Source organism: Cimex lectularius, unplaced genomic scaffold (assembly GCF_000648675.2).
Source record: "Cimex lectularius strain Harlan isolate CLEC.00 unplaced genomic scaffold, Clec_2.1 scaffold52, whole genome shotgun sequence".
Classification (NCBI taxonomy): Eukaryota; Metazoa; Arthropoda; class Insecta; order Hemiptera; family Cimicidae; genus Cimex; species Cimex lectularius.
This window is the reverse complement of record NW_019392742.1, coordinates 1,228,705-1,372,883: the sequence shown is the minus strand read 5'-3', so window position 1 is coordinate 1,372,883 and position 144,179 is coordinate 1,228,705. Positions and strand designations below refer to the sequence as shown.

At 34.5% G+C, this 144,179-nt stretch overlaps 3 protein-coding genes and 1 long non-coding RNA gene across 11 annotated transcripts; 1 reads left to right on the top strand and 3 right to left on the bottom strand.

Annotated features, from left to right (window-relative positions):
* The first annotated feature begins 58,250 nt into the window (after positions 1-58,250).
* LOC106664800 (transducin beta-like protein 2) lies at positions 58,251-120,034 on the top strand. Of its 8 annotated transcripts, XM_014390799.2 has the most exons (7): positions 58,555-59,124; positions 81,539-81,775; positions 92,387-92,610; positions 92,669-92,855; positions 93,087-93,272; positions 93,339-93,527; positions 119,679-120,034. In XM_014390799.2, exons 1-7 carry the CDS (start codon positions 58,992-58,994, stop codon positions 119,900-119,902), a joined length of 1,380 nt encoding a protein of 459 aa, XP_014246285.1. In that variant the 5' UTR covers positions 58,555-58,991; the 3' UTR covers positions 119,903-120,034. The 8 variants fall into 8 exon arrangements, with proteins under 8 accessions (XP_014246286.1, XP_014246287.1, XP_014246283.1 ...); XM_024227097.1 differs by lacking the exon at positions 81,539-81,775 and having other exon boundaries at positions 58,526-59,124; XM_014390795.2 differs by lacking the exons at positions 92,387-92,610; positions 92,669-92,855; positions 93,087-93,272; positions 93,339-93,527; positions 119,679-120,034 and adding an exon at positions 87,901-89,512 and having other exon boundaries at positions 58,513-59,124.
* LOC112126971 lies at positions 64,978-81,532 on the bottom strand. The gene is made up of 2 exons (XR_002910328.1): positions 81,084-81,532; positions 64,978-65,106 (listed from the first exon to the last, which is right to left on the bottom strand). It is a non-coding gene; the product is annotated as an uncharacterized LOC112126971 (long non-coding RNA).
* Positions 98,992-117,031, bottom strand: LOC112126970. Its single transcript, XM_024227104.1, has 3 exons — positions 116,479-117,031; positions 101,050-101,133; positions 98,992-100,985 (listed from the first exon to the last, which is right to left on the bottom strand). Exons 1-3 carry the CDS (start codon positions 116,528-116,530, stop codon positions 100,615-100,617), a joined length of 507 nt encoding a protein of 168 aa, XP_024082872.1. The 5' UTR covers positions 116,531-117,031; the 3' UTR covers positions 98,992-100,614.
* Positions 120,035-128,911: 8,877 nt separating the features above from the next.
* On the bottom strand, positions 128,912-133,987 carry LOC106664801 (protein-tyrosine sulfotransferase). Its single transcript, XM_024227108.1, has 7 exons — positions 133,910-133,987; positions 131,816-131,965; positions 131,626-131,756; positions 131,459-131,567; positions 130,988-131,182; positions 129,246-129,499; positions 128,912-129,188 (listed from the first exon to the last, which is right to left on the bottom strand). The coding sequence occupies exons 1-7, from the start codon at positions 133,985-133,987 to the stop codon at positions 128,912-128,914; spliced, it is 1,194 nt and encodes a 397-aa protein (XP_024082876.1).
* Between the last annotated feature and the right edge of the window lie 10,192 nt (positions 133,988-144,179).

Below are 144,179 nucleotides of genomic sequence, written 5' to 3'. Positions count from 1 at the left end.
TATTTACTTTTTCACTACTATTTTGAAGATGCCATGATATCACATAAAAAGCTTTTAATAAATGGTGTTTTTACCCGGTTTTATATTTAAATGTTGATCAAATCGGCTTTTCGAAAAAAAATCAAAACACCAACCCCGGCTTATAAAAAACATTAGATATTTTCAGATTTTTTTTTTTTGCTATCTGAGAAAATTGTAGTACTCATTAAAAGAAGATGCCGTGATATCACATTATGAGCTTTTAATGAAAATTATTTTTTACTGATTTTTATATTTAATTTTGATGAAATGGATTTATTTCTAAAAAATCCAACAAAAGATGCACCTTTAAAGAAACGTGAGGATTTAGTGGTGTAAGAGAACAGAAAATGTCATATAATCACATCTCATTCGTTCATCGTGAGCCTAAACAGGAATTTTATTGTTTTTAGTATTTATTAATTAGCATGTTACTTTCTTTACCAAAACAAAACGTTTAATAATGAAAACATTTTTCTCCTGGCAAGTTAAGACATTAGGCCAACTAAAAGGAGAAGCCATGGCATCATATTAGAAGCTTTTGATAAATAGTCTTTATGGTTTTTATATTAAAATGATTATGAAATAGATTTCCAAAAAAGCCAACGTTAGGAACTTTAATTTTTTTCAGTCTTTATATACAGCATTGAAATAATAGTTTTTTAAAAATTCAATGCCAATGAAATGCAAAAATATTTTGAAATCAAAATGTAAAGAAAAGAAGTTGCTATGTCATCACATTTTGTCTCGCTCATCGTTTTAACGCTCAATAAACATCAATTTTATTGTTTTTATCATTTATAAATGGGTAAAGTTTGTTACTATGTTCACCAGGACAATATACATAAAACATTTTTCTACTCACAAGTTGAGATAATTAGGCCCTTAAAAGGAGATGCCATGCCATCACATTAGAAGTTTTGGATAAATAGTCTTTTCGGTTTTTATATTAATATATTTATGCAATCGATTTCCGAAAAGCCAACAAAGGATGCATGTTTATGAAGTGAGGGCATTGAGAAGAAGAGTATGTATGCATAGTCCTGTCATTACATTAGGGATTTTAATATTTCAATTTTCTTGCCCTGTCTTTCACTCAGTCACACTCTCACACTCTCTCTCTTTCTTACAATTGGAAAGCCGAAACACCAACAGAGGATGCATGTTATTAATGAAAATGAAAATATTTTGAGAAGAGTACGTGTGGAGAAGAGAAATTTGAATTTTGTTGCGCTCTGTATATGTACTATAATATAGATGGAATCGGTTTTTTTTAAATCCAAGGCCGAAACGGTTACAAAATCAGCACGTTTTACCGTAAATATTTTGAAAATCAGTATGTTCAAAAAAAGATGTCATGTCATCACATCTCTTTCGCTCATCCTTAGCAAATCTTAAAATTTTTCTTTCGCTGTCGTTCAATCAGTGTTTACGCTAGACTTAATTATAAAATGCGGTACATAACCATGGACAGAATAGTTTATCCTCTTATTAATTATTAGCCTTCATTAAACAGAATGTTAGTATAGTATAATAAAGTTACAGTAGACAGTAAGAAAAACGAACAGAATATATTTTTAATTAAGAAAACTGAAAAAGAGATAGATTGTCTAATACTGTATAAAAGATATCACATTATGAGCTATTATGGCATTCAGTAAACAGTAATTTTATAGGTTTTCTAATTTGTGAATAGGTATCGTTTTTAGTTTGTTCGTCAAAACAAAATGTTTAATTTAAAAACATTTTTTGCGTGAAATGTGAGAAGATTATGCCAAGAAAAGACGTGCCATGACATCATATTAAGTGCTCGTAATAAATAGTATTCTTGAGAGCCTCCGTTTTTTTTTTTTTTTCAAATTCAAAGGCCGAAAAGTCACAAAATCAATTCGTTTTGAGTGATGTGCGGTTTTTAAAAATTATCAAGTCAGGAATTGAAGATTTCATTGTTATCACTCTATCGAATCGTTCTCAGCTTTCAATAAACATCAATTTTATTGTTTTTATAATTTGTTACTGGTATTAACACATGTTACTTTGTTGTAGTATATGGGAGTAAAAAATACTTTTGTTTCTCTGTCGATGGATCAGTGTTTATCTTAGGCTAAATTATAAAACATAATCATAGTTTATCTGATTATTAAGTATTAGCAGGCATTAAACAAGATATTAGTACAGTATCATAAAGTTACAGTAGGCAATCATCAAAAACGAACTCAATATATTTATTATTTTAAAAAAACTGAAAAAAGCTAGATTGCCTAGTATTGTATAAAAGTTATGACATCACATTATGAGCTGTTATGACATTATTTTATGTTTATTGTTTTTAAATTTATATATTGGTAAAACTGAATATTTTTAAAGGTTCTTATATTTAAATATTGATCAAATTCGATTCTAAAACATTTCAAAAACCAATAAATTCTGTATATGTATAAAAAAAAGTGAATATATTTTGGTGAAGAGTAAGTATGTATACAGATGTCATGTCATCATATTATGAGCACTTGGTAAATAGTATTTTTCTCTGCTTTTTATATTAACAGCGTTTTGTATTGGGTTGTCCGGAAAATAATGCAGGATTTTAAGTTTTCATTAAAAAAAATCTATATAAAATATTCTGTTTACGTTTACAGGATTACTCATTTGTATGAATGTCAACACTTATTAATCCTCTTCCAAATGATATTGTTTGTTTACCTCTGTAGCATTCCGCTACTTGGAAATAATTCAGTCATCCTTATAATGTCAAAGCGAGAATTTCGTACGATTTTCTTTTACGAGTTTAAACTCGGCCGAAGCGGAGCCCAAACGGCTAGAAACATTAACCAAGTCTGGGGCGAGGGTTGTGTTAATGAGTGCACTGTGCAAAGGTGGTTTAAAAAATTTCGGGAGGGAGATTTCAGCCTTGAAGATGAAGAAGGTCGTGGAAGGCCTTCCTCTCTTAATGATGATGTTCTGCGATCAGTGGTGGAAGAAAACCCCAAAACAACTGTTCGAGAACTTGCAGAGCAACTCAAAGTCAGTAAAACGACCGTCGCTGACCACCTCAAGGCGATTGGAAAAGTGAAAAAACTCGAAAATTGGGTTCCACACTCATTAAACGATCGCCAAAAAAATCAGCGCTTTGATGTTTGTGCATCACTTCTTTGTCGAAACAAAAATGACCCATTTCTGGCCAGAATTGTTACATGTGACGAAAAGTGGATTCTCTACGATAACACTAGACGTTCTGGACAGTGGCTCGACAAAGGAGAAGCTCCAATACATTTTCCAAAGCCCCCAACTCATCAAAAAAAGGTAATGGTTACGGTATGGTGGGCTTCATTTGGTTTAATACACTACAGCTTCTTAAATCCTGGCGAAACCATCAATGCTGAATCATACTGTAACCAAATTAATACCATGCATCAGAAATTGGCAGTAATGAAGCCCTCTTTGGTCAATCGGAAAGGGCCCATTTTGTTGCACGACAACGCTCGACCACATGTGTCACGTGTAACGTCACAAAAATTATTGGAGCTTGGCTATGAAACTTTGCCTCACCCACCCTACTCTCCGGACCTCTCGCCTACTGACTACCATTTTTTTAGACACCTGGACCACTACTTACAACACATAATATTCAAAAATCAAACGGAACTGGAAAATGCATTTATTGACTTTATCAATTCTAAAAATTCTGAATTCTACTCAGACGGAATTAATAAGTTACCAACACGTTGGGAGAAATGTATTGAGACTATGGGAAATTATTTTGATTAAAGAACATTGCTTTAAAGTAACTAGTTTCTTTTTTTTTGTTTAATACCAAAATCCTGCATTATTTTCCGGACAACCCAATACTTTAATATTGATGGAATAGATTTTTATAACGTTGAAACGTCTACATAATCAGCATGTTCTGAAATAAATGCGAAGATATTTGGAAAATCATTATGCCAAAAAAGGAGATGTCATCTTTTAGCTTATCGTTTACTTTCAGTAAATAGAAATTTTATTGTTTTTAAGATTTGTTAATGGGTAACGTGGTTTAGTTTGTTCTAGAAAACAAAATATTTAATTTAAAATAGCACACATTTTTTGTAGTGAAATTAGAGAAGATTATGCCAAAAAAGACGATGCCATGTCATCACCTTATAAGCCCTTAATAAATAGTATTTTTCTCTGGCTTTTATATTAAACACGTTTTTTTCTTTAATATTGTTGGAATAGGTATTTGAAAAGTACCAGGCTGAAACGTTAAAAAAACAAACACATTTTTTGCAGTGGAATTAGAGAAGATTATGCCAAGAAAAGACGATGCCATGTCATCGCCTTTTAAGCCCTTAATAAATAGTATTTTTCTCTGGCTTTTATATTAACCATGTTTTTTACTTTAATATTGCTGGAATAGGTATTTGAAAAGTACAAAGCTGAAACGTTAAAAAAAAAACATTTTTGCAGTGGAATTAGAGAAGATTATGCCAAGAAAAGACGATGCCATGTCATCACATTATGAGCCCTTAATAAATAGTATTTTTTTTCTTGTTTTTATATTAACAGCTATTCTCACTATATATATTTAACGTTGAGAAATTCTTTTTCTTTTTCAAATTCCAAGGCCGAAATTCACAAAATCAGTTCGTATTGAGGGTGCGGGGGTTTGAAAATTACGAAGTCAGGAATGGAAGATTTCATTGTCATCTCTTTAGCGAAACGTTCTCAGTTTCAATAAACAAATATTTTATTGTTTTTATAATTTGTTACTGGGTAACGTGTTTTATTTACTCTCTAAAACAAAATATTAAATATAAATATACATGTTTTTGCTATGAAGTTAGGGATGATCTTGCCGATAAAAGATGATGCTATGATGTCACATTATGATCACTTGGCAAAGAGTATTTTTCTCTGACTTTTATATCAATAGCATTTTACACTTTAATATTGATAGAATTGGTATTTTAAAAGTACAAGGCGTAAACGTCTACTTAATCAGCATGTTCTGAAGTAAATGTGAAGATATTTAGAAAATCATTATGTTAAAAAGAAGATGCCATGTCATCACATCTCTATTCCTTCAGTCTTTCTCTCTCTACATAAAACATACAAATAATTCGGTATATTTATTTATCAATTTTCATATTTTTATAAATACAGTGGTAAATGTTAATGGTAATGTATCTAATCTTACCGTAATTTATTTAATGTTTATACTGTGGGTTGTATTTTTCTTATAGAAGACAAAGAACACTCAGGAAGTCACGACAAGGTGCTTAAATCATAAAATCAATTGTTCAGCAATTACAGCGAAGTATGAAAATGAGTTTTCTGATTTACAAAAACTTGATTTTCTCGTTTATTCTCCAAGGTTACAAATATATTCCATTTGTGATGCACGTTCGTGATGATCAATCATTATTATCACGTGGGTTCGGTTCGAAATGTTCATTCCAAGGCTTTGATGTGTGGAATAGGGTAAACTCTCTTTAATCATTTGTTCTGAGTTGTTTTAATGAAGTCTTGTAAGGTGGTGATGCTTAATTTAAAACGTATTAATTCAATATTTTATTTATGTTAGTCTGTGTCTGGAAGATGTGAAGACCTTTCAATGCGTTATCAGTAGACACCTTAACCCAAGTCTTTATATTTGAATATTGATGGATATCGACGCTTCGTGAAGCCAAGGCGATCAAGACTAAAACGCATATCGTTCTCATCTGGGCTGGGTTTCGGCCGAGCGAGTCCCCCTGACTCACGTCCCTTTTCGCAGATATTGCTCACCAGTTGCTTCATAGATCCTTCGCGATAGCCCCGTTTGTTTTATTCGCGGTGAAACATCTGCACACGCGATTGCAGCCGAGGTCGACGACTCGTGTCCCTTTCTTCCGATGCAACTCCATTGTTCGAAACGAGCTTTATCGCCAATTAGACACTCGAACAGCCAGGGAATCTCGCTGTGAATTGGTTGCGCCTGTTTAAACAGACACCCTTGGTCGGAGGTGAGAATCTTTGAGCCATTGTTGTAAACCGCTACAAAAAAGTTTTATTTAAACGTTACGCTATGAAAATTTAAAGAGGGAAACAGGAAAATATTTAAATTGTTGACACATCTGATCAAAGAGAGATGGGCATAAATTATTCTTATTTTATATATTACCAACTCCACGGTTCATATCTTCCCTATTGATAGGTTGAAAAATTCCAAGTTCTCCGTGGTTGAAAACCTTTATTCAATTTAGTAAATTACATGGTCGTTTCGAGCTCCTGGCCCATCATCAGCAACTAAACATAGAGAAATAATCATGGTACAATTCCCAATCTGAAGGCACACCCATTGGATTGGAATTTATATGAATGAAAATTGGAAATTACTGGTGGGTGTGCCTTCAGAGATTTCTGTATGTTTAGTATCTGATGATGGGCCAGGAGCCCGAAACGTCCATGTAATTTACTAAATTGAATAAAGGTTTTCTAACACGGAGAACTTGGAATTTTTCAACCTATCAAAAGAGATAAATTATTCTGCATTTTTTCTCTAGTAAAAGACCAATTTTAAATTCTTTTGTATTTATTTTTTAAATAATTTATTGGGATTATACATATCAATACCTATCACGAATATGGCGTAATATAGTTTTTTTTTTTTCGGAACCACAAACATTTGGCCAGCATACGGAGGTCTGCATGGTCTGAGGCGTTCTCGAGGATGTAAAGGCATGGGCAGTGGTGTCATATAGATCGAGAGGTTTTTGTGGGACTTTTGGAATCGGGAACGGAATAATTCTTTATTACAAGGAATGCTGAGGTCTTTGTGGATTAGGTTAATGGCATAGTAAGAAGCTTTCGATGGCTGCACTGGATATTAAATAGCTTGGCAGAACCCCGCATTTCGATTTCGTTTGACCAAAGTGGACAAATGAGATTTAAAAACTTAAAACTCTTCGTATTTGTCCAAGTTTTGTTTCAAGCTGTTACCTTTTAAGTCTTCTGTGTAGATTCCACGTTTGCTGTCCAGGTATAGTTCTAAGTATCTGATTCGAGTGAAAGCCAGTAGCGCCTTTTTAGACCAAGAATGTTTTTTCTTTTTAATTTTTTATTTTATTTACTTACAGTCCAAACAGGTCAGGTACCCAAGCATAGGACAGTCAAGCAACACAACAAAACAATCATTATAATATAATCTACTAAAAAAGGATATAAAAATAACAGCAAAGAAGCGCTTACACTAAAAAAAAAAAAAAAATATNTTAATGGCACGAGCGGGATTCGAACCCACGATCTTCGGCTAGATACGCCGCTGCTCTACCACTTGAGCTATCGTGACCTCGATCCACTCGGACATCAACTTCCCATCTCAACCCCACCTTTTGAGTTTTGCCTCTCTTTTGCCATTTTTCATCATTATAAACATTCAGAAAAATCTCAGTGGCACTCTCAACACGACACGTAAGAATGGCACAATTACACAGAAGATAAACACTTTCAGCCCTGAAGATGATCTCAATAAAGATCGAAAAGTTGGCACGATAAAGAAAATGTTTTTCTGAAACCTACATCACACCAGACCGTATCTCACGATTTCTGAATAATTAGATCATCAATTTCATCATTATAAATAGATTGATTACTAAATAGTACAACAAAAGTAATAAATAAACCCTCAATTACATTTTAAAGCACGTTCAATATATTTTTTTAAATTTTATTTTACGAGGGTTCGCAACAGCAGAGGTCATATAAACCATCGGGATGCCGGTGTTTTTGAAAAAAAAAACCATTTGTAAGTATGTCGGGTTCGAATGCAGGGACGCTGGATTCGAACCCGGGACCTTTTACCTTACAGTGATGAGCGCCGAGACCACGCCTAAACCGTTGCAGCCACCGACCCAATATTTTTTTAGAGATCTGAAGGGACGAGGAGAAGGGGTCCGCACTGATAGCGAATTTATTTAAGTAATGCACAGCTGTGGAGATACTGTAACCCGTATTTGGTACTGTGCCGTGACGTACCAAACAATTCATGGGTCCGTAGTTGACGCTAGGAAACCCTAAAGCCTACAAGCTAATATCTTCGGGGAGTCAATAAAATTATTTAGGATCTTCGACAGAAACACAACGGAAGCCAAAACTCTTCTATCCTCCAGAGAATCCAGGCCTACTAGAGCAAGTCTGGCTTCATAGGAGCAATGATGGTAGTTCCTGTGATTGCATAATTTGTAATAAAGGTATGTCGTGGCCTTTCTCTGTACCCTTGTGTAACACTGGCATACTCTAGGTAACTGCGCACCAGAGATTGATAGAGTAGTTTTATTGCAAAAGGGTTCTTAAAGTCAGCAGTTTGTTTGAGTACGATTCCTAAATTTTTAAACGATTTATTTCTAATGACATGGATATGGTCCCGAAAATCACAATTTTTATTAAAAATAACCCCGAGATCCGAGATAGTATCTACCTCGTCAATGTGATAACCTTCGATACTATAAACCAATTGGTCGTAATCGTGAATTATTTTTTCTTGTTGAACTGCAAAATCTTTTTTTGATTTTTTTCCCGTTTAATTTCAAATTATTATGCATACACCAAAGCCAAAAGCGACTCAAGTCTCTTAGTAAGAAAATACAATCATTCAACGATTCGACAGGGCGATAAATTTTCAAATCGTCTGCTAACAATGAAAATGAAGAATTAATTAGAGCAGAGGCGACTTCATTAAAAAATAAAAGAAATAAGAGCGGACCAGAATGAGAGCCCTGCGGTGCACCTTCACCAAATCTCACAACAAAAGACCTCTCAGACAAACATGTATTTTTCAATGGGAACGTACACTGAGTACGACTTTCCTCATTAAGTCTTGACCTTCACTTTTTGCACCAGTCGATAAGCTCAAGATATTCTTGGATGCTGGAGGTAGCTTGGAAAGCAGTCGAGTTAGAGGACAAAATTGCTATATCGTCCACGTAGGTGATGGTATGATAGTGTATAGGTCAGCAGTATAAATTATATAAAAAATAGGACCAATGCAACGTTGTGGGACGCCCGGCGTCGATCCTCCAGATTTCCGAGATATCGTTGCTTCACTTCACTCTGAAGCAGAGAGCGCTTAGATTTTCCTCCAGTTTTTCATAACCTCAAAATGTACTTGAAAGATTTAATTTGTCTGGATAGGATTTGGAGTTGTGTATCAACCCTATCAAAATTGTCCGTGGTGATGATGTCGAGATAGAAAACTCAAAATATAAATGGTATATAGGAAGGGACCACGAATGCTCCCTTGTGAGACGCCGGGCTGTATTGTTTTAATATATGAAAACTCGTAACCGCACCATAATTTCTAATAGTAATAATAACTAATAAAACATATTTAATTTGTAACATCGAATGGGATTTCCTGGGTCCGCTTGGTGTTGTTTTTTCACTTAGCCAAACTTTACAACCATATTACATTAGGTGAACCTCTAAAATCTAAAAATAATGTAAAAGAATGTTTCAAAAATAGGTACTACTTATTGTTTCTTACTTTTACTTACTTTATTACTTCTCCTTTAGAGCGAGTTGCCTGATAGTCTTGCTAATTTCACTTTAAATCGTCCGTGCCCTTAAAATTAAATCTTGAGCGTATCCCCGAGGCTATTTACATTTCAAAAAGTAAAGTGACGAGTGAACATGTAAAAAATTTGTAAGTATAAACAGTTCTGTTTGTGTTTGAACATAAAATATAGGAGGAATCGGATTTCTGGCTGAGAAAATTTCGGTTGAAACCACAAGGTAAGGTCCAAAAAAATTAAGCTGTTTGTGTAGGTGGAGATAAAACACATCTCTCGTCTGGAAACTCCTGCTGAAAACTTTATCAATGACACGGTCTATTTTTGTAAAGGAAACACCGATAACGACGCAAACGATTACAGCCCAGGGTCAACGCGCATTCGACCGGATTCCTTTATTTCCCTAGATTCTTCGACAATTGTCGACAAATCTTTGTACATTGTCAAATCGATCAGCCGTCTATTTGAAACTTTTGTAGGGAAAAAAGGCACTGAAAAGTACATATAAGTAAAGGGAAACATTAAAAAAATATAATCTTCCTCCGTGTCGTCCTTGGATTGTAGGCAGATCAGCCTTGATTCGGCTAAGGCCGGGCTCGTCCTGTTCCTAGGGTAAACCTGACTAGAAACAACGTTGAACAATTTTTAAACAATGAGCTGGTAGAAAAAAACAAAAAACAATACGATCGAAAAGACAAACATCAAGACTGTTATGTAAACAGATCCACTCAATTTCTTCATTTATATTTGACAAAACACTTCTATTTGTCTCATTTCGTCTGAGAATCTTCTCTCTTCTTCATCAATATAGGCAATTTAGTTTAAAAATAAATATTATTGAGATATGACAAAAAGCTACTCTAATACCGGTACATTCTGTAAATTGTATTCATTGTATTTTCCACAAAAAGTCATCTAATTGATGGGGTACCCAATATTCCGCCATCCGCCTTCTCACACTACACATTCACGCTAATAAATTCATTCAAATTCAACCTACGATATGGGACACAAAACTATCATTCCTTATACAATAAAACAACCTTGTTTCCTTCAAAAATCGGAACAGGGAATTGTAATACGTAATAATTTTTACAAAGAATGATAAATTGTAAAGAATCAATGCAGTCTATTCTATTATAGAGTTATATTAACAAAATAAAGAAAGAAAAATCGATTTTATAATATTGATAGTATGTGACAAATTACCTTACCTTTAATATTTCGTGTGTATATAACCTCCTATGCATCAATTTTTATTGCTACCTAAAGCTAATAGAAGAAAATTTAACAAAGAAAAGTCGATTGGAAATAACCGATTATATCGTAACAGTATTCTTTAATTATCCAAAGAATTATCTTTATTAATTTAGAAATCGTGAGATGCGGTCTGGTGTGATGTAGGTTTCAGAAAAACATTTTCTTTATCGTGCCCACGTTTCGATCTTTATTGAGATCATCTTCAGGGCCTGGGATTTACAAGCATTGTTTACATTTAACAAATACATTTTGGATGTGGAAAAGTGAATTTATTGTGAATTATTTTTTATATATCCAATCAAAGTATTTCTACTCACTAAAAGTGTTTGTCTTCTGTGTAATTGTGCCATTCTTGCGTGTCGTGTTGAGAGTGCCAGTGAGATTTTGTTGTTTTGTGTTTATATACGTTGGATTTTGAAGGGGTGGGGAAAGAAGTCGGTATAGAAAAGACATTTTTGTATAAGGCGTCGGCTTCTTTTAGGTGAAAAGAGCCGACGAAGGGAAAAAATGTGTTGGTAATGGTTCGGCCAGATTATCCATTCAGAATTATATAGAAAGGGATAAATAGGAAAAGGAAGGCTAAATTGTTGGGAAATTAGACTATGTGAAAAATATTTGATGTGTGGAATGTAATGTGATGATATAGGTATGTTATCTGTATTGAATTTGATTAATGATATTGGCGTAGCTGCGACTGAGTTTACATGTATCTGTTCTGTAATTTATGCTGTGTTTATCTCTGTTGATATAAACCATTCCTAAGAAATTACGGTTATGTTTGTTTTGTTCTGAGTGTAATACTTTTGGATTTTTGAAGTCGAAATTGTGTCAGTGTTCAAGATGGTGGGTAGCGAGTGCTGTAGGATTTTGCTTAGGTTTTTTGCAATCGTAGATATGTTGCTTTACTCTCTTGTCCAGATATTGGGATGTAAGACAGATGTAAGTTGCCGGACAGTTTAAACAGTTGATCTTGTAGATTACGTCAGATTTATTTGTTATTGGTGTGGGATCTTTAATTTCGGAAAAAAGTGTTTGAATTGTTTTATAATTTTTGCAAGCTATTTTGAAGTTATCGGACGAGAGAAATGTGTTTAATTTATGTGATTGGCCTTGGATAAATGGCATGGAAATGTATGCTGGTTTGTTTGTATTCGATAGACTTAATGTAGTATTATTAGTAATAATGGATGGTGTTATTGTTGAGTTGTAGTTGTTAATTAATCTGTTAATTATGTGTTTAGGGTAGAGCTTGTTATGGAGGATCTGTTTGTATATCTTTATGTTTTTGTGGTGGAAGGATTCATGGCTTAAGGTAATCATTCTGTGAAGTAACCATTACCAACACATTTTTTCCCTTCGTCGGCTCTTTTCACCTCAAATAAGCCGACGCCTTATACAAAAATGTCTTTTCTATACCGACTTCCTTCCCCACCCCTTCGAAAATCCAACGTATATAAACATAAAACAGCAAAATCTCACTGGCTACGATCTATCAACACGACACGCAAGAATGGCACAATTTCACAGAAGACCTACACTTTGAGTGAGTAGAAATACTTTGATTCAATATAAAAAATATATTTTGCATTGTATAAATTCACTTTTCCACATCCAAAATGTAATTGTTATATGTAAACAATGTTTATCAATCCCAGGCCCTGAAGATCTGAAGATGATCTCAATATAGATCGAAACGTTGGCACGATAAACAAATGTTTTTCTGAAACCTACATCACACCAGACCGCATCTCACGATTTCTAAATAATTATCGATTAACGGTCACTAATCACCACACAATTATCTTTATTTTTACCAGTAACAATAACAGAATATGATCCTCTTACCACTTTTTTCTCGGTTCTGAATTTTACGAATTTTAAATTACAAAAATCTATAAAACAGAATAGTGAGAGATAATCGATTTGAAACTGTCGATAGTATAGTGAAAAAGTTACATTATACTTCATCATCTATGCAATCGTTTTCAAATAAAAAATAAGACATTCTGCTTAGTCTTTGATGACTGGCAAACATACTATAAACAAAAAGATGGAGTTAGATAAATAAGAATCGATTTCAAACAATCGATACATTAGTAACAGATTACCGACTCTATTGGCGGGACTCGAAAAAATTCGAATGCGATAATGTGGTGAAAGGTTATTTTTTTAATATTATAAATGGACTTTAATGATTTACATGTTTTAGTATTACTGCTTAGGGAAACAGTTTTACATACTTTTCCGTAAGATTATCCCACTGTGATGGCATGTTTTTAAAACTTAACCAACATAAAGATGAAAAATACTATTGTATAAATAATATGTTGGAAAAATTAGGTGACAGGTTAAATATACATATGTCTGAAAATCAAAATCATTTTGAAGTTCTTTTCTCAGGTTTACAGGAAGTTGTGCCGAAAAGGATGAAGAAAAAATGAAGGACAAAAATCGATTTTAAACTGTCGATAGTATATTGAAAGATTATATCTTATTTCATATCTATGCAGTCGTTTTATAAAAAAAGACATTCTGTCTACAGTTTTTGATAGTGGTAAACTAACATACTATAAACAAAAAGATGGAATTAGACAAATAAGAATCGATTTCAAGCAATCGATACAACAATATCAGATAACCCCAACTCTGCTGACGGGACCAGAAAAAAATCGATTTATATAAATCGATACTGTGGTGAAAGGTTTTTTAAAATTATACATGGACTTCATTGATTTACATGTTATATTATTATCTTTAAGGAAAAAACTCTTCAATTTTCTTCTTAGGATTATCCCACAGTGTTTGTAATACTTAACCTACATAAAGATGAAAACTACTATTGTATAAATAATATGTTGGAAAAATTGGGTGGCAGGTTAAATATACATATACCTGAAAATCAAAATCATTTTGTAGTTCTTTTCTCAGGCTTACAGGAAGTTGTACCGAAAAGGATGAAGAAAAAATGAAGGAAAAAATCGATTTGAAACTGTCGATAGTATATTGGAAGAGTACCTTATTTTATCTATGCAGTTGTTTTATAAAAAAAGACATTCTGTCTAAAGACTTTTATAGCTGGTTAACATACTATAAACAAAAAGATGGAATTAGATAAATAAGAATCGATTTCAAGCAATCGATACAACAATATCAGATAACTCCAACTCTGCTGACGGGACCAGAAAAAATCGATTTAGATAAATCGATACTGTGGTGAAAGGTTTTTTTAAATTATACATGGACTTCAATGATTTATATGTTATATTATTATCTTTAAGGAAAAAATTCTTTCATTTGTTTTCTTAGGATTATTCCACAGTGTTTGTAATACTTAACCTACATAAAGATGAAAAATACAATTGTATAAATAATATGTTGGAAAAATTGGGTGACAGGTTAAATATACATACGTCTGAAAATCAAAATCATTTTGAAGTTCTTTTCTCAGGTTTGCAGGATTTATACATTTTACATAACCAGCATGGTCAAGTTCTTTCAGTATGATGCAGGCTGTTATGTTTTTGCATGCAGTTGTTCAGTGATTATATAATTTTGGCAATGTACACCGGATTTATTCGTCTTTGATTTCCTTGACAGGACAAATAACCGAGGAAGATTTATTGCTGAACAATTTTTAAATTCAGGTACTTCATCATGGCCAACTTAACCTTCTCCGTTGTGCCAGGTCCATTCCAAACTGAACATTGTGAGTTACGTCAGTCTGTACCGATTTGCCCTGGTTTTTAAATGTTTGCAAACAAATGCTACAAACGCCGGAGCTGTTTTGCACCGGGACAATCGAGGTGAACGGCCGGAAACGGCACGCACACGTGCATGTACACGCATACGCGCACATGGAAAAACAACAGTAATAAAGTTTCATTTCGGCTTCTGTTTGAAAGCCGATTTGAATAAATCGCTCGCGTAGAACAATTGTGGGGGCCGCGTTTCCCACGAGCCGGCATCGGGTTATCAACTGACCGGGTCGCGAATTTTTTTTCTCTCTCTGACCAAGGCGGAAATCGCGATCATTTCGCGGGGGTTCACGCGGTGAAAGGTGGCCGAAGTTTCTCCCAACTTAGTGAAAGTAGTTTCCTGGCTATTTTTAGACTGGCCGACCTTTTTCTCCATCCCTGTTTCCTTCTCGCTCGGACTGTGAGTGATACGGTTTCGTCTTTTTAAACGTTTAACGACTACATTCGTTTTTTATCTTTTACTTTTCCTTTTATTTTCAACTCAATTTATGTTGATATATACAGTCAGATCATTACTGTTTCTTTGTTCGCCTAAATTTACCGTTTAGCCTTGGTCAGACGCGTTTCTTGTAACAGTAACTCATAAATAAATTATTACCTCGTTCTGATGTAAACAAAAGTGTGTTTGCAAACGCAACCCAAAGAATACACCATCACGTTATTGTACTTGTTAAAACATATGAAATCAAGGAAGAAAAGCATCACTGCTAAATCGAAGCTCTGGAACTCGACTACACGTTGGAAGCTTAGTGCAAAGAAACTGTCATTACAAACATAATAAATGTTTGGTTTTTCCGATTTTACTCTGCCTATCCTCGCTGGTTTGATCGTTCAGGAGGTTCGGCATTGGCCTCCTTTGATGGTGGGTTTTAATCTTGCCTCACCCTGTTTATAACCCTGATCAACTACAAACCCGACGCTGAAGATTACAAGAAACAGAACGGCTCCTGACAGACCAAAATTCCAGGAAAAGAGAAGACTACAGTTTCACCACCTTCAAACGACTAGAGGAGACTCACGCTGATGACGGCGAGAAACAAAACGCGTCCATCTGAACGAAATTTGAGGAAAAGACGCAGGTTCATCACTCCGTAGGCTACAAAAGGAACTCACCCAATTTTGTCTAACCTTGCTAATTTGGTCTATCAAGCCAATTAGGGTGAGGCAAAACGCAGCACTGAAGATATCGAGAAATTGAAATTCATCAATGAATGATGGACCAAAATTGACGGAAAAGACCAAATCACAGATTTTTCACTACATTCACTAATTTCGTGGTCCGCTTGACCAATTAATACATTACAATTAATTAAGGTTTTTAGTTGAGATGAAAAAAAGCTAACGGTACGAGCGGGATTCGAACCCACGATCTTCGGCTAGATACGCCGCTGCTCTACCACTTGAGCTATCGTGACCTCGATCCACTCGGACATCAACTTCCTATCTCAACCCCACCTTATGAGTTTTCCCTCCATTTTGCCATTTTTCATCTCAACTAAAAACCTTAATTAATTGTAATGTATTAATTGGTCAACCGGACTACGAAATTAGTGAATTTAATGAATTAAAATGAAGTACACTTCACTAAAGCTCTCCGTGGCCATTTCATTTGTCGTCGAGAATCCAATCCGATTACACGACATTTGAAAAATGGCAAAATGGAGAGAAAACTTATACGATGGGGTTGTGATAGGAAGTTGATGTCCGAGTAGATCTTGGTCACGATAGCTCAACTGGTAGAGCAGGGGCGTATCTAGCCGAAGATCGTGGCTACACTAGCTTTTTCATCTCAACCAAGACCTTAGATAAAAACAATAATTAATTGAAGGAAGTCATATGGTCAATTAGACCACTAAACATAATGGCTTTACATCACTAATCACAACCAGTTCTTTTTGTAAGGATTGCCATGAAATCATGGTGTTTTTCAATTTACAAGAAGATATTTACTTCGTTTTGGCTCCTAATACTTAACTCTCATCTAATTTCAGAATTACATTCTTGGCTAAAATTACACAAGAAAAGCTTAAAAGCGATCTTATATATCTTGACAAACTAAAACCATGTATTTTACCCGACTCAGCATCAGCAGACCATTAGTCTGGTCATAGACTTACTTTTCCAGAGCCATCGTGTTATGGCTAAGAATGAATTGGCATGTAGTTAAGTCGAATCTCAATGCAAATCTACTCTAGAAAGCTCTTCATGGTCAAAAATGTAAAAGCAACCCTCAAAAGTGATCTTACGGTGAACCAAAGCGATTATTTCACCGGACCTCATCCCATAGATTTTTCCCCGGCCGATTTTTTGTAGAGCCAAACAATAGACTCTCAGAAAGAGGTTATTTGATAAAATTCATGGGTGTTTGGTCCAATTCCCCAAAAGGTTTTGTATTGGAGTCTTAATTCAGATCCTGTAGTTTGGCAAACCAAGAGCACTAACCCTACCTGTCCCCGCACCATCAGACTACTTAGTCCCTGGACGCACATTTTCCAGAGCTAAAAAAGAAGTAGTTTTTCTTAATTATTTTCTTTTTAGTTTTTGAGACATTAGCTGTTGAAATAATCTCAAACTGGCGTATTTGATTCAAGCTTGGTTCAGAAAAACGTATAAGAAATAACCTTAGTTAATTTAAACAATTAACTCGACCAATTATACGTATTTCCTAATGAACAATAAACGTGTAAATTGTAACTGGTTCAAGGAAACAATAGTTCAAAAACAACAACAAAGAAGCCAATTTGCTGACAGAGTATTTAAGAAAACACTTCGTGCCCCAGATAATCCATAGCGGTCTGTGATTTATTTAAAAATATACTTGGCATATTTTAGGTTTCGTGTTTATATAACAATCTTGTATTTTTCTTGGTTTTTAAAGTCTATGAAAGATGGGTTCTCGTTACTCTCTGATCAAACGGAAGAGCTGTGCTGCTGCTAAAGTCAATGCTGATCAGGACGAATATGTTTAGATACTAAACCTTGCAAATTTCAAAACTGGTTTGCCGTCCTTTGGATCTCGGGGCATACAGAATTAAGAAAATGAACAAGCGGAAGCAAATATGATAGAAAGACGTGAAAAATCACTTGAGGATATTAATACGCCCAGCAGGAAATCATTTTAACGAAATGAACCGTGGAGAACGCCAAGAACAAATCTTAAAATCCATCAATAAACTTTAATAAGATAATTTATTTTAGGGTTAAATTATACTGGACATGTATGTACATATCTTTCAAAGAAGCAGATATTTCACGATTTAATAAAAGGAAGAAAACTAAAAGCCTATGAAGCCTGGAAAGGCACAAGCGACAGAAGACATCCTTCCAGGATCTTCAAGGACCAAGGAAAATTAACAAAACGAGTCCTTGCTCGGAATAAAAAAACACAGCCTGTAAAGTCGTAGAAGATATCTCGACTACAATCAAAAAATGTAAACAAAAGTCAGAATAATAACATTGAGGTTAAGATTTAACTAGCTAGTAAACCGGAAAAGGACAGAGGGCATATATTTTTAAATTCCAGACAGGTAATTTTAGTTCGTTCACAACCATCCTGGTCCATCCTTGCTAGTTTGGTCTGCCGGACACGTTTTGGCATCTGGCCAAGTTCAATTGCTGGTTTATGTGCCTCGCCCTGTTTATAACCTTGACGACAGACGGCAAGAAAGTACCGACTTAAACTGTCAAAACTAATACATTACATTAAATCCATACAGGACTAGCACAGAATTATTCGCCATAAAACAAACTAAATAAACCGACATCAGCAGGTAGCATTATACAACTCTCATAGACATGTAGTAAATTCATAAAATACACATTAAAATCTTTAGAAATGAAAACATATAATTAACATATAGTCAACAATATAGATTAAAGTATAGGTAAATAAACAAAAAACATACACAGTAACATGAATAAAACGACACAAGCGACAGACGTTAAACACATCACATTTCTATACATAAAAAGAGACACAAACTAATAAAACAACAAATACACAAAAACCTTAACTGTAAAAAGAACACAATAACAGCATCTTCCTTGGTGTAATCTTTTTAAAACCAACAACAAACTAAATAAACCATCAACAACGGAGAACATCGCTTTTGGTCATGTAATTTCAAGGTTCTAGGCCTCTTGCTGATCTTCCAGATCCTTTTCTGGTCGGTTTGTCAGTTGCTTATTACCCAAAATGATATTCAGTACTAATCAATAACATCTTCATCATTTAATTCATTCAAAACATGAGGACACATTATAAAAATTTAAAAAAAGACGAATACATTAATCAGTGAGACTTAACCCTTCTGAACCTTTTCCAACCTAACCTAACCCTAACCCTACCTACCCTCACAGAACACGCTCCTAACAAAACCTAACAATTTCTAACCTAATTAAAAATGATGACGCAACAATGGTCTAGCAAAAAGATGTATTCAGTCCAAATACTTGTTAATATGCCCTATCCTTTCACATATCAAAGGCTTATAAAGTCTATAAAATGAAATCGACTAAGAGATTGCGTGATTTAGTCTGACATACCTCGATCAAGGTCATCAACGAGGTAGGAGAAAAGAATAGAATTTAATATGCATCCCTGCCTCACCCCTCAAATTATAGGGAAAAGGCCTAATCCAGCTTAGTGTTCGCTTAGTAATTGTTGTCAGTTATAAACATCTCTAAGCAGTGCAAGATAAGGGCTGAAATTTGACATCCAAACAAATACCTCTATATTAAGAAACATTAACGAGAAAAAAAATTTAACCAGTGGAAAAAATTAGTGAGTTACTGAAGGAAGATTGTATGGTACCTAAATTGTAAAGGTAGTTTACAAAAAAGTTGTATATCGGAATACAGATGGAGAGCTTTTGTAAAATTTATAGGTGACTCTGTCTGCACCAGGAGCTTTCGTGTGTTTTACACTTGACCATTCCAGTTGATATGCAGAAAAAGAGTGGTCTAACGTAAAACATTCAGTTTGGAGTTCAGAATCATGGAATTTAATTTTGCATGACTATTAATGTTAAAATGATCCTTTTCAACCCTGTGTTTTCAGAAAAGCCTGTAATTTGTCATCTCCTGTTCAAACCGAAATCGCCATTAACTCAATTGTCTGTAGAACGTTTTTGTTAAAAATAGAACGGCAAATTAATTCGGGCTTTCGAATCGGAAAGCTCTAGGAGGAAATAGTCGGCTTCCGCATTCGGTCAGCATACGGTCTTCTGAAAACACCACAGTTTTTGAACCGTATGCTGAGTCACGCCGAGTCAGCATAACGTATAACGGGCGAATGTGACTTTTCTGAAGGAACAACAACCGTGGGAGAAAGAGAGGGAGAGAGAGAAGAGAGACAGTGTGAGAGAGATGAGAGAGAGAAATTTACGAAGGATTCAAGAGAAAGAAAAAGTGAAGACGAAAAGAGAGAGAGAGTGTGAGAGAGAGCGAGAGAAAAGAGAGAGAGAGAGAGTGGAGAGAGAGATTCAGAAAAACATAGATAGATAAAGATAGAAATAGATAGATAAAAGAGAAAGAAAGAAAGAGAGAGAGAGAGAGAGAGAGAGAAGAATAGAGAGAAATTTAGGAAGGATTCAAGAGAAAGAAAAAGTGAAGGCGAAAGAGAGAGAGTGTAAGAGAGAGCGAGAGAGAAGAAAGAGAGAATTTCATAAATACATAGATAGATAGATAGAGATAGATAGATAGATAAAACATAAAGAGAGAGTGAGCGAGAAGAGAGAGAGAGAGAGAGGAGAGAGAGAGTGAGCGGAAGGGATATAAATATATAAAGATAGAAATAGATAGATAAAAGAGAAAGAAAGAGAGAGAGAATTTCATAAATACATAGATAGATAGATAGATAAAACAGAAAGAGAGAGTCAGCGAGAGAGAAGAGAGAGAGAGAGAGAGAGAGAGAGGATAGAGAGATTCAGAAAAACATAGATAGATAGATAAAGATAGAAATAGATAGATAAAAGAGAAAGAAAGAAAGAGAGAGAGAGAGAGAGAGAGAGAGAGAGAGAGAGAGAAAGCAAGAGAGAAGAGAGAGAGAATTTCATAAAAACATAGATAGTTAGATAGAGATAGAGATAGATAGATAGATAAAACAGAAAGAGAGAGCGAGAGAGAAGAGAGAAAGAGGAGAGAGAGATTCAGAAAATCATAGATAGATTGATAGAGATAGAAATAGATAGATAAAAGAGAAAGAAAGAGAGAGAGAGAAGAAGAGAGAGAAATTTACGAAGGATTCAAGAGAAAGAAAAAGTGAAGGCGAGAAGGGAGAGAGAGTTGAGAGAGAGAATTTCAGAAAAACATAGATAGATAGATAGAGATAGAGATAGAGGTAGAGGTAGAGATAGAGATAGATAGATAAAAGAAAAAGAGAGAGAGTTTCAGAAAAACATAGATAGATAGATAGATAGAAATAGAGATACAGATAGATAAATAGATAGATAAAAAAAGAAAGAGAGATATAGAGAGAGCATGATTGAGTGAGGGGGAAGATGTCAGATAGTATGTCAAAACTCAGAACTCAAATTTCGGTTTTCTTTGAAAAATTGTTTCTACAACCCATTACTCTAAAATAAAAGTAAAAAAAAATATCTTGTAAAATTTTTTTTTATTTATATTTAAATAATCTATATCATAATAAATAAATTAATTAAAGACCTAGATTAATCTATAATGGCGCAAAGGATCATTTATTGCAATGTTTTCCTTTGAAACATTTAAAGAAATGGATTAATTCTAAATTAAATTGTAGAAAGTTTCGCTTTCATGTTTTTAGATTTAAAAATGAGAATAAAATTGCCATTAAAAAAGTGTTACAAAAATGGTAATCATTAAAAGAGTGTATTTTGAACAAGGACGAAGTCACAGACATCAGCAGAAATAAAATAAAAACATTATTAAAGTAGAAAAATAAATGAAGACGTATAAAATAAACACAATATTTAGCCGATCAGGAAGAAAAATGTAGTACTGAAGTAAAAAGCTTTGAAAACAACATCGTAAATAAATAAATGCGTAATAAAGGAACAAACTAATTGGGCAACTAGTAAAAAATATTTCTAAAAACAGGCTTGGAAAACGAATTAAGTATTTGAGTATATTTGTATAACAAATTAAAAAACCCGGAATACCAACCTCTGATCAAAAACCCTAGAGACGTGCAAATAAACTAAAACGAACCCTCAACCAAACATACTCATAAATCCAGCCATAAACTGCAGACCAGCGTCCGCAAAGAAACTGACAAGACGAAACATAAAACACACACTGTTTAAAAAGCTTAGCAGACCTAATTAACAAAATCAAAGACATACAACTTACAAGAAGCTCTAACCCAATAAAATCTGACAACAAACACATCCGTAAATTCCAGTAAAGGAAACGATGGTCATAGTGCAATATGCAATACACAAACATTGTGGTAATGAAGTCGCATATATATCACACTAATTAGACAAAGTACCGGAACAAAGACGAGAAATGGACCCAACTTGAGCAAAAAAATATTCATGGCAGATCTAGAAATCAGTGACAGCTTAAATTTTTGGGACTTAAAAATCTCTAAATCTGGCAACAAACTACAATTCGACTTATACAGAAAGCCTACAAAGACAACAAAATGGCAGCTCAAAATATATAATAGCTATAATAACTATATAAAACTAATGAGAAATGTAAACACAACAATTAGGCAACTAATAATAAATAAAAACATAATAAAATTATAAAAGAAAAAGTAAATAAAGCAAAACATGTAGGACAGCAAATAATCCAACACAGAAAAAATATAATAACGTAGAATAATAGAGAACTAAGACGTTTGGTGCTCATAATTTGAAGATCGATCACCCATGAAATTATTTCTATACTGGCATATTCTTATTTTAATTTTTTACATTCATTACCTATTTTGATCTGGTTATGCATCTCGGCGTGGTCTGTTAGATTTATTTTGTCACTTCTTTTTCTTCAATGCTGGTCCTCATCCTGCTTATAACAAGAACCTGAAAGCTCACCACTGAATATGGGTTACGTGAGGCTATTGTGAATAATTAAACAGCCCTCATTATCGTACAGAAATTGTCGAAATTTAAAGTTTTAAAAAAATCATGAGCAATGAGGATTTAGACTGTTTTGAGGAACGCCTAAAAATCTTTAAACTACAAAGTAAATAATCTTTTTTTGAAACGAGACATTGTTACAAGAAACGATCGAATAAGGTCATTGTTTTTCTTTAAGCAATGACAACAAGATTTTCATCAGCAGTCCAAAAAATCAATTCATGTTCATATTTCATAATATAGGAGGATGAAACTTTCTGACGAAACGGAAAACAATTTTTCCTCGCGTGCCCCGTGAATTATTTAAGCATGCCACCACCTTCCCGTGCCTGTCGATATCTCGGAAATAGTTACCACTTAGTGAAAAAAATTAACGAAACCAATAAATTAATTAACTATGATGAAGAATTATTTGATGTATTATTATGGCAATTTATTCTTTGCCATTAAATTTTTATTACCTTTATTATTTATTTATATTATTATGGCAATTTATTCTTTGCCATTAAATTTTTATTACCTTTATTATTTATTTATATTATTATGGCAATTTATTCTTTTCCATTAAAATTTTATTACCTTTATTTAGGAATTTGTTTATTCTTTTACTACATGCTTTAATTGGTTGCCAACATAATGTTTTTAATGTCTATTTATTTTTTTCTTCTATTATGAATTTTATTATTTTATGTTAATTCTAGTTGTTTTGTTTTTTGTAATCCAGTTACTACGTTGTTTTCTTAGCCTTTGTCAATCTAATCTTTTAATACGTGTTTAATTTATTGCATTTGTTTGTTTTTGTTTCATTGTTATTTAATTGCTAAACAGTTAACATGTTTGTTTCTTACGTGCTTTCTGTGATATTTGTTTATTATTAGATATTTAATTAATTTAGTCAGGCGTTTATGTATTATCCTTTTCATACGTGTTCAATTTTTTTGATGGTCAGCTTGGTTCGGTATTCTTTATTTACTGCATTTGTTGATTAATTACGACGTTTTCTTGTTTTCTTTATTATATGCCTTATCAATTTTATTTTTATTAAATTCACTACTTTTGGTGGTCCGCTTGACCAATTTTAATATCTTTTAATTAATTAAGGTTTTTAGTTGAGATAAAAAAGTCGGTGTCACGAGCGGGATTCGAACCCACGACGTTCGGCTAGATACGCCCCTACTCTACCACTTGAGCTATCGTGACCTCGATTCACTCGGACACTAACTTCCCATCTCAACCCCACCTTTGAATTTTCCCTCCTTTTTACCATTTTTCAAATGTTGTGAAGTCTATTTGATTCTCGGCGACAAATGAAATGACCACGGAGAGCTTTAGAAGGTATACTTCATTTGAACTTATTAAATTCACTAGTTTTCGTGGTGGTTCGCTTGACCAATTAATATCTTTCAATTAATTAAGGTTTTTAGTTGAGATAAAAAAAGTCAGTCTCACAATAGCCCAAGTGGTAGAGTAGCGGCGTATCTAGCCGAAGATCTTGGGTTCGAATCCCGCTTATGACACTGACTTTTTTATCTCAACTAAAAACATTATTTTTATTTTTAATTTATGCGTATTATTTGTTTACTCGCTGAAAACTTTTCGGTAGGACGTTATTCTGTAAAATTTATATGGGTTGTGTGTAAAAATTTTGAGAAATCTTTTTTTTTCCAAAAGATTGTATGCACGGGTTTTTGGTCGTTAACATACTTTGCTAAGTCGCTTTGTCACTAAGTCAAAATTGTATTTGGCACCTAGCCATGGATAGGTATCGTAGATATTGAAATTTATAATAACGACGTAAATTTTTTTACAAATATACTTTTGATCAAATCGACAAATTTTCTCTCTCACATTTTTCGTCTTAAAAATTTCAATTTATTCGAAAACCACAAAAATCTACAATTTTCGAACGACTCAACCGATCCACAGGAAACTTTACAGTCGTCGTGTTTTACGAGCCAATTCCTTTTCGAATCGACTCAACACATCGATATATATCGAAAAAGACAACAAAATTTTTCGATTTTTTTCGTTTTTTGGAGGGTTTTCTCGAAAAATACCCCTTTTTACGAACCTAAATGCTTTCCCAATCGACTCCGCAGGTCGATTTACATTGAATAAGACAGTAAAAAAATGTTTTCTATTTTTTTTTTTTGTTGCGTTTTTCTTGACAACTACATGTTTTACGTGCTTAATTGTTTTTCCAATCGACATAGCAGGTCGATTTACATCGAAAAGGCAAATACAATTTTTTTTTTTTGGTTCTTCTCGAAAACTACGTGTTTTACGAGCCTAATTCCTTTTCCAATCGATTCCGCAGGTCAATTTTTATCGAATAACACAATAATGTTATTTCAATTTTTTTTTCATTTTTCTCGAAAACTACGCGTTTTACGTGCTTAATTCCTTTTCTAATCGACTCAGCAGTTCGATTTATATCGAAAAAGACATACAATTTGTCGATTTTTTCGGGTTTTTGGGGGGTTTTGTCGAAAATTACGCGTTTTTCGAGCCTGATTCCTTTTCCAATCGACTCAGCAGGTCGATATTATATGGAATAAGACAATAAATTTTATTTCTTGATTTTTTTTTGGGGGGGTTGCGTTTTTATCGAAAACTACGTGTTTTACGAACCTAATTCCTTTCCCAATCGATTCTGCAGGTCGATTTACATCGAATAAGACGATAAAATTTTTCGATTTTTTCGTTTTTTGGGTTTTTTTCTCGAAATCTACCCCTTTTAACGAACCTAATTGCTTTCCCAATCGACTGCTCAGGTCGATTTACATCGCATAAGGCAATAAAAAATTAATTTAGAAAATAAAAAATCTGTAATTTTTGAACGACTCGACCGATCCACAGGAAACTTTACAGTTGTCTATTTCTCTTCCTTAAAATGACATAAAATCTAAAGATGAATTTTTATATGGACCACCGGACATCGAAAGGAAGAAAAGTTGCTCCCAGCCAATGAAAACCCAAAAATGTCTATTTTTTCAATGAAAATTCATATCTGATGGGTTTGCAGAGGATACGAATCGGATTTTTTTCATACTTTACACGGAGCATTTTTGATTTTAGAAACTTTTGTATATTAACCCCATACAATACTGATTACTGATTTATGTATGTATATAAACAAATGTACAGTGTTGATGCTATTACTTTTCACAGTCCACCGAAAAATACCGGCTTCTGTAATTTACAATAAATTACCGGCAGGTCTCAAAAATCACTCACCCGGATGTTGGCAGTCCTCGGTCACGTTCAGCCGCCGAGGTTGGGCTACAGTGGTTCCATAAGCTAGGTCGTTTCAGTTCCTAAAAATCAAACCATTTCAATCTATTACTCTTAAATACATGATTTCTTATTTATATACCATTCACTCAGTTATGGTAGTGGAGGAATCGATATCTCTAATCACCCTTTACACATATTAAAAGACCTAACTGATGACCGATGGTGTACTCAATCCGCCATCTCACCTTCTCACACTAAACATTCACGCCAAGAAATACATTCACTCTCGACACTTTGGGCACAAAACTATCATTACTGTCTAAAAAATGGAAGATGAGACGATACGTTTTTCTCGACAATTACGAGCCTAATTCCTTTTCCAATCGATTCCGCAGGTCGATTTACATATTTACGTATTTACATATTTACGTATTTACATATACAGAATAAGACAATAAATTTTTTTATATTTTTTTGCGCTTTTCTCGAAAACTACGTGTTTTGCGAGCCTAATTCCTTTTCCCTTCGACTCAGCAGGTCGATATATATGGAATAAGACAATAAATTTTATATCTTGATTTTTTTTTCTCGAAAACTAGGTGTTTTACGAGCCTAATTCCTTTTCCAATCGATTCTGCAGGTCGATTTAGATCGAATAAGACAACAAATTTTTTTTCTGCGCTTTTCTCGAAAACTACGTGTTTTACGAGCGTAATTCCTTTTCCCATCGACTCAGCAGATCGATATACATCGAAAAAAACAATAAAATTTTTCGATTTTTCTCTTGTTTTTTTGCGTTTTTCTCGCACTCTACGTGTTTTACGACCTTAATACCTTTTCCAATGACTCAGCAGGTCGATTTACTTCGAAAAATACAATTAAAATTTTTTCGTTTTTTGGGGGTTTTTCTGGAAAACTACCCATTTTTACGAACCTAATTGCTATCCCAATCGACTCCGCAGGTCGATTTACATCGAATAAGACAATACATTTTTTTTCTTTTTTTTTCTTCTTTTTCTCGACAATTACTTGTTTTACGAGCCTAATTCCTTTTCCAATCGATTCTGCAGGTCGATTTACATCGAATAAGACAATAAATTCTTTTTCTGCGCTTTTCTCGAAAACTACGTGTTTTACGAGCCTAATTCCTTTTCCCATCGACTCAGCAGATCGATATACATCGAAAAAAACAATAAATTTTTTCGATTTTTCTCTCGTTTTTTTTTCGTTTTTCTCGCACTCTACGTGTTTTACGACCTTAATACCTTTTCCAATGACTCAGCAGGTCGATTTACTTCGAAAAATACAATTAAAATTTTTTCGTTTTTTGGGGGTTTTTCTGGAAAACTATATATACACACGTAGCAAATCGTTATATCGGGTGGGATACGCTCTCTATATGGAGCCAAGGAATAGCACTCTTCAATTAAGTGGAACACATATGCCACCTGACGGATACATTTTCAGCAGAATTTTCTTTTATCGCGAAAATGAAAAAAAATCAAATGGAATTTTTTGCCTGTCAGTGTATACAACATAAAAAATATTGCTCTTTTAGATAACACCGAATAATAATAATAATAATCAATGGGCCAAACCAGAATGGTTAGGCACATCAAAATTTTAGACTGATTAAAACAATTAATATTAGAATATTTTATAACTTATAAGTAGAAACAAACCAGGTAACATTTATCTAATTGAGATGTTTCATTAAAAATCAGAAACACTGGAACGTTTGCCGTGGGATTTTAACCCAGTTGTGGTATGCCAATTTGGAAAGAAACCGTTAAAAGTACATACTTTAATAAGCTATATAATTCCTTAAATAGATTGCACTTTTACGTGACATAGAGTATGGTGTATTCTTCAAATCAGTCGAAATGACGTTGAACTCATGGAAATCGCCTGGAACCCCGTTTTAAGAACAAAAATCGTTCGTTATCTCATTGTCTTTTTCCAGAAATGTTTCGGCTTCAATCATCATTGAGTAGATCGGCGTTTACAAAACGGTTAGTTCTTTAGAACTGATTGTGAGTCGTTTTCCTCTTCGCGGGTTGAATCGATTCGGCGTGATTCACTGAACCGGGCCTGGTTTCGTCAGCGGCTCGCGACGACAGGCTTCCTTCTTTTATATCGCTCAAATGACGAATTGTAACTGCGTATTTTTGTCGCTACCGGCGATGACCTGGATCTCGGGGGAAGCCGAGGGACAAAAGGCCGTTTTTAGAAAGGATGATCCTTCGCGATGACGCCACACTGTGAGTCAAAAAGGCGATTAACATAATTTTTTGTTAAATTGTTATTTAATCTAAGTGGGGTGAGCGATAAAACTAGGATGCGCAAAAGGGAAAAGAAACATGAGCCAGAGCCAAAAATGGTGGCCTTGTCGAATTTTTTATATTTCCATTTTTGGTATATGAAAAGTTAAGAGAGTGCCGACTCTTAAAAATTTAAAAACAATTATTAAACTAGAATTGTTTGTTTCTTAGTGACCTGTTGTTTCAGAATTTGTTGAAGTGAGGATCGGTCAAGAATGAGGTAGTTAAGAAAAAAAAACCAACTTATTCATTTTTTTTGGTCATCTTCAGTGTGTTGTCACAACACTTTCACATAAAACCAATATGGCACCACAAGAATAGCGCCACACTTTATGCCCTGAAGATGACACGAATGAAGGTCGAAACGTCGACAAAAAAAATGAGAAGGGAATTTTTTCTAAGCTACCTCATTCTTGACCGCTCCTCACGACTTCAACAAATTATTAAACTAGAATGTTTTGAGATAATTTTCAACTAATTGGAACAATTTTAGACAAATTTAAATCTGATTAAAAAATTTAAAGATGCGTATTTCACGAGACTTTAACGAAATATTAGTTTTCATTTTTTAAAATTAAAAACATTAAAAAATTAAAATTAAGTTAATTAAAAAAATATTTGTATTAAGTATTTGTATTAATATTAAATTTGATTAAAAAATTAATGATGCGTATTTCACTAGGCTTTAACAAAATATTAGTTTTCATGTTTTAAAATTAAAACATTAAAATTAATTTAATTAAAAAAGTATTTGTATTAAGTGATATTTTGTACGACAAAAATAATTTCAAAGTAATGGATATATCATATAAAAAAATACCCAAAACAATCAATAAAAAAATATTATGAGAAAACAAAAGAGTATATATAATACCAACAAAAATTTAAATGATAAATATAATATTAATAGTATTAATAAAAAGGAAAGGAAAAATGTAATGGAGGAAAAACCTGGAAAAAGGAAAACGCTATTTTTGTTCTACCTACGTGTCCGGACTCACAGAAAGTTTAATAAAAATATTCAAAAAGAAAATAATGGGACACTGTAAATTCCAATGCTATCTAAAAAACAAAATATTACTCTTGCCAACAAAAGATAAAAAAGACACAATGACGGCAAACAATGTAGTATATAGCATAACGTGTGATTGTTAAAAATGTACGTGGGAAAGACCATACAATTCTTAAAAAATCGAGTAAAACAACATCAAAAAAGCTTAACCAAAAACGAAAAAAAAACAGGTTTAACACAACATGTAGCAAAATCGATATGGATTTGTAAAATGTTCAAAACAAAGAAGATTAAGGACTAAAGAATAAACATTTAATCCAACTAAACAACGACATATTTCCTCACTCTACGTTCATTTTTGTGACAAATCAAAATTCGGTTTGAGCTAGAAAATTAAACAAGTGCTTAGTTTTTTCTCCCTTTATAATACGTTTCCTCAAATTAATAGTGAAAAATCTTCTTTGGTAAAAAAACAACAACAATTATATTTCCTGAAATTAGTAGTAAAAGTATTTTTGTCAAAAAAAAAAACAACTACCAAATGACTAGTTTTATGCTTCGAAATTGGTGATGGAAAGAAATAATCATTTTATGCTTCCTGATATTATCACTAAGGGTTTTTTTTGTTGCCAAAAATAAAAAGAAAAAAAAAGAAAAAAGAAATAATAATTTTATATTTCCTAATATTATCATTAAGAGTATTTTTGGCAACAAAGAAAAAAAAAGAAAAAAGAAATAATAATTTTATATTTCCTAATATTATCATTAAGAGTATTTTTGGCAACAACAAAAAAACAAACTACCAAATGACTAGTTTTATGCTTTGAGATTTGTGTTGGAAAGAAATAATAATTTTATATTTCCTAATATTATCATTAAGAGTATTTTTGGCAACAAAAAAAACAAACAAACTACCAAATGACTAGTTTTATGCTTTGAGATTTGTGTTGGAAAGAAATAATAATTTTATATTTTCTGATAATATCACTAAGAGTACTTTTGGCAACAAAAAACAACAACTACCAAATGACTAGTTTTATGCTTTGCGATTTGTGTTGGAAAGAAATAATAATTTTATATTTCCTGATAATATCGCTAAGAGTATTTTGGCAACAAAAAACAACAACTACCAAATGACAAGTTTTATGCTTTGAGATTTGTGTTGGAAAGAAATAAAAATTTTATATTTCCTGATAATATCACTAAGAGTATTTTTGGCAACAAAAAAACAACAACTACCAAATGACTAATTTTATGCTTTGAAATTGGTGATGGAAAGAAATAATCATTTTATGTTTCCTGATATTATCACTAAGAGTATTTTTGGCAACAAAAAACTATCAAATGACAGGTTTTATGCTTTGAGATTGGTGATAGAAAGAAATAATACTTTTATATTTCCTGAAATTATTAGTAAGAGTATTTTTGGCAAAAAAAAACTACCAAATGATTAGTTTTATGCTTTGAGAGTGGTGATAGACAGTAATAATCATTTTATATTTCCTAAAATTTATTAAAAAAAGAATGGTTTTGGGCAAAACAGCAAAACAAAAGCACTGAACAAATAACGTTTTTGAGGCTTAGAAGAATAAGTAAAAAATGACATTTTTCACACTGTGAGGATCAAATTGTAAGAATAAACGGTCCGAAATGTCGTTTCCGAACAATAAACCTGTTTTTGTCTGTCAGACGATTATTGACTTTCCACCAGGATCAGTGGCTCAAGTTAAAAAGCCACAATTAAATAGCCATTATATTTGCAGAAATTATCACAGAAAGTAGTGTTTTAAACAAAAAAGAAAATTCAAAACTAAACGTATCATCTTGAAGCTTACAGATAAAACAGGTTTTAAAAAAGGATGATCCCTGATGACGCCATGATGAGTCAAAACGACGATTATCATAGTTATTTATTTGTTAGTTAATCTATGTGGGCGAAAGATAAAAACGAGAATGCACAAAGGGAAAAAAACAAGTAGCCATGCCATAAAAGGTAGCGTTTTCATTTCCACTTACACAATAGTTCATGCGTTAAGGCATAAACAACGCAGATTCCTAATTTATTTTGTACAGATAGTTATTTTTTAGACAATTATATCTTATTTAAAACATACATTACTTAAAAGGGGCGATTTTTTTTTTCTGAGTTACCATTTTGACATTTGATCAAAAGTTCTCATAACTTTCGGTTTTCGTCCATTTCGTTTTTATTCTCGAAGGTAGAAATGATTGGATAGAAACGCTGAGCCATGGTTTATCTTCGATTTCTGCATCAGGATCAGCCTCCAGGACCAGTCCCTGGACGTTGAAGTAGGCCTCTCATGAGAGGTCCTGTCCAGTGTCTAAAAATCAAATCAATTTCATAACAGGAAAGAGGAAACATTTTCCCAAATGATCCAATCAATATAAGCGAATTATTCATCAGTAAATCTCAGGTGAAACTGTAAATCGTGTATATATTTTTTACAATTCTATTTGCGTATCAACATATTCTAAATTTATGTCTAGGAGTGCATGCATTGTTTGCAAATAACAGAATATTATCATTGCTCCTGGTTTAACTATACTAACTAGAGTAAGGTCGTAAAATACAATTCTTTAACAGTTCCCTGTCAGATTATATAACGTCAGTCAATAGTGAGGTCGTTTATATCGGAACTGTAGTCTATGAGCAAGGAGGCGACCGGTAGTTAGCCTTGGCTGGTTGTCTTTTGTTTTTCTGTATGCAGGAAGGACGTTCAATTTTCGTCTTGTTATTAATGAAAAGCAACTACGTTGAGGTCGGTGGTTTCTGTTGGTCAACGAATCACGTTTCGGTTGCATAAGTTGACTTTTCGTTTTACCGTGTAGACATGTACCTACGTATCTTTCTTTATTATTAGCACGTTGGCACTTCTCTCATTCCAGTTTTGTGGATACTCATATGCTGATCAACTTAAAAATACCTAACTCTTTATAAGTCTATCTCATGATGATTTTTTCTCACTTCCCTCCTTATCTCCTCTCCACTCTGTCTGTATGTCTGTCGGTCTCTCTCACTTTCTCTTTCTCCCTCCCTCCTTCCTTCCCTTCCGCTTTTTTTATTTTCCCATTTATCGATGCCTTTTGTAATTTTTGTAAGTACTTCTCTCTTTATGTATGTCTATCTCTACTTGTCCTTCTGTCTGTCTCTCCCTCTTTTTCAATCCATCTCCCATGCTCTCTCTCTCACTCTCTCTCCCTCCTCTCACTCTCCTCTCTCTTGCCCTCTCCCTCTCTCTTTTCCTTTGTCTTCTTCTTTTTATCTTTTGGTCATCTATACTCGTCCTTCGTTTCGCTTGTTTTTTCCGTCTGTCTCGATTCTTCCTGATAATATCTACTCCCTCACTATCGCTCTCTCTCTCTCTCACCTCTCTCTTGCCCTCGCCCTCTCTCTTTTTCCTTTGTCTTCTTCTTTTTATCTTTTTGTCATCTCCACTCGTGCTTCATTTCGTTTGTGTGTCCGTCTGTCTCGATTCACCCTGATCATGTCGACTCTCTCACTATCGCTCTCTTTCTCTTTCTCTCTCTCTCTCTCTCTCTCTCTCTCTCCTCTCTCCTCTCTCCTCTCTTGCCCTCGCCCTCTCTCTTTTCCTTAGTTTTCTTCTTTTTATCTTTTTGTCATCTTCACTCGTGCTTCATTTCGTTTGTTTGTCCGTCTGTCTCGATTCACCCTGATCATGTCGACTCTCTCACTATCGCTCTCTCTCTCTCTCTCTCCCTATATATATATATAAAAGGTATATATATATATATATATATATACCTTTCTTACAATTTCGATTTTATTAAAAAAATAAATACAAAATAAACAAACGAAATGATTATAGAATATATATCGTTTTAGTTTCTAAATTTAACATGTAGTGTGTAATGTACAATTTACCTGACATAACTTAATTGTAATATAAACAATGTATAATTTTTTTACAATAACTAAAATTTTAAACATTTATAAAGGAATAAAATTTTGAAGTAGATATATGTAAGAACAAATTTAAAATAATAAAAAATATATAAATGTATAATAATCATTTACCAACAACCAGTGAATTAGTGAACATATTTATGAAAGAGTATTAGGTACAGAAAAAATTATTAAATTACAAAAATATATAATAAATTAGGATTTATATAAATTTATATTATACAAAACATCAAACTTATATGTAGGTTAATAGAGACAGGAGATGATTGAACACAATTTGAAATTAGTATTCCTTATAATTTATTTTTGAATAATTTTCCATGTTTTAGGCATTTTATTTCTTACGGCATTTCCTCCACGATTCTAATGTTTTTAGTACAAAGAGTTGCTTAAAGATGCAGATATAGAAAGAAAGATAGTTAGATTGACATAATAATAGATAGGTATATAGATAGATAGATATAGCTACACACACACACACACACACACACACACACAGAGAGAGAGAGAGAGAGAGAGAGAGAGAGAGAGAGAGAGAGAGAGAGAGAGAGAGCGGAAGGCATATAAATATATAAAATAGAAGCAATGCTTGTGTGTCTGTGCTTGCGTTTTTATTTGAACGTGTGCGTTTTGTGTTATTGGTCCCCAGATAAATTTGACCAAAAATAGATATCTATATAGGATAGAATAATGATAATTGTTTATTTTTTCTTCTTTCGGTTCTAACTCATTAGGGAGATAAGATTGTTTGTACAATTCGGATTGGCAAATCGTGAAATTACAAAACTTATTTGTCATTGAGATTTATTTTTAAATTAAAATGAAAAACATTTAGTCATTAATAATTAATTCATATTGAAATAATATTTGTATAATTACTGCATAATGAATTTTGTTTTGTTGACATTCGTCTTTTCATAGTTTCAGCGTAAATTAATGATCATTGTCCAAATTTTGATGTCAAAGCCATTGCGGATAAACGAGTTTTGTTTAACGTGCAGTTTTATTGGACGATTTGCGTTATAGTGAAAGTTCTTGTTTTTAATATTATATTTCCTCTATTAGGTCGATTCATTTTGAAGCTTCGTTGGTCTCGTCATTTTGCAAGGGAAAGTGCTGTTTAATTTTAATCAAATGCTACGCACGATTATGGAAAACAGAAGAGGATCCTACGTAAAGGCCTAACCGTGAAAATTCGTTGGAGCGAGAAATGTTTTCCTTGTTTTTTTGCATGAGGCGAGAAGAAAGTTTGATTAAAGTGGCTTGATTTGGCCGTAAAAATAAGTTAAATTACGATTATATGATTAAGAACGGCAATTCAAAATGAGAAAAGGCCAATGCAAATGACAAATCAAATGTACACAATTTAAGTAGTATAGTTTAAAGAAAATTTGAAAACAAAGTAATCACAGGATAAGTTTTGACAATACTTCTCACTGTTCTAAGAAAAAAGGTCGACATTAGCACAAATTTGCTCTAGAATAAGAAAACAATCAAGTTTTAAGCCTTATATTGTGAATATTTTGCGAAATATCCTTTCAAGTTAAACTGGAGTAAATTCAAGGCTAATTTGTTAAACCAGTGCCAAGATTTGCCATTAATGGTGTTTAGAGCTTGTTCAGAACGGTAGGGCTATCGACCCTGAGCTTTATAGTCAACGGATCGATATGGTATAGGAAGTTTTACAAACAAAATACTGCAGTTCGACCAACAAGAAAAAATAATCAATGCTGCAGAAACCCTTTCTTAATTTGCGACGAACAAAGACAAATTTTGCGAATGTTTGCCCTGTGCCTGTTTATTGTCTGGACGTCGCGCCATTAGATTTTTCTTACTTAAAAAACACATATTAATTTTAAAAGAAACTGCTTTGATTTACAAGAAAATCAGTCTTGAAGTAAGACCATGTCTCATCCTTACTTCGAACGGAGTGAAAAATAGCACGAAGAGTCTGGGACCTGCCTCTCCCTGCTTATAACCTTAAAATTGCGCCTTACGACTATAGTTAGATAAATAAACACACAGTTTAAGTTTAATTTTATGTTTTTTTATTTACCTAACTTTGATGAGCAAGAAGAAAATGTGAAACTTTAGTCAACTAAAATTAGTCTTACTATTAGATCTTGTTTGCTTACAACTTTAATGTTGCGCCTTGAGATTATACACCCGACATATACCGACACACAGGTGATGTAACTTTTATACTTTTTATGGGTTTATTTTATTGATTTACCTCGCTTTGATTAAGAAGAAGGGTAAAATTTCACTAAAGTAACAGGATTGTGCGTTTTGCTTGCATCTTCCCCGCTTATATCCCTTACACACTGCTAGTATAGCTTCAATAAATAAGCATACAGAGATTTTTGGTTTTTGTTTGTTATTTAACTCGTTTAAGTAAAAGAAGAGAACGGAAAAAATCTGTCAAGTAAGATTAGCCAGCGGCTTGCCTCTCCCTGCTTATAACCCGGATCGTTTACCTATATTTTCGAACAATTTTTTTTAAACAAATCCTTTCGAAATTATGTTGGAATAAGATTTTTTTTCTGAAATAGAATCGGCGTAACTAGTAAATTTCACTGTGACTGATATATAATCATATTCTCGCCTCTCCCTACTTATATCCTTAACGTATTACTACCTGATTAAAATTCCGATCAATTCAACTTTTACATAAACTGATTTAGCACATAGTTGAGAAAGCTTATAGAAAATAATTTCGATATATGCACAAAGTTGGCCAAACTTGTTCACTTTTCACTTTTTCCTTATTTTATTGGTCTATTTATTCCAATTGATGTTTTATTACAATGTTGTTTCTGTTTGAACGTGATATCAGGCCAAGTCAAATATGCGATAAAAAACGATTTAAAAGGCGAATAAAGTTCGTTCATAGGAGAGCGAGTGCGTTTATCAAACTGCTCCTGAATGTTATCATCGAATCAAATCGCAAACCCTTATCTACAGGCATTATTTGATAATTGCAGAGGTCGAATAGAACGTTTTTCATCTCTTTTTCACTTCAACACTACAGCACTTAATCTTAGTTTCATCGGCGTATAATAAGGTTAGGAGGGAAGAGGGGATGAAAGGAGAGCAGGAGAAAGTCAGAAGAGGTAACGGAAAACCATGTGAACGACCTTTGTAACGGAAGCCTTTTTTTTCTATTTTGATGTCCGTTCTTCCACAAACCTATTCCCCATTGAAAAAATATAAAACGAGATGAAAACGGTAGGAAACGATCCCGGAGGGTTGTCCTTCGATTTATGGATATGGTCTTGACATAATGGGCCTTCCTGTAGCTGGCTTAAACGCCTTTTAAGCAAAAACAAAATATGAACCATCACATTTCTCATCGCTTATGTCGAAATAAACCTTTTTCTGCTGATTCTCTGTCATGATTTTTTGCAAATTTTCTATCATCACTTAAAAGCAATAAAAGCTCAAGAATTGCTCAATTAACTAAAATATGAATAATAAGATTCTGTCCTTTAATGTATGTTTATAATTTAACAAAATGGTTAACCATTAGTTGTTTACAGTTTACAAGTTTGAAATTTCGAACACGAAAATACTGAAAAGATTTTTTTACGTTTGAAAAGCACTAAAGCTCTATTGTGTATACTGGATTTCATTTTTCAAGGGTGGAGAAGTAACCCATTAGTTATTATATATTAGTATTAACCCAATCTTCAATATCACTTTCTGAAGAATATACTTCTAGACTTTCAATACAACTATACCAATAGTTCGTTTTTCCTTTCCCTGCTTATATCCCTAACGCCACCTCTATAAACCATGATGCCACCTTTCCGACGATTTGTTGGAACAACTGTACTTTAAAAAAAAAATCATTGAGAAATTAGTAAGCGGCGAGGTGTTCGTTCGGAAAAAGAACTTTTGTAATTAATAAATTTCACTGTGAAGAATTCGTAATCTTGTTCTCTCCCTCCTTATATCCGGAAGGTTCCGCCCTGAGAGTAAGGTTCCGATAAATAGAAGAGGAAATGCGGTAAAGTAAGATTGGACAGTCTTATCTCTCCCTGCTTATAACCCAAACGTTGGTCTATTGAACTTTAGTTTAATAAATAAACAAACAGTATATAGGGGAGTTCAATTTTTATTCATTTTTTCTTGTTTTATTTTGACCTCGCTTGGTCAACAAGGAGAGAAAATAAAATTCGGTCAAGTAAGATTAGTCTTGCCTCTCCCTGCTTATAACTCAGACGTTGGTCTATTAAACTTTAGCTTCAATAAATAAACAAACAGCATATTAATTTCGCTATAACCATTCGTAATCATATTCTTATCTCTCCATCCTTATAGCCCTGAAGTCGCGCTTTGCGACTAAGGTTCCGATAAATAAACAAACATACATGAGGTTTAATTTTTCACACACTGTTTGTGTTTGTTACCTCACTTGGAGCCAAATGAATAAAGGAGGAAAATCTGTACAGTAAGATTTGACAGTCTTATCTCTCCCTGCTTATAACCCAAACGTTGGGCTATTCAACTTTACTTTAATAAATAAACAGACTGTGTATAGGGGAGTTCAATTTTTATTCATTTTTTCTTGTTTTATTTTGACCTCGCTTGGTCATCAAGGAGAGAAAATAAAATTCGATCAAGTAAGATTAGTCTTGCCTCTCCCTGCTTATAACTCAGACGTTGGTCTTTTAAACTTTAGCTTCAATAAATAAACAAACAGCATATGGGAGAATTCAATTTTTATAATTCTTTTCTTGTTTTATTTTAACGTTTACTTCGCTTGGTNCTTTAGTTTAATAAAAAAACAAACAATATACAGGGGAGTTCAATTTTTATAATTTTTGTTTGTTTTATTTTTACCTCGCATGGTCAACAAGTGGAGAAAATAAAATTCGGTCAAGTAAGATTAGTCTTGCCTCTCCCTGTTTATAACCCAGACGTTGGGAAATTCAACTTTAGTTTCAATAAATAAACAAACAGCATACGGGCGGAGTTCAATTTTTACAAATTTTTTCTTGGTTTATTTTGACGTTTACTTCGCTTGGTCAACGAGGAGAGAAAATAAAATTCGGTCAAGTAAGATTAGTCTTGCCTCTCCCTGTTTATAACCTTAACGCCGAGGCCTTAACGAAGAATTGTACTTTCAAATAATTAATCGTTGAGATGTTATTAACTGACGAGTGTTTGTTTGGACGTAGAATTTTTGTAATCGATCAATTTTACTATGTACGATCCGTAATCATGTTCTTATCTCTCCCTCCTTATGACCCTGAAGTTGCGCTCTGCAACGAAGAAATCAATATTCGAAATTATGATGGGGCGTTTGTATCCCGAAATAGAAATCTACGTGACCAATAAATTTGACTTTGAATAGATCAGCATTAATGGTGTTGCTTCTCCCTGCTTATATCCGCGTCGTTGCGCCATTCCAACTTAGTTCCAATAACTAGCCTGCATTAAGATTATTTTTTTATAAATTTTGCTTGGTTTTATTTTGTAATTTTTACCTCGCTATAACGAATGCTGCTATTAAAAAATAAGGTCAAATATCTAGAAATAATCTTCGATAAGAAATTAAACTGGAATTCTCACTTGCAACGTACTACAGCAAAAGGTAAAATATCGCGCACAAGAAGAACTTTAGGCAAATCTTGGGGACTAAAACCGAAAATGGCCTATTGACTATACACGGCAGTAATAAGACCCAGAATAACCTATGGATCACTAATCTGGTGGAACAAAGCACAACAAAAAGTAGCTACCCAAACATTAGGCAGCATACAAAGACTATAGCAAACCTATGTATCACAGGGGCGATGAGAATAACCCCTACAAACGCATTAGAAATTTTGCTAAACCTACCTCCACTGGAAATATTTATACAAGGAGAGGCTAGGAAAAGCACATTTAGGCTCGAGAAACAATTAAATTGGAAAGGAACTAAAATTCGGGCGTACAACCATAATCAACAAAATCAGTCACCCATTATTATAAGTGGGGACTGATTACATGATCCCGGAAACAATTTTCACAACTTCTTATAAAGTCTCAACGGACTATAAAGGAGAGGAAGAACACAGGAGAGCATCAGATACAATGATATGGTACACAGATGGCTCCAAAACAAACGAAGGAACCGGATCAGGCGTTTTCTGTACAAGTCCAAAACATGAGCAATCAAACTCATTAGGGAAGTACACTTCGGTCTTTCCAGCGGAAATACATGCCATCAAAGCTGGAAAATCTTAAAATAGGCTACCCTGACAAAAAATCCTCATAAGATCAGAAAGCCAAGCAACTATTAAAGCATTAGCATGTAAAAGAATCACATCAAAACTAGTCAGTGAATGCATCCAAAATCTCCAAAACCCGGGGAAACACAACAACCTGACGATATCTTGGGTGCCAGGGCACAGGGGAATTTTGGGTAACGAGAAAGCAGACAGACTGGCCAGAGGAGGATCTGCAAGACCATACATAGGTCCCAAACCTATCCTTGGGATAACATAGAATCCTCCATCGCAGAATGGATCCAAGCAAAACAAAAGGAAAAATGGATAAACTCTAGCGGTGCTAGACATAGTAAACGTATGATGAAACTCAGAGGAGTGGTAGGACTACTAACCGGTCACTGGTATCTGAGAAAACATCTACACAACATGGTTGGCGATGACCCCATTTGCAGATTATGTAATGAAGAGGAGGAAACAGCCACTCATATCATATTCGAATGCGAAGCAACAGCTCAATGGAGGTTTAACCTAACGCACGGAAAAGACTCAGGGAACCAAATTGCAGCAGCAACAGTCAATGACCTGATACTTCTAAGAAGAAGGATTGAGTCTATTGGCTGAACTAAGGAACTAGGAAGGTACAATAAGCCAGAAGGCTGCAGTGCCTGGGGAATACAAACCCCGCTTCCTAGCATCCTTTCCACCATACCATACCTCGCTTATCTCATTTGGAATTAATTATAGGTTTAAATCCTAGCCTCTTTGGACGGCTTGTCTGATTTTTATTCCAGGCTACCCTTATGTTCTTCTACATTGTGCTGGGGGTCCACAGAAGCTCTTCTCCTGAGCTTCTGGATCGCACTGAGCGAGTCAGTACATAATAAAAAAAAACTGGTTATCTTTCTGCAATAATTAAACATTCTAACAAAAATTAAATATTAATTTTATTTAAAACAATGTTATGTTGTTAAGAAAGTAGAAATAATTCAAATTTTTCCTGATTGAACTGTAAGAAATGATTACTTCCTCCGTAGATAACTAGTTAGTCCGTGCTTACTTCTGAAATATTCCATGTGTTTGTCGGTTGATATTAATGTCGTATCAACTCATTTTCCATGAATTGCCGTTGTGAAAGGAGAATGACGCCGTTTGATATTTTTTTACGGCAACGGCCTCAGTCATCGTGGCACACCTCCAAAACAAAAACAAGGCTCAAAGACCAACGTGACAATTGGCACCCTGCTTTATCGCCGAACCTTGTTCATTGCACCACTATCCTTTTGTTGACAGTTTCCCATCGGTGAATGAATAATTTTTACAGGGTCTTTTTCCACGCGAATTTAAAAAAAAGGCGAAACGTTATCTTTCGAGAGTTGATCACGCAATAGGAACAGTGCAATGACAAAGGTAAAAAAAGCGTGTAATTAAAGACTAGAGATAAAAACGTCCCAGTTGGAAGGCTGAAGATAAAAATTTACCCATAAAAATGAGCCACTGGAACGATAACACCATTATAAACAAACCACTCGAGTGTTTATTTGCTGTGCCTGATGAAAAACAGGCAGACGAAGTTTATTCGTCCTTGCTGCTCTTCCTCCTTTTAATTCAGGTAATTTGTAATTCCCGGCAGTGAACTAGAGAAACGATTGTTTTTTTATGTTTAGTAGAGAGTAGGGACATACACGTCATATCTTAGATTTCCAACCTTTCCGAACGGAAACCATCGGACCACCGTCTTATAACCCCGAAAATCGACCGAAATCTACATAAAAAAGCAATGGACACGTCTTAACCGTGTAGTGCTTCAGAGTAGTCGAAACGATATCCTCGGCTCTAGAAAATGAGCAATTGCTCAGCTGTTCCGGAAGTTATGGAAGCATTCGACCGTGTATGGCACCCGCTTCCTTTTTACAATTTAAAACGTACCCTCCCTCACACCTGTAACATCCTGAAAGAATGTTTTGGCCGAGAAACATTTCGAAATAAGCTTCTTTTTTTAGTTGAACTATAAGCTACACATCACAGCTTAATATTCCGGTTTTATCCATTAGATTTCGTGGTCCGATTGACCAAATAACCTACTTCAATTAATTAATCTTTATGTAAGGTTTTGGTTGAGACAAAAAAGTCAGTGTCACGAACGGGATTCGAACCCACGACCTCCGGCTAAATACGGCGCTGCTTTACCACTTCACCTATCCTGACTTCGATCCACTCGGACACCAACATCCTACCTTAACCCATCTCTTCAATTTTCTCTCTTTTTTGCCATTTTTCATTTTTTTATCTCAACCAATACCTTACATAAAGATTAATTAATTGAAAGAGGTTATTTGGTCAATCGGAACATGAAATCTAATGGATTTAATAAGCAAAATGAAGTATATCTCTACTAAAGCTCTCCGTAGTCATTTCATTTGTCGCCGAGTATCAAAAATACACGACATTTGAAAAATGGCAAAAAGGAGGGAAAATTCAAATGGTGGGGTTGAGATGGGAAGTTAGTGTCCGAGTAGATCGAACTAGCTCAAGTGGTAGAGCAGCGGCGTATTTAGCCGAAGGTCGTGGGTTCGAATCTTGCTAGTGACACTGACTTTTTATCTCAACCAATACCTTACATAAAGATTAATTAGTTGAAATTCCGGTTTTATATTAGATTGTAACATATGAAATTATAATACTAGTTAATAGGAAAGATCAGGCAGGTTCTAGGAAGATGAGAAAATATTTGGCAAGAAAAAGCCCGAAATAAGCTTACTTCACGAACATTTTGGACCTACAAGTACTAATTGGCTTATCACAATTCAGCCCATCACCCATAACAATTTAGATTTAAATAAGGTTGTAACATATGAAATTATAATATAGTTAATAGCAAACATCAGGCAAGTTCTAGGAAGATAAGAAATTATTCGGCAAGAAAAAGTTCGAAATAAGTTTACTTCATAAACATTATAGAAGACCTATTAATTGGCTTATAAAAGTTCAGCCACGCTTCATATTTCGGTTTTATATTGGGTTGTAAGATATGAAATTATGATATAAGTTGCAAACAACTGGCAGGCACTAGGAAGACAAGAAAATACTGGGCGAGAAAAAGCTCGAAGTAGTCATTCTTCGGCGGTTCAAAGTAATCGGCACCGATTTTTCATCCTTCACGCCAATCAGTCGGCGTTCCACAAGGCAGTATCTTAGGCCCAATCCTCTACACTATCTTCATAGATGCCATACTCACCTGTACTGGCTCCTGGTCTGACAGATCTGTCATATACATATACATTTACCTCTATTTACTCAATGTATACTTATTTTGAATAGAGAGAAATAAATAAATAAATTGAAAAAAAAAATAAAGTAAAGAAATGAAATCGCATGTCCAAAAAACGTATTTACAACTAGTACAGGTCTATTTTGCTTATATAAACTGAGATTATAAAATTGAGATGTGATCTGCGGGATGATGCACCTGTAAATTGGTTCAGATCAATTTTGGTCTGCCTTCCTCAATGGTTTGGCCTATAGGACGCGCGTTGACATTTCATTTTCTTCAGTGATGGGTCTAGATTAAAAAATATGATATGGAATATAAAACTACAAATAACTCAGAAAACAATTAACAAAAAGTGTGCAAGACACACGTGGAAAGTTAAATGAAAATTACAAAACCAAAACAGAGCCTTGTTTTTTAAATCGTTTAAACCTAATTTAAACTGCATTATACCAAACCGTTCTGGGCATTAATTACGCTTTTGCCTACGTAGTTAATTTAGTCATTAAGGTTGAATATTATGTGAGATTTCAAGGTTGGCTTCCACACCTTATTTCTTCTTTAGGCTGGCCATTTTTCAAAGTCCTAGAGAACCAAACAGTTTTGTCACGAAAAATAATATAAAACGGACGAAGTTTACATTTGAAAAATTAAACTCTTATATATCACTTATTCAAGCCTGTTTCTGAACAAACATGCAATTTAATTGCATATCTTTTTGGAGGACGGGACGTAACAAAATTGTAATGTGAATTTTTTTTATAAAGACAGAAATGGAGCATTTAAAGAATAAAAAACGTATACATATATTTTTTCTTCTAATGAATGTTCAAGTTTTGGATAGATGTAGGAACCTAGGTGACAATTAAAATAATGGTAGCGTTTGTCAGGGATAACTTTTGAACTTACTGTTATTTATATCATAAAAACAATACACTATAAATATACTGATATCTTTCACGGTAGCGTGGGAAATTTTGCCATACTCAAATTATCAAATCCAAGCTATGCTTTTATAGTAGGGTGCTACATTATGATCCTTGTATTCTTTATGAACACTATTTGTTAATTAATAATTATTATCGACAACCAAATAACAGTAAGTACGATAACTATGTAGAATCCTTTAATATATTTCACTTTATTTTTTTATGATTAAGAATCTTATTCTAACAAAAACTTTTCCTTAACCACAATGCTTGGTAATAATGAAAATAAGAGTTTGCCAGGGGTATGTCTTTAGCCCTATGTTGTTTTTATTATTGTATAGTAACGAACATACTATAAATATGTTTATATGTTTCATGGTGGAAAACGCGAATTATAGTAGGGAGCTACGTTTTGAGCCCACTTTTCTTTATGTACACGATTTGTTAATTAATAATTTTATCGACGATCAAATGACAGTAAGTACGATAACTATATAGAATTCTTTGATATATTTCACTTTATTTTTTTTCTGCTTAAGCATCTTATTCGAACAAAAACTTTTCCTTGACCACAATGCTTAGTAATAACGAAAATAAGTTTTGCCAGGGGTACGTTTTTAGCCCGATGTTGTTTATATTATATAACGAACATAGTATAAATATGTTTGTATGTTTCATGGTGGAAAACACGCAATATAGTAGGGTTCTCTATTTTGTGCCCACTTTTCTTTATGTACACGATTCGTCAATTAATAATTTTATCGACGATCAAATGACAGTAAGTACGATAACTATATAGAATTCTTTGATATATTTCACTTTATTTTTTTTCTGCTTAAGCATCTTATTCGAACAAAAACTTTTCCTTGACACATTGCTTGGTAATAATGAAAATAAGAGTTTTGCCAGGGGTACGTTTTTATCCCGATGTTGTTTATATTATATAACGAACATAGTATAAATATGTTTGTATGTTTCATGGTGGAAAACGCGCAATATAGTAGGGTGCTCTATTTTGTGCCCACTTTTCTTTATATACACGATTTGTTAATTAATAATTTTATCGACGATCAAATGACAGTAAGTACGATAACTATGTAGCATCCTTTAATATATTTCACTTTAATTTTTCTGCTTAAACATCTTATTCTAACAAAAACTTTTCCTTGACCACAATGCTTAGTAATAATGAAAATAAGAGTTTTGCCAGGGGTACGTTTTTAGCCCAATGTTTTTTATTTTATATAACGAACGTACTAAAAATATGTTTGTATGTTTCACGGTGGAAACGCGCTTTATAGTAGGGTGTCCACTTTTATTTATGTCACGATTTGTTAATTAGTAATTATTATCGACTACTTAACATCAACAAAATGCAATGAATATGAACAATTTTCCACGTATTTCACTTTTTACGTTTGCTGCTAGTACATATTATTCCAAACAAAGCTTTTCCTTCACGACAGACCTTGGTAATAATGAAAAGAAGATACGCCAAGGGTACGTTTTTAGCCCGCTGTTCTTTATATTATATAACGAACATAGTATAAATATGTTGTTTTATGGGTGAAAACGTCGTACTATAATGAAAATGTGTTACTATTTTCGTGATAATTATTATAACAATTTCTGGCAAGTCAGTTTTTTTATTTTGTGTTACTGTTTTCACATTTATTAAATGATTTTTAAAATTATTTACTGAAAAAAGCCATTTAAAGCGAGTATTAAGGACAGATTTATATTAAACTTGTTAGTAAGTTCAATGTTAGTTGGGGTCGACTTTCGGCTAAAAAGAAGCTTCAAGTCGGCCATACAACGATGTACCAATCGGTGCCAAAATAGGAGGTTGATGGATTGACCCTAATAAAAACCAATTCTGATTACTATTAGACATTATGGCATCATGACATACGTTTAAAGCAAGGCCGCGATTAACAGATGATTAATGATTTCATTATTTAAAGAAGCGTTGTCTTCTTCTGTCTAATTTCACAATGATTGCAAAACTTAATGGTCCGCCCAGTTTCCCTGTCGTTACTAAAGAGGTCAGCAACGGAAAAAGTTCAAATGTGCCTATTAGAATCTAGCTTTTTTTTAAATTAAAAAAGTCTAAATTTGATCTTTCAATCCAACCTCGAACTCTGTAATTTTTCTCTATAAAATTTTTTTGTAAATTTTCAAATTTACCTGTTTTAACGTTCGCCTCAGGCTTTCTATTGTCTTTTTAGGCCGGTTATTAAAAAAAAAAAAAAAAAAAAAGTAAAAACGTCTAACGATTGTTATTCTCCGAAGTAAATATTAGCTTTTTCGCCCTGTTTACAGATCGACGAGGCCACAGGCTGTGCATATTTAGAATCCGCTGACCCACCACGAAGTATTACGTTGCCTTCTTCGTTTGTCTGTTTGGATTAGGCAATTTTCAATTTTTGGTCAAAACAAATTTCCTATATTGACTTCGGCTTTTTTCTCCTTTTAAATCCCATTCGACCTATATTCAGAGGTATAGGTAACGGCCTTTAAAAAAAAATGATAAAAACGTTTTTAAAGAAACCTCCAGGGACGAAGCAATTGTTTACCATTTACTGATCAAATGTTTTAAAAACTGTTTGGCATAAATAAAACATTTATGTTCAAATCTTGAAGGAAACAAGGATTCAAGGATAATTGAAAGATGTGTAAACTTTTATTGAGAATTTTTATTTATACCATAGTTACATTTATCTGGTCCTATTTGAATCTTTATATTAGATTTATCAACCTATTTATCTACTATAATTAATTAAGGTTTTTAGTTGAGATAAAAAAGTCAATGGCACGAGCGGGATTCGAACCCACAATCTTCGGCTAGATACGCCGCTGCTCTACCACTTGAGCTCTCGTGACCTCGATCCACTCGGACACTAACTTCCCATCTCAACCCCACCTTTTGAATTTTTCCTCCTTTTTGCCATTTTGTGTAATATATTAATTAGTCAAGCGGACCACGAAATTAGAGAATTTAATGATTTAAAATGAAGTATACTTCACTAAAGCTCTCCGTGGCCTTTTCATTTGTCGTCGAAAATCCAATTCGATTACACGACATTTGAAAATGGCAAAAAGGAGGGAAAATTCAAAAGGTGCGGTTGAGACGGGAAGTTGATGTCCGAGTGGATCGAGCCGAAGATCGTGTGTTCGAATCCCGCTCGTGCCATTGACTTTTATATCTCAACTAAAAACCTTATTAATTGTAATATATTAATTGGTCAAGCGGACCACGAAATTAGTGAATTTAATTATTTATCTACCTAACTGTGAATCTTATCCACTTTTTCTCCCTTTTATTCTCTCATTATATCTCATGCTATCTTATCTATAACTATACAGGGTGTCACTCTACCTAATGCATTAATTTTACCACTACATTCTACTACCCAAAAGGAAGAAAAAACACCTATGAACCATAGTCCGATTCTCAACCCTTTCGCAGATATTCAACTATCTTGAACCATTCATTTTTGTGTAAATCTAAAAAACGTACTGAAAAGAGGTTCAATTTTCTTTAAGAAGGCAGCTTTGTTGAACTTTCAATTTAATTTTTGGTAATAAAAAAACACTAAATCTTTCGAAAACTGTTAAATTTAAAATTAGTAAAAAAAAAACTAAATTTGCAACCTCACTGGAACAACTTACGATAGCACATTCACGTACGTTTAATAAGCTTTTTAACTGTATACATTTTCTTAATTAAAAAAAAAAAAAAAAAAAAAAACTAAAATGCAGAAATTTTATGCTGAGTGAGAAAAAAGTGGTGACAGTGTGAAAAGGGGGAGTGGGTTCATGTCGTACTTCAACTTTTATTCCTGGGGAAAATTTATTTCCCAACTTTAACTTAATAAAAAGAACGAAAAGAAAGACTAACGAAAAAAAACACATAAAAAGACAATGAACATAGGTAACAACTTAAGCTCAAAAATCGGACAAAAAAAATGAACTATACTGAAGTTTTAAACCACGTTTAATCTAATAAAAAAGCAAAAAAAGAGAAAAATTCAATTTGGTTGTCCACGATGCTTATTTTCTCTTTTTTGTTTTTTTCTGTTCGTATATAGTTGAAAAAAGTGTTGAATATCTGTGAAAGGGTTCAGAATCGGACCATGGTTTATATGGTCTTCTTTGGGACGTAGAATGGGCTGGTAAGGTGGTTAATACATTGAGTAGAACTCTCTCTCTCTCTCTCTCTCTCTCTCTCTCTCTCTCTCTCTCTCTCTCTCTCTCTNCTGTCTCTTCTTCTGTCTATCTTTCTCTCTTTCTCTCTCTCTCTCTCTCTCTCTCTCTCTCTCTCTCTCTCTCTCCCGCTCTCTCTCTGATGCTGTCTTTCTTCTCCCTCTCTTTCTCTCTGCTGTTTTCTCTCTCTATCATTGTTGCTGTCTTTCCTTTCTCTCTCTCTTTCTTTCTCGTTCCTTCCACCACTGACTCTTCTCTCCCTGTTTAACTTGATCCGCGAGCACTCCAGTTTAGGTTGATCCTGTTGCTAGAATTGGGTCCGAGTGTGTGATTGGATTGTGTCGTCGTTTATCTTATTGAATTTTTTGGTTCGACAGCAGTGTAGATTGTGTAAGGGATTTGTCTTAGGATACTTCCTACTCTTTTATTGACCGGATGCAGGAAATATCGAAGCCGATTCTCACATTAAACCAACGGTCCGAGAGGAAGAACTTCAAGATGATATAGTGAGTGTGAGAAAGAATACTATTTAACATGTTAAGAAGACCAGGATGACACACTCGGTCAAATACTTCAACGTGACGTTCAAAAATATAGCTGGGCAGTTTGACTTGTAGAGCCGAGAATATCCCATCGACTAATCCAAAGACCTGTGGGACAGAATAATGGAGGGATCTGGATGCAAATTGATGGGAGATGATTAAGTTTTGCGAATTGAATATGGGAATTAGTCTTTTAGGGTAGAGGTGTTCTAAGATGTTTGATAAAATAAGAAGGATGACAGTTAGAATGTGGTTTCTCTAGAAAGGAAGGATTTGTGGGATTTTAGGATTTGGGGTATTAAGATCGTTTTCACTGGATGGGGAAATAGGTTGTGCATCATGTAAAAACATTCTTTAGTCAATGAAATTTTTGACTTCGACATAATTCCTATAATTTCTTCGGTGGGATGGCAAGATTGCAGCAATTGAACTAGGGCGTTCTTACTCCCAAATTTGCAGGAAATGTCCTCTTTTGAGATTTTTGCTTAGTGAAACCTTTCCAACCTTTAAAAGACGAAAAAATAATCATGACTCGACCAGCGACATTAATGATTATCATCATTACTTTTTAAATAATATTCGGCACTAATCAACATGATTCTTATTTATGTAAGGATGACAAGAATATTTTTTTCTATGATTCTATAGCAAGCAATGAAAATCAAATCTCGCTCATGTGGTAGAAAAGCGCCAAACTTTCGTGTTCTTTCATGAATTGTCAGTACTGTGCTTTCTTCTCTTCTTATTTGAAAGACCCCCGTCTATTTTCTCCTGCGTCCGACGGGACTCGGCTCCTTAATATTCTTCCAGGGCTTCGGAAAAAAAAATCTGCATCTCAAATTAAAAGTATAGAAAACAATAAGTACAATTTTACATCACAGTGGAACGGCTAACTAGCAGAATTACATAACAACTCACTCAGTATGCGAGGTCTGCCCTCGCCAGCTTCAAGAGGTGAATTTCGATTTTATGAATCGCTGGATATTATAAAAATAAATTTTTAAAAAATTATAACGACGAATCCTTGTCTTTTAAATTTTAAGGTATCAACAGCTTTTAATTTATTTCTGAATTTCAAGCTGTGTCTTCAGTTCTTTTATTTTTTTCTGTGTATGTTAGTTTCCTAAGCCTTTTTCACATTTATAGAAGTACATTTTAGTTTTTAGTTTTGAAACTAACTACTGCTTTAAAAAATATTTCCTTGGATCCTTTTATCTTTGAGGTAGCAATTATATTCTTTATTTCTAAGTTTTTTGTTGTTATGTTTGTTTTTATTTGTTTCCAGTACATTCATCTATCTTACAGACGTTTTTCTCTGATTTTCACCCGATCACAGCCTTACAACTAGTCAGCACTGCTCGTGGAGGACACGTCTTGTGAAATCAACCTAGGCTGTAATTGCACTTTCTGAGACCCTAAGGTCGTTTAAGGAAATGCAGGATTCTAGGCACGGGAGATAGTAGAGGACCTTTTTGAAAAGGTTAGGAAGAGATAATGGGAAACTTCTGGAAGCGACGAATCTGTAACGAAAAGAATGTTGAGGTGATGGTGGATGGTCGATCAAACCAGCAGAATCGAAATGGGTATTCTCTATCTCAAGGAAGGGAATTAGGAGGCTGATAGGTATTCTGACGGGCCACTGCCCACTGAGAAGACACCTCTTCGTACTGGGTATCCTACCAGATCCCTTTTGCCGCTTCTGCGAAATAAAAGAAGAAACGGCAAGGCACTACCTCGCAGAGTGTGATAGGTATGCTAGGTCTAGATTTGAAATCTTTGAAGGAGAGGGCATCACCAAATCACTCCCCGAGATTAAATGGTCCAAAATCTTGGGGTTTGTGAACAAGTCCAAGAAGTTTATGCAGGACACGTGAGCCGACCAAGTCCCGGACCTTTTAGGGATGGGGTACGCGTCTACCCAGGCATTTAACACCTCGGGTCTTGGTCGCCCACCCTGCATAATATATATATGGTGGATGGTGAGGTTAGAGACGCAGTAGGGACCTTGGAGAGAAGGACGTGTTTATCTGAGGACTTGTGATGAAATCCTTGGATATTGGATGTGTTTGGTGAGGTACCTCACAATCCTGCTCCTTATGTCCAATTAAACCCGATTATTGTTTCGTAGAGTGTTCGTTAGCCATGCCTGATTTTGGTTCTAGCAGTCTTCTTAGTGGTCACTTCAGTGTAAGGTGAAAATGCCTCGTCATTCTACTGTCTAGGCATAGTCCTTAATATTTGACTTGCGTAGATGTCGGTAATTTCTGGTTATACCGAGAACCGTCTGTACCTTCTTTAGTTGGGAATCGGAAGCAGAAGACCAAATCGTAATGCCAAATCGGGCGAATGGACATTATGTACATTACTACTTATTATGTACCGGAATGGAATGATTTATTAAAAGATGTTCCAAGGAATTCATCCGACTGCTCATATTGCAGGCGTTCTTTATACACTCCACGTACGTTTCTTATCCAGCCACTTCCCCAGGTATCGAATAACATTGATGTTTGGTACAGGTGTCCCATTTATATTTAAAGGCATCTCGGATATTTTGCGACGTATGTGAAACAAACATGTTGGATTTAGTAGGATCCACTTGTACTCTGCCACACAATGATATCATCTACATATACTCGGAGCTTTTGTTTTGCCACCTGGCAAGATTCGATGTTTGAGAGCATTAGATTCCGGAAAGTCGCTTGCATAAACTAAATATAAAAAGGGTCCTAAGCCATTACCCTGGGGGACACCAGGTTCTACACTGAAGTACTTGGACAATCTTTTAATCATATTGACTAGTTTTCGTGGTCCGCTTTACCAATTAATATCTTTCAATTAATTAACGTTTTTAGTTGAGATAAAAAAGTCAGTGTCACGAGCGGGATTCAAACTCACGACCTCCGGCTAGATACGCCGCTACTCTACCACTTGAGCTATCGTGACTTCGATCCACTTGGGCACTAACTTCCCATCTCAACCCCACATTTTGAATTTTCCCTCCTTTTTGCTAGTATACTAAAGCTCTCCGTGGCCGACATTTTAAAAAAGTGGATCGAAGTCACGATAGCCCAAGTGGTAGAGTAGCGGCGTATCTAGCCGAAGGTCGTGGGTTCGAATCCCGCTCGTGACACTGACTTTTATCTCAACTAAAAACTTTTAGTCATATTTGACGGAAAATGTTCCATTCTTAAGATGGTGGTTAAGTACACACAAAAAAAAATGTCCGACTAAGCAAAAGCTGTTCGTCTTCATACTGCCCGTTGCGTTACTACATGTGATTCAATTTCGAAAGGATTTTCTCTTTTCTTTACTGTGGTTGGCCGAAGGATTGCCTAATTCTGCGTGTTAACATCTTTCCAAACCAAGAGAAAATTTAAGAATCAGGTAACAATTTATGAAATGAATGAAATGAACGTTATCAACCAATCGCTTTTCCTTATTTAATTTTACAATTAATTTAACAAGATTGACGACTCGAGACGACGACTCAATGCAATTTTTTTCACCCAGACGCGATAGAGGATATGAATCATAAATGTGTGCGATCTCAATTTCAAGAGTTAAAACAACATTACTGTTAAAAACTTCCAATTTTCCTGTTTTATTTTTAGCTTAAGTATGAAGAATTTTTTTTAGTTGAAAACAAATAAATTGTGGATTGAGAAAAATCAGACCAACATTTTAAAAACGATTTATTTTTCATTTTTGAAAAATGTAAGAAATGTTGATATTTAGACTAAATCTCATAGATCGTATTAGATTTCATAGATTATGTACTATGCATTGAAAGTTCTGATATTTTTCCAGATAATCAGTTTGGATTCCGATCATTTCACTCGACAATTCAACAGCAGCATCGTGTTCTGACAAAATCGTCTCTTCCCTTGAACAAAAACAGCATTGCTTGAGTGTCTTTCTCGATATAGAATATACATTCGATCGACTGGCACTCGGGCTTGCTTCGAAAACTGAAAAACAGCCTACTTTGTACTATCTCTCTGGGATCATACCTGACGGACCGATTTTGCCGAGCCCATCAGGGAACTAAATTCTAACCTTATATAGGCAATAAGGCCGGTGTTCGTCAGGGAAGCATACTTGGCCCATTTCTATTTTCATTATACACTAGATACACTTCTACGCATGTTATTGACGATACAGCGATTCGTACAAGTGTTTCGGAACCGTCCAAAAAAACTCAACACTTGAATGAATGGACAAATGACAAAACCCTGCGTTAAACTATTTGTTACCTAATGAGTATAAATGGAACCCCATTGTCTACCACTGAGCTTGTGCCTGAAACAAAGCGACGTTATAAATTGTTAAAAAGACTACTTGACTCACGATCAAAATTAGACATTGAAAAGAAATTTGTAATTTACGAGGCAGTGATAAGACCTCTCTGGGCGTACTGTTGTGAAATGTGGGGCTCAACCAAGGTTTCCAATTTCAAACATTTTCAAACGACCTCATCCAAACTCGCTATAAAAAAAAATAATAATCATCATCCATCACCAAACATCCACAATAATCGACAACGGCAGTTATCACTTCCAACCCTGCCAGAAAATTCTTCAAGACGATTGAAGCGAGTGATCTCACTGAGTGAAGATTGACAAGGTTTTACTGTGAAAGATCGTCACCATTGGGCAACTTCTACATAGAATCAAAAAACAAATTTAGCATATATGAAAACATTTACTTAACACAGTATTTGCACTTGCAAATATCAAATAAATGTTATAAAAAAAATCACTAATTTCGTGGTCCGCTTGACCAATTAATATATTACATTTAATTAAGGTTTTTAGTTGAGATAAAAAAGTCAATGGCAGGAGCGGGATTCGAACCCACGATTTTCGGCTAGATACGCCGAAAATTCAAAAGGTGGGGTTGAGATGGGAAGTCAGTGTCCGAGTGGACCGAGGTCACGATAGTTCAAGTGGTAGAGCAGCGGCGTATCTTGCCGAAGATCGTGGGTTCGAATCCCGCTCGTGCAATTGACTTTTTTATCCCAACTAAAAACCTTAATTAATTGTAATAAAAAAAATTATAATTTTTTTAATACAAAAACAGAATCCACATGTTCTGATCTTTTTTTATAACACATACGTGTATAATTTCATTTTGTTTGGTTAGTATCAAATTTAGAAGGCGAAAGCACTGTTGCAAACCGTCTTGTAATAACTTGATTAATAGCAGGTTGGTTTTACTTCATGGTTGCTCAAATAGCTTATTATTTATTTTGTAACAAGTGTGTTAATAGGGACGATGATGTCGGGTTGATAGGACGTCGGTTTATGATTTATCCCATGTAAATTACAACAATTTTCTTGTACGTTGTTTTTCTTTGGTGAGAATGTTACATTGTGTCTTTTTTTCTAGGAAACTTTGTATTTGTTTTTTGAGTTTTGGGTGTGAAAGAAGAAAGTTAAAATTTTTCATCAACGCAAAATCGTTTAATCTTTGGATTCTTCCTCTCCTATAAAGTCTCAACAGACTATAAAGAAGAGGAAGAACGTAGGAGAGCTTCAGATACAAAGATATGGTATATAGATGGCTCCAAAACAAACAAAGGAACCGGATCGGGTATTTTTTATATAAGCAACAAGACATGAGCAATCAAACTCATAAGTACACTTCGGTGTTTCAAGTTGAAATACATGACATCAACCCTTGTGCCCTAGAAAATAAAAAGAGGTTAAACTTGCATAAAAAACCCTCATAAGATCTGATAGCCAAGCAGCCATTAAACCATTAGCATGTAAAATAATCACATCAAAATTAGTCACTGAATGCATCCAAAATCTCCAAAACCTGGGGAAACACAACAACCTGATTACATCTTGGGTGCCAGGGCTCAAAGGAATTTTAGGCCAGGAACCTATATTTGGGATGACAAACACAAATGCAGAATCCTCCATCGCAGAATGGATCCAAATAAAATAAAAAGAGTAGTAGATAAACTTTGGCTGCGCAAGAAACAGTAAACTTTATGTTAAAACAACCCTCACAAAGAGCGGCAATTAACTGCTTCAGTTGGACAGAGCTAGACTCAGAGGAGTGATAGGACTATTAACCGGTCACTAACGTCTGAGACAACATGGCATAGATAACGATGATCCCATCTGCAGGATCCAATGAGGAGGAGGAAACAACCATCCATATTATCTTCAAATGCGATGACATTCGACGGAGTAATTTTGCGTAACGAAAAAGCAGACACATTGGTCAAAGGAGGATCTCTAAGACCATACATAGGCTCTGAATCTGTAGATTAGATGTAATTTTAGGGTATAGTATACTGCGCCCTTTAAGAGGTGTTTTATCCCTCGTGCTCTGCCTAAAGCACATCGGTGAGTCCCATTTTATCAAGAAACTTGATTAACAAGACCGGTTCAGTGGTTGAAGCTCTTCATGGTCACATTATACATCGCAAAACATTCCCTCCTGCGGGCTAGTGTAGCTCCGCAGTTTGTTAGTAGATGTGTTGGTGTATCTTCTGCCACTTTGCAGAATCTGCATGTGCCATTTTGAATTATTCCAATCTTCTTTAGGTGTCCCTTTAACTTGCAATGTCCTGTTAGGAATCCTATTAGGATTCGCGATTTATTCCTGCTTCCCTTAACATATTCTGTAGTTTTTTTATTCCAAAATTGGTTAGAAGATTCTTGGATTGTCTGTGTCCAGTGAGTGAATTCCATTGTTCCTTCATTTTCTTTTTGTCCTTCTGCCTGAGATATTCGTTAATAGTGTGGGTTCCTATGTCGTGACAGCGGTGTAGCAGCTTCTTGCCTTGCGAGGGTGTCCGCTTTCTCATTGCCTTCTACTCCCATGTGTCCTGGGACCCAGCAGAGGCTGACTTTGTTCTGCGTACCTAATATGTTTAGTTTGGTTGTGTAGTTCAGTACCATCCTTGAACTAATGATATTTGAGCTTATTGCTTTGATGGTTGCTTGTCTATCTGACATGATAGCTATATTCTTGTTTTTGTACCCTTTACTTAGGTTGAGTTGGGTACATCTTTCGATTGCATGAATCTCAGATTGGAAGATGTTGGTGTATTTTCCCATGGGTTCTGAGTATTTGGTTCCAGGTCCAAATACTCCTGCCCATGTACCTTCTTGTGTTCTAGATCCATCTGTGTACCATGTGAGTAAAGGATGGTGCCATTCTTGAAACTTATACTTAGGATATCGACATGTGTATAAAATTAAAGGAGAAGTGGATAAACTCTAGTGGTGCTAGGTACAGTAAACTTACGATGAAACAATCCTCCCCAAGACTGGCATACCCTGAAATTGTAAAGGGATAGACTCATAGGAGTGACAGGACTACTATCCATCTACACAACGTGGGCATATACAACGATGATCCCATCTGCAAATTATCCAAAGAGGAGGAACCAGCCACCCATATCATCTTCGAATGCGAAGCAACTGCTCAATGGAGATTTAACCTAAGATACGAAAAAAAATCTAGAGAATGAAATTGTAGCAGCTACAGTCAATGACCTGATACTTCTAAGAAGAAGGATTGAGCCGGTTACACTGAACTAGGGAACTAGGAACGAACAATAAGCCAAAAGGCTGCAACGCCTGGGGAGCACAAAACCAGCTTCCTAATTTCATCATCAGCAGCAGTATTAACTATGAATCGAAGATATTAAAGTTACTAGTCTTTTTCAGAAACATTTTTTTTTTCATTTCCTAACAGAAATATGTCAAATGTTAAAATTATTTTCGAAATTGATAGGGAAACGAGGGATATTTTGTTTTCTTTTTCTTCACACCTAAAAACTATATGTTCTAACCTAGGTTAGTACGAAACGAATAACTTAGTAAAGTTACTAGTTTTTTCTAGAAACCATTTTTTTTCATTCCTTAATAGAAATTTGTTAATGTATAGATTATTTTCGAATTTGAGAGGGAAATGATAAATATCTTCTTTTTGTTTTCTCCAGTTCTGATAAATATATGTTCTAAGCAAGGAATGTGAATCGAATAAGTTGCTAAAGTTACTAGTTAAACTTTTCCATAAACACATTTCTTCATTTCCTAAAACAAATTTTTTAAATGTCGAGATTATTTTCGAGTTTAAGAGGGAAATGATGAATTTACTTTTCGTCATCTTCAGACTTTACAACTACATATATATTCTGAGCTACATTACTATTAATGGAATAAGTTACAAGTTAATAGTTAAACTTTTTCAGAAACATATTTCTTCATTTCTTAGAACAATTTTTTTTAAATGTGAAGATAATTTTCGAATTTGAGAGGGAAATGATGGATATTTTCTTTTCTTTTCCTTCAGACCTAACAACAACAACATACAGACCGTCTGTGTTAGGGATGTTTTCTAAAAATTTGTTACAACCTTACAACTAAATATATATTCTAAGTTAGATCTGTATGAACAGGATAAGTCACTAAAGTTACTAGTCATTTTCAGAAATACTTTTTTTTCATTTTCTAACAAAAATATGTTAAATGTGAAAATTATTTTCGGATTTGAGAGGGACATAATGGATATATATTTTCATAATATATTATTCAAGACATAATATATTTTCTTTTAGGTTTCTTCAGACCTAACAACTGCATATATATTCTAACTAGATTACTATGAATCGAATAAGTTACTACTCTTTTTTCAGAACACTTTTTTTTCTTTTCTAACAGTGTTAAATGTGAAGATAATTTTCGAATTTGAGAGGGAAATGAAGGATTTTTATTTTATTTTTCTTCAGACCTAACTACATACATTTTCTAAACTAGATTAGTATATATCGAATAAGTCACTTAAGTACTAGTTTTTTTCACATACACCTTTTTTTCATTCCTTAACAGAAATTTGTTAAATGTGGAGATTATTTTCGAATTTGAGAGGGAAATATGGATATTTTCTTATCATTTTTTCAGATCTAACAACTACATGAATATTCATCGCTAGATTACGATGACTCAAAGTTACTTAAGTTACTAGTCTTTTTCAGACACACTTTGTTTCATTTCCTAACAGAAATATGTTAAATGCTTACATTATTTTCGAATTTTAGAGGGAAAAGATGAATATTTTCTTTTCTTTTTCTTCACACCTACAACTATACGTACTAAGATAGTTTAGTATATATTGAATATGTCACTAAAGTTACGAGTCTTTTTCTGTAATACTATTTTCAATTCCTAACAGTAATTTGTTGAATGTGGAGATAATTTTCGAATTTTAGAGGGAAATGACGAATTTTTCTTTTCTTTTTCTTCATACCTAATAACTACATACATTTTCTAAACTTAGTATAAATCGAATAAGTAACTAAAGTTACTAGTTTTTTTTTCAGATACACCTTTTTTTCATTCCTTAACAGAAATTTGTTAAATGTCAAAATTATTTTCGAATTTGAGAGGGAAATGATGGATTTTTTTCGTTTTCTTCAAACCTAACAACAACATGCATACTCTATGCTAGATTACTATGAATGGAATCAGTTACTAGTCTTTTTCAGAAAGATCTTTTTTTTTATTTCCTAACAGTGTTAAATGTGAAGATAATTTTCGAATTTTAGAGGGAAATGATGGATTTTTATTTTATTTTTCTTCAGACCTAACAACTACATATATGTTCTAAGCTTGATTACTCGTGAATGGAATAAGTTACTAAAGTCACTAGTCTTTTTCAGAAACACTGGTTTTTATTTTTTAACAGAAATTTTTTAAATTTGGAGACAGTTTTCGAATTTGAGAGGGAAACCAGTGACGGTTTCCAGTGGATCGTCTTTGTAACAGCCAGGGATGTTTTCTAAAATTTCTCCTATCAAAAAATAACCTTTCGTTAACAGTAGAATTTTTTTGTGTATCGTCTCCGTCGGGCAGAATGTTAAAAACATTATTTATTAAAGTCGTATGTAAATATTTTTTTACCACCAAAATTCATTTATTTTGCATAATGCAATTTTTAAGAAAGACTCTAAAATTTACGTCATGGAGATTTAGAAAGGAAAATGTTCATTCATTGTATCCTGATGAAAACTGAGGAATCGTTGGGAAATAATACAAATGGTAATGTGACAATTATCTATTATCTGAGTCGTAGGCTAATTTATAAGTGGTTTAGTAGAGGAGTATCTGAGTGGGTAAAAAGTCAAAAATGTCAGCTGAAACAAAATCCAAAAGTAGGTTTAGGCGAGAAATTTCTATCGGGAGGTACTTAGAGAGACGTAGTGCGGTTCGAAGGGATTGGAGCCGTGGCGCGGGCCGTTTCTAGCTCGGTGAATGGGCACGAACTGGAGGGAGCGCGAGGCGGAAAGTGGGGATCAGTGTAGCGTATTGCGGACCCAGGGTGCCGCCGGCCGCCAGGGCCAGTCGATTCCAGAAACCCGTCAGGATATCATCTCCAGACGCCAACGACGACGACGACAGCGACGACGACGACGACGACGAGCCGACCGCCGACGATTCCAGGGATGGCCGCCGACGCCGAGACGTGAGACGGAGAGATGCGACCCGCACGGTCCCCAACGGTGAAACCGAGAGACTCCAGATCGAGACGAACCGGCCTCAGTCTTCCCGCGGGCACCGGACAAGTTCTCTCCCCGTGAAAACAAGGCCGACGACCCCCCCAGTTCTCTCCTGTTGACTTTGAGAGCCGCTTTCCCGGCGGACACCAGGGAAAATGGACGAGGCCGCCAGAATCCTCAACAAGACGCTCGTCCCGCTCCTATCGAACTATTTGCCCTTTTTTATCACCGTCCTCCTCGGGTGGATCATCGTCACCAAGTACTACTCGGATGACAAAAATCAGAAACGTAAGCTTCGATTTTTTGTTTACACAGATAAATTCTTCTTCTTTCGACCCGTTGTCCTAGGGCACCGATTCCGCCGATCCCCTTTCTCCTCACCAAGCCGACGACTTAACCTATATCCCGACTTCCTCCAGAGTTGTACCGGGTGAAAAATACGATCTGGCCCGTTCCCTTTAAACAACAGTTTTTATATTTAAAGCCGGTTCGAACCTCCCTCCGTAGAAATCGACGCAAAATCTCCTTGACGACGGCACCTGGGTAAAGGGTAGGCCGTCTCCCCTCGATCGAGAACCACCCTTCCTTCCACCCTTCACTCCATAAACCATTTATTTTAAAACGGACGAACAAGTGGTTATAGGTTATCGCTGGGCGTGGACCACGTGGTTGCGGGTTGAGTCTCCCACGGGATCAAAGACCCGGTGGCGTAAATTCCATCTACTCGATCTCGTGTCGTCGCGTCAACGGCACACGTGGTCTACTGACCGGGTTTTTTTTTTTTTTTTTTCAATATCACACTTGATAATTTTACGATCAACTGTAGAAAAAGACTTAATTTAAATAAAACAAAGAGCCATCGTGGTCCTACAAGATGAATACATTGAACTGTCAAACTTGCTTTTCTCTCCTCTTGTACTGACCCGTATACACGATTGGTATGTTTGTTTAAGCCTGGATTCTTCATAAAAACAAAAAATTAATAAATTTAAGAAAAAAAAATACGTGAAAGCTATTATAAAAAAAAAAAATAATGGCCCATATCAAAAATAGCTTTGTTCATGTTTGAATTTTAAACGTAATTTGTATTGTTGTAATAGTACTTTTAAATGCGATTTTGTAATGAAAATAATGAAAAACCTACATTAATAATTAGAAAAATCAAAAAAGCTACACGGAAGCTAATATTAAAAAAATCTAATTCAAATTAACTTATCTATCCTCTTCGTTTTATGCTCCACGAAAAAAAATATTGAACACATTTTCAAAAATATACGTTAAATAGAAAGAAAAATCGGTCAAATTTAAAAATAGCTTGTTTGGACGTTAAACGTAATAAATTGTATGGTTATAATATAATTTTGAATACGATTTGTCATGAAAATAATGAAAAACCTTCATAACATTCAAAGAAGTTGCACGAAAGTTACATTAAAAAAAAATCTGACTAAATCAAACTACCTTCTCGTCCTTTATTTAAATAATTTTTCCCGACTTTTAAGACGAAACAATATAATTTGGACTCGATTCTTCATAATAAGAATTGAAAAATCTTTATTAATAAAAGCGTCTGCAAAGAAGATATACGAAAATTTAAAAAAAATATTGATCAAATCAAACCAGCTTCTCGCTCATTTTTACGAAAAATTAATTTGAAAATGTAAGGATCATTTCTTATCTATTTTGTATGTTTGAGAAATAACTCTAGGAAGTGGGTCGTGTGAAATTTAGATAAAATCTGCGATTTTCATACAACTATATAGTTGTATATCTATTTTTAAAACAAATGTGAAAAAAATCTGACCAAATCAAACTATCTTTTCCCTCCGTATTTAAATCATTTTTCCTGACTTAAAATAAAGCAATACAATTTGGACTTTTTCTCCGTAAAGAATCGAAAATCTCTAAAAAAGTATGCTTTCAAAGAAGCTACAAGGAAGGTAAAATTTAAAGAAAAAAAATTATCTAAGTCAAATTAACTTATCTTTCCTCTTTGCTTGATTCTTCTCGAAAAAAATTGAACAAATTTTGAAAAATATACGTTAAAGCAAACAGAAAAAAATCGGTCCAATTCAAAAATAGCTTCAGTCATGTTTGGGCTTTAAGCGTAATTTGTATGGTTGTCATTGTACTTTTAAATATTATTTGTCATGAAAACAATGAAAAACCTACATTAATAATCAGAAAAAAAATCAAAGATGCTAAAATAAAATAAAAATTATCTAAGCCAAATAAACTTCTCTCCTCTTTGTTTGATTCTTCGCGAATGAAATATTGAAGAAATTTCCAAAAATATACGTGAAGGCTAACTTAGAACAAAAAATCGGTACAAATCAAAAAATAGCCGTATTCATATTTGGATTATAAACGTGATTGATATGATTGTAATGTAAATTTTAGATATTATTTATCTTGAAAATAATGAAAAACCTTCATTAATTAAAAACGTCAAGGAAGTTGCACGAAAGATAAAAATAAACTGACTAAATCAAACTAGCTTCACCCTCTTTTGTTTAATTTAAATCATTTTTCCCGACTTTTGAGACGAAATAATACAATGTGGACTCAATTCTAAAAAAAAAGGAAAAAAAAGAACGTACTCGAAAGCTAATATTTAAAAAAACTGACTAAATCAAACTAGCTTCTCCATCTTTATTTATTTTTAAATAATTTTTTACCGACTTTTAGGACGAAACAATACTTGATTCTTTAGTAAAAATAAATAAAAAATCTTTAATAATAAAAGCATCTTTTCTAAGAAGCTGCACGAAAGTTAAAAAAATCTGACTAAATCAAACTAGATTCTCTTCTCTTTATTTGATTAATTTATTTTTTCCCGACTTTTGAGACGAAATAATACAATGTGGAAAAATGCCATAATTATAGGCATAAAAGCAAATAAAAGAAAATAATTATAAAAAAATTAAATATGTCTAAAAAGTTCCATTATAATTATGAGCTAGTAAGAAAACATTTATAAAAAGCAAAATAGGTCAAAAAAGTGTCGTTACAATTAAGGATTTGTAATAAATTTGGTATTTACAAAAACAACAATTGTCCTGATAATTATGTGCTAGTAAGAAAGGATTCACAAAAAAATGTCAACCATAGGCAAAAAGGAAATATTTACAAAAAAATTAAATGTCTTAAAAGTTTCAATATAATTATGGGCTAGTAAGATAACATTTACAAAAATTCAAAATAGTGTGATTATAATCATGGGCTAGTAAGAAAAAAAGCAAACATTTACAAAAAAAAAAAAAAAATCCAGTGTTATAATTATGGACTAGTAAGAAAGTTGGTATTTATAAAAAGACAAAAAGTGACAGTACAGTTATGGACTAGTAAGAAAAACAGTTACAAAAAAAAGGATCATTATAATCATGGATTAGTAAAAAGAAGGAACCAAAAAACAAAATAATCCAAAAATTGTCATTTGAGAGGAAAAACGGAAATTATCGCTACGAAATAAATTTATATTATACATGCAAGAAATGATCGCCTTATAAAGAACCAGTTGTCTTCTGATTAAAAGAGAACCGTTAACGCTTACAATTTGTACATTTTTAAAAAGAAAAACAACTTTTAGTAAAAGCTCCATTAGGAAGTTTGGTAGAGGCGTGAAAATATTAGAACATAATCCATTGTCTTTCCATAAACCACTACTGATTACCTGTTGAAACAATCACTGATCACTGCATTCCTGAGATTTTCCCTTCAAAAATAATATTATGATAAAAAAATATAAGGTATCATGTAAATGTGAAAAAAATATCAAAACATGTCATTTTTACGAAACATTAATTTGAAAATGCAAGGACCAATTTGTTATCTATTTTCTATGTTTGATTTTCATACTACTATATATTTGAATATCTATTTAGGGCATTCCTCAACCTCAGCTTTTTTCTTAAAGGAAAAAAATTATATTTCAAAACGACTGGTGATGTTTGGCGAATATGATCACTGGGAAAAAATAGATCAAGCTAGACTTCCTGTAAATAGGTTTAATTAGTTTAAAAAAAATCAAATCAAAAAGCCGATGAAATTATCATTACAAAGCCTGCAATTGTGAAATAGTGTTTTTTTAAAATAATTTAAACGAGGTTGGCTAGGTTATCAAGTGTGGATTTGTGCTGGAAGGCCATGCTTTGCATATCTGAGCAGTTGATGAAAATGAAATTACAAAAGAAAAAAGATTATCGTCGAGCATAAAATATGAAGCATTGTATAACACAAGGAATTTAACCATTTAAATTTATTATTGACGCAATCTTTGTGTTTTTAAAACAGGTCTGGCCACGTTGCCTCGGTGTTGTTGTTTATTGTCTTTGCCGGTCTTTTCTTGGCCAAAGGATAAATTGTTCCACTTCCTATTTTTATTAACGCTTTTATAAACCCCTTTTCCTCGAAACTTGACGCAATTGAACGTTTTAAAAAATAATTAAATAATACATTCTCGGACAACAGTTCAAAGGTTCGTCTCGAAGAAATCGAGGCATTCCGGAACGAGTTGATCTTTTGGTTCTTTTAAATATATCAATTTTCGTGTTAAGGAACATTTTTGTGTAAAAGTTAAAACAATATTTTAAATTATATTAAAGATTTTGCCTATTTTGAATTTTAGAAGTATAAGAAAAAAAAAGAAAAGAAGTTTGTTGAGGTAGGGACTGAAATCAACAAATTTTAAACAAGAAGATTTCCTATCAGATTAATAATGACCAGTTTTCCCCTCCCTGAAACAATGAAAAAAATGTTGGTTCATTATTTATGTGATTTATTTTTAATACAAGAATCAAACATGCCTGGGGCGTTCGGTTCTTGAAGGTCTCACTTGTTTACTAATCACCATCATCTCCTAATAATATATAATTAATTTATATCAAAGGCAATTCGGTGTGTATTGAAAGATTCTTATATACCATAAAATAAGACACTTGAGTTATTCGTATGAAAAAAAAAAAAAAACGGTTTTTCCTATTTATTTTGCCATGCTAGGGGACTTGCGTATCACCCTACTTATACTCCTGATCGGGAAACCCACCATGAAGATGCCGCAATACATTTGAGTTTGAGGAAGTAAACCTTTTACGAATTATGAGGGCCCGTGAGGTTTCGCTTAATTTACATACACCGTGATTATGGCATAATTAGGCTTTTACTAAAAATAAAATATATTGAACTGCCTGTATTTTTTTGGGCTTGGATAAACAACAACAATTTCTGTCATGGCAATATCGTTGATCATCATTAGTTTGTATATCTTCAGTGATTTCTGGTCGAGATCAACAGTCAGCAGTTTGTTCGTTTGAAAACCCAGTTTTTTCTAGTTGTTTCGCAGTGCTAGTTGTGGGCTTTGCCTCACCCTACTTATAACCCTGACCTGAAAACTCGACACTGAAGATGCCGCAACGCGCTGGCTAAGACAGCGTTGGCAGACCAGGAAAAAGAAACATGTTAATTTTTGACTGAGATTTGATTTAAAAAAATTAAATTTTCAAGAATATCTTGTGCTTCTTACGTATCAAAAGATTTAAGAGGGTCCGTGAGGTTTCGCTTAATTTACATACACCGTGATTATGACATAACTAAGTTATTACTAAAAATCAAATAATAAATATTGAACTGTCTTGTATTTGTTTGGGGCTTGGATTAAAGAAAATTGTTCTGTCATGCCAATATCGTTGATGATTATTAGTTTGTATATATTTAGTGAGGTTTTTCCTTGTTGTTTCGTCATGCTAGCTGTGGGCTTTGCCTCACCCTACTTATAACCCTGACCTGAAAACCAAACTTTGAAGATGCCGCAACGCGCCGGCTTAGACAGACTTGACTGACATTTGAGTTTAAGAAATTAAAAAACAAAAACAAAAAAACTTGTGCTTCTTGCTTGTCAACAGTTTTATGAGGGTCCGTGAGGTTTCGCTTAGTTTACATACATTATGATTATAACAGAACTAGGCTATTGTTCAGAATAAGATAATTTATATTAAAATTTCCTGTATTTTATGGGTTTGGATAAAAACTAATTTATCAGTGGGTATCGTTGCTGGGATGATCATTTATTTGTGCATTTGTGTTTGGTGATTTCTTGTTGAGGTCAACAAGGTCATAAGCCAGTCTGCTATTTAGTCTTTAAAAAAAAAAACTTTTTTTCGTTCTTTCGCCATCCTCAGTTGATGGCATGTGCCTCACCCTACTTATACCCTAACCTGAAAACCCCATCAGTGAAGATGATGCACGCGCCGGCCAAGAGTGCGATTGGCAGACCTGGAAAAATAAACATGTTAATTTTAGACTGACAAAAAAATTTCTTCTTGTACCAGATAGGATTTTAAAGTTCTAACATAATTATTGATCGAACTATGATGATTACGAAAGGTTTTTAGATCAAAAATTTTGGCCCGTTTTTCAAGTTTTGAGTGAATTTTCGAATAAGTCAAACGAATGTTTTCGATCTGATAAACAGCATAATTTAATGCTCCGCCTCCGTTCTGGAATTCCAAAAGGCCACGTCAGACTTCTTCCTTTAGAAAATCAACGGATGATGAAATTGGTCGAAGAGCAGTTTTCCAGTATCTTCAGTCGACTCATCATCCAATTCTTATTCTCTGAATCAAGATTATCGCAAGTTTTTAGACTTTTTAAAGTTCTTTCCGCTCTCCCGGAAATCATCGTTTAAATTTATTTGGTTTTTATCTGGAAATCAGGTAGATAGTTGCATTCTGTAAGGTTTGTTCCCAAAAATATTATTACTTGTGTTTCAAATAAGCCAAATATATTAAGTACTTTTTATTTTCAAGCTTTTGTTTCATAGAATGAACATACATTATAATGTATGCTGTATATAATTAAACATTTAATGTTATCTAATTGTTTTTTATTTGTTGTAAAAAAAAACCTTATCGTTATCATGTCATCATTAATGTCCGCTTTTTTTTGTTGTCGAAGCGCATTATCAAAATTTAAAATTCTTTTTCGACCGAACGGCTTTCAGTTTTATTTCTTTCACCAGAATAGTTAAACTATTGAAAGAAAATTTTTTGTTTTGTATAGTAATCAGTACGGCAAATTTCGCCGCCTCGCCAACTCAAATTCAGGCAGGCAGTTTGTTGAATTTTATATTTGCAAATTTTATTTATTTACAATACATTTTTTGGATTTGGTGAGGAAGTGGATAAAAAAAAGTAGATTTTCTGTAGTAAAAAATCAATACTTTTCTTGTATTAATAGTACAATTGCTGGGTTGTGTTCTTTTTATTTACATGATTTTACACATGCTTTAACAGTTCTGAAATAGGATCGGCAAATTTGATGGGTCTCCAATTCGCAGCAATTTTGGCCGCTCCACCAATCCAACGTTTCTGTATACGACATTGAAGCCAATATTTGTGGATTATTTTTTTAAATTTGGCCTTTTGATTTTGTTTTAACAATTTTGAACCGGCGAACGCATCACAAACATCCAGCAATTTTGGCCGCCCCACCAACTCAATCACGTTCAACAGTTGAAAAACAAAAAGATTTTGGGCAAAATCTGAAAATTGTTTTGGAGGGAAACATGCTCTTTGCCTATTGAGGTTTCAATTCGTTCAAAGCACGTTTTTCTTGAGTTTATTTAATTTTTCACTCAATTTAACAGGCAAGTTGGCAAAATCCAGCCATTTTTGCTACTCTATCAACTCAAAGTTTCAGTATGGTATTCCACTATTTCTTGTGACACCATGGATTATTTTCTATAAATTTGGCTTAGCTTAGTTTTTTTCTTTTCTTTGGACAATCATTTTAACACTTCTGAACCGGCGAATATGGTGGATCGCCAACGCTCAACAATTTTTGCCGAACAATTCATATTTAACTAAAGTTTCTGTAAACGGCCATACAATTCATTATTTCTAGTTTCTATTAAGTTGGTTTTAGCTTGGTCAAAGTAGATAATTTTATTTTTGAGAAAAACATATTTTTGGCAAAACCTGACACATCGTGTAACAAGCAAAAATACCTTTTTGTCTAATGATGTTGAAATTCTTGCATTGCATTTTATTTTGCTGTTAAATATTTTTTTAACGTACTCTAACACTATTTAACCAACTCGAGCTTTCAGTATGCGACCAACTAATTCTACACCTTGGATTATTTTCGGGAGATTTGGTTAAGCAGAATTTTAACACTTATGAACCGGCGAATATGGTGGGTCGCCAACGGCCAGCAATATTTGTCAATAATCCCAATATTTTTTGCCTTACCATGAATTATTTTCTACTATGTTGCATTTGGCTTGGTCAAAGTAGATATTTTTATTTTTGAGAAACAAACATATTTTGGACAATAACTGACAAATTGTAAAAAATACCCAAATTGCAATTCGTGCGTAGCATTTTTTTCTTTGCAATTTAAATAATTTTTCACTCAATTTAACCGTTATTTATGGTGGGTTGCCAAAGACCGTCAATTTTTACAGCCCCACCAACTCATGGATTTTATAATCGGCCAATTATTTTCTACTAATTCGACTTAAATTACTCTTTTTCATTACATTTTGTGGAGTTTAAGTATTTCACTCAATTTAACACTTCTTAACCGGCAAATATGGTGGGTCGCCCATGCTCAGCAATTTTTACGGCCGAACCAACTTGATGCACACTGATAACCAAATCTCTATAAACGTCAAAATTTCTTGTCCAATATTTTCTGGTATAACATGATCGATCTTGTATCGAGCTTTATTTGGCTATAAATTGTATTTTTATTTACAAAAGACGATTACAGATTTGACACATTTCCTCAAAATCTATTTCAACATGGTCACATCATGAAATACTGTACTTTTTCATTGATAACTTCCTACTTGTCACTGACGTTTTCATTATGCTACCATCTTAAATTATTTTTCTCCAATTTAAATTAATATTTCGCCTATTGCAAATTGCAGTAGGGTAGCGCAGCAAACTTTGCCGCCTCGCCAGCTCGAAGCACACCGTTAATCAAATTTCTGTAACATGGAAATTTATTTATTTATTTTATTATATTTTTTTTACGAGGGTATTTCAACTACGAGGTTATATGAACCCTCGGGGTGCTGATGTTTTCGAAAAAAAAAAGCCCATTTGTAAGGATGTCGGTTCGAATGCAGGACCGCTGGATTCGAACCCGGAACCTTTACCTTACAGTGATGAGCGCCATGTCAACACCTAAACCGTTGCGGCCACCGACGCCCCCGAAAAACTTATTGTTGTCCACATTTTTCTTCCTTAACATCTTTTAAATCTAATAGCTTTTTTTAAAACTATAAATTACATTTTTATTTATAAAAGACGATTATTGACCGATTTCCTCAAAATCTATTTCAACAGGGTCTCATCATGAAATACTGTACTTTTTCATTGCTAACTTTCATTATGCTACCATCTATGATTCTTTTACTTCATTTTACATTAATTTTTCAAGTACTGCAACATGCAGAAGCGGAGCGCAGCAAACTTTGCCGTCCCACCAACCCGACCCTTCCGTTAACCAGATCTTCATTAACTTCTTTCAATTAATTAATCATTATGTAATGTATTGGTTGAAATAAAAAAGTCAGTGTCACGAGCGGGATTCGAACCCACGATCTTCTTAATATATTTGAGAAATGGCAAATAGGAGGGAAAATTCGAAAGTGGGTTGAGATGGGAGGTTGGTCTCCGATTGGATCGAAGTCACGATTGCTCAAGTGGTAGAGCAGCGGCGTATTAGCCGAAGGTCGTGGGTTCGAATCCCGCTCGTGACACTGACTTTTTTATCTCAACCAATACCTTACTTAAAGATTAATTAATTAAAAAGAATTTATTTGGTCAATCGGACCACGAAATCTAATGGATCTTCGACGTCGAAATTTATTTGTACCCACTATTTTTATCATAACATATCGTTCATGTATATTGACTATAAAATGTTTTTTCTATGAATTTCGTGTGAAGATTTGACAGATTTCCTTAACATTTATTACACATACGTTCAAACCATGAAATACTGTACTTTTCGTTGAAAACGTCCTCGTTGAATCTCTTTTTTTTTCATTGTGACTTCATTTTTTTTTTTAAATTTTCATTCATGTTGCACCGACTGCACTCGATGCTCACCGTTGACCAAGGTTTTGTGAACATTGAAGTTTATGTTTTCTAAGGTTTTTTTTGGCATAATAGCTTTTTATGTTGGTCTATTAATTATATTTTTATTAACCATGGTCGCCAGCAGACTGATTTCATTTTTAAATCTTTACTCCAACATGTACAACCTTGGAAATACTGTAGTTTCTCATCTGTGAATATTTTTTCCTCTGATTTTACACCTAATGTAACTACTCTCCACCAAATGAGCCGATTTCCCTTCACTCGTTATAATCCCTCTTCAGAATGCTCATCTTTCACCCATTCTCCGTTAAAGTTATAAGTCGGCCATCGTCCTCCTGCCCGGGCTTTCTTCTCCTTCCAGAGTGAAAATTTCCCTCCGGTAAACTTGGCAAACCTGCAGTCGTATTTCGTGCTTGATTTGCATTTTCCCCATTCCGAAAATAAAACAGCGTTAAGCAGCGAAAATAGACCGGTGTTTTGTGCAATCTTGCCAACAGGAAGGATGAATTGAAACTGATCAACAACATCAACCCCAAAATGTTTACAAATAAATCTAATTAATAACAATCGGTTAAATCGGTCGGGAGCGTCTAATAATGTTATTTTCTCACCCAATTCTCCTTTCTGTTAAAATAAGGTAATGGTCGGATTTTTTATGAACAAAATCAGAAGTTTCGGCTGATATTAATTTAATTGTAATCGATTTTTTTATTAAAACAATGATTTGCAATTCTTTTTGTACTAAATCACACGGTTCTAGGATACTTATTGTTTTAATTAAGCCTTTTTTTCTTATCAGATTTAATTAAAGATTAATAACAATAAAACCAAGAATGGAAGGTCAATTTTTTCACTTAAAAAAAAAAATCTTCAAAGTGTTAGAAAAATGGGCGATTCAATAGTGAGTTTATTTTGTAATGCTTGGTGAACATTTTCAGATTTTTTTTTACGAATAGAAATAAAGGAAATACATAGTTACAAAAAAATTAACTGTCCGATTGATGAGGCTGAATTTTTGAAATTCTGTCGCACTTTATAAATTTAATAAAAATGTTTATAACAATAAAACCAAAGAATGGAAGGTCAATTTTTTCACTATTAAAAATTTAATTTTCAAATTTTTTTATCTTCAAAGTGTTCGAAAAATGGGCCATTGTCAATTAATTTTGCAATGTTTGGTGAACATTTACAGATATATTTGGATAAATGTAAATAAAGGAAAGATATAATTCTTGTTTGAAAAAGATGTTTAAATATAGTTTTGTTCGATTAATGAGGCTTAATTTTTGAAATTCTCATGGTATTCCTCACCTTCAGAAAAACACCCAATCTAATGTCATTAGCGTTCCTTTTTTTAGATAAAAAACAAAAACAGAACAACCAGAATAGGTGAAAGTTTTAATAGATCGGAAAACCCGGTTTATTCTCATACTTTTTAATAGACTTTAGAAAAGCCAAACATTTATTTAATTTTATTTATTTAAATATTTGTACTTTTCGCCAAGTCTCCATTGGGAATTTTCTCATCGTTCCTTGCTTTTTTGAAACACTTTACAATTTACGGTTTTGACGTCGTTGTCCTGTGATGAAAGGGGCTAAAATTGCCAGTCAGAAAAAACACAGCAGGCCATTTACAAAACAATGGGCCGGTGGATATTGTTTTCCCCCTTTAACTTTTTCAAATTTTGACCTCTTTCATATTCAGATGCCGGTCATCAGCGTCTTTCAAGAAATGCAAATAGCCCTGGGTGTGCGTACTGCATGGAAATTTTGTTAAAGACCAGCGTGTCATTTAAAAGACACTAAAGACACTGGGGAAGTCAGTGGAACTTCCTAAAAAATTATCTTACTTTCAAAGCATAAAATTGACATAAAAGTTATCAAATCATTTTAAAAGTAGCGTAGTTTGAAATAAAAAATTAAAAGGAATATTAAATTTTTTTCTACCTGGTCCGCTTGTTCTCGCTGCTTTGCGAAATGTTGAAACCCCTCGGACCATGCAACCAAATCATTATAAAAGTAGCGTAGTTTGAAATAAAAAATTAAAAGGAATATTAAATTTTTTTCTACCTGGTCCGCTTGTTCTCTCTGTTTTGCGAAATGTTGAAACCCCTCGGACCATGCAACCAGCGAAAATAGGCAAGGATGGGCAAGGTCGATCGAAATGCTGATACATTAAATATTTTACACGTTCGTTTCTTTTTCGAGGTCTTTTGTCCCAGAGCCATATTGTTGTAAGGTAAAATCAATTAGGGAAAATCTCTTTTATGCTATTTTCCTCAAAAGTTTGTTTCCTTCTATTATTGATTTATGCGGCGGTTTTAGCGACATAGTTTCGGCCTGAATCCAGAGAGGTATTAAAATGATCGCATGCAGCCTTCTTTTATGATGATTTTGCATTTCTTTTCAAACCCAGGTCTCGCAAATATGACGAATCGTTGGATCGTTACTCGTGTTCTCGTCAATGCGTCTATTTTCGATGGCTGTCCTTGTTCCGAGTCTGTTCTGCCCTTCATCAACGGCTATGTTTGTTTTTATTTTTATGAAAGCTTAAAACGAAAAAGAATTTAATAATAGACCGGGCAAAGTGAAGAGTAAGCCTTGAACCGCAAAAATCGTTCGAAAAGCAATCTCGTTTGAATAGAGTGCACGGAGTGAAACTGGAACGGAAACAAAGCTAACAAAGCGGTGCTAGGCGGATCCAAACAAACGTCCTCCCAAGACATCTTTATTCTTTACAACACGGATTTGTCTATTCTAGGTTAATATCACATAACGTGAACAAAACACAAAAAAAAAAAAACCTTGAACCCGTAAAAGCGACAATACAAAATACAAATTTAATTAAATAGCACAAATCAATATTATACGCAATTTTTCATCAGTGGAACAGAGTTAGGGCGAGACTAAGCAGACCATTGTTTATCATAAATAAATAAATACACACATAAATAGATAAACAGAATTTTGGATTCAAATATGTAACCTAACATAACCCATCCCTAACCTTAACCCTACCTACCTAACCTAACCAATCCTAACCTATTTCAACCTCTTATTCCATAGAATCGCGAAAATAGTCACGCAAAAGACAATTATTTTTCAGCCCACAAACATGTTATTTACCTAAACGTCCTTAACCTATCCTAAGGATAGGGATAGGGATAAAAGAGGCGGCCACAAGGCCTATTGCACCTCGACTTGAATAGATCTATTGTACTGCCCTGTTATTTATAACTCTCTGGCCAGATTCAGGCTATTAACCAGCCTCCACAGCTTTGCCAGCGGTTCCTTGGTGTAGGATCTTGCTTGTGGTTTTTCTTGTCCTAGTTGCAAGAACCTGCACCTACATAGACCTTCACAGAAGTATAAAATGTGTTCTGCGGGCTCCTCCTTTTCCTGGCAGTATCTGCACAGTGTTTCTTCTGTCTGTACTCATATCCGGTGCATTTGCTTTCTTAAGTGGCAGTGCCCTGTCAGGAGTCCAACCAGATTCCTGGTTCGGTTGCAGTTGCCTTCCAGTAATTCCTTTGTAAGTTTTGCGGATGGTCCTTATTCGCGTGCCTCATACCTGTGGTATTGTTCCACCAGGTTTTGTACTCATTAAGGATCCATTTGAAGATGTATCCTCTTTTGTGGCAGGCTGCTAGACCGCAGTAGGGTTCTGGACCAACATGTCAACCTTTTCGTTGCCTCAATGCCCCGAATGTCCAGGGACCCATGCCAGGGTCAGGTCATTAGCGTCGCTGATTTCCGTCAGGGCCTGCATGCAGTTCCAAACACTCTTTGCCTTCGCTTCGCATGAAGCTAAGGCACTGAGAGCTGCCTGGCTGTCAGAGGAAATAGCTTCGGAAAATCGTCCGGGAATATATTCCTAGCCTTTTTGTTTTCTGACACATTGTTCAATCGCTATGATTTCAGACTGGTAAACTAGCATACTTGCCTAGGTTTACCGTCAGTTCGGTCTTGGAGTTCATCCCAAAGACCCCAGCTCCCGTACTCTTATCGGTTTTGGAGCCGTCAGTATACCAGTAGGACTTTGCCTTCCTTTGGCCCATTCTTCCTGTTCTGGTAACAGTACTTTGTATTTCTTGGGTAAAGTTGTACTTCGGGGTAGTGGCATCAATTGGCATACCTAGAATGGCATCTTCCTGTATCCCCTCCCTCGGTTTCCATTGTTTATTGGCCTATCCTAGCAGATGGTTGTCCATTTATGAGCCTGTGGGCTGCCGCTCTGGCTTCTTGGATTAAAATGTGAAGTGGTGGGAGGTTTAACAAAACCTCCAGGGCCACAATTGGCGTTGTGCTCATGGCACTAGTGACCCTCCCCCTTAACCTAACCTAAACTAACCCACCCATTTCAGAAACGCGAAAATGGTTGCGCAAAAAAGTATATCTAGCCCAAAAAAAATATCCTTGTTAAAAAATAAATTAGACAAAGTGAGCATAGACGGACTCAAACTTTTTCCCAATTCAAAAGTTTACAAACTTTCGAGTGCTGAAATATCCATCAGCTAAAAACCATTTGAACCTACAAATACAGCTATAAAAGGACGGTGAATAAATAAAATAAAAAAAGTTAAAAGCGAGAATAGACGGACCCACTCAATCTCAAAACGATCTCTTTAGTATTTTATTGGGTTGTCCGGAAAATAATGCAGGATTTTGGTATTAAACAAAAAAAAAGAAACTAGTTACTTTAAAGCAATGTTCTTTAATCAAAATAATTTCCCATACTCTCAATACATTTCTCCCAACGTGTTGGTAACTTATTAATTCCGTCTGAGTAGAATTCAGAATTTTTAGAATTGATAAAGTCAATAAATGCATTTTCCAGTTCCGTTTGATTTTTGAATATTATGTGTTGTAAGTAGTGGTCCAGGTGTCTAAAAAAATGGTAGTCAGTAGGCGAGAGGTCCGGAGAGTAGGGTGGGTGAGGCAAAGTTTCATAGCCAAGCTCCAATAATTTTTGTGACGTTACACGTGACACATGTGGTCGAGCGTTGTCATGCAACAAAATGGGCCCTTTCCGATTGACCAAAGAGGGCTTCATTACTGCCAATTTCTGATGCATGGTATTAATTTGGTTACAGTATGATTCAGCATTGATGGTTTCGCCAGGATTTAAGAAGCTGTAGTGTATTAAACCAAATGAAGCCCACCATACCGTAACCATTACCTTTTTTTGATGAGTTGGGGGCTTTGGAAAATGTATTGGAGCTTCTCCTTTGTCGAGCCACTGTCCAGAACGTCTAGTGTTATCGTAGAGAATCCACTTTTCGTCACATGTAACAATTCTGGCCAGAAATGGGTCATTTTTGTTTCGACAAAGAAGTGATGCACAAACATCAAAGCGCTGATTTTTTTGGCGATCGTTTAATGAGTGTGGAACCCAATTTTCGAGTTTTTTCACTTTTCCAATCGCCTTGAGGTGGTCAGCGACGGTCGTTTTACTGACTTTGAGTTGCTCTGCAAGTTCTCGAACAGTTGTTTTGGGGTTTTCTTCCACCACTGATCGCAGAACATCATCATTAAGAGAGGAAGGCCTTCCACGACCTTCTTCATCTTCAAGGCTGAAATCTCCCTCCCGAAATTTTTTAAACCACCTTTGCACAGTGCACTCATTAACACAACCCTCGCCCCAGACTTGGTTAATGTTTCTAGCCGTTTGGGCTCCGCTTCGGCCGAGTTTAAACTCGTAAAAGAAAATCGTACGAAATTCTCGCTTTGACATTATAAGGATGACTGAATTATTTCCAAGTAGCGGAATGCTACAGAGGTAAACAAACAATATCATTTGGAAGAGGATTAATAAGTGTTGACATTCATACAAATGAGTAATCCTGTAAACGTAAACAGAATATTTTATATAGATTTTTTTTAATGAAAACTTAAAATCCTGCATTATTTTCCGGACAACCCAATATTAAGGTTAACAAATGTCAAAGCGAGTATAGACGGACCAAGCTTCTTGCCTCCTTCTTTCATTGCAATCAAAATTATTCGTCCCTAATTATTTGTAAACGTTGTTAATTTTCGATTATTACGTTGAACCGGTCATTTACTGGGTCCGTTACAATCGCGGGATTAGATGTCACTCAGGCGCGTTTTGGTTTTGCGCCGTATTCAGTGAGGAACAACGGAAAAAAGGAGCACGAGTTTCTCACTAAAGATGGCGCAAAGTCGAAACGCGTTTGAACATCAAAACACGTGAGTGTAAACGGACCCAGTAAGTGACAAGTCATAACAAAAGTCGAAAGTTTACAAACTTTCAAGGGCTGAACTATCCACCAGCCAAAAACCATTTGAACCCATAATAATCCCCAAAAAGGCAAAAATAAATAAAATGTAAAAACTCAAAGCGAGAATACACGGACCCAAATTTTCATTTACAAACATATCTCTTCATTATTTCACACTTAAAAAAAAATAATTGTTACGTTTTTAATTTTAAATATAAAATTTGGTGGGATTTAATCTTGTAAAATTTACAAACTTTCAAGTTTGCTGTAATTGATAAACATTGAATAAGTACAAAATAAATAAAGACTTCGCGAAGTACTATAAAGTAACAACGTCAAAGCGAAAATAGGCAGACCCAATTTTCAATTTGTGACTTTTATTACAGTAAGAAATATTTGTGTTATTATTTGGTGTGTTTAACCATGTAAAATTTACAATCTTTAAACATTTTACCCATAAATCTTTTCCCATTCCAGTTGTAAACATCAATATTGATTCAGAAGTTCAGAGTGAAATAAATTTATGAACGGCTAGAAAGCGAAAAGTCAAAGCGAGAAGAGGCGGACCGGTGTAAATTTAGGGGCAAAGTTGCTGGATTTGAGGTTTTTGACAAATAAAATTTTTTCTTGACTGTTTAAAATCCTTTCTTAACCTGTTGAATTTGGATATTGGCAGGTTTTTTCACCCAAAGACAAAATAAATAAAATTACGTTTGTTAATTAAAATTTGTGTCATACCGTCGCGGGAAAAACGTTGTATAAAAAATGTCTTACGTAATGAATTTTAAATGGCGATTTTATTAGTGTGAATCATCTGGTGAAGACGTGTTGGTAAACACGTCCCACTGGAGAAGCCCGTGGAAATCCAGTTTGGACTTGATAAATCTTACAAATGCAAAACGAATAAAGACGCTTTTAATTCCTTTCAAGGTGTTATCTGCATAATCCTTGCACTTATGATCTGAGTTTTTTGTGTGTGTTTTTTCGGCCAATCCTTAATTATCCTCGGCTCAAGGACGAAATAAGGAAAGACTGTTGATCTTTTTTTTCTTAATTTTTGTGAATATATTCTCCAAGTCATCATAGGAATCTTAGGTTGCATACTTTTTAAAACATTTCCTTATTTTTTCCATAGTTAAAGGACGATGTGTCGTATCTGAAATAAATCGTTTACTTAGGCCATAAAAAATTGAACTTTACTAAAAAGAATCTAGTACAAATAAACTTTCATGTATCGATAAACTACGGTTCAAATGAGACCTAAAGTTCAAAGAGCTATAATTAAATAAAATTAGTGTTATTTTCAACCTGCCTTTTCCTTAAATTTTCTCAAGTAAACTTATAGATTCCTCCCCCATTTTTGACAGAAAATGTCAAAAAAGCCAAATAAATCATCATTTTTAAAAACAATCCTTGGTGATAAAATCGCGCCCTTGGGAGAAACCCCTGGAAAAAAGCCAGTTCCGACGTTCGACGTCCAACCAAAATAGAAGATTTTTGAAGGCTTTCTCAAAAGCAATTGACATTCGTTTTAAATTTGTCGACATATTTTTCTCGGTTGATACGAAACAGTTCATAGTCGTCGAAAAACCCGGGGATTACGATGAAATAAAGTGTTTAACCATGGGTCCGTCTGTCATCGCCGTATCTGTGTCTGCTTCACCGTGCACATTTACCAATCTACAGTCCTGTAAATGTAAAATCATCAAATCGGAAAATCTTCTTCTTACTTTCTCCACCTTGAAATGAGAAAGTTTAAGACAAGGTTTAACATTGTTCAATAAGCTTCATTAGCAGTTGTTCATTGTTGAGGCTTGAGAATTTTTTTTTATGTTTTGACATATTTATCGATATGAAAAAAGAATAAATTTAATTTAGATATTTTGTCGTATACAATGCTGAATATTGTAAAGCGATCATTTGGTTCGTTTCCAAATATTTTGATCTGCTCGATTTCGCTGTTTTGTTGTGTCAGATGCGTTCGCCTTCCCGCTATCTGTAGTGTTTATCAGGGATATAAGCAGGGAGTGGCGACAGACTCGCCGCTTGGGATAGTATAACGAAACGCTTTCACTACCCAGCAGGCTCCGGTACGAAATCTGAAAAAATTGATCAATTCAAATTTTGTCAGTTGAATTTTTTTGAGGAGGTAATAAGGTTTTTTTATGAATTTTTATTACTCGAATAGTTCTTTTTTTATATCTAGGATTTTATGACTTGTCTCGCTGTGATTTACCGGCGGCCGATGCCGTTCATCCGACCCTGCGACATTATGCGGCCGGATCCGAGTCGATTTTCTTCCGTTATTCTGCAACGGTTCTTCTGCTTAGCCTGTGCCGGCTGACCCGTTGTCGACACGGTCTAATCCTGGATAATAAGACTTTTTCGGAGGGAATTTATGCCCCATTTCCCAGGGCGCTGTTGTTCGAAGCCGTCCATTATCAAAACATAACCGGGAAAATTACAGGTCCATTAACCGTCCTTTTGAAAAAAAATATTTGCTTTCAAGGAGATTAAAAACTAGGCAAAAGAGTGGAAGCCGGGATAGAGAACGATAAGAAATCTGACCCATAAACATATCATTAAGATAAGAAATATAATGTTCTTATCGCTCCAACGCAAATTATGAAAGCTATTGAACATAATTCGAAGTAAATGGCAATCGAATAGAAGGGGAAATTAGCAATAAAACGGAAAAGTACCGTGAAAGTCTCGGCTTCAGGTTCTTTAAATAGGCAGGCTTAATTAGATAAGGAAATCCCAATCTTTCAACTTTCGTTATCTTTCCCTTCAAAACTTCAGACCTTTTATTTTTCCTTTGATAATCCTACTAAGTCAAAACTTCGTCTTGTTTGCTGATATAATTTCTCATTTCGCGGAACGAGTTGGCAAGGGGAAATTTTGTTTCAAAGCCAGCCAACTTTCTAAATTTTTTGTTTAATTTTTAAAGGAACAGCAGACTAATCGATCATTTACCCCCTGGTAAATTTTTCTAACATTTGGTAATTAATTACTAAGTAAACATAATTATTATTTAATAGGTCAGTAATTTCTTGTTTTGCAGGATATACTTCAATACCACTAAACTTTCTATAGATTTTAATTTATTTAAAAGTTATATTTAATTATTATTAATTATTTTATATAAACTAGTGTAATCGTTTATTTTCACTTGGTTTTTCCAAAATATAAGTTTATATTTAAATATTTGGCAATTATTTGGAAATAATAATACATTTGGAACTTTGCATGTTGCAAATAAGTACCTATAGGCTAAAAAGTTTTTCATTAAATGCTTACTTTTCAAGTTCAAACTGTCTTATTTTTAGGATCTCTAGTTTAGATTGGATTTTTTTTTTAATTTGAAAGAATGATCTGGCAAAGAGAAATTGAAAAACTAACTTTCTGAACTAATCATTTATTTCTAAAATATTATTTATTTTTTATATATTGGGTAATCACTTGGAGCAGAGTAATGCTGTTGGAATGTAGAAAAGAAATGCTTTTTCCTAGATAAGCTCGCGCTAAGTACTAACAACCATAAGCATTAAGAATTTTTAATTTTTTGTAGATAACTCAAGTGATCGGATATTTCATGTCATTTTTCTTTAAGATTGTTTTGGCCAAATTTTTGTTATTATTTCGAACGAAGTAACGTTTTTGTAATTATAAATGGAATGGTTTTTATTAGATAAGTACGCCGTAAGTCCATACAACCATTAGTATTTTAGAATTTTTAATTTTTTAAAGAAAACTCAAGTGATCGGATAATTTCACTTGGTTTTCTTTAACATTGCTTTTGCCAAATTTTAGTAATGATTTCGAACAAAGTAACGTTTTTTGGAAAATATAAAAGCAATGGTTTTTATTAGATAAGCACTTACAAACCTTAGAATTTTTAAATTTTTGAAGAATACTGGAGTAATCGGATATTGTAACGTCGCTTTTTCTAAAGAATTTTTTTGTGCTAATTTTTAGTAATCATTTCGAACCAAGTAATGTTTTTAGAAAGGTATAAAAAAAGCTTTTTATTAGATAAGTACATACTAAACTCTTATCGGCATTTTAGAATACTGGAGTAATCGTTTATTTCCACGTCGATTTTTCGAAACATTTTTTTAACCAATATTTAGTAATCGTTTCAAATTTAGAAAGATAGAAAAATCGTTATTAGATAAGTACGCACTGAGTACTTAGAACCATCAACATTCAAGAATTTTTAATTTTTAGAAAAATATTGAAGGGATCTGTTATTTTCACGGCATTTTGTGTAAAGATTTTTCTGCTTTTGTTTAGTAATAATTTCCAACTAGGAAGAAGAATAGAAATGCTTTTTTATTAGATAAAGTACGCACTAAACAACCGTCAGCATTCTACAATTTTTAATTTTTAGAGAAAATACTGTAGTCGTAGGTCATTTTAAAGTCGTTTTTCTAAAGGATTTTATGCCAAGTTTTAGTAATCATTTCTAACCAAGCAACGTTATAAGAAAGAGAATAAAGAATTTTTTTTTATTAGATGAGTAAGCACTACACAACCATCAGCATTCTAGATTATTTAATTTTTAGAAAAATACTGGAGTTATCGGTTATTTTAAAGTCGTTTTTTCTAAACAATTTTATGCCAAGTTTTAGTAATCAGTTCTATCCAAGCAACATGGTAGGAAAAATAAAAAGAATTCTTTTTATTAGATGAGTAAGCACTACACAATCATCAGTACTCTAGAATATTTAATTTTTAGAAAAATATTGGAGTCATCGGTTATTTTAAAGTCGTTTTTTTCTAAAGAATTTTATGCCAAGTTTTAGTAATCATTTCTAAACAAGCAACGTTGTAAGAAAGATAAAAAAGAAATTTTTTTACTAGATGAGTACGCATTAAACAACCATCAGCATTCCAAAATTTTTAATTTTTAGAAAAATAATGAATTGTCGACCATTTTAAAGTCGTTTTTTTAAAGAATTTTTAACCAAGCATCGTTGTAAGAAAGATAAAAAAGAAATGTTTTTTTATTAGCTGAGTTTGCACTAAACAACCATCAGCATTCTAGAATGTTTAATTTTTACAAAAGTACCGGAGTCGTCGGTCATTTTAGTCTTTTTTCTAAAAAATTTTTTGCCAAGTTTTAGTAATCATGTCTAACCAAGCAACGTTGTAAGAAAGTTAAAAAAAAATTTTTATTTGATAAGTACGCACTAAATAACCATCAGCATTCTAGAAATATGTTTTTGAAGAATAATCGGGGGGGGGGGGCAAAACAAATTGATTGTTTGCAAGTTGTTTTGCTTTATGATTTTTTTGCCTATTTTTAGTAATCTTTTGGAACGAAGTAAAGTTGTAAGATAGAAAAATACACTTTTTTTTGGACAAGTATTTTAAAAGTAAAAAAAACAAAATACTTTGCCTGGTTAATCTGGCAAAGGGAAATTTCGTATAGTACTAGAAGCATAGGATTTTTAAAAGAAAACTTATTAGTTATTTTCACGTCGTTTAACTTTTTTTTTATCGGTATTTGGTAATCATCTCCGACAATTTAAAAAACAATTGGTGCTATGTTGTAATAAAGAACCGATGGGCAGAAAAGAAATTCTTTTTATTAGATAAGTATTCTTATTTGGAATACTGCCACTTGCTGAAATGTGTATCAATGTCGTTTATTTTTGTTTCCTTTTATCCATTCTTGAAACATTAATGTAGTAAATGTTTTGATTGTTGCCCAGCTGAATGTGGGATCTTACATTTGTATAGAATGTCTGTAATTTTGGGTGTTTTGTTATTGTTCCTAAGGTTTTGGGGTCGTAGTAAGATATTTGATTGTTTTGTCCAATTTGTATACAGGGAAGAAAGAATGGAAATGTGAGAAGATAGTTTTTTTATGAATGAAGAGACAGACCTTGAAGGACTTGGGTCGAGATGGAAGTGCGGCGCGTCCGGAACTGCGGGAACGTTTGTTTTGAGCAGATTATTGTAAGAGAGAGAGAATAAAAAGAGACGAGTTTTATTTTTATATCGAGAAGCTATTAATATTGGAGAGGTTTTCCCTGAGCTGTGGTGTACGGGGGAAACGGGCCCCACCACGGTACCCCTTCTCCCCAGAGCCCCTTCTTCGATCCGAGCTGACAAGTAGAAACCACGTGGTCGACGGTCATTAGTCACAACTACGCTTTACGGACAGCGTGACCTACCTTTTTCTTTATCTCGGTATTTCCCTGAATCAGAATCGGTGAGTCAGCCGACCTCCCTCCCACCACACAGGGCGATTGCAACTCTTAAGCGGACCCCCGTCCATGGTGCCCCCATTGCGCCCAGGGTTTTCAAACTAACTGACACGACGCGGGATGTGTTTAGATGAGACGTCGGCCGTACAGAAGGAGCGGAAGAAGGACGTCCAAGGACAACAGCTACACCAGCAGCAAAACCAAGCGCAGAAGGCGAAGAAGAAACAGCCATCCGCTGACAAGTGGCAGCGCGGCAAAAACACCTTCAGCCACGACTGGCTTATGACCTCTCTCAAAGGTCACGGAGGAACGATTTTGGACATGGATTTCAGCGCCAACGGCAAGTTCCTCGCGACTTGCGGCGACGGTTAGTAAACAATAACAAATCACTTTCAAGCCACCTTTTGTCGAGAGAGTCAAGCTTGCCCCTGTCATAAACGTCAATGGGTGCACCATTGTACCTCATGCCCCAGTATTGAACGCAGTATCCAATTGCATAAACAATTAACATACCAACAAAAAAAATATTCGTTTTAAGAAAAATATTATGAAAACAAACCGTTCTATTAATAGACCGACGTAAACAATAGACATTTACATCAGCCTTTCAGTGTATTGAACTATAAAACCGATAGCCCTATATACATCTGTATTAAACTTTTTCACAATTTTCCTATTATTAGAATATGACGTCTAAATGCCTGATCATACTTTTTTAATCGGTCATTTTCCCTCCTTTGTACCAGTACTTCGCACGTGAAGATACAGTGTCATTGACCTTTAGGCTGATCTTCCTGTTTACTGTTTTGAAATGTCATAGAATTAAAAGTGTTTATACTCACGTGTTTCCCCTCTGCATAGTTTCATTTCAATAAATCATGTTTTATCAATAGAATGATCTAATAATTTCGTCATGCTTTTGAACTCTGAATCATGAAACGCACAATTTGTTTTGGGGCTCGTGTTTTCAAAATGCCAGTCGTGATTTTTTTTCCCTTCCCCAACCCTAATAATAGGATCAGGGATTTTGTTGTATTTATTTAAATTTATTTGTATTTTCCAAGGCATTTTTAGAGTTTTAAAATGTAAAAGTTAAAAAGGCTGCGAAAAGAAAAACATTATTATCATACAATTAAATTATTTTTTAAAAATTAGTAACCTGTTCAGGTTTTATTTAATTTTTTAATACGATGTATTGGGTTGTCCGGAAAATAATGCAGGATTTTGGTATTAAACAAAAAAAAAGAAACTAGTTACTTTAAAGCAATGTTCTTTAATCAAAATAATTTCCCATACTCTCAATACATTTCTCCCAACGTGTTGGTAACTTATTAATTCCGTCTGAGTAGAATTCAGAATTTTTAGAATTGATAAAGTCAATAAATGCATTTTCCAGTTCCGTTTGATTTTTGAATATTATGTGTTGTAAGTAGTGGTCCAGGTGTCTAAAAAAATGGTAGTCAGTAGGCGAGAGGTCCGGAGAGTAGGGTGGGTGAGGCAAAGTTTCATAGCCAAGCTCCAATAATTTTTGTGACGTTACACGTGACACATGTGGTCGAGCGTTGTCATGCAACAAAATGGGCCCTTTCCGATTGACCAAAGAGGGCTTCATTACTGCCAATTTCTGATGCATGGTATTAATTTGGTTACAGTATGATTCAGCATTGATGGTTTCGCCAGGATTTAAGAAGCTGTAGTGTATTAAACCAAATGAAGCCCACCATACCGTAACCATTACCTTTTTTTGATGAGTTGGGGGCTTTGGAAAATGTATTGGAGCTTCTCCTTTGTCGAGCCACTGTCCAGAACGTCTAGTGTTATCGTAGAGAATCCACTTTTCGTCACATGTAACAATTCTGGCCAGAAATGGGTCATTTTTGTTTCGACAAAGAAGTGATGCACAAACATCAAAGCGCTGATTTTTTTGGCGATCGTTTAATGAGTGTGGAACCCAATTTTCGAGTTTTTTCACTTTTCCAATCGCCTTGAGGTGGTCAGCGACGGTCGTTTTACTGACTTTGAGTTGCTCTGCAAGTTCTCGAACAGTTGTTTTGGGGTTTTCTTCCACCACTGATCGCAGAACATCATCATTAAGAGAGGAAGGCCTTCCACGACCTTCTTCATCTTCAAGGCTGAAATCTCCCTCCCGAAATTTTTTAAACCACCTTTGCACAGTGCACTCATTAACACAACCCTCGCCCCAGACTTGGTTAATGTTTCTAGCCGTTTGGGCTCCGCTTCGGCCGAGTTTAAACTCGTAAAAGAAAATCGTACGAAATTCTCGCTTTGACATTATAAGGATGACTGAATTATTTCCAAGTAGCGGAATGCTACAGAGGTAAACAAACAATATCATTTGGAAGAGGATTAATAAGTGTTGACATTCATACAAATGAGTAATCCTGTAAACGTAAACAGAATATTTTATATAGATTTTTTTTAATGAAAACTTAAAATCCTGCATTATTTTCCGGACAACCCAATAAAAGTTAAAAAGGCTGCTAAATTTAAAAAAAATTTTATGTACCTCCTTCAGATTTTCTTCCTCTTGTTAATAACAAGTTTTTTAAATTATATACTTGTTCAGGTTTTGTTTAATTTTTTAATGTTGTAAAAGTTAAAAAGGCCGCGAAGTTTAAAAAAAAAAAAATAATACCATCTCATGCGTACCCCTTTTCATTTTCGTTCTGCTATGAATAACATTTGTTTTAATTAGTTACCTGTTCAGGTTTTGTTTAATTTTTTAATGTTGTAAAAGTTAAAAAGGCTGTGAAGTTTAGGAAAAAATTATAATATTTCTTGTGTACCCCTTCAGATTTTCTTCCTCTTGTTAATAACAAGTTTTTTTAAAGTTATTTACTTGTTCAGGTTTTGTTTCATTTTTTTATGTTATGTAATAGTTAAAAAGGTCGCGAAGTTAAAAAAAAAAAAAAAATAATACTTCTCTTGCGTACCCCTTTTGATTTTCGTTCTGTTATGAATAACATTTTTTTAAAATTATTTACTTGTTCAGGTTTTTTTTCATTTGATTGAAAAGTTAAAAAGGGCTGCGAAGTTTAGGAAAAAATGATAATATCTCTTGTGTACCCCTTCATATTTTCTTCCTGTTGTTAATATAAATTTCTGTGAAATTATTTCTCCGTTCAGGTTTTTTTTAATATGATGTAAAATTTCATCATTTTGCTTTGGGGTGCGTTCAACTCTTGGATGTTGTTGCCCCCTGTTCTTCCAATTCTTGGTGTTTATTTGTAAATTTCTTGATATTCCTAGTTTATGCCTTCAAATAAACGAACTTTATTGCTTGGCCTTTAGATTTTTTTTTTTAATTTGTTTGGAATATAACGTGTAATTTCATCATTTGTACGTTGAACTTCTTAGGTGAACTTGGCCCGTCTTTCAGTTCTTTGTTTAATTTTATGCCTTCAGAAAAAATAAATGACCTTGTTTTTTTATTGTTTCGTTTGAATATGACGTGTAAATTTCATCATATGACCTTTATCCATTGAACTCCCGATTCTGTTTTATGGACGTTACCCTGTTTATAAAATGCAATAAGTCGTGTTTTTGTGTTTTTAATGCTTGTTTGTAAAGAATCAGTGGGCGTTTTTTCAAAATACTTTATTATGTGACCTCTGTTTTTCTGGTTTTTCACACCATGTATTTTGTGTTATGTTTTGTGCTTTTATTGTAGTTTAATTTGCGATTTCTATAGAAAAAATGGATTGTTTTGTTTTTCTTCTTGCTCATTCTTACATTGTAAATGTTCCAGGCCATTTAATTTTCTTCTAATATGCCATCGATTGACCTTTGGCAAAATCTTCTTTGTCCGGGTCTCGTTTTTCAACTTTCTCCTATGCCACTGCAACTTTCTGTAAATTTCATTTTCACCGCTGATTTTTGTTTTTGTTTTTACGCTTAACTGGCACGAATTTGACATTTAGCAAAATGATCTCATCCTGTCCTTGGACGAGTTTAAATACGCCTTAATTGACAATTTGACGCGTTTGTTGATTCATCAAATTCTTTGAATTTTTGTCTGCCAACCTTCGCCCTATTTGTATTTTTAATTTGAACAAAATTGAATAATTTGTTTAAAGGAATTACCACCTTGTGATTTGATATTTCATCATACGTAAATTTACGTCGGGCGTTTTGAGTAATCGTTGGTAGTGTTTCTTAGAATTTCACCTTTGGCAAATTGTTCGTGCCCTACATTTCACAGAGTTGGAGATTTTTTTTTTTTACTTGTTTATGTTTTTTCCCTGATGAAATTCCATCGAATACAAACCATCCTTGACCCTGTCCTGCTTTTTTATCATTTGTTTTGCGATGTTTGACCTATTTATTTCGCTTCCACCTTCTCGTTTTTTCGATCATATGCCATTTACGAATTTATTAAAAATCATGATCATCAACGATGATCTATCGAGCATAGTCACTGTTTTTTAGATTTTGGTCAAAAACGTATTTCATACCTTTCTGGTCATCATGATAAAAAACCGACTCAAATTTTTTAATTTAATGTAATTTGAAACGACAATTTTTCTGGACTATTTTTTCCTAGGTCAAAGTTTGGCTGGAACTTTAGGGTCAGCGAACTGTCATTAAAGTCACAGACCATTTGTTTTTAATCATTTTGCCAAGGTCAGTCACTGAGACAAGTGGACCCAGCGATTAGATTTTTTTCTTTTTTTTTTTTTTGGTCCAAAACGAAGTTCATCCGTTTCTGGTCGTCATGAGAGAAAAACAGTAGAATTTGGAATGACAAAAAATTTTCTTGGCTCTTTTTTCCTTGGTCAAAATTTGTGGCCGGATCTTGAAAGTGCTTTTTATTTGTTTTTAACTCGATCTTTAGGGTCGAAGAACTGTCATTAAGAGACACTGACATGTATTCTCTTTTAATAATGTGACAAGGTCAGACATTGAGACTATTCGGACCAATTGATCAGATCAGACCGTTTTTTGTTTGTTTTGGCCAAAAACGTTTCTGGTCATGACAAAAAACACCACTGTATTTGGTCAAAGTTTGGCTGGGTTAATGAACCGTCATAAGTCATTGACCATTTATTTACTGTTTTTAGGAATGTGACAAAGTCAGACATCAAGTAGGATCAATGAATCAAATTGGACTGGATATTCTGTTCATTTTTCTAGTTAAGAACGTTCAGAACAGTTCATCCATTATATAAAGTTTCTATTGTTATTTGCCAAATTGGTAGTCTTTTGGTTTATATTTGACCTTGATGATCAAAGTTTGGTGAACCTTTGGTTCGATGAGCTGTAATTTAAGAGTAATAATTGGTATTTTTTTAATTTTTTTTTTTTAACTTTCTTTAATGACAGGATCAGATGTCAAAGACTAGTATGAAGCACTTTATAGAAGTACAAATGAATAGCCTTTTTTTTAAGTTTTACAACTTTTTTGTTTATGCTTTTTATAAAATAATAATCACCTTCATTTACTAACAGATTTTCCTACCAAATCTTTTCTCCAAACTTTAACACCCAGGCAAATAAATGTCAGCATAAAATTTGTGAGGCCTGTCACAGGCCTTTTAAACGGTGACATCTGCCGGCTGTCTGCCCGGGATTATTACAATTCACCGAGTGTAGCATATACTATATTTATCTTTCTTGGCTCTTAAGGTCGGATGTGTTGTCGTCCGGTCTTATGCCACTTGGGGAGAATTAAAAAAAAAAAAAAAAAAAAAAAAATGAAAGCAACGATATGCTATCTTAATTAATACTGGATTTTATAAATCAGCTGACAATTTTGCAATCCTTAATTTTTAATTTGCACTTATTTGTAATAATAATTAACAAAAAAGCAAATGTAATAACAATAATAGACTTTTAACATTTTTAAATAAAAATTTTCTATGCTTCTTTATATTATTTCATTAATTTTAACATTAACATAATTTTAAGGTTTAATAAGTAATTCAAGCATAAAAACAAAGGAAGACATACTAGTAATAAAACATTTAATGTTTTTTATATTGATAATTTGTAAAAAAACATGCCTAACCAATTAATACAGAATGCTTGTGTAATCAAGTTTAACGCATTAACAGAGATGTTTAACGTTGGTAAGTTTTAAACCACACGGACAGATGGTGAAAAATCCAACGAAGACCCTGAGGAGATGGAAAAGGCAGGGATTTGAAGCATGAAATGTTTAACTTCTCAGCTGGGTGTTGTGGATAATATTTTATCAAATTTTGATTTAATGCCCTTGAACCTTTCCAAGATTCCTTTGCTAACATTCATCTTAGAAAAAGTATTGTAGCACATGTAAATAATTTCTTGCAATGCTTTTGTTTGATTTTTTGTAATTGTTTTTTTAATGCACTTATAAAAACAAAAACAAAAGAAATATTATAGCGAGTTGATGTTAGATATAAGAAAGATAGAAAATCATTTTATACAATGGGAAAGGGTTTGTCTTTGTTGTTTTTTATTTTATTTTATTATTTTCTGTCTAACCAATAGAAAAAAATGAAGAAAATTATTCCTTGGCTGCAGATGACGGAGGTGGAGCGAGTTCGAGCGGAAGTGAAGGTAATAAGGAGAATGCCAGCCCAGGAAGCAGGACTCAGCTGAGCCGAAGGCAAAAGAAGAACAAAGTTAGAAACGGTTCACCTCCGACGGGAAAGAAGAAGCAAAAGAAACGCCATGCGGTGCTTCGCCAGTATACCAAACTCAACCTGTCAGATGCGGAAATATTCGATTCTCTCAGGGGGTATACCCTTAGCCCTGAGGACTTGTTCCTCTTGGGGTATCCGATCGAGAACAGGCTCTACCCAGGTAGGGCGTTGATATTCAAGAACCCCGTGAAGAGATTTGATGTGAACGCGAAGTTGTTCGTCCCAAACGAGGTCTATGTGGATCTCCTCGTGCACAACGGAGGGAGCACATTCGAGAGGAGGACCGAATCCGGCGTCCACTTGAAAAATCCCGACTCGGACAAAAGTTCAGAAAAGAAGTGTGTTAGGTGTTCAAAGACGTTTTTTATTTCTCCTGAAGGAGAATATCTGACACAGGAGCACTGCCTCTACCATTGGGGCAAACTTCAGAGACCTTTATCCGGAGGAGGAGAATCTCATTATACCTGTTGCAAAGGAAGGAAGAATACCAAGGGTTGCACCACTGGTAAGCTTCATGTCTGGAACGGATTGAACGACGGTTGGAACGGGCCTTATGACGGCTACGTCAGAACAAGGACTAAGAAGACCCCTCCTCCTGACGGAAACTATAAAGTGTACGCGCTTGATTGCGAAATGTGTTACACGACTTCAGGACTGGAGTTGACAAAAATCAGCGTGGTCACTCATGACGGGAGGCTTATCTACGATACGCTCGTCAAGCCGGAAAGCAGTATTATCGACTACAATACAAGGTTTTCCGGGGTCACTGCAAAGGACATGGCCAAGCGGACCAAACTTTTGAAAGACGTGCAGAGTGACTTGATGGGCTTCATTTCGGCGGATACAATCCTTGTCGGGCACGGCTTAGAAAATGACCTGCGAGCGTTGAAGATGATTCACACGACGGTCATCGATACTTCGATTGTGTTTCCGCACTACTATGGACTGCCTTATAAAAGATCGCTCAAATCATTGGTCCACTCGGTTTTGAAAAGAGACATTCAATGTGACAATACAGGACACGATTCTATTGAAGATGCAAGAAGCTGTCTTGAACTCCTTTTGTGGAAGTTAAGAAAAGACAGGGTGAGCAGCAAGAATTTCGATAATGATCTCAATCTCCAATAAACGAATACCGATGAACTCTCGGTGTATTAGTTCCTAAAAATTAAAAGACTGCTTTTTCAGTTTAAAAAGTATAAAATGAAAGAAAAAATGATTTAAAAATTTGTGAAGGAATAAAGGAATCGGAGATAGTGAGGTTTGTGATAAGTGATCGAGTCATTTTTAATTAAATAAAAACAAGAAAAAAAAAACTGCGGAAAAACGCTTTAGTCATAGTTTTTGTACTTTAAAAATATAGTCGTGTTCCACCATTTGAATTTTATTTCATCCAAACTCATCATCTAACAATCATATTCATACAATATTTATTAAAATTCATTTTTTAAATTATATATATTTTTTTTATTTCAACCCAAATGAATCCATTTCGTTTCTAAACAAGTGCAAAGTGAGAAATTATTTACATGTTGGAAATTTGACAAAAATATCATATCCCTTAAACCATCGAAATACCAGGACACATACTGAAATCCGGTTTGTGTCCGGGATATTTTCTTTATTTAAATTTTAAAAAAATTTTAAAAAAGTTTAAATGTTGAAACATGAACTGTACTTAACAGACAAGTACAACAGACAAGGCGTTCAAAGAATATTTAAATTTCTAACATACTGGCCAGTTTGTCCATAACTTAAAAGGTTCTTGCAGTCAGCGAGGCGCAGAATATTCAACCAGACGTTCGACGATAAAAGCAGCTTATAATTACCGTAAATGTGGTACAGTTTGAAATATTTACAACCATACCTTTCCTTTCCTCAATTATAATATTATATTTAGTTATGCAAATAAGCTTGTTAGAATAAAACAAGCTCTTACTGAATATTTGCAGCATTTTTGGTATGATGGCTCAAAAAATAAATTAAATTTTCATCATCGCTTCTGTGAAAGTGTGGGTGCCCCCAAACCCAAACAATATCCAACATATTGACACTAAAAATAAAATAAACTATAAAAATGTGTAGTTGTCATGTTGGTTTTCATGAGTAACAAACTTTATATGAAGTGTAGTTAAAAAATGAAAGAAAAATTTATGTATATCGTAGCATAATGGATATTAAGACAAAATTTCACAATTAACAATTTAAATTGTTCACCGATTAAAAAAAAAAAAATTGAATGAATAAACAATTTTTTTAAATTATTGTGATTTTGATTAGTAGTACCATATCCTTTTATGTTAAAATAAATATAAGAATTTAAAAAAAAAAAAAAAAGGTTCAAGGCTTTGATGTTGACCTGTCAATCTCTCGAAAAGAGAGAAAATATAAAGAGATAAAAAGGTTTCGACATTTAATTACACTAATCAGAAAATGCCTATATAAGGAATTTGTAATACAGATAAAACGTCAATTTTGTTATTTTATTTACCATCATATTTTTCATAATTAATTTTTCACATATGGCATAAACACTGGGCATTTGAAAAGTAGGCAAAATATTTTTATTGTAGCTTTCAAAAATAAATTTTGGACAATATCCAGTTGGCAGTGTGGTCATAAACAAGCCATTCAACGCAGATGAAAAGTTTTTTTTTTTATTGTTAATTGATATCGAATTTAATTTAAGAGAGAAAAAAAATCAATTTGAGCAATTAGAACTCTATCTTTGAGCTTCCAAGGACTTTCATTTGGAAATTTATAATCTCGCTGGTCAAAATAGACTAAAATGATAAAATATTGGATGTATTGATTATCTTAGATCACAAAGAAAATGCATGATGTGCAAAATTAACAAGAATTTTGTGTAAACAGATATATTGTAAACATTTCTCAGAAAAATTTGTTATTGGTTGAATAAAACAATCTGATGTCAAATTAAACCAGTTTACAATTGGACTTATTTTCACCGCTAGACTAATTTGTCCAATTTTATGTTTAATAAAAATATTTACCTTAATAAACATAATAAAAAGATGTGTAAAAGCTTGCAGTGCAAGGTCATACATTGTTTTTCCAAAGGAGTTGAATTGATGATTGAACAATTACAAATTCAACTACGAGGTTATATGAACCCTCATGGTGCCAGTGGTTTTGAAAAAAAGCACATTTGTAAGTATGTCGGGTTTGAATGCCGAGCCGCTGGATTCAAACCGAGACCATTACCTTACAATGATGAGCGCTGGGTCAACGCCACCGATGCTCCTTTAAGATTTCTTTAAAGACAAGCAAAGTCCTTTCATTTGCCACTTATTCAGAAAAGGTTGCTTGATGTGACCCGCACAAGCTTGTCATGTCTTGGACTGCAGGGAGCGTGTAAGCATGCCACTGGATTTAAGAATGGTTCTCAGGCAAAGCAGCGAATTTCTGAGACCCCTATTCTGCTTTTTAGGGGACGTGGGTTTTTTTATTGTACGTATTGTTAGTGTATGTGTATATATTAGTGTGTCTTTAGGGTCTGAGGTGAAATGTAGCATCATAATTGCCCTCAGCAGTTTATGCGTTTAGTGTCGATGGAATATTTATGAAAGTACTAATCGTCTCTAATTTAGGTTAGCTTATTTTTATTGTGTGTAGGTCATCGGAGGAATATCGATTACACCGACTCTCTGGAATAAATGCAATATAGGTGTGAATGTATTTATTGGTGCGATTGAATAAGATGCTAGTTTTAGTTTAGATTAGATTTTGCATGTATTGTGAGCTGAAATAACCTAGTCGAAAGCCCCTGAAACGCCGTTGGTTGGAAGTGACAAAGCATTTTGCTGAAGGGAGAGACTAGTGACCAGCTGCATAACTCCCTGAGGTTTATGCTCCTAGGATCAGCATACGTCTTTAAAGGAAAGTCCAATTATGTGAAAATATTTAAGGATTTGCATGCCCGGATGCCATATTTAGTGGCTTTTGGTTATGCATACGTTTTAAACTTATGCTATGCTTAGGTTTTGTCTGTATTAAAAGAAATCAGTAAAGTTAAAATGTTCAAACCTTTATTGATATGTTAAATTATGAACTAAGTCTATAAATAAAACTTCTGTTTTAACATTATTTTTACTATTAGGATAAATATGATATATGGTCTATGATGTCACATTATTAAAAGCTAATTCAACAATATTTTTTATTTTATCTTCGGCAATAATAAATAGGCCCTTTTTTTTAAAGAAAAAACAGTGTAATCTTTTTAAAACAAGCTTGATGAAACACTCGACAAAAGTGGTACCGTGCAAGTCATACAGATTTTCGAAGCATTTTATAAATATATTTTATAGATAGGACAATTTTCATATGGACGACTAAAAGTTGGAAAGACAAAACGCATCAGAACGTCAGGTATAATGTCGAGTACGACCATGCTTCTGTGATACGCTGGAGCCCGGATTCGAAGGCATTTGTCTACAACAGGGCGACAGACAATCAACTGGATGTTTGTAAAATACAGAAGAAACCTGATGGCAAGGTGTTGAGCGTGACAAAATCGACTTCCTTCCCGAAGGTCAGGTCATACGATATTTAAATCGTACGGTTTAAACAAAAAAAAATTGTCGTTTCAGGCTCATAAAGATGATGTGATAGGACTGGGCATTTCTGTGAGCGGGAAGTTCATGATGACCTGCTCGTCAGCGACTGAAATCGCAGTCTGGGACTTGAAAGGCAATGAGCTTCATCGATTCGATTCATACTTAATCAACAACTACACTGGAAAAGTGTCACCATGTGGAAACTTCATAGCCGTCTCAGGTATATTTATAAATCGCTCTTAATATTTGAAGTATGTTTTTACATGTATGAAAAATACTTAGTTTAAACAAAATTAATGATTCTGTGACCTTTTGAAGATAAGTCAAAATTCACTCAGGCAAGAATGAACTGTGAGAAGTAATCATTATTAATGAAGTTATTTCATAGAAAGAATTTCATCAAATCTATTTCTTTTAAATATAACAAATTATAATAGTTTCTTCCGTCTAGGATTTGCTCCAGATGTCAAACTTTGGGAGGTTTGCTTCCAAAAAACCGGTGAATTCAAGCAGGTGAACCCCGTTCTTCAGCTCAAGGGGCATGAATCCGGCGTGTTTGACTTTTCCTTCAACGCCGACTCCACCCAGGTCGCCACGATATCAAAACACGGCTGCTGGAGGCTTTTCAACATAAAAGGTAATTTGCCCTTTTGAGTCGGCATCAATGAAAAGAACAAAAGCTTTAAAAATATATTAATTACAGTCGAGTACAACCAGGGCGAGGAGCCTAAATTAATAAAGTCTGGGAAAATAAAATGCGATGACTCAACCAAAGCGTCAATAGCCCTTTCACCTGACGGCCAAGTCATTGCCGTCGGCTCGAAGGACTCTCTCACCTTGGTCAATGTCATGACTGGAGCAGTCGATAAAGTCATACAGAATATATATTCAGGTAATCAAGAATATTTGATAAAGTTTACAGTCCTATATTTACATAATAAACTATATTTCGTCCCCCCACTCAAAAAAAAAAAAAAAAATTAAAAGAGAAAATATAAAAAAAACAAATGTCCCACAATCTTTTAAGTTATCGTTATGTGTACCATTTTGCTTTCTTACAATTAATTATTTTATAACTATGTATAATCAATGTTCTCATCTTTAAAAGAAGAATTTTGTGGTGCACTTTTTATATTTACTGACGGATCGAAAAGCGCCGATGGGGTCGGCTGCGGGATTTATATACAGGAACGCAGCATACAGATCACTCTCCCGAGTACGGCCAGCATATACACAGCAGAAATGACCGCTGTATTATCTGCACTAAGACAAGATATTAATCTGCCGGATAAAAAATTCGTAATCTGCACAGATTCCTTAAGTGCAGTTTCAGCCATACAAAAAACTCTTCTGTGGACCCATTGGTGCGAACAGTGTATGAAAACTTGAATATATTAGCACAAAATGAGTGCGAAATTATCCTCCTCTGGGTTCTGAGTCACGTCGGCCTTAAAGGAAATGAAGAGGTCGACAAAGTGGCAAAAGAAGCATCGAAAATGCCGCACGACCCGGACACTCTGGTTAGTCTGGCAGATATTAAAAATTCCTTGAAACAATTAAGCTGGAATGAATGGCAAAACAGATGGAACGCCCTGAATGAAAAACTAAAGTTGATAAAACCGACAAACCTTGGGTTCCTGAAATTTTCAGAAAGAAAGAAAGAATTGTACTTACACAATTAAGGATAGGCCTTACCCGCCTAACACATGGACATCTCATTGGCAAGAGACCAAGGAAATGCCCCATGTACGGCGCAACTGTAACAGTAAGACATATTTTAGAAGAATACGAACAACTAGTGCCGCACAGAGCACGGTGGAGCCTTCCCAATGACCTAACAAAAGGACTTAAGCACAACAATGATTATAAACGAAAGGTCATTGATACCTAAAATTAATCAATGCATATGGCTATGTATAACCCACCACCCATGGTATATCCCTCCCTTTTTGTATGAAGGTATTTATTTGCGTGAATGTTGAAGTATGCATGGGTGTGATGGAATATCAAGTACTCACACGCCCACCAAATTAGTATAAATATGTATATATATTTGTAGTATGATGTGAGGGATGGGTCATTGGCATTTCGTTGGTACTATACTTCCAAAGTGTAGTGGCCTGTCCAGAACGAATGCATTTATTAGCATGAGTGGTGTTGCGTGAAAGGACGTGGCTGTCGAGGAATGTCGAGTACTCCACAGGCCCGTCAAACAATTTCGATTAGGAGAGTTTAGTGTATGAGTGGAATTTGTAAATACCGTTTGAACATATTTATTAGTGTGAAAGAAAGGAGATGATGATAATCTTCCGACCTCCAATTTAGTTGTAGTGTAGGTTAGTAAATTAGTATGAATGTGAATTATGAAAATGTGTAAATATTATATCTATGTATTTTAATTTATCACGTGTGGGAGGGTCAACAAACAAGATAACGAATCTTCTATTAGGTGAATTAGATGAATTGGAAGGCAACAGTTGTTTAGTTGAGGCATAAGAAGACCCAGAAAAGAATATACACATAAGATAGTCCACATAGTGGATTTGATAGTCCAAGGTGACTGTTAATGATGAATCTATTAAGGTGGCCATTCACGATCACTCCCAGCAGTCCAAACGGAGCGAGCGATGCTGTTCCAAAAACCACATCAATAGCAAAACTGAACGCGTGCCTGGCTGTGCCGAATATTTGATCCGTCCAAACAACATCGCGCCACTCCAAACATCTACGGCATGACGACGGTATAGCACATTAGTGAATGGGAAAACCTGGTGTGAATGGTGGAATATTGGAGCACTGGCTTCGTCGTGAATGGGAAAACCCACGTTTTTTTGGTGTAGTGTATGTCTTTCTGCCACCGAGCAAACATCTCCATCATATATTCTCAAAAAGTCAAAAACGTTTATTCTTTATTGGCAATGATATCCAATCGAGATTTTATTGTTGAGGTGATTGAATTGTATAAAAGTTTACCATGTTTATGGAAAGTGGTGGACAATGATTACTACGATAAAAATAAAAGAAATTCGTCCTCGACCAAACTTTTCAAAACAAAGGATACAAATGCAACGAGAGATGCGGTATTGATAACCCCTAAGCGCTGAGCAGAAATCGGAGTAGAGAACTTTAGTTCTTTGTAGATCAACCCTGTAGCAAGAAATTGTAATGTGGCTGCCAACCTTTCATGTGGAGTGATGATTTCTCTCATGACTGTCTTTTGTTTTCTAATCACGGGAGTAACAAGCTGGAGTAAATATAAATAAGATGTTTCATCCATCCTCAAATAGTTCCTCCAATCAGCTGGTTCAAAGGAAAGATCTTTCATCAAATCGATGTGGGTATTAGGGGTTCTGTTCAGGAACCAATTCTTACACTTCCTCTTCGGTTTATTGCTTTTTATATATGAACAAATAGCAGCGTAGCACAAGAGATCGTCATCCATTTTGAGGAAGTAATTCACTGGTTGACGTTCTGAGCGACTGGCTGTGGAGCGATCGGGATTGCCCCCACAAATTTCAGGCACTCCAAATGGAACTATAAGGCTCGGTGCGGTTCCGTTTGGAGCGATCATGAATGGCCACCTTTAGGCATTACAGAAGCTGATCTTACAAAAAGCACTTGCCTACTGTCAAGCAAGTTCGTTAAGCATGAATCGTCACATGTACAAATTTGTAAATGTGAAAAAAAAACCTGTAGAGAAGTTTTCATCGTATCATGCTGGACATTGGTGGACAAATCGCTAGTTTCTTGTCCAAAATCTGTTTAAAAAAATGTAGATTAATTTCTGAGCTCTATTTGGAATTTTTTTTAAAACGTGAGGTTTTGAAACAAGGGTTCAAAGTTTTGGTGAATAACAAGACTTTTTTTAATGAGTGTATTTCAACTACGAGGTTATATGAACCCTCGAGGGTGTTTGAAAAAAGCCCATTTGTAAGTACGTCCTTAACCGTTATGGCCACAGACTCCCATACAAAACAGTTTTGTTTAAAAGACACATATACTCACTTTTCAGCGTAAAAAACAAAACTCACAGTTCTTAAATGCAATCAGGTCCTCTAGAAGAAGAATATAATCATCCCACAATCCACCACTTTTAAACAGCTTTAAATCATCAGAAAGCAGCTAATGACTATTTGTAATAACCCTAGTGAAATATTGAAGAATGTCAAAAATAAAATTGGCCTGATGTGTGAGCCCTGAGAAACACCCGAATCAATAGGAAACACATCAAAAATAGCACTTTTATAGAAGATAGGAAATGATCTATTATGTAAGAATGATTCAAACCAGCTACAAAGGGATACCCAATACCAGAGGCTCTGAGCGTTTTTACAAGAATATGTATATCTACCCTGTTGAACGCTTTTGAGTCATCAGTGTAGACAGTATCAACATTCTTCTGATTCAACAGAATTTAAAATAGTCTCTTTAGGGTAACGAAGAAAAGGTGCTGGTGAATAAAAAAAAATTTTTGTTGAATAAGAAGAAAGGGTTTAAAAAAAAAAGAAAGAGACACAGTCGCTTTTCAGCATACAAAGCAATTTTTTTACAAAATTGATGCCTAGATATAATATATTGCTTAGGTAAATTCAAAAAGCTTTTAGTTCCAGCAGATTTTCTTTATTTATGGAGGACGCCTTTCGCTAACCTTGTGCACATGATCTGCCTTCATGAACACAAACAGAGTAGAAATTATTACGTACAACTAATTATTATATTAGAAATTATTATATAAATGATGATGTTCACAAAGTGATTGAAATGCGTCTTCTGTAAATAAAGAAAATTTGCCAGAAATAAAGCCTTTTGAATTTACCTGAACAATATATGATGGGGTTCTATCGGAAAGATGTGCATACTTTAAAAGAAATATTGACATAGAGCTAATGTTCAACCATCCTGACTTGGCTCCTTCAGACCTCTTCCAACCTACTACTCCACATACTTAACCCATTCAGGATGGTCAGCGTGATATTGCACTCTATGTTTTCCAACTGTAGTACTGAGAGTGTGATATCGTGCTCTTCTCTCTTGGCTTTTAGATTAAGCAGGGTGCTGTTTAAGTTTTTTAGTGCTAGTGAGAAAGGGAAATTAAAAAAAAAACAATGCCGTTTACTGTTTTATGCAACACACTTGTTTGAACTTCAAACTTCAGAAGTGAAGGGACCAGATCATACCACGCTCGTGGTACCTTACTGGGGGAAGAACTAGCTTGATATCACTGTGTTAAAAGAAAAAAAAAGTTCATGGTACTGCTAAGAATTAGAAAAAATATGGGGGTATATTTGGACTTTTGAAATGGTCAATTTTTTACTCATCCTCTTAAAACAATTGGCATCTTTTGCTGTGGTATAATCTCTTTTTAATTTTACTCACAATTTATTCTCAGGGGGAAGGTATTGTAAATTTTGTTAAGTTCGGTTCCTAAATGATATATTAAATCGTATTTCTCTATACTGACAACTGTTCAGAGCATCCAGAATGTTCTTTCTCTTCTATTATTTCTTGACTTTTCAAAATAAATAATTTTACTTGTTGAAAAAAAGTATCGTTTAAACATATAAAACAATGATAATGTTCAGTCGATTTTCAAAAAATATTTTCTTTTTAAATACATATTTTAGTTTTTAAACAGATTATCATGTGATTAAAATATTGTTTGTAATGTGTGGTGTTTAGTGACCGTTAGCCAATGATTATTTGGAGATCTTGAGGTACGGTCTGGTGTGACGTAGGTTTTAGAAAAACATTTTCTTTATCGTGCCAACATTTCGATCTTTATTGAGATCATCTTCAGGGCTCAAAGTGTTTATTTCCTGTGTAGATGTGTCATTCTGGAAGAAGACACAAGAATGACACATCTACACAGAAAATAAACACTGAACACTGATGATGATCTCAATAAAGATCGAAACGTTGGCATGATGAAAATGTTTTTGTAAAACCTGTCACACCAGACCACATCTCACGATCCCCAAATAATCATTGTTGTAATAGTTAGGGACTTTTTTTGTTGCTTCACTTACTTTATTTAAACATAAATATAATATAAAAACAATCATCGGATCACAATAATATACTCAAACACAAAAACAGTACACTTGTATTTATTTGTTTATTTTTCATAATAACTGGTTGGATGACTTAAAACATAAACATAACTTAATAACTCATTGTTACCTTTATAGTGTGTTACTAATCCTTTTACCCTCTTTAGATTAAAAATAAAACAAATCAGTTCAATTTCATCCTTTCCAAAGCCAACTTGTCTAGTGAGTTAATTGGTTTTTAAAATAGTTTTCTTTGATGAAACAAAAAATTTGAGTAAAAAAAATCTTTTATTTCTTTTTCATAGTTTTAAGTCGAGAAAATTCTAACCGGGATGAATGCTTTCACCAGCGACGATCGTTACACCAAATCCTGGGTGTGCCACACTACCATCAGTTTAGGCCCACTGATCGGAAAGAAGGTAGTGGCCGACCGCTATGTACTTCTGGCTAGAGATTGCTCTTGTCGCACTACAGAACTGTTGTTTAATGGCATACTTGATTGGTGGCCAATTTCGAACAGTCCCATTGATCGTGAAGGGATCGGTGAAGTCTGCAGTCATTCGCTTAATAAAACCTACAGGCTTTTTCCATAATGGCTTCAAAGTGATCACGGAGATCACAATTGGGGTTGAAGATAACTTTGAGATCAGCAATTTTGGTGACTTCCTCAATAATATCTCTATTGACAGTATAGCGAAAGTTAGTATTATTAGAATTTGTAGCCTTATTTTTGGAGAAGCAGATAAATTTACACTTTTCACCATCTAACTTGTTTAATCGGTTCCAGTTCTTAAATGCAATCAAGTCCTCTAGAAAAATAATACAATCTATCGCAAAATCCACCTCTTTTAATCAGCTTTAAATGATCACAAAGCAGCTAATGACTATTTGTAATAACCCGTAAAATCATTGAAGAATATCAAAAATAAAATTGGCCTGATGTGCGAGCCCTGGGGAACACCCGAATATTAACATCCGAAGGGAAACCTCTCAAACAGTTATCAAAAGTCTTCATGAGATTATCTTAGTCTGTAGACGTCCTGAACCAAGCTCTCTACTACTTGAGAGGCATCGAGTAGAAAGGTTTATTCAAATCAGCATCTCTCTTGGACACTTGAACAATGGGGCGGGAGTACTGTGCTGTTCACAAATGAGAACCGGTTTGGTGTTTGGCTATCAGGTGACCTGCACTGTGTAGAGAAGAAATGGAGAATGTTTTGCTTCATGTGCCATGCTCAAGTCACAGCCTTTTCAGAGACAGTTACGGTATGGGTTGGAATCATCGTCCATGCCTGTACTGAAATGATTATTATACATAATGGATCTTTGACTGACCTAAGGTACATTGAAGAAGTTCTTCTTGACGGTCCCATTTTCTCCATTTATTGGGGTCAAATAAGTCCATTACTTGAAAGATGTAGGGATTAACTTGATGAACTGGCCTGCCGGCCAGTCTCTGCCTTTTGGAAATATGTAATTTTGGGTGGGTATTTAGAAAACAGTATACGCTTACTTATAAATAGTTTATATTTACACCATAAAACCTTATCTACAAAACAATACCAGTTTAAAAAAAAGTCTTTTGATGGTATTTCTGCCCTGTTTGGCGAATTCAATAAATAAAATAAATACTTTTCAATTTATTGGCAATTAAAAAATGCTTATTCCTTTGTTTAGAAAGACAAAAAAATTTTTTTTAAGTCTACAGGCACTTATAGTATGTACAGTGTAACAATGAATGCATTGTATAAAAAAATGTACTATAATTAATTCTTACTTGACGGGGAAAATTGGCTAGTTGGGAAATACAGACGCACCAATCAGTTTTATCAAGTGTGATAATCAGTCAGAGTCAATCCTGACTGGTGGTCTTTATTTTTCTCATTTTTTTGTTATCACACTAGAGAAAAATCTATAAGAGATATAAATTCAAATTGATGATGAGTTTGTTTGTATTCCGGTTGTATTCGCTTTTAATTCTTTCTCTTCTGGCACGATCTCAGGAGGTTTGGTCGTGTAGAGCTGCCGCAGGTGGTTGATGATGTCCCGGTCAGGGAGGACATAGCCGGTTTTGACTGGCATGTCATACTCATCCTCCTGGTTAGCATCCTGTTGCTTCGAGTGCCAGGTTTCGAGCCAGGTTGTCGGAGGTTTTTGCGCACTGATCGTGTCCCTTTTGGAACTGCCCGCACTGTCGGGTCCTAAGGGCACTGTGTTCTGTTGGGGTCCCAGTTCAAACAACACCTGGAAATCAGCATTTGGCCCTAGCCGAAAACCAAAGCCCACTCTCGAGTCGGTTCCTTTAAAAAAATACGTTAAAATAGTTCATTTTACGTAAAATAAATGAAAATAAATTTTCATTACCTTTTCGGATTGGTGGTATGTTTGTGTACAGAAAAGATAGAAGCGTGGTAAGCTGCTCTGGTACAAATAACGGCTCGCTTAAACCTAAAAATACATTACAAACTTAGAATTATGAAAGTTCAACTGAATTATTTTTGTTTATCAATTTAAACGTACAATTTGCATTACAATAGTCAAAAGTTTTTCTCTTTCACGTTGGTTCCTTAAGAATAAACAACAATTAAACCAACTTATCTTCCCATCAAAATCAATTTTTTGAGAGAGAAAGTTTTATCAAAACTATGATAAACTTTACACAAAACCATGCCATATTTTTTCTGTACTTTATTTATGATATCTTAGTCTTCCGTTCAGAGCATCCTTGCAGGTTTTGTCTATCAGATGCATTTCAGCATTTTTTAATTCTCAGTATTTGTACAAGCAAGGCGAGGATGATTCTACAACTCTACTGTATAGAGGCCAGAGAATTTGCTTGAATGGAAGTGGTATGTATTCTTGGCCCGCTTACACCCCTGACTAACTAATGAAGATGGGAAAGTGTGGTAATGCTTCTGGCAGACGAGGTAGTGTGATTGGAAAAGACCCAATTAAGCTCAGTCACTACATCGACCTTAACAAGGAAGTTTAGAATAATTCTGTGAGATATTGAAGTTTGTATCTCGATAAAATTGTCTTCAACCATCCTAGTAGGCTATCCAAAGTGGCTTAAACCCAAAACATTCTTATTTCCTAGCACAAGATAAATAATAGTAAGAAAAACATGAAACTTCATTCTCTCACACAACAGAGTTATCCTGCCTAAAGCAATTTTTCTCTGGCAAAATCCCTGAAGTCACACCGTCTGACTATAATCTTTTCCGGTCAAAGGCATTTTTTGAAAGGCCGGAATTTCTAAAACTACGGGGATGTCAAATTATGACGTGAGGAGTTCTTCGTTCGAAAACCCAAGGACTGTTATCACCACCAAATTCAACCTCTGGCAAGAAGATGGGTTAAAGTAGTTGATAATTATTTTGAGGTCGTCTGGTGTGATATAGGTTTAGAAAAAATTTTCTTTGTCGTGCTAACGTTCGACCTTTATTGAGAACATCTTCAGGGTGGAGTCGGCTTCTTTGAGGTGAAAGGGACCGACAATGAAAAAAAAGGGGCTATAGTTTGTCGTTCTGTCCTGTTAGTCTTTCAGAATTATTAAAGACGGGATTATTAGGGAAAGGAGAGATAAAATGTTGAAGATTTAGACTATGTAGAATTGTTTGATGTTTGGGGTGTAATGATTGTTTTATATGTTGTATTATATGTTTTCTGTGTTACATGTATGTTATAGAATTTGACTTATGATATTATCGTAGCTGCGGCTGAGTTTACATGTGTCTGTTTTGTAATTGATGCTGTGTTTATTTCTGTTGATGTAAACCATTTCTAAAAAGTTACATTTATGTTTGTTTTGTTCTATGTTTAATATTTTGGATTGTTGGAATCGAAGTTGTGTTGGTGTCAAAATAGGTAGCAGTGCTGTAGGATTTTGTTTGGGTTTTTTGCAACCGTAAATATGTTGTTTTACCCTCTTTTCCAGATATTGGGATGTAATGCCGATGTAAGTTGCCAGACAATTTATACAATTGATTTTGTAAATTACGTCAGATTTATTTGTTATTAGTTATTTATTTATAAATCGTGAGATGCGGTCTGGTGTGATGTAGGTTTCAGAAAAATATTTTCTTTATCGTGCCAACGTTTCGATCTTTATTGAGATCATCTTCAGGGCCTGGGATTTACAAACATTGTTTACATATAACAATTACATTTTGGATNTGATCTCAATAAAGATCGAAACGTTGGCACGATAAAGAAAATGTTTTTCTGAAACCTACATCACACCAGACCGCATCTCACGATTTATAAATAAATATCGATTAACTGTCACTAATCACATTTGTTTAGTGTGGGATCTTCAATTTTGGAAAAAAGGGTGTGAATAGTTTCATAGTTTTTGAAGGACGTGTTGTCATTGCTGATTATGTGTTTAGGGTAGTGATTGTTTTGTAGGATATGTTTGTACATCCTTACGTTCTTGTGGTGAACATGGCTCACGGTAAGTATTCTGTAAGTAGCCCGCTATTAAAAAACACACACACACACACACACACACACACACACACACACAGAGCCACCCGTGCGCGCGTAAAATTATAAAATGGACTCTTGTTCATGAATAACAATTATAGAGGTTGTTTTTCTGGGATGATAGATCACAATATTGTTTTTATCTTCATTCTTTACTTATTTTATTCTTCAGTTCATTAGATTTCGATTATTGACCTAATAAGATCTTTCAATTAATTAATCTTTATGTAAGGTTTTGGTTGAGATAAAAAAGAAAAAAATGAAAAAGGAGGGAAAATTCGAAAGGTTTTGTTGAGGTGGGAAGTTAGTGCCCGAGTGGATCGAAGTGACGATAGGTCAAGTGGTAGAGCCGGAGGTCGTGGGTTCGAATCCCGCTCGTGACACTGACTTTTTTTATCTCAACCAATACATTACGTAAAGATTAATTTATTCTTAACGTGTATCCTAGAATTGCTGAAAATGACGTAAATCCTTACCAATTTAGCAATTTGTTTGAAATTTCACAATTACGGTTTTTGACAGAGCGAAAGTTGATCCAATTTTCTGAGTTTTTTTCTGAATCATATCAGGTTTTCTTGAGAAACCAGGCCAAATATTTTTTTTCTTTTGACGTTTTACTGACCAGAGAGGGAGAATTTGTCATGAACATTCTGTGTACCCTGGTTATTCTTGTTCTTGGCAGATCCCCAGTCTTTTGATCTTTTCGATCAAGCGGCAGGAAGTAAGGTTGTTAATGTCAGGTTGATTTTTACAATTCTGTATGTATTAAACAAGGATAGTCCTCGCTTTGAACATTTTCACGGGCTGTTGCCATTCGGCCGGACAGGCCTCCGTGGTTAGAAATCAGAAAAAATCCACATCCTGGACGTTACGAAACGTCGTTAACTAGCCATTGCAAGTTGTGGCAGTCGGAAATTTCTTCCGGAAGAAACGGAACAAATTGAACAAAATCGAATTAACCTTTTTGAAAATTGGACGGTCTTCACTGACATTCGGAAAAACCTCTGCTGACAGACTCAATTTATCATCATTAATTAAGGACAGGAGCGTTGGCTGGCTGAAATATCGCTTTATCCCGACAAACCAGGGTACTTCTCTTTTATCTTTTTTCCAAATCGATCTTGGCGAACCTCTGCTTGTACCTCTTGGCCTTGTGGTACCCACTGTTTTCGGCGCATAGGAATTTTTTTAAAATGTCAATTTTTCATCGCTCGTCTTTTGGATTTTGAAGCAAACTTTTACAGATATCAATTGTTGTTGAGCTTGGTTGTCTTACATCGGAATTACATCCCAATATCTGCATAAGAGAGTAAAGCAACATATCTATGACTGCAAAAAAACCAAATAAAATTCTACAGCACTGTCTAACCACCATTTTGAACACCAATACAACTTCGATTACAACAATCCAAAAATATTAAACACAGAACAAAACAAACAATCCTAACCTTTTAGAAATGATTTACATCACAATCAAGCACATCATCATTTACAGAATAGACAGATGTAAACTAATTCGCAGCTACGTTAATATCAAATTCAATAACATACATACAAGGTGAGTCATTTTTTGACGCACCATTGGAAAATCAACGTGGGTGCGTTTAAATCTGACTCGAGGCTTATTTCCTTTGATTAATACGTTAATAAAAGGAAGTGAGTAAATTTTCGGTGCACCATTGGAAAATCAACGTGGGTGCGTTTAAATCTGACTCGAGGCTTATTTCCTTTGATTAATACGTTAATAAAAGAAAGTGAGTCAATTTTCGGTGCACCATAGGAAAATCAACGTTGGTGCGTTTAAATCTGACTCGAGGTTTATTTCCTTTGATTAATACGTTAATAAAAGAAAGTGAGTCAATTTTCGGTGCACCATAGGAAAATCAACGTTGGTGTGTCTAATTATGACTCGGCACATTTTATTTTGTTAGTCTCGTACCAAAAAATAGGCGAGTCACTTTTCGTTACAAATTAGTTTTAGTAGGTTGGAAGGAAAATAAACAAAACCAATATTATTAAAACATTATTCAAACAATGTAAAAATTTACAAAAAGAATTCTTCACAAATTAATTTGATTAAGATTTAAGAGTATTTTTTTCTGGCAAAGTAAAAAAATTAAATAAATGTAACAATCTCCTTTTTTCTGGTAAAGTAAAAAATTAAATAAATGTAACAATCTCCTTTGTTAGCAAACCAAAAATGTTCAAAATCATTATAATAATTGTCCTCCATTTGGTGCAACACAGTAGCCTAGTCTATCGTAAAACGATGATCGGATGAAAAAAATACTCTTAAACCTTAATCAAATTAATTTGTGAAGAATTTTTTTTAAAAATTTTTACATTGTGTTTGAATGTTTTAATAATATTGGTTTTGTTTATTTTCCTTCCAACTCACTAAAACTAATTTTTAACGAATGGTGTGTCGAAAACTGACTCGCCTATTTTTTGGTAGGAGACCAACAAAATAAAATCTGCCGAGTCATAATTAGACACACCAACGTTGATTTTCCTATGGTGCACCGAAAATTGACTCACCCTGTATAACACACCAAACATATAATACAACATATAAAACAATCATTACACCCCACACATCAAACAATTCTACATAGTCTAAATCTTCAACATTTTATCTCTCCTTTCCCTAATAATCCCGTCTTTAATAATCCTGAAAGGCTAACAGGACAAAACGACAAACTATAACCCCTTTTTGTTCATTGTCGGTCCCTTTCACCTCAAAGAAGCCGACTCTACCCTGAAGATGATCTCAATAATGATCGAAACGTTGGCACGATAAAGAAAACGTTTTTCTAAACCTACATCACACCAGACGGTATCTCACAATCTCTAAATAATTATCAACTACTTTAACCCATGTTCCTGCCAGAAGTTGAATTTGGTGGTGATACCAGTCCTTGGGTTTTCGAACGAAGAACTCCTCACATCATAATTTGACATCCTCGTAGTTGTAGAAATTCCGGCCTTTCAAAAATGCGCCTTTGACCGGAAAAGACTATAGTCAGACGGTGCGAGTCAGGGATGTAAGGAGGGTGGAGCAAGGTGCTGACACCCTTCATTTCTGAAAAATTTTCTTTGGCTAAACGTGAACGAAGGGCAGTGGGTGTTGGCTTGCTGAAATATCGCTTTATCCGGACTGAACAAAGCAGGGTACTTCTCTTTAAAAACCTTTCTTTCGAGTTGTTCACAGTAAATGTCTGCGTCAATAGCCTTGCCATCTGGAACCAGCTCAAAGTTCCACACCCTCATAATTTCACCAAACACAAAGCATAATCTTTTTTCCAAATCGATCTTAGCGAACATCTGCTTGACTTGAACCTCTTGGCCTTGTGGTACCCGCTCCGTCATATTTTGGATTTTTGAAGAAAACCTTTACAGATATCAATCCGTTGTTGTGTTTGGTACCTTACAAGTCATGAGGATATGATTTGAGTCTATATTTCGGACATTAAGCCTTTTTAAATGGCGGCTCACCTTTGCATTTGAAACCACCGTTTGAGAGCATAATCCTCGAGTGGTCACATATGGATCCTTATTGATTGACTCGAGTAATACAGCATCATCCACCACCATTCAAGGGTGACCAGACGCTGTGGAGTTACGATGCACGACATTTTCACCTTCCACTACACACATTTCCTAGGCTACCAACTTTACCGACATTTCTGACAAACTTCTGCTGGCAGACTCATTGATGATCAATTTTCGCAATTGGGAAAAACTTCGATTAAACGGCGATTGCAGACGGACCTAGGCGACCTAATTTGACCAATCTTTGCTATTAAATTTGTGAAAATTGTGCTTTTAATAGTAGTTAAGTAACTTTTGTGTGTGTCAACAGTTGTTTCATTGGATAACAATCCACGTGTGACATCAAATATGCAGTCATTTTCAAAATATGCTTAGAAGGCAATAAAGTGGATAAAAAATCCTCTGTTACGAAGCGAAAGAAAGCTTCAACCATTTTGCTTTACCGCCTGCGGTATTTCTTTTGATCCCAGAGAAGGCGTGTTGAACTTTCTGCCTGTCGATTAAGAGTTTTAATAGAAATAAACACGGGCTGAAAAAATAAATTGAAATTCTTTAAAAAAAAAAAAAAAACAACTCGTCGAGCTTAAGACTAATGACCCATCATTTTTGAGGTTGTCTTGTAAATCGTAAGTGATTAGTAAGAAAGACTTGGTCAAATGGACGGCTTAATTTCGGTCCTAATTTAGACAAAATTAACAAATTTTGAGAAGAAGAAGAAGAAGGGAGAGAGAGAAACGTGAAGAAATAACAAGTTGCATAAAAAGGACAGTTGACTGGTCGCTTAAGTTAAACCCTGACGCAACCAGTTGTGACTTCACTGTCTAGATGTTAATCACGTTAAGAAGTAAGTTTCGGCAAAATAATTAACAAACATCAGAAAATTAAAAAGTTAATTTAATAAAAATATATAAACAAAGACATGTTGGATACAGCCTTTCGTTTTTTTTTCTTCACAGTTTTCATATATGTGTAAACAAACTAGTAATGCTGTTATTCAAATAATTTTCTTAATTTTCACCCTGTTTTTAAAGCCTCAGGAAAAAATATGTCGACATAGTTTGGTCGAAAATTATGTATTTATGTATCCGTATTTACCCCGAGGAATATCGAGTACTTTGGAGAATTGTAATCTAGGCATCTCGAAGTTGAGCTTGTGCTTGAACAAATTAAGTTCAGTGTTTGATGGCCTTCTGCAGGCGCTCATTCCCTTATAGTTTCTTCGATCCGGGTCAAATCAGCGGCTGTACCACATCTACCATACTGGCCGAATCATTAAGATTTTAAATCATATCAACTGGGGTCTTGGAGATCGGGGCTGAATTTCAAATTTTCGAATTTTTCATTGTGGTCGTTTTCTATCAACCTAGTCTTCTACCAGACGCGTTTTGTCATTCCTACGTGTTCTGTGACAGGGATATAAACAGGGCGAGGCAAGAAACAGGACACTTTTTTTTTATTAATTCTAAATGTGTCAGGTACGAAATATGCATTATATATTGCTGTAATTAAATTACAACTTGTTTTAACTAGAAACCAAAACCCTGAATTATTTTTGCCTCATCCAAAAGTAGTCCGAAGGTGCGAGGTCAGGTTGAATCTCAAATATTAGAATTTTTCAAGTGACAATGTTTGGTCAGGGTCAGCTTTCTTTACGCTAAATATGCCAGATACGAAATATGTGAATATTTTTCGTTAAATTAAAGCTTGTTTTTACAGAAAAAACTGGATTATTTTCAAGTCAATCCAACATTTAGTTTAGTTCGAAGGGGGTCGGCTCTGAAACCGAAATATTCATAATTTTCGTTTTGGTCTTTCCTATCATCATAGTCTTCCTATTCTTCCTGGTTTCATCTAATAGACTCGTTTTGGCATTCCTTCGTAGTCAGCGTTCAGTCAGGGTTATAAACAGGGTGAGGCAACCGACTTTTGTTTTCGTTTATTCTGAACTGACTCCTTTCACGTACACAAATTGGCGAAGTTCGAAATCGACTTAAATTGCAGCTTGTTTGTACATAATAGAAAAACCTTGCATTATTTTGGCTTCAACTCAATCCGAAAAGGCGAGGTCGGGGCTGAATTTCAAATATTCGGATTTGTCATTTTGATCGTTCCCTATAAATCTAAATTTGCTATCTTTGCAGGCTACATCTGCCAGACGCATTTTGGCATTTTGACGTCAGTGGTTGGTTAGGGTTATAAACGGGGTGAGGTAAGAACCCGATCCCTTTCGGAATTGCGAAATACGAATGAGTGCTCTATTACTGTTAAATTCGAACTTATTGAAAATCAAAAATCTGCATTAGTTTTGATTCAACCGAATGGTAGTCTGAAGGGACGAGGTCGGGGCTGAATCTCAAATTCCTAGAACTTCTGGTCGTTTCCTATCAACCTAGCCTTGCGGGGATCATCTGCCAGACGCGTTTTGGCATTCTGAGGTTTTCAGTGTTCAGTCAGGGATATAAGCAGGGTGATGCAACCGACTTTTGTTTTAATTATTCTAAACCGACTCGTTTCACTTATACATATTGTGCGATGTTGTTTTGTACATAAAATCAAAAGCTTGCATTATTTTGGCTTCAGCTCAATAGTAGTCCGAAGAGGCGAGGTCGGGGCTGAATTTCAAATATTCCGATTTGTCATTTGGATCGTTTCCATAAACCTAAATTTGCTATCTTTGCAGGGTACCTGTACCAGACGCTTTTTGGCATTTCATCGTGTTCATCCTTTGGTTAGGTTATAAGCAGGGTGTGTCAAGAACCCGATTCCTTTCGGATTTGCAGAATACGAACTTTTTCCTCTGTTACTGTTAAATTCTAACTTATTGAAAATTAAAAATCTGCATTAGTTTTGCTTCAATCGAATAGTAGTCTGAAGGGACGAGGTCGGGGCTGAATCTCAAATTCCTAGAACTTCTGGTCGTTTCCTATCAACTTAGCCTTGTTGGGATCATCTGCCTGACGCGTTTTGACATTCTGAGGTTTTCAGAATTTCGTCAAGGCTGTTAGCAGGGTGTGCCACGAAATCGAATTTTTTTATTTACGCCGATTGGATCAGAACGAAATATGTGTATACTCTGTCAGTTCAAGTTTGGTTTAACTATAAAATCCAAAGTCTGCGTTGTATTTTGCATCAACCCTATGTATGCAGATATTCCTAAAATTTGCAAGAGTTGTGAGACTATTTTATTTTTTTAATTCATACAACTACAGACTGTCAAAAGAGAGACTTGATTACAGAAATGCTTGCGTAAGAATGTGCTAAAAGGTCGTTTATGTTTGTGACATAGACGTTTGTTGTTTTAAAAAGTGTGTCGTGCCAGTCATAATTTTGTTTGCGTACATATTTCCTTTAAGGTCAAACAGATTGTGTTGTGATTTTATAAGCGTGGGCTTTAGCTCGTCGTCTTTCGACTAACGCCCGGTGATTTCTTCACGGAGAAAGTGTTAAAACTCAGGATTGAGAAATTTTTTTTTTAATTGCACCTTTCTAGGATATTTCCGCTGTTGTTCGATTGTCTATGGCATAATACTAAGGTCACGCAGTCAATTATCTCTGGCTAAGTACGATTAAAGAGTGACAAGTTGGGAAATAGACGTTCCGCAATAACCTAATGTGTAGAAGCCGATGGGGGCTTTCACATTTAACCTTCGGTCTTTCAAGGAAGGCCATTTCTTTCCGGTCAATTGTTTTATATGCACTCCGGACCCAAACAGACCACAATGGAAATTCTCTTAAGAAGAAAGTCTTGGAAGTTGTTAAGTTAATGAAGCTCGAAGGGTTCTTATTTGCTTTTAATATTTTCACTTTGTCCGTGTTACCCTAGTTTGCCGTGAATAAAAAAATCTAGTTAAGTAACTTTTAAGAATGCCTTCGGCCAAACTAGCAACCAGCGGTGTAAACCAGCACCTTTTCTAAATATATAAGTAAAAGTAAATTTAATTTTGACTTTCGACTCGTAGAAAGTCGCAGAAAGGGGGGAGTTCTAAATTTTCAATTATCCCATGTGTAAAACTTTTTCTCAGAACGATCAAGTTCGCATTTACTGACAAACTCTCGCATCCGATCCCTAATCACGGATGATGCGATCATCGCTGATTCTGACTTTTTGGGCTCAAATGCCGGCTAATTATTTCAGAATTGGGTCAAATCTGGTGAAGAATCGTTAATCATTTAAGAGTGTTTTTTTCGCAAACAGGTTTGTCCCGTGACCTGCCGCGGAATGTTTGAATTAACCTCATTTTAGTCAAAGTCCTTTGTTGTCCATAGTACGGTGGCCGGGGAGGTGTTAGTTTTTTAAAAATTTTATTTAAAAAAACAGATAAGATTTTATCGCGGAACTATATGTAAAAACATTTTAGAGAAATTTCATCAACAAAGCAAGTAATCGCTGTGTTAGACTTCACACTTTTTGAATGGTCCCGTAGTCAATCTAATCTTAACAATAACTTTAATTCATTATATTTAGTAGTCTGATTGACCAAATTACTTCATTCAATTAATTAATGTTTTTATGTAAGATTTTGGTTGAAATGAACTGAAATGTCACGATAGCTCAAGTGGTTAGAGCAGCGGCGTATTGAGCCGAAGGTCGTGGGTTCGAATCCCGCTCGTGTCACTAACTTTTTCATTTGAAACAAAACCTTACATTAAAAGATTAATTAATTGAAAGAAATAACTTTAATGTTTAAAAGAAGGAAAATATTACATCCTGTTTGCACAGGTTGTAAAACAGTTTAGAATTTGTTGTGTACTTGAATTCCCCAGGGCAGGTTATCGCCGCGTTAGACTTCACACGTACGGGAAAGTCCTCGTACAACTAAGTCCCAAAAATAAGTCTAACAGCTCGTGAAAAATATTTAAAAAATTGTTGTATTTTTCTAAGTAGTGTATAATTCATATTTAATTATAATTAAAGTAATTGGATGTACCAGAGGAAGTTCAGTGCGTTAGACCTCACATTTACTGAAAGGTTCAAGGAAATTAAGCCTCCAAAATAAGTTATAAAGTTCATAAACACAAGATTCAATCCTGCTTTTATTGTTTCTAAAATAGTATGAAATTTCTTTTTAACTACAGTCGATGTAATTAAATTCACCGGCGCAGGTTATCGCTGCGTACATGTATTCCACATATACTAAAACGTCCTTAGCCAACGAATTCTTATAATTAACATTTTTTAAAACCATTTTAACCATCCCTATACATAAAAAACATGTAAATTTTAAAATAAATATATTAAATTTTTGGTTTACTTTATGGTATGCATTTTACAAATTAATCCGCCAGAGCGCCGCGTTAGACTTCACACCTTTTGAAAGGTCCTTTGTCAATTTAATCTTAAATATAACTTCAATGTTTAAAAGAAGGAAAATATTACATCCTGTTTGCATAGGCTGTAAAAGAGCATAGAATTTATTGTGGACTTGAATCCCCCAGGGCAGGTTATCGCTGCGTTAGACTTCACACCTACGGGGAAAGTCCTCGTACAACTAAGTCCAACTGCTCGTGAAAAATATTTAAAAAATAGTTGATTTTTCTAAGTTGTGTATAATTCATATTTAATTATAATTAAAGTAATTGGATGTACCAGAGGAAGTTATCAATGCGTTAGACCTCATATTTACTGAAAGGTTCAAGGAAATTAAGCCTGCAAAATAAATTATGAAGTTCATAAACACAAGATTCAAGTCTGCTTTTATCTAATCTTAAATATAACTTTAATGTTTAAAAGAAGGAAAATATTACATCCTGTTTGCAGAGGTAATAAAACAGCATAGAATTTGTTGTGGACTTGAATTCCCCAGGGCAGGATATCGCTTCGTTAGACTTCACACCTACGGGAAAGTCCTCGTACAACTAAATCCCAAAAATAAGTTTAACAGATCAAGAAAAATATTAAAAATTTTTTTGCGATTTTTCTAAGTTGTGTTAAGTCATATTTATGATTAAAGTAATTGGCTATACCAGAGGAGGTTATCGCTACATTAGACCTCACGCATACTGAAAAGTTCAAGGCAATTAAGCCTCCAAAATAAGTTATAAAGTTCATAAACACGAGATTCATATCTACTTTTATTGTTTCCTAAATAGTATGAAATTTCTTTCTGATTACAGTCGATGTAATTGAATTGCCCCGAGCAAGTTATCGCTGCGTAATATTCCGTTTTCCAACGAATTCTTATTACATTTTTTATAACTATTTTTTAACCATTTTAAACCACCTAACAATAAATAACATTTAAATTCTAAATTCTATATATTAAAGACTCATTCTTTTGGTTTATTTTACGGCATGCGTTTTACTTATAATCATAATTTACTTAATTAAGTCAGCCAGTGCAAGTTATCGCTGCGTTATGACTTACAATTTATAAACGTGTTGAACTCATCGAAAAATAAATGAATTGACGTATTTCACAATTTTTAATCGCGAAGAACACTTGTGCAACGACTTTGCCCCATTTAGAGCTTTAGAATTACTTTTTCTTTAATCACGAACGGCTCACAAAAAAATGTTAAATTAGGTAATTAAAAATGGTTCTGACGACCTTTGATTTGTAAATGTGGAGCAGTAAACATTTTAATTAATGTGTGGAGTTTAGTGACAGTTAGTTAATGATTATTCGCAGATCGTGAGATGCGGTCTGGTATGACGTAGGTTTTAGAAAAACATTTTCTTTATCGTGCCAACGTTTGGATCTTTATTGAGATCATCTTCAATGCTCAAAGTGTTTGTTTTCCGTGTAGATGTGTCATTCTTGTGTGCTCAGGGCATTTTCCACGACAGATAAGAATGACACATCTACACCGAAAACGAACACTTTGAGCACTGAAGATGATCTCAATAAAGATCGAAACGTTGGCAAGATAAAGAAAATGTTTTTCTAAAACCTACGTCACACCGGACCGCATCTCACGATCTCCGAGTAATCATTTTAATTAATTCCATTATATTTCGTGGTCCGACTGACCAAATAACTTCTGTCAATTAATTAATTTTTATGTAAGGAATTGGTTGAGATTAAAAAATGTCAAAAAGGAGGAAAATTCGAAAGGTGGGGTTAAGACGGGAAGTTGGTTCCCAAGTGGATCGAAGTAACGATAGCTCAAGTGGTACAGCAGCGGCGTATTTAGCCCGATGATCTTGAGTTCGAATCCCGCTCGTGATGCTGACTTTTTTTATCTCAACCAATACCTTACCTAAAAATTAATTAATTGAAAGATTTTAATTAATCTGAACATTTGTTATTTAGTTCACAACGTGTTAAAAAGCGAGGGTGGGCCCAAGGAATTTTATAATAACAATCCAAAGTGCATATCACTCTAAATAAATTTCAAAACAATCTACAGAACAAAATATATAATTCAATGCTATAATACTATAGTTATAATACTATAGTTTATATATAATTATAATTAATTTTAAAAGTGCCAGAACAGTATAGCGCAGTGTTGGACATCATGATTATAAAGTGCCATTTGTCTATTTCTTCAACCAAAAGGCTCGACAAGGGATCATAATTACAATCTAAAACACAGATTATCCAAACTAAGTTTTTGGGTTGATAGAATCCTATTATAAATAGGAAAATACAATTATNAATATACTTTTATAAATAAATAAAAATATCAAGATAAGCATTATCCGTTTTTTTTCCATCCGTGGTCTTAAGCAAATCCCTAGATAATACCTTTTGCCATTTGTGTATTTTTTTTAAATAGAACTTTATATTCGGCCCTTTCCGTTGTCCTCTTGTTGAAATGAAAATATATCGTAAATTTGTTTGAATATATTTGTTGTAAATTGTAAAGTGGTCTTGTTGAAGTGTTAGTTTGAATTGATTCAGAGCGACTCTGGAAATAAAATAATTGTCCCAAGCTCGTTGAACTTTCCCACATTCCTCTCACAATGTTGCAATTGTATTGTTTTCAGCCTTAATTGAATATAATTAAATGCATTTTCCCCGATTGTAAAATTGCCGCAATAGTACGTCTTTTTTTTAACAGAATTATTTAATGAAAAGTTATTGTTAGGTTTATTAATTTAATTATTTTTACAAAGGTTGATAAAATTCCTAAAAATAAGGACCTAGATTGATAAAATAAGAAATGAATTTCAAATCGAAGTCTGCTCGTCCGCCTCTCTTTCTATCTATATTTCTTTTTGTCTTTTCTGTCTGTCTGTATATAAATCTGTCTATTAATGTATCTGTCTGTATTTCGAAATGTCTACTTATCTTTTGTTCTTTCTGTCCTTCTATCTGCCTGACTGTCTGACCTTTTTTTTTCCTTCTGCCCGGTAAGAACAAATTGAAATTAATGTTTAATCGAAAATGTTTATAAATAAGCAAATAATATAATTGGAAAAAATTAATAAAATAAATGTGTGGTGTTTAGTGACCCTTAGTCCATAATTATTCAGAAATCGTGTGATGTAGGTTTCAGAAAAACATTTTCTTTATCGTGCCAACGTTTCGATCTTTATTGAGATCATCTTCAGGGCCTGGGATTTACAAACATTGTTTAAATTTAACAAATACATGTAGGATGTGGAAAAAAGTGAATTTATACAATGCAAAAAAATATATTTTTTATATTCAATCAAATTATTTCTACTCACTCAAAGTGTTTGTTTTCTACGTAAGTGTGCCATTCTTGCGTGACGTGTGCGAGTGCCAGTGAGATATTGCATACATATACAAACATAAAACAGCAAGACACGTAAGAATGTCACAATTACACAGATGACAAACACTTTGAGTGAGTAGAAATAATTTGATTGAATGTAAAAAATATATTTTTTTGCATTGTATAAATTCACTTCTTTCCACATCCTAAATGTATTTGTTAAATGTAAACAATGTTTGTAAATCTCAGGCCCTGAAGATGATCTCAATAAAGATCGAAACGTTGGCCCGATAAAGAAAATGTTTTTCTGAAACCTACATCACACCAGACCGCATCGCACGATTTCTGAATAATTAATAAAATAAGCAAAATTTAAAGTTTGTTCCCAACCTTAGTCGAACCAAATTTTCACAGATATTTCTAAACTTATTAGTCAATAACAATTAGCTCGAACAACTTTATCAATTCACATTTCCAGTCGTCCTCGACCTGCATGTTGAAAATGTCTCATTATAAATTCCTGTAGATGTTTGCCTATGAGGATATTTCTTAATTTTAACCCAACTATTCGTTTATTTGGCCTACGATAGTTTTAATTTTAGAAAGGTGAATAATTGTTTTTGTTTTGATGAAGGCAGAGAATAGTTTTGTATAATGGAATTTGAGGATTTTCTTACAATTTTCAAGGTGCGATTATTGAATTTTATTTTCCAAAATTAAATAGAAAAATTCCTGCATTTTTTCACTATTTTAGATAAATATGAAATACATTTTAAAAGGATAGTTCCTACTCACAGTAAGTGAGTAGGAACTATCCTTTTAAAAAGTATTGAACACCACACTCACTCCATCATTTATCATTTCTATAAATATTTGTATACAGTTTTACTATTTGTATACAGAAAATTAATAAAATGAAATGATTTAGGAACTAACATATTCTAAAAAATGGACTTGTTTTTAGCTTTAAGCTATTATATAGATTTTGTGAGAGAAAGGTTTGTACAGGCATTTTTGTTCATCAGAAGATTCAGTCCTTCCACCTCTTGCCCTTGTGAAGTCGGTCATGTAACAAAGTCCTGAAGAAAGTTAAGAAGAAAGCCTTTTTAAAGATAGATGACTCACCGGCTAACTGCAGAAGCAGAAGGGCGGTTAGCACCTTGAACGGCGAGCCCATGTCGAATCGTAGATCACCCTCGTGCCAAGTACATAACACGACACTGCACAGTTCTCGTACGAGCTTAAAAGTGAAAATAATCTCAAAAAGACGTCGTCGGCATTGTCCCTGAAGCCGCACTGGTCTTTCTTCGGGTGGGGGCTATGGGATTTGGGTCAAAATACCCACCACCACGACTACTCTCTACGCGGCTCTCCTCCTGCGACACCGTTCCCTTTCTAGGTGTACTTTCTCTTTCGATTCCCGAAGTGTATGTAAGTAAATAACGAGGGATAGCTGTCAATTTCTGTGGGAAGAGCTGTTACCGTAATAAACCATGCTTTGTGTAATACCTTTGGGCTACGCTTTCTCAATTCCGTTATCGAGCATAGTTGCGATAATTTCTCTAAAATTGATTATCTCTTACAATGTTCCCAGTTCTATAACCATCCCATCCTTGAACGAGATGAGATATATCAAGATAAGAATTATCCTTCTTTTTATCATTCATGATCTTTTAATCAATCCGTAGATGAAATTAATAAACTGTTTGGTAAGCACAGTAACCATTTGAACCTTGAACGACCGTGGCTATACCAAGATAAGAATTATCCTTATTTTAATCCATTTGTGATCTTAAAACCAAATCCCTAGTCGAAATTATCTTTTACCATTTTCCCAGCTCAATCCTTTTAAAAAAAGTTGGTTCCTACTCACATTAACCATTTACTTACTGTAGTAGGAACCATCTTTTTTAAAACGGATTGAACTCCACACTCACTCCATCATTCGTAATTTCTATTTTCCCAGCTCTGTACCATTCCGTCCTTGAACGAGGTGAGACTATATCAAGATTAGAATTATCTGTTTTTTTTCCATCCGAGGTCTTAAGCAAATCCCTAGATACCCCCTTTTACCATTTGCGCAGCGCAGTAACCATTCGATCTTGAACAACAATTGGCTATACCAAGATAAGAATTATCCTTATTTTAATCCATTCGTGGTCAAAAAACCAAATCTTTAGGCGAAATTACATTTTACCATTTTCCCAGCTCTGTAACCTTTCTATCCTTAAAATACCAGGAAATATATCAAGATAAGAATGGCAGACTACTAGATCATGCCATTACAAGTATTATTTTGTTATTTTGTAAAAAAAAATGTAATAATTTGTTTTCTTTTCTAAATATACTTTTATAAATAAATAAAAATATCAAGATAAGCATTATCCGTTTTTTCTCCATCCGTGGTCTTAAGCAAATCCCTAGATAATACCTTTTGCCATTTGCCCAGCGCAGTAACCATTCGAACTTGAACAGCCATTGGCTATACCAAGATAAGAACTATCCTTATTTTAATCCATTCGTGGTCAAAAACCAAATCCTTAGGCGAAATTATCTTTTACCATTTTCCCAGCTCTGTACCATTACATCCTTGAACGAGGTGAGGTTACATCAAGATAAGAATTATTCGTTTTTTCTCCATCCGTGGTCTTAAGTAAATCACTAGAAATTACCTTTTACCATTTTCCCAGCTCTGTAACCATTCCATCCTTAAAATACCAGGGAATATATCAAGATAAGAACTAACTGTTTTTTTATCCATCCGTGGTCTTAAGCAAGTCCCTAGATATTACCTTTTACTTGAACAACCATTGGCTATACCAAGATAAGAATTATCCTTATTTTAATCCATTCGTGGTCAAAAACCAAATCCGTAGGCGAAATTATCTTTTACCATTTTCCCAGCTCTTTACCATTCCATCCTTGAACGAGGTGAGGCTACATCAAGATAAGAATTATCCGTTTTCTCTCCATCCTTGGATTTAAGCAAATCCCTCGAAATTACCTTTTACCATTTGTCAAGGACAGTAACCATTCGAATTTGAACGACCATTGGTTATAACAAGATAAGAATTATTCTTATTTTAATCCATTCTTGGTCTTAAAGCTAAATCCTTAGGCGAAATTATCTTTTACCATTTCCCCACCTCTGTAACCATCCCTTCCTTGAACGGCTAGGGACTACACTTACTAGATAGGAATAGTTTCAAGCAGGATTTTATTATATGAAAAGATATATATATATAAATAGATAAGAAGCTTCCGGTAAAATAGGCAAAACATAATCTTAAAAAAATCGGATTCGTTTTAAGCACCTTTAAAAAAAGCGGTTAAATACGAATCTTTATGGTGTTAAAAAATAAACATTTTTGGACTGGAAATGCTCGCCAGGGACAATAAATTTTACCATGAGCTTTCTCCTCTTCTTTCAGGCTATACCAGCAACGTTTAGATTTTATGTCGTTATAAGTTATAAAAATCAACTTCTCAAACTTTTATTTTTATACCTCGAGTTTTAATCGGTTTGCGGAGATAACGTTTGTGCTATTATTACTTGACGTGTATATCGCTTTGAAGCCCTGTAGTTTCATTGCTTAAACGTTATCACCTTTTTATGATTTACAAGAAAAAATAAGTTTTTATCTTTAAAAAAAAAATGGTCGGTTACAAATTTTGTATTACAATATATACGAAACCCACTGGCCAAATATGGACATTTTATTTCCAGATTAGATTAAAATGTTTGTTCTTAAAATTAGGTGTTTTCGCCTTGCAGGATTTTTGCAATTGCATCTTTACAACTAGGATCAGGGATATAAGCAGGACGAGGCACAAAACACTACTGAACTTAAGGAAATGACAAAACTCGATCAATACCTTCAAGGCATTCTTTCGATCTTAAACTCATAAAATTATATTTTCAGCGTGTTGTGAAGAAATTAACTGCTTGATGGGAAAAATGAAAACAGACTTCGTTTTTCGATATTTTTTAATTAATTATTCTTTTTATGTAAAGTCTTGGTTGAGATGAAAAAGTTAATGTCACGAGCGGGATTCGAACCCACGACCTTCGGCTGGTGTTCGAATCCCGCTGGTGACATTTTTTCATCTCAACCAAGATTTTACATAAAAAGAATAATTAATTGAAAGAAGTAATTTGGTCGATCAGACCACTAAACATAATGGATTTTTTTAAATATTGAAATTGAACTTTACTTGAGATGGCATTTAAGACCCAAAGCGAAGTTCAATTTTAATGGTTTCATGTACTTATTTCTAGAATTAAATGCTTTAAAAATTTTTTTAAAGTTTCTTTTTTCTTGCAGGTGGCATCCAAAAAGTCGCTTTCGACGCTGCCGGCGAGTACGTCTTGACGTGCGGCGAGCGTCACGTACACATTTTTCACAACGTGACAGGAAGAAGAGCCGCGATCGCCGCCTCGAAGGAAAAACTGTCCAAATCCGGCCTGTCAACCCTGACCAAAGAACGCCTGGAAGGGATAATCAAAACTTCGCGTGAATTCCTGGAATCCATGAACGAACCCTGCTGAAATAGTGGGCCGTCCCGGATGAACGACTGACTACGTTTTTCTTTTTGTTTTCCTCTTTTGTAAAACGTACCAAATAACCACAAATTTGTATTGAATTTATACCCGAAATATATTTTCCTGAGAAAAAATGTGTTTGACAGTGTTTTTCATTTGTGTAAACGGAGCGGAAAAATTATTCCGGTCTCTAGTTTCACAGATTGCCTTTTCACTGAATGATTTGGTTGATTTCAAACAGTCTGATATATCCGTTTCAAAAAAATAAAAATCGCCATGCCTTTCGCACTTTTACAACACTTACATCTACCATATGGTTCAATGTAAACAATAAAGAAAAAATACCTCCATGGTAATGGATGAGGAATTATAAAGTGAAAAAATATATTTTAGTACGTCAATCGGTCTACATTAATTAAAATTGCCAGGGTTGTTGGTGGAACAGGTTTGCTAGCTTACTAGGGTTATAAAATCATTAAGTCCGTTAACTTGAGGAGAGAACTAGCAGAATTCCGGATCCGGCAGAAATTAGAAAAAGAACGGGGAATTGACCGCACTTGGAGCGAGGAATTGAATCATTCAGAAGAACAAGGGACGACCATAGTCAAATATTATAAAGTAAATTCACCAATTTCGTGGTCCTCTTGACCAATTAATTAAGGTTTTTAGTTGAGATAAAAAAGTCAATGGCACGAGTGGGATTCGATTTTTTATCTCAACTAAAAACCTTAATTAATTGTAATATATTAGTTGGTCAAGCGGACCACGAAATTAGTGAATTTAATGAATTAAAATGAAGTATACTTCACTAAAGCTCTCCGTGGCCATTTCATTTGTCGTCGAGAATCCAATCCGATTACACGACATTTGAAAAATGTCAAAAAGGAGAGAAAATCCAAAAGGTGGGGTTGAGATGGGAAGTTAGTGTCCTAGTGGATCGAGGTCACGATAGCTCAAGTGGTAGAGCAGCGGCGTATCTAGCCGAAGATCGTGAGTTCGAATCCCGCTCGTGCCATTGACTTTTCAACTAAAATCCTTAATTAATTGTAATATATTAATTGGTCAAGCGGACCACGAAATTAGTGAATTTAATGATTTAAAATGAAGTATAATTCACTAAAGCTCTCCGTGGCCATTTCATTTGTCGTCGAGAATCCAACCCGATTACACGACATTTGAAAAATGAAAAATGGCAAAAAGAAGGGAAAATTCAAAAGGTGGGGTTGAGATGGGAAGTTAGTGTCCGAGTGGATCGAGGTCACATAGCTCAAGTGGTAGAACAGCGGCGTATCTAGCCGAAGATCGTGGGTTCGAATCCCGTTCGTGCCATTGACTTTTTTATCTCAACTAAATACCTTAATTAATTGTATTATAAAGTAAGTAAATAGTCATTTATGATTTACAATTTAATTTTAGATTATCTATTAACTAATTTATCAATAATTTATACGAAACCCGAATTTTGCAACCAACAAATTTGACATAATTGCCAATAATTTTACATTTTTATTTACACGGATTAAAATAACGCTACTCTTTCATTAGATTGCCCCTCCCTACAAACTCGGATTAGTTCACCGCCTGATATCAGACCACCCCTTGAATTTGACAGGTAAATATATGAGGATGATCCTAATCTCAAATCTTTTTCTATGCAGATTGAATTTTTTTTTGGTTTCCTTAGATTGCCCCTCGTCCACCGCCTGATATCAGACAATACTTGAATTTGACAGGTAAATGAAAATGATCCTAATCTCAAATCTTTTTCTACGCGGATTAAAATAATTCCATGCTTTCCTTTGACTGCCCCTCCCTTCAAACCAGGGTTAGACCACCGCCTGATATCAGAACATCCCTTGAATTTGATAGGTAAAAATATGAAGATGATCCTAATCTCAAATCTTTTTCTATGCGGATTGAAATTTTTTTTCGATTTCCTTAGATTACCCCTCCCTACAAACACGGATTAGTCCACCGCCTGATATCAAACCACCCCCTTCAATTTAACAAGTAAATATATGAAGATGATCCTAATCTCAAATATTTTTCTATGCGGATTGAAATAATTTTACTGTTTCGTCAGATTGCCCGTCCCACCTAACCCGAGGAATTTCCTATTTCCAGGAAAATTATTCAGAAATCGTGAGATGCGGTCTGGTGGGATGTAGGTTTCAGAAAAACATTTTCTTTATCGTGCCAACGTTTCGAGCTTTATTGAGATCATCTTCAGGGCCTGGGATTTCCAAACGTTGTTTAAATTTAACAAATACATGTAGGATGTGGAAAAAAGTGAATTTATACAATGGAAAAAAAATATTTTTTATATTCAATCAAAGTATTTGTACTCACTCAAAGTGTTTGTCATCTGTGTAATTTGTGCCATTCTTGCGTGTCGTGTTGAGAGTGCCAGTGAGATTTTGCTGTTTTATGTGTATATACGTTGGATTTTGAAGGGGTGGGGAAGGAAGTCGGTATAGAAAAAAGACATTTTTGTATAAGAACACGCAAGAATGGCACAATTACACAGAAGACAAACACTTTGAGTGAGTAAAGAAAATGTTTTTCTGAAACCTACATCACACCAGACCGCATCTCACGATTTCTGAATAATTATCGATTAACGGTCACTAATCACCACACATTCCAGGAAAATTTTCATTCGAAAAAAAATATATCGAGATATTATGATCTACGAAGTATCATTGTCAGTATTATGGTCATCATAAGTATTCATAGATACACACAGCTATTGTAATATGAAAAAATAAAATTTCCAAAAATTGTCTTGGTTTCTTTCTTTATATAACGATTTCATTGACATTTAATTTTTTTAGTACTTCAAGTTTAAACTTTATCTAGTGTTAATAATTAAGTAGGCAAATGTGCCTCTGATTCACATTAATTACCAGAAACGTACTAGCTTTCTCTCTATTGCAAGTACACTCTTTATATATTTTCTTTCTCATATTGATTTTTTATCTCTCTCTGAATTTTCTTTCCAAAGAAATCATTAAAGGTTGACTTTTTTTATAAATTTTAGGGTCTAGAAATTGTACATGATTTTTTGAAAGAAAAAAGAATTAAAGAATTGAGAGGATATGCAAAACTTGCAACGTGTCTAGGTCGTGAAGGTTTAGCATACCCATATTTAAACTTTTTCAAGGAATCAGATCAACGGTGCTTAATTTTTAGATTTTAGGACAGAATCCCTTAAGTTTTTCATTCTAAGGAGAATATATTTGTATTTTGTGACTTTTGAATAAAACCGTATATATTTCAAAGAAAAAGGATGGTCGCTTGTTGACAAAGTGGAGTCATTTTATTACATAATAACCATCGCTACATAATGACCAAAAATCATACCGACTAGATAAAATTGACACGTCAGTACATAAAGAAGAAAAAGAAAGGTTGCCAAAAATATGGCTCTTTGGAGTATTGCCCGTTTGTATTTGCTTTTCATAGCGTTGGTGGGAAGTATTGAATTAAAGTACTCGCTTCCGAAGGAACTCAATATTCACAGAGAGAATATTTATTTGAGGAAAAAGAAACTCCATTCATAATACATTTTCTGTTGTATCATGGAAATACATGATACCTTGTATAATTTTTTTTTCTTAAAACATCTACAGCCTTCTGACAAATTTTGATGATGTTATTTCAATTAAATCAAGCTTAAGAATTTAATTTATATTTCTAATGTTAGGTTAAAAAAGAAGAAAAATTCAATGTGAGATTACGCACATTTATGTGATGTGTATGATTATGTTTATTTTCTCTTTTTTATGTATTTTATCACATAATATAACTTTGAAAATTGTTTGATTTTTAAGTTGATCTTTTTAATCATTTTTATTGGGTTAGAGTTGGGTTTTACAACTGCTGTATTTGTTTTTATTTTATTTTTATTTTCTGTATATTTAGTGTAAATATTTTGTCCAATTTTTCTGATTTGGTTGTTCCCCATATTTGTCTATTTTTATATGTTTCATTTTTCTTTCTTTTCGTGCTTTTTTATTAAGCTAAAGTTGGGAAATAAATTTTGCCCTGGAAAAAAGTTGAACTACTAGTTTAAACCCACTCACCCTTTTTCACACCACACTTTTTTGCTTATTTGCGATACAATTTATTTATATTGGTTCGCAGTTTTTAAAGAAAAGTGTACACCAAGTAGAAAGCTTATAAAACGAAGAAGTTATGGAATATGTCATCTCTATCGTGACTTTTTCATCGGTTGCAAATGTAGTTTGTTTATAAATCTTAATTTTAGCATTTTTTGAAAATTTGTGTTTTTGCACAATTAAATTGAAAGTTACAGACGGTTCGTTGACTTCTTAAAGGAAATTTAACGCTCTTTTAATGTTTTTTTTTCTTTTATCAAAAATGAAAATACAAGAGCTACGAGTAAATTTATAACTAAAACTGTAGGTATTAGAAAAAAAACTGTCCAATATCTGCGAAAGGTTCGAGAATTGGGCTGTGGTTTTAGTGGTAGAGACCTGACGAACTTTGTCCTCCAAGTAGCGAATCACCCTGTCTCTATAACTGGTTTACGTTAGTCTCTTAATACATCAAAAAATTCGGAATGATTTTTCATAATCCCAGCCATATAAGGCGTAACAAAGTAGCGGCAAACTGAGGTGAACAGTCTGAATTTCACAGGAAGATAGAATTTTGGGAAATTAAGTGTCAAAAATTCGGAGCCCGTTTCGTTGTACATTTTCCTTGGTGAAATCGTATTTGAAAGATAGACGTGAGGATAACGTTACACTCCTTTACAATTTCAAACTGTTTTATTTAAAAACCATCGAACTTTAGTGGCCAGAAACAGACTGCTCTTCTAAAGACCATGATCTTCGATTAAACAATAAATTCCTTTGAAGACAGTAGTACTCCAAATATTTTTTGTTCCTTTGGAGGCTGGGAACGTTGTCAGTAATAAGCTAAAGCAGCTTGCAAATCATTTAAAAATAATGAGAATAAAAGTGGACTTAGAACACAGCCTTGCCTTAGTCCGCAGTTGTCAAATTCAGCGAAGAAATTCATGAGCAATTAAGATCTAGCTTACATTTTTATACTATAAGAAACTGTACCTAGATGATTTTAAAATGCTTAATATAAATAATTAAAGACGAGACGAAGGGTTTGTCTTGGTCGAATTAAGATGGTCATTCCAAATCACAGATTTGCTTTGTCTCCTCTCACCTCAACCTTTTCTGTCTAGAGAAAATTTAATATGTACTTTATGCCATGACCTCATTAAAGAAGACATAGTGCATTTTATTGCAAATCGGAGATTCTGCTTCTGCATTTAAATTTTGCTAAATTAAATAAGTAAGATATTAGTAATTAATTTATAGAATTGTTACTTAACGTTCAGAAAATTCAATTTTTGCATATTTAAAATTTTGGATTCTAAATTGCTTGCCCCCAATAATTTGTAGAAAAGATGTTTAGATGTTAGTTGGTAATTTATGTACAATAATTATTAAAATTTACGCTATTGGGTTTATGCAAAAATAATTCAGGTTTTGAAAAGGCAATCGAAACTATTTTTATTTTTTATAAAATAAAGAAGTTTTTTGGAAATATTTTCCATCAAAATCTTTTTTTGACACAATAAAGCCTTGACTTCACTGCGTTCTCTGATCATTTATGCAATAAAAAATGATCAAAATGCCTAAAAAAGTGGTTAGGAAAAATAATAAAAATTCAATTAACTAAACATTACAAATAATTTTATCAGCTTCTATTAATTATATAAATACTCAATTAATTATACACAATTTTTTTCGAAATGAAAAATTTGTGTCACAGGCGGGATTCGAACCCACGACTTTCGGCTCTATACAGAGAGCATGTAGGCGGATCTGAAAAAGGGTAGGAAAGCGACGACCCCCTGGTCAGTTCATGTGGTTAGAGCAGCGGCTTAACGAGTCGAAGGTCGTGGGTTCGAATCCCGCCTGTGACACAAATTTTTCATTTCGAAAAAAAAATTGTGTATAATTCATTGAGTATTACAAAGAATTATTTCAATTAATTATCCTTTTTATCTCGGGTTTTTGGTTGAGATGAAAAATTTGTGTCAAGAGCGGGATTCGAACCCACGACCTTCGACTCGTTAAGCCACTGCTCTAACACATGAGCTGACCAGGGGGTCGTCGCTTTCCTACCCTTTTTCAAATCCGCCTACATGCTCTCTGTATAGAGCCATGGCGTGGCACGCCTCTGGTATGTGGTACCAACCCTTCTCTGCATAACGAAAACCTTCGCGGGCTTTGGCCTAAAGGCAGGTACCCTGTGTCAACCGCGTATGGCCAATCCTCAATCGGGTGAGAACGATCCCTCGCTTCCGGCTCAGGTTCTCTAAAGGTCATCTGCCTGTCGTGTTCTTGACTCTCGGACGACCCCGCCCAATGTCGCTGCCATGTTTCTTTTATCGTGTTTTTCACTGTGAGCTTGTGTGGATCTGATCGCGATGGCCCGGTCTTGGCTTTTGGCCCTAGTACCACCATTCGTTACCCTACAGGCCGACGGTAATATTATTGTTCAATTAATTAAGGTTTTTAGTTGAGATCAAAAAAGTCAGTGTCACGAGCGGGATTCGAACCCACGATCTTCGGCTAGAAACGCCGGTTCTCTACTACTTGAGCTATCGTGACCTCGATCCACTCGGACACTAACTTCTCATCTCAGCCTCACCTTTTGAATTTTCTCTCCTTTTTGAGAGGGGGTTGAGATGGGAAGTTAGTGTCCGAGTGGATCGAGGTCACGATAGCTCAAGTGGTGGAGCAGCGGCGTATCTAGCCGAAGGTCGTGGGTTCGAATCCCGCTCGTGACACTGACTTTTTTATCTCAACTAAAAACCTTAATTAATTGAAAGATATTAATTGGTCAAGTGGACCACGAAACTAGTGAATTATTATTATTAATAAAGATAATAATTGTCATTTATACATTTTAATAGAACCTGATTAAAATATAATTAAGAGCTATTTTTCATTATATTTTTATCCATTTTCAAATTTCACATACTTGGAAGTATAAGAAGATTTAGACTGCTTGCAGGCTGGTCCGCTAATTCTCGCTATACCAATAATATTAAAATGAATTAGGATTTGTTAGAATGGATCTTGAAAATGCAAACTGATTATAGCCAGGATAGGAATAAAAGAACATGATTTTTTTTTAATGGACAGATTATTTATTTACAAATTCCTTGTACATTGACCTTATATTAAAAAAATAACACAAAAATCATTCAATTGACCCTAGTTTTATTTACAAAATTATAAACGAAATTGTCGAACATTTTTCTGAAGCCAGGTCGAACGGTTTACACTTGCTGGCATAAATGGCACAAAATTACGAAAATTACCCTTCTCGTTATTTTAAGTTTTAAGTACTTCGATTTTTTTGTTCAAATGTAAGGCTAGAGAAAGAAACGTTGAAATAAATAGCCCGGTATGTATTTTATGTACAGTCCTTACCCTTATAAATAAAATTGTGCAACGTGCTAATTTTATAGAAATTAACATGCATATTTTTTCCTTATAAAACTTTGTTTCACTTAAAAAGTAATGTCTTAGGTTATTGTTAAAATGGCGTTTTGTTTTTCTTTTCGAAAATTACTTTCCCTTTAACCATATTACGTTTAATACGACAAGAAATCAATTCTATTTGGTCAAATTTTCGGTCGGTCCAACATTTAAACTGCAGGACAGTCTTTGGTACATAAATACAAGACATACATCATCACTTTCACTATAAAAATATGATTTTTACTACGTGCGATTTCTAGTGTAGAAAGAAAAATTGTGAATTGAAATTTCCTTTTATTTTCTTTCCTCCTGTAAATTAAGATAAATAGACGCCATTAGAGCAATGTACATATGTACAATAATAATACAATAATAATATAAAAAGAAAAAAAAACAACATGGAAAAAACACAAATAAATATAAAAAAAAGTAGTATTTTCACATTTGATTTTGTAAATAAATAGGCACCAATGATTAACACATTCAAAGCCTGTGATGCATTTTGTCGGTAGAATAGTAAAAAAACTTATATAGTATTTTTTTAGTTATTCTGAACGATAATGGATAATTAACATTATTTCTTAGACAAATACAAAATTAAAATTAAATAAGAAGAAAGATTGTTCGGGTGCATCTCAATTAGAAACACTAGTTTTTTTAACCTTTTTATTCACCCTGTGATGTTCGGTGTTTGGGCAAACTTCGGTGTATGGATTTCCGTCAGTAAAGATCACAGATTTCTGAAAAATTAGCTTAAAATAAGGGAAAATAGAAAAGTAAAAAGTTCGTCGCAAGCTTCTCTCTTCTCGTGGGCTCAACTTGACAACTAAACACTAACATATTTGCTTTAAATGCAAAATTGGATTTACAATTACAGAACAAATCAATCAAATAGTCAAATAGTTTAAATATTTTATTTTTTTCATATAGTTTCTTGCCTGAGATTCTTGAATTTTGAGGCTGAAGATAGTGTAAAAATCTAATCCTGTCCATCCTTTAACATCCTGACGTCCTATACGTCCTACATGAGGCACTGATGTAGCCATCGCAATAGCTGAGTAAAAATTCTGATTTAAGAAATATTTTTGTTATTTTCATCAGCCATTACTGAGGAAATCAAGCCTTTTTTTTAAAGGACATATTTTCTGAACCATCTAGAGACTATTTCAGCTAAATCTACCAGGTACATGCGTTCAGATTCAGTATGAGATTTTTGTGTGTTAAATATTAATTATTGGTGCCTTCTTTTATCATTCATCACAAAAAAAAGTAAGAAAAAACAAAAACACAATACAGAAAATATATATACTAGAGTATAGACTGTCACGTATACGTAAAAATTGTCATTAGCACTTAAAAAAAAATATAAATAAGAAAAGAAAAAATATATCAAACTAGCCTTAAAACACAGTTAATGTATGTGGGAATAAATTAAAACAAATATACAAAATTATCACTAGAGCGTACTGTGATGTCACGCGTTTTCCGGTGACGAGCCTTTCATGAGAAGTTCGCCGGCTTTTTGCTCCCACTCTTTGCTGTTCTCTTTGACTTTTCGCGTATTGTCCAGGACTATTGAGTCCGGCTGACCGTAGTTCGGAGGATTCGCCCTTGGGTCGTACCCGAGCCTGGAGAGCATGGGAGCGATAGTGGCCATGTCCCGGACGACGTCTTCTGGAAAATGGCCTACCCATTTGGTCAGCGCTTCTATGTTGACCGGCTTGATGACTTGATCGGACGACCTCTCCACTCTGAGAAACAACAAATGAATGGATACCATAGATTGTTTTAGGCCAGACAAGTCTTACTTGGACAGAAGTACACCGCCGGGCTCGTTAATGTGGTCCTCGTGGTGCAACACGGCATCGTCCCATTCCACGTCCAAGAAGTTGAGGATTCTCCGTAGCCAAGCAGACGGGTGCAAGACGAGCTGTTCATAGTAAACAATCATACAACGGGACTTTCCCACCGACAGGCACTTATCGTACATCACTTTGATAGCGTCGTTCCACTTAGTCATGCACTGCCTGTAATCTGTCAAGTCGAACCCTGTTATAGTCACCTGAAAAACAAAAGGCATTTCTGAAATTATGGCTTCGTTTCCTTTATTATGGCTTCTAATAAGAAGACATCAAATGAACAATAACAATAATGAAACATAAAAACATGTTTTTGGATGAACGATAAGATGGGATAAGAGCGATGATAAATAAAATACAACCCAATGTCTCGTTTATGATTCATCCAGATGTCAATAAACTATTGGCTGGCATCATTGTTTCAACTAAATTCGTCTGAAATACCCTTTCCTAGTAAAGTTGATTCCAATTTAGGCATAGCACATCTGCATGCAACACCCTGAACGTATTGACGCCCCCACCATCAAGACGAATTCAATGGTCATTGGCCTTGAGAGGGCTGATAACAACTTGACAGTCGAATGTAGGAAATCTCCCTACATACTGATGACGTACCGATGAAATCAGGGCAACCTACGAGGGCGTAGTGCATATAATTAACTTCAGTAGATTCTTTGAAGCGGGTGGCGGATCTCAAAGGGAGAACGTACGGTGTTACGTCTGCGATTCAACACGGCACCAGAAGCCTAACTTCAGGGTTAATAGTATAGTCGTGGGCACCTGTAGCGTTTCATTTCTTTCGCTCTCTAGACCTTGGGGTGGAAAGTTCGCCCCGCTGTCAATTGTGGCCTTGAGATTACATAGCCTGCTGCTGTATGCGCAGGGGCTAGCTTTGCTTTACCAGTCAGCGTGCCCCGGCCAATATGCCCCCAACCTACGAACCAAACGATGCCAGACCAGTGAAAAAGAATGGACCACGCGGTAAGAAGAAGTTCAGAAGGAAGACGGATCAGACCAAGTGGAGACAGAGGTGATCCAACACGAAGATTGGAAAGATCTCGCTATACATAGAAAAAGTAGGTAGTTCTGTGTCTGTGTCCGCACTATAGGATTATTATGCGTTACTACACATAGTTTACAGCCCACTATCTTCAGGCTTTTTTATTAGCCTTCATAGTCCATTGGTCAAGAAACATTTTCCTTTTCATCCTTCTTTACATTATACTATTATACAGCGGTTTTCTCTTCTCGGTGGAACCTCGACATGTTTTAAGTGACTGCGTCGGCAAAGTTAGCAGGTTAATAGTCCTGAAATGTATGTGAGTTTGGTTCGGCTTTGAGAACTAGGTCCTTAGTAGTAAGTTTAGGCGAGAATAAACTCCATCAAGTCAGTATTAGTGCCTTACTATGATAAACAGATTGATTTAAAATATAAGTTAATGGGAGCAGGGGGTTGGAAGGTCACGGTCCCGGCCAAGGAGTCATCGGCCGTAACATACATCTCTCCCAAATTGGCCTTTTAGGGCACCTTGTCAGTATCGAGGGATCCCATGATAGGTGTGCAAGTGGTGCCACTTGTTTCTGATCCTGGGGTCATCTTATATACCTATCCAGGTCGAAAACCCTCCTCCCAGGCCAAGGCAAATACCAAAAATAGGACTGTTCTGTCATATCCCTAAAATAGTACTTACCTTTCTTGATATGATGGAATGGACTGTCGCTCGGCCATCCCTGACCATAAAAATGAATTTGGAGTTGGGAAAGAGCAAGGACAGGTAGTCGGCTGCTTTCAGTGTCAGTGGGTCTTTGTTGCAGAGCCTTTCAGCAGGCTCGCCGTGCCTGGCGATCACCTCCAAGCAAAACGCAGCGACTGCAGCGTCCAGGACCTGTTAAAAACACGACATATATAAGATAAATAAATGAAAAGGTTTCTTTTGTTAGTTCTTGGATTATCTGCTTCCAAGATATCGCACAACTCTGTGGTTCATTTCAACCGTTTCCCACAAATTTAAACAACAGTACAGGATAAAGAAGATGTACGGCACATTTCGATTGATGTGGAATATTCGAAGCATTGGATTTTCTTTCCAAAAAGTAATTTACACGGTTGCAATAATTTATTAAGCCTATCTGCTGAAACATCGCCAATTTTCCGAAGTTACCTCATTGTTAACGCCTGCTTCTTCCAACCGGAATGTCTCCTTTTTGGACTTAATCCAATGAGTCCTCATTTGCAGGATCCTAGGTATCACTCTTGTTTCTTGTCCGCATCTGAAAACCGGCGAGTTTTAACACTTTTAAATAAATAATTGTTAAAATCGGCACTCACCTGACTTCAGGATGGGCGTCGAGCATCGCCCTCATCAAAGTCGTGCCCGACCGAGGCACCCCGCCGATAAAGATGAGCGGCATGAGTCGGTCATAATGGTAAATCCGGTTGTTCTTGCCGACCATGAAGTTCTAAGGAATTAAGTCACTTTGAGTATGAGGAAACAAGTTTTGTTACCATGTCGGATTACCTCTTTGGACAACATGACTGATCCTGGGCCTGAGGAGTTGGAGCAATACTGCAGCTTGTAAGTGACGTAAAGGAAGAACAGCCCTACCGCCACCAGGATCAGCCATCTCCTCCCTCCTCGGTTCATCCTGCTGCTACCTTCATGCTTCACCTAGACAACAATAAATACATGTAAAAATATATTACAAATTACAGTCAACTGATAGCCTTTATAATTTTATAATGGAAGCCACCATGAAAACAAAGCTGCTGCAGATGAGCAATTTGTGATCAAATTTAAAATTAAAAACAAGGGTTAAGATAAAATTTTCTGAGTTGAAAATAAACAAATCATTCACCCTTAATTATGGGTACAAGAATTAATTGACTGGACAGATTTATCATAAAAATTATCAAATTTGACATAGCGGACTGTCATTTTTGTTCATATTTTATGAGTTTTAGGAAATAATGATTTATGATTAATTTAAATCAAACGGCTGCTAAATATTGGATAAAGATGAAACTTTCAGGGATGAAAATGAGAGAATATTTTTTCCTATTCACAGTTGAACAATTTCAGACCATATCAACAGAAATAAATAATTCAATTAACAGAAAATCAAACAAATCATCGATTAAAATAGATTTAAGGACCAACTATCGTGTAAAATGGGAGGAGAAATGATCTTTTATCGCTGAAAACTTAATGACAATTTTTGAGATGTGAAAAAATTCGTCTGATTTTTTTCCCAACGAATTAGCCACCAAAAAAACAAGCTTTCCGAAACAACACTTATCTGCATCGTAGATGACCAGTTTCACGTAAAATGTAGGTAAGAATTAAAGTTAAAAAATACTATAATCAAAATTAATTAAGGTTTTTAGTTGAGATAAAAAGGGAATGACACGAGCGGGATTCGAACCCACGATCTTTGGTGAGATACGCCGCTCCTCTACCACTTGAGCTATAGTGACCTCGACTAAGTTCTCATCTCAACCCCACCTTTTGAATTTTCCCTCGTTTTCGCATTTTTCAAATGTCGTGTAATCTAAATGTATCGTGGATTGTGAGCTTACTGAATTTGCAAAGTGTAGAGTTTCCAGTCAGCAGGAGTTCTTCTGTACAGGAATCTTGATGAGTGGATATTAATCTTTTTGAACATTGGTATACCTTGTGCTTGAAACAGCCTCCATTAAGAGTTATAATTTTATTATTTTTCGATTTTAACACATAATATGAATCTGATATTATAGTAACAAATTAATTTTAATATTTTCTTGGAATGGGATAAAAGTAAAATAATTCAAAAATTTCCTCAGAAAATATAGGCAGTTGGAGGAAATAAGTTACCCTAAGATCGGTATCGATCGTACAATGCATTCTTAACATATTTTCAAAATTTAATAAATTTCAAATTTTACTTCTAGTAAGAGGTGAGGTTTTAAATAATATTCTAATCGTTTTAATTCTTTAAATAAATTATGACTACTCATTATACTTGGGTGCATGATTTGTAATTTACAGAATGTTAAGGAATTTTCAATGTCCTGAAGAGTATTCAAGAGCAGTTCATATAGTATCTGAATTTGGTGAAATGCATCCTTGATTTCAATTATTTCTGCTTGGTATTTTATTTTCCGTCCTATTAAATTTATTTTGTATTCCAATTCTTCGCCATTTGTCTGAAGTGTTTGAATAGTTTCATTGAAATTTATAATTAATTCATTATTTACCGAGTACATGGATTTGATTTGATTTTCAATATTTATTTGGTTGTCTTTAATTTGATTGATAAGATTGTCAAAGTTTTCCTTGTCTGTGTTGTCCAGGTTTCCTGTAATAAATTTTATAACTGATCCAAGTCCATTAATAAGTCCTCGACGTTGTCGGTTGGTTCTGTGCACACTTATATGGTCAATTTTTTCGTCGATGAGTGATTTGGAATAGTTTATTAAGTTACGAAATGGTAGTGTTTCTTCTAGAATTGTTTTGTTTGATTTTATGTGTTTTGTGATTTTGAGATATTGGTTATTTAAAATGTCTACTTCAGAGATTAATTCTTTTAAGTCGTAATAATGGATCAAATGTGAGTTCCGAGGTTTCTAATCTTGCAATTCCTAAGCTAATCGGCAGAATTCCGTTATTGTGCGTCACGTCTTTTATCTCGTAGGCGAAGCTGGGTTTGAGCATCGCGAGGGTCCTGCAACATCACGTTTTTGTTGTTAAATTGATAAGGAAACAGTCTTGGACGTTTTATATTAGATAAATGAATATTCGGTTTCGTGTTATAATGAGATTTTTCTATTAGAGCTGTTTTTAAAATAGGGTTTTTGGATTTTATTTTTTCTCTTTTAAATCGTGGTCTCAACTTATTCTGTTTTGTTTGTTTTTGACATAAACTATGTCTGGTATTTCTGGTAATTCTGTTCTTGCCAAGTTTCTCTTACTAATAACATTTTCTTTGCTGGTCAAATTATTTTCATTAATTAATTGGTAAATGGTTTTTACTTTTTCTTTATGATTATTTATATAATTGTTAATCAATTGGGTTTCTAAATCTATATGCAGTGGTGATTCTCGTTCTATATGACCGTTAATAATTTCTATGGGTTTTAGTTTGGTGACGGAATGAATTGAGTTATTGTATGCTAAAATAGAAAAGTTAACTTTACTTTTAATTGTATTATTTTCAAAATTTGGATTATTGTTTAGGAGTCGGATGTGTTCGATTAGGGTTGAGTGGAAACGTTCGATCACTCCATTTGACTCGGGATTTTGTGATGAGATGAAGTGAGTTTCGATTTTGTGCAATTTTAGCAATTCCTTGACCAAGGAATTGTTAAATTCTTCTCCATTGTCGGCTATGATTTGTTTTGGGATGTCATGCCCACAAAAGAATTTTACTAGTGTGTTTACTACTTCTATGGCCTGTCCAGATTTTAGTTTATATGCTTCCGCATATTTAGAAAAGGGGTCAATGATTGTCAAAAATTTTGAGTTTTCTAGGGTGATGGTATCTACGTGAATTAATTCAAATGGTTTTGTGGGTGTTGGTGTAATATTGTATTTTAATTGCAGGGGGTGTCTATCGTATTTATTAGTTAAGCAATTTTCACATTGATTTATGTAAGTTTGAATCGACTTTCTTTTGTTTGGCCAGTAGTAGAGTTCTTTAATCCTATTGTGTACTTCGTCTACGCCTCTGTGGTTTGACTTTCCCAAATGATAGTTTTCTATTATTTCTCGAATTTCTTCTTCTGAGTCTACATCTATTAATTTTTTAGTGTATCTGCTGAAATCAATTTCAGAATGTTTGAAGTATTTGGAAAGTGTAGAGCAAAATGCTTCATAGTTTTCGTTTTCAAAGAATAGGCCATATTTAGTTTTTGGGATGATATATGTTTTTATGAACTGTATCAATCCTGGGGACTAAAACCGAAAATGGCCTATTGGCTATACACGGCAGTAATAAGACCCAGAATAACCTATGGATCACTAATCTGGTGGAACAAAGCTCCACAAAAAGTAGCTACCCAAACATTAGGCAGCTTACAAAGATTAGCAAACCTATGTATCACAGGGGCGATGAGAACAACCCCTACAAACGCATTAGAAACCTTGCTANGTTACAAGAACAAGTTTTAACCTAATTTAACGATGTACTCTCGTCAAGCTCTAGGCAAGGAATCGCTATTAAAAATACAGAATTAAATAAGTAGGTCTCTTGGGAGGGAGAAGGTGCTGACCACAATGCTAGGAATGATACCTGCATCTAAGCGTTGTAAAAAGATAATTTCACATAACTTATATATATATATATAAAATAACCTGAGTTATGTGTAAAATAGTCTTTTACGACCTGAGGTACCTTCGAGAGGTTAGCAATCTAAGAAAGCAGGAGACAAAATAATGACAGTCAGTGAGAAAACGCGCGAAAAAAGGAAGAATTTCCGTTTAAAGCGCAGAGGGCCGGCGATGACAACTTGATTTATGTAGGCCTATAAATAAGACATACATTCATGTATAACATAAAATAGTAGGGCGGTTTTTTTGTTATTTTATCCTTATTTTCCTCTCTTTTAATAGCTTGAATCAAACCCTTTTGACATAACCTGAAAGAAGAGAAATTTAAGTTTCTAACGGTCTTAATGATGTACATTTTGAATAAAATGCAAAGCATTATGCGTTTTTAAGTTCAAAAAAGAGAAAACCATTACCCCCAAAATCCAACTAAAAAGTGAGTCACTAACGTAACAGCTAAAACCGTCATCCACAAAGATATTTCCCAACATGAGAGAAGCAAATCTTGAATAGACATACAGAAAACACTAACAGTACACGCAGAAAAATCGATAAGTATAAAAACATTGAAATTAACTCCATTACAGTTCGTGGTCCGATTGACCAATTAACACTTTTCAATTAATTAATATTTATGAAAGGTATTGGTTGAGATAAAAAAGTCAGCGTCACGAGCGGGATTCGAACCCACGACCTTCGGCTAAATACGCCGCTGCTCTACCACTTGAGCTATCGAGATGTCGATCCACTCGGACACAAACTTCCCATCTCAACCCCACCTTTGAATTTTCCCTCCTTTTTGCCATTTTTCAAATGCGTAATCTATTTGATTCTCGGCGACAAATGAAATGGCCACGGAGAGCTTTCGTGAAGATATACTTCAGTTTAATTATTAAATCCATTACAGTCCGTGGGTTCGAATCCCGCTCGTCACACTGACTTTTTTACCTCAACCAATACCTTTCATAAATATTAATTTCATCGAAAAATTGAAATTAACAAAACTTGAAAAAACACAACATTTATTTTAAAAAATTCCTATCTAAAAACAAAAATGCGAAAGATTACCTGGCCGAATAATGAGGATTTTTAACCATAATTACCGGTGTGGATAAGTCTATAGCTGCTCTGAACCACTTAAGTTGGGCTAGTTTGTTCAAACTGCACCTACAGTCAAATCAAATCTGATCATTTAGGGGCTTTCCGCCCCTTGGAAATGAAACGAATTGTCTTTGTTACACGAAGTCATGCGCTGTTAATGGTCCGTTAAATGGAATCGTGTAATAACTCAGGTTCTAAACGTTTTTCCATCAATTATTATGAAATAAGTAGACGAAACAATTGACAAACGATTCCGCCCTATTGTCAAAAAGCCTGTAACTATAGCGATTACAAAAGGCTCAGTAATTAAAGATTAAACAGTATTATCATATCAAATGTGATTCTTAGGTAGAATTTGTCAGGGGCAACGTCTAAAATGTTATCTTCAGCGCAACATGAAAGAGAATCCCATATTTAAATTAAGCTGGGAAAATACCGACATACGTATACCGCTGGGTAGGTTTTTTTTATGATCTTCGTGATTACGTTTTCAGACATAAAGGAAAATAGAGGCAGTATAAATGATTAAAGGTTGTGAGCCAGAAAATTAAGCTTAAAATGTGATCCATGCAGAGTTATGTATATGCAGCCAAGGATGTAATAATTACTTAAAAAAATGATTTGTTGTTACAATCGATAATTTTCTCAATATATTAGATATTTTCTGCCACTTATTACGTTTCGGTTGTAATTTAACCTGTCAATTAGTCCTATTAAGCTCTTGAGAGTAATAAGTTGAATGCTTACTGCCCGCCAAGCTTTACGCGATAATGTGCACATTTTGTTCACCAATCTTGCTTGCTATTTTTCAAATATTGGCTCTTTTTATGTAATTTGCAGAATTATTTATACAGGTATAAACCGTCATAAATTCTTAACAAAATACATAGTATCAATATTTAATTAAAAAATAAATTGGGAGGTAACATTTCACGAGAAAGCTAATTTGAAAAATTCATTAGATTTCGTGGTCCGAGTGACAAAATAACGTTTTTCGATTAATTAATTGCATTTTTATCTCAACCAATACCTTACATAAAGATTAATTAATTGAAAAGAATTTATTTGATCAATCGGACCACGAAATCCAATGAATTTAATAAGTTTAATGAAGTATATTTTCACTAAAGCTCTCCGTGGCCATTTAATTTGTCGCCGAGAATCAAATAGACTAAACGACATTTGAAAAATGGCAAAAAAGAGAGAAAATACGAAAGGTTGAGTTGACATGAAAAGTTAGTATCCGAGTGGATCGAAGTCACGATAGCTCAAGTGGTAGAGCAGCGGCGTATCTAGCTGAAGACCGTGGGTTCGAATCCCGCTCGTTGACATTGACTTTTTTATCTCAACTAAAAACCTTAATTAATGTTACTACCATCCTTCAACTCCTTCCTGTTATGTACACCTAACCCTCCAGCTACACCTATATTTATTAGAACATTAGTTCAAAACATCATGCTCAACACAAAAAAAAATGATGGTGAAGTCTGCAAAACCAATACGTTTTATCTCAACCATAAAGATTAATTAATTGAAAAGAATTTATATGGTCGATCGGACCACGAAATCCAATGATTTTAATAAGTTACAATTAATTAAGGTTTTTAGTTGAGATAAAAAAGTCAATGGCACGATCGGGATTCGAACCCACGATCTTCGGCTAGATACGCCGCTGCTACTACCACTTGAGCTATCGTGACCTCGATCCACTCGGACACTAACTTCCCATCTCAACCCCACCTTTTGCATTTTCCCTCCTTTTTGCCATTTTTCTTTTTTTTATCTCAACTAAAAACCTTAATTAATTGTAATATATTAATTGGTCAAGCGGACCACGAAATTAGTGAATTTAAGAATTTAATAAGTTTAATGAAGTATATTTTCGCAAAACTCTCCGTGGCCATAATTTGTCGTCGAGAATCAAATAGATTACACGATATTTGAAAAATGGCAAAAAAAAAAAAGGAAAATTCGAAAGGTTGAGTTGACATGATAAGTAAGTGTCCGAGTGGATCGAGGTCTCGATAGCTCAAGTGGTAGAGCAGAGGCGTATTTAGCCGAAGGTCGTGGGTTCGAATCCCCCAACGCTGACTTTTTTTTATCTAAAACAATACTTTACATAAAGAATAATTAATTTGAAAAAGTTCATTCTTATTAAACGTGTCTTTGCTTTAATATAACTTATACATAAAAAGTTCATGAATACATAATAACACGAAGGTTATTAACCAAATGGGTACAACTTGGAACAAAATTTTAAAAAGTACTATTAAAATATAATAATTAATTACGATAATGGAAAAGCAATTACATTACAAATTACACAAAGGACAAAGAAAATGGGAGGATATGGAAATAACAATTGTTCGATGGTCGTGCGGGTACACTATACCTATGATTAATTTTTTGTAAGAATTCACGAAGTTTAAATTTTTAGAAAATTTAACCCGAGACATTATTCAAGTATTTTCATTCTTTGGGCAAAGACATCAATGAAGAGTGGAAATTCGAAATGTTCTAAGCGCCTTCTGTTATTTTTTTTAGGGGCAATAAAACTGCCTATGTCAAATGGTAACTCAAAAAATTTATTGAAATGTATTTTATTGGTAATATAGGAGTTTATTGTTTCGTAGCTAGTGCAAAGAATACAAAAACAAACTCCTTAATATGCAAAAAAATAAGAAATTGAAGAAACGTTCCATGTACTGAGGTTGAATCAAAACTATATTGATACATAGAACATGGTAAACCTAATTGATTTAATAGATGAAATTAACGTATAAAGATAAATTAAAGTTTCAATTATTCAGAATGTATTGATAATAGGTTTTTGGCAGTTTCTGGCAAAAAATCAAACGTGGGAGAGAATTTTTTTTTCTTGCCATCCAACAGGAATGGCTTTTGAATCAATGACATACAAAAAATTTTATTATCATCAGGTTTAGCCCCTTTTTTTAGTACATTAACACGTCAACATAAGTCTTTGTCATTGAATGTCGATTTATTTGGATAAAACCTAGATCATTTTTGGATACTTTCATCATAGAAGCCTTTGTAATTGGAAAATTTACTTTTAATATATAGTCACAGGCGTTTTAAGTCTAGAAAGTACGAATATCACATGTTAACTACGGAGAACGGTTCCCCTGTAACTTTAGCTGATGCCAGAACATTTTGTAAATCTGTCGGAGTGAAACATTTGGAAACCCTTTTCCTCTTTTCAACATTGGCGAAGTCTCGATCACACGATAAAAAGTTAAGACCGCTTATTAGAAATTTCTGAATAATCTCTTCATGTCCAAGTTGTACCAAAAACATCAACAAAAAAATTTAGACGGTTTTTATTTTGGCGTGCACAATTATCTGACCACACAACTAGTTTCTGCCGAAAAATGTCATATATATTCAGTCGACGTAAAATGCAGGATCCAATTTTTGATTCTCCAACTGGCTGATTATGTCATGGCACTTAGCACCTTTGGACAAATCGTATGTCCCATACTTAGAATAATGCCATCTATGAGGAACGTAACAAACCACTTTTAAAGAGGTTTGGCACTATTAGGGTTTTTTATTTTTATTTTTTATTTTATTTTACAATGGATACCAGGAACTGGAGGAGTTCCCTCCTGAGCACTGCAGCTGTACAGCTTATTGTACTTTATCCCTGGCTCCATTTTTTGGGGGACTCGCAATACAAGTGTGAATTTGAGCCCCCCTCCGGTATGCCGGTGTTCTTCCATCGAAGAAACTCATTTTTGAATGGGTTGGGACAAAATTCAGGGTCCCTGAGATCTGATCCCGCTCCTTCCATTGATGAGTGCCAATAATGGCCAGAATGATAAATTTCTTTCAATTGTGGCCACCGGTCCCCTTAGGCGACAAAAAAAGTCCAGAGGCGACGGTTGGGATCGAACCTACGACCGCGGGATCTACTAGCCGAGAGCCTGGCGCCTTAACCACTCGGCTACCGCGGCCCCCGGCGATAGCACATAGAACATATTAAGAAAAATTTCTCAGTTTTGAGGAAATTGGCACTTAGAAAGTTTGGAATTTCCACCCTTCATAATATTTCTAAGGAAAAGGAAAGACACATTTGGGTCTTTATCATGACACGGTTAGGAGTGGTTTGATTAGGCAAAATAAAATAAAAAACCTGCAATTTAGGCACCTTTTATACTGGATAAGCCGCCTTTCTAAAACCATGTGGTTTAATTTAAACAATAAAGCAAAACTATCACCATGATAATTTTATAACAATTTGATTCCCCAAAAAACATAATTACCTGAACTTGACGTAAAAATAATAAAGTGACCCAATTTTCAATTATTTATTTACACGGATAAAATTTTTTTAATACTTTCTTTAGATTTTCCACCATACTCCGTTTTGATGACCACCTGGTTGACACAATTCCCTGGACTTGTCACAGAAAAATATTAAGACGATCCAACTTCGAAATCTTTATCTACATGGATTAAAATAATTTTAAGTTCCCTTAGATTTTCGCCACCATTAAACCCGGATTTGACAACCACTCGATGTGACACAAAGAACAAGTTTAAGTATGTATCAAATTTTTCAGAAAAAAATTAGTAATTATCGTATGCGTTCTTTAAATCCATGCTACTAATTGTTTTGATATTCCCAAAGTCTAATTGATATTCCCAATTTAAAACATAGCAAAGCAAGTATTTATTGATGAAAACAATGAGACAAATTAAGGAAAGAATTTTCTTTTAATGAAAAAAATCAGTCGGTTGGAATTTTTTGCCTTGCACACAGGACAAATTCGAACCCAGGATATGCAAAATGCGACGTTCCACGGTCGTGCGGGTTTAATATACCTAAGCTCAAATTATTCCGAGAATGTTGAGCCAACCGTGGTTTAATTTTTAAGAAAGTTTCCTTCGTCTGACAGAATTTATTCGAATTTTTCATGCCTGGCCGAGGGGTTCTTGAAAACCGACCAAATGAATAGGGAAGTGTGAGAAATTGAGTTTTTAATATTACATGAAGAATGACTTTTCGATTTCGTTGAAACCTTTTTGGGAGAGAGAATTATTTCGGTTGTAAAAAAAAAATTGACACGGTTACAAAACTATTAAACTACAGTACTTGTTGATTACTGCATTAAAATAATAATTGAAGTCATTGCTCGTTAAGATTAAATTCTTCTTTACCGTCCCTCTCTCTCTTACTCTCTATCTATCTACTTCTATGTATTCGCATTTTTTTCTCTTTCTATCGTGGCAATTCTCTCTCTCAATCTATCCTACCGATCTAATCTATGTATCTACCTCTATCTCTCTGTCTATCTTATCAATCTAAATACTATATCGATAGCTGCATCATCTTTTTTCTCTTTATCTTTTCGTTATTCTCTCTCTATCTCTCTCTCCTTCTCTATTTCTATGCTTTTGTTATTCTCCCATCAACTGAAATAAAGTTTTCGTTTTTCTCTCGCACAATTCCACTCTCCCACTCTCTATCGAATCCTTATATTTAATTAGCTGGCTGCATCGTCGTTTATTTCTCTTCGTCATAATCTCTCTCTCTCTCTCACTCTCTCTCTCTCTCTCTCTCTCTCTCTCTCTCTCTCTCTATTTCTATGGTTTTATTACTCTCCTTTCCTCTGTAGTAAAACTCTTATCTTTCACGCTCTCAATTTCAATTTCTCTTCCTCTCCCACTATCTACATGGAGAGAGCAAACAACTAAACTAATACCACACAATTTTGCATTCAAAACATTTTCATCGCTGCGCGTCACTCAGCAAAGAAAGGACTTGTCCCGACAAGAGTATGTAAACGAAAAATAAACCGCGTTAATTACTGCATTCCTTTGATTTGCTATTTAACCTTTTTATTCCCAGATGGAAATAGTTACGCTTAATTCTTTCAATTAATTAATCTTTTTATGTAAGGTTTTGGTTGAAATGAAAAAGCTCTCGTGTCACTAGCTTTTTCATTTCAACCAAATCCTTACATAAAAAGATTAATTAATTGAAAGAAGTAATTTGGTCAATAGACCACTAAATATAATGTGTTATGATTAATTGTCAACTCCGCTGCGACTGGTAAGATCAGATATTGGTCGAGGAGAAAAAACGATACAAAATATGAAATTTATGGGATTTGGCAGGAAATTTAGTAAGCTTTCATACTTTTCTCTCTACTTTGTCTATTTGCCATTTTCTACTCCTCTTCAAAATATTTTCAGTAGAAGGCAAAATAATGTGGTTTCGACCTAACGCACTAGGACCGGCTATTTAAAAAAAAATTAAAAAAAAAAAAAAAAAAAAAAAAGTCTCCGGTTCTATTGGACCGATTGTAATAACTCTGTGCTCATTTTTCTCGCCAAAAAATCTAGTTTCAAAGAAAAATGTAAAAAAATGGGGTTCTCATATGAAATTAAGAATTTGTCGAAAAGAAAAAATAACAAACTACATAAAATATGAAGGGAAGTCTCAATTCATACTTTTTTTCTACCTAGAACCGTAAAGAAAAAAATGGTGTGGGCGCATTAGCTTGGACACCCTGTATATATACATACATACATCTGTCTATCTATCTCTCTGCTCTATCGCTATATCTATTCAGCTAACAGCATCATCATTTCTTTCTCTGTTCGTCATTCTCTCTCTCTCTCCCTCTCTCTTTTACTGTCTCCCTCTCTCTCTCTCTTTCTTCCTATGCCTGTACCTAAAGTAAAGCTCATTACTTGTTTAGGTTACATTTACAGAGTTCGCTAACGAACATGTACTTCTAAAGTTGTAAATTGCAAAACCGACAAACTTTTTGGGTTTAAATCATATATCCATTTGTAAGATTTTCACCGCTGTTGAGACGACAAGAAGTTCCACATTATTCATTAGTCAGTACCGAATGCAACTGGTTATTGCTAAAAGTTGAAACGCAGTAGTTTAAAGTTGTGAGCCTATTGGTTGGTCGTTATCGGCCCGGACCAGGCCCGGGATAATCATTCCTAATCCTCCAACCCTTTCCATGAACAACTCGGTTTAAAAACCAATTACAAAATTCCTTTAAAAAAATTATAAAATAAGCAGAGGCGAATTGGTTTGACAACGGCGATTATCAGGACGGCATTCCGACTTCTTCTCGACAAGATATGCAACAAGGGAGTCGAACCGGCAATATTTTATTCGCTATTGAATTACACATGGGAATATTGCCGGTGACCGGTTCTGGAAAAACGTGAATATGCCAATATTGTATTTACATAAAAACCGAGCGTACAACAAGACGGTTATAAGGAAACAACACTGTTTAATAAATATTCAATCAGCCGAGATATGAGTGCTGAAAAAATGATTTCGACTTATGAGAAGAAGAGCGTTCTGTCTTGTCCTGTTGATACATCAATCCGAAATAAAATACTCAAACCTTTATAATTTGGTTGTTATCGGTCATTTTTGGTCTGACGATCCTCGCTGTGTTAGTCTATCAGACGCGTTTTG

What these genes read in the sequence shown, in the direction of transcription:
- LOC106664800 (XM_014390795.2), top strand. Translation starts at nt 58,992, where the DNA reads ATGGACGAGGCCGCCAGAATCCTCAACAAGACGCTCGTCCCGCTCCTA. An exon ending in GGATGACAAAAATCAGAAAC is followed by an intron (nt 59,125 to 81,538) that starts GTAAGCTTCGAT and finishes GGATGTGTTTAG; the next exon opens with ATGAGACGTCGGCCGTACAG. An exon ending in CCTCGCGACTTGCGGCGACG is followed by an intron (nt 81,776 to 87,900) that starts GTTAGTAAACAA and finishes TCTAACCAATAG; the next exon opens with AAAAAAATGAAGAAAATTAT.
- LOC106664801 (XM_024227108.1), bottom strand. Translation starts at nt 133,987, where the DNA reads ATGCTCAAACCCAGCTTCGCCTACGAGATAAAAGACGTGACGCACAAT. An exon ending in AAGCAGGCGTTAACAATGAG is followed by an intron (nt 131,183 to 131,458) that starts GTAACTTCGGAA and finishes TGTTTTTAACAG; the next exon opens with GTCCTGGACGCTGCAGTCGC. An exon ending in GGCGGTGTACTTCTGTCCAA is followed by an intron (nt 129,189 to 129,245) that starts GTAAGACTTGTC and finishes GTTGTTTCTCAG; the next exon opens with AGTGGAGAGGTCGTCCGATC.
- LOC112126970 (XM_024227104.1), bottom strand. Translation starts at nt 116,530, where the DNA reads ATGGGCTCGCCGTTCAAGGTGCTAACCGCCCTTCTGCTTCTGCAGTTA. An exon ending in TCTGCTTCTGCAGTTAGCCG is followed by an intron (nt 101,134 to 116,478) that starts GTGAGTCATCTA and finishes ATGTATTTTTAG; the next exon opens with GTTTAAGCGAGCCGTTATTT. An exon ending in CATACCACCAATCCGAAAAG is followed by an intron (nt 100,986 to 101,049) that starts GTAATGAAAATT and finishes ATTTTTTTAAAG; the next exon opens with GAACCGACTCGAGAGTGGGC.